Here is a 144179-nt window from a genome sequence, read left to right on the forward strand (position 1 = left end):
TTTAATATTTATGGAGTGTGGTTAAAGAGAATTCAATATACAACATTACATTTATAATTTAGTGGAACAGATGTATGTTTTTACTGAACGAAACAAGGATAAATTTCTTCTTTTTTTTTTTTAAGAACTGTAAAAGCCCAAAGGTAGAGTCGAGTTAGTTACGTACAAACCGATGACCGATGAACACCTGTTTCCAGTTGAATACCAGTATTCCAGAACATGATTAGACTTATTAAAGAAGAAAACAAGACTTGGATCTGGCGGTACTAAACTATATAATATGTTAAACTTAAATGGAACAAAACATTTAACAGACATACAATTCATCATCGTGTAAGTTATAGGCAATCGATTATTATGATTGATATGAAAATAATAATGAAGGTGAGTGAAAAGATAAAATAGAAGAAGAAGAAGAGGAAAAAGAATTAAGAGGCCGATATTAGAAATTCTCTTTCCACCTTAAACTGTATTATTGTAACTATTATTAAATATGGCGGTAGAAATGGAAAGATTAGAAAATTATTGGCTTATTATAGGAGTGTCGGTTGGCCTCACCTTACATAAGACATTATTTCGTATGGCTGGTTTCATTAAATGATGTTTAAACAGTACTTTATCGTGTTACATTATGCAGTCTATGAACGGCAGCTGACCTTTATGCTGTATTGACTACATATAATTAAATGACGTCATCGGTATGATGTCATCTCATTAAAGAAAAAAAGATGAATGTACATACACAGTAAAATATACGTATATATATATATATATATATATATATTATTTACGTCTTCATTTGGTAATGTTGGTTGAAATTTAATTAATACCGTCAGACGATGGTAAAAATGGGGTATAAACAATCACTTATTAATTTAAATGAAGAGTTTTCGTGAAATTACAACATCTTCAACAATCTTCTTTTCTATAGATTATTAAAATACTTGCAAATTGATTAAACTAAAAGTATCCGTTAAAAACTTAGTTATGATTTCTAATTTCTGGCCGTGACTAAAACGTTTTCATTCACTCGTCATTCTTGTGAAATTTATACAAAGATCTGTTTCAATTTCCCACCTAGATTTTAAGAGGAGTCACAAAAATCTGCCTATTCCATATGAAATTAAGTTTTTGTAACATTTAAAAAAAATAATAATTGGTACTGTCCCCCAATATTTTTCGGATTTAAGTTGAATCTTTTTCAACTTATACATAAAATTTTATTGCAGATTAACTATTTTTTGAAAATGAAGCTTTGGTAATATTTAGACGTAAATATTTGGTAATCATTTTAGTTTCAGGGAATGTGGAATATTTGTAAATAAAATTTTTAATTAAATTTATATAAAAAAATGAGAAAAATGGACTTTTGAAGAAAAAAATTGCATTACTATTTATTTTTAGATTATAGTTCGGTTTTATAATCGTTTTTATTTTTTATTTTTATAATTTATTTTTACAAAAATAAATGGATGGATTAAGTAAATAAGAAAGATTGTATTTTCCTGATTTAGCAATTTTTAAAACCGGCGTAGAAATTACTTACTTTGATAAAATATAAAATAAACATTTTAAAAAACATTCATTCTATAAAAAAATTTCAAATCCTTTTTTAAATTAGAAATTGGGACAAAATTAAAAAAATCTGTGAAAATACTATAATCTGTAATCTTCACTCGAAAAAAGTCGAAATGTAAAGAATTGATAAATTCTTGATCAAAGTAATAATTATTTAAAAAATCAATTTTATTATTACTTTCTACTTTCTGTTTTTTAATTATTTTACTTTGTTCGGTTTTTATTATTTAAAATTGGATAGGCCTACAAAAAATATTGTTCATATGAGGAAAAGTCTTACCACGTCGAATGATATGAGAATTCGCCACCTTGTTAAAAATGAAGATAAGAAAAGGGAAGTACATGTAAAGAAAGATTGCTACCGACCATGAGCTAACATTCTTTTTAATGGGGGAATACATATTTTTTTAATGAATATTAAAAAGAAAGAATAAAGGACTTGGGTATACTGCTTCCAACATACATTAGAATCACATTTGATTATATACAGAATGTCCCATGAAAAAATGGAGAAACTTTCAAGACATGTTCTACTGGTGAAAATAATGAAAAAGGTTCATATAAACGTAGCTATAGAAACGCTTTGTTTTCGAGTTTAGCTAGCGAAAAATTTCGTCTTGATTTCAGTTCTTCTAATAAAAAGAAGCTTCTTCTTATATAATTAACCTAGAAAAAAAAATTGTTTTTCGACAACGAATTTTGTGTCTTATGTCGGATATATTAAAAATTACTGAAATTACAATTTTGAGACCTTTTTCTTTTATTTTCCTATTCAAATTACATTAAAAACCATCAACCTTATTCTTTAATTTGGGTCCCAAAAATTACGGAAGAGATTCGTTTTATTAGAACTGAAATCCTGACAAAATCTTTCGTTAGTCATAACTCAAAAATAAAGCGTTTCTAGACTTATGTTTATATTAACTTTTTTCACTATATTCATCAGTAGGACATGTCTTGAAAGTTTCTCTATTTCTTCCTGGAACACTCTGTATATATAAAATTATGCTGTATTGTAAAAATTCAGTACTAAGTTATAAAAAAAAAATAAATAAATAATAATTTTCAAATGTTTTAATCCACAATATAATTATTTTGTTTAAAGAATTTTAAACGAAATTACTTACTAAAGGATCTCCTAAGGAACTGCTGTAGAAAACTATAAAAGAATCATGGAAATAGGGAATCTTTTGAAAAGTTCGGCTTGTGCATAATTAAAAAAGAAATAATAAAAATATATAAATGTTGAATTGAGAACATTTTTATTGTTACCAAAGTCTGTTAAATTTTTTTTTAATGGCAGCTGTGGTTTATAGATATGCATCCATTACAATAGAGTATATGATGTGATTTTTATATAAAAATTATAAACTGAAAAATATATATATTTTTTTAATTAAAATATTTTCACTTATTTAAAGAAAGTATATATATATTAAAATAAAGTTATATTAATTTAATATTCAAATAATTTTATGAAAAGTGTTATTATTATTAAATATTTATTGCTAGTTACATTATAAACAAGAGAATTATCGCCTTTATACTAAGTCACGCGAAATTAATATTACACAACTTCGAAACAATACTGACTTAATATTTTTATTTTTATTTGCTTCCTTTGTTTTTTTTTCATAGTTATGGCAGTATTAAGTTAAAACGAATGAAATGAATTTTTTTTATCCCATTTTATGTAAAAAGATACAATAAAATACACAAAACAGTGAAATTTTATGAGCCATTAAATAATGTTATTCGGCATTTGATTAATCCATCTAGAAGAATAATATTATTGAACTAAAAAGTCATAAATATTTATTATTTCTCACCCATGAAACGAAAGTTTTCTTATGTAAATTTTTACATTTCGATTGAGTTTTATTTTCCTGAACTTCTTTTTCAATTAATTTTATGTTATTCATTAAAAAGGCTTTTAAATAAACTATTATGAAATGGCTATTGGATCCATTAAAAAAATAATAAAATGAAAGAGTAGAGATTAAAATAGCAAAAATATGAAGTTTGCTGTAAAATTTAATTATAATTTTACTTCCTTGTACGAAGTAAAGGAAGTATTGTGATCGCAAAAAATTTAGGTTTTTAGATTTCAACGGAAATATCCATTTTGATCATCACTGAATCCATTTTGACTAGTTTCGGCATGACGTCTGTGCGTACGTATGTATGTGCGTGCGTGTATCTCGCAGAACTCAAACACGATTAGTCGTAGGATGTTGAAATTTTGAATGTAGGACTATTGTAACAACTAGTTGTGCACCTCCTATTTTGATTGCAATCGAGTGAATAAAAAGTGCCCAAAAAACTACAAAATCCAACAAAAAACTGGATTTTGGAGTTTTTCTTAACTGCAGTAATAAGCTCTCATTGAAAACTTTTCAACGATGTACCATAAGTGGTACTTATTTCATTGGTTCCAGAGTTATAGCCAAATAAAATTTTAATTAATGACATATTTGATTATTGGGGAAGGCACATCGGTTCGAATCAGACCTCATCTCCTTTTTTTAATTTAAATATACTGATCTATTAATAATTATTAAACTCTGTAAAAAAATAAAAAGATTACGATAAATAATAGTTCAATAATAAAAATAAAAAAAAATAAATGAAAACATATCAAAAGTTATTAAAGAATAAAATTTTACGTACTTTTCACTTTAAAAAAAATGTGTGTATGTAATTTAATAGGCATACAAGGAAGTCATGCTTGTATACATCAGATTTTTTAGGATATAATATAACGCGTCTTCCCAAATCAGCTGATTTGGAAAGTCGAGATTTACTGCGTTCAAGTCATTTAAAGTACATTTAAAAGTCTTGGATGTCTAAGGAAGTATCACGGAAAATAAAGTATTTTCAGGTATGAATAATCTTAAAAGCCCCATGAGTTAAATAGCATGGAATACAAATTAATATTTTCGTTGGTTAAATACAGGCTACTGATATTCCACCCACCGGGTTGGTCTAGTGGTGAAAGTGTCTTCCCAAATCAGCTGATTCGGAAGTCGAGTGTTCCTGCGTTCAAGTCCTGGTAAAGTCAGTTACTTTTATACGGATTTGAATACTAGATCGTGGATATCATTGTTCTTTGGTGGTTGGGTTTCAATTAACAACACATCTCAGGAATAGTCGAACTGAGACTGTACAAGATTACACTTCATTTACACTCATACATATCATCCTCATTCATCCTCTGAAGAATTATCTAAACGGTAGTTACCGGAGGCTAAACAGGAAAAAGAGAGGATAAAGATTTAAAAGAAGTTTTTAAAATCGATTATTTTGCTAATTTTCTGAAGTATTTCTTTGGTAAAAATGTATCAACCTTAGTCGAGAGTTCTATGGTTTAAATTCTATTAAAGACAGTTACTTTTATATGGGGTTTAAATACTAGATGGTGGATAACGGTGTTCTTTAGTGGTTGGGTTTCAATTAACCACAAGTTAAATGAAGACCACACTTCATTTACACTCATATATATCATTCACATTCATCTCTGAAGTAAACAGAAAAAAATAAAGAAAAATATGTATGTATCATATAAATGAATTTTACTAATTCATAATTATAACGTTAACGTATGTTATTTACAACGAACTATTTTCACAAAATATTTATTGCAGAATTTTTTGGCTTTCGAGAAAGAGGATCTAATCATGCTTCTTTGCCATTTTAAAATCAATTAAAAAAAAATCAATCTAATATTGAATTAAATAATTTATTGTATTTTTTTTTTTTTTTTAAGAAAATACAACAAATTTTATTTTTTTAAATTTAATAATCATAAGTTAAAGAAACACTGAATCTTTCACGTCTTCCATTTAACTTTTACAATAATTATTTACTTAATTTCACTTAATACCCCTTCCAAATTGTTATTGTTTTCTATTCACTTATAATTTATTTATAATTTCTTTTATTTACCATATTATTACCATTTTATATATTATAAAATTTAACTTGTACTCTGCTAATACAGCTTAATTTAGATGTTTTCATTTATTAAAAATTAACTTTATATACTGAAATCTATTTAAATTAATCTTGTACTTAATTAATTTTTATTTCCTTTTTTGGTTTTATTTGTTGACGCCACATTAATAAAATATCTGATAATATTTTAAATATTATCTAAGGATATAAGCATATATTTCATTGTATTTTTTTGGTGTTGTAATGTGTGAATAATTTATATTCAAATTATGTTAATACGGAAATCTTCTGATAAGACTTGTTTCTTAACGGGATCTAATATTGTTCAGTTTATGAAAACAAATAAATTAAACAAAATTATTATTTCTTCGTATTATTACTATGAATTTTATCAACTTATATTTTTTATATTATTATTAATTTTATATTTTGAGATGTGACTGTCAACAAGATTTTTATACGGTTTCCCGTAATCCTTCATGATAAATTATGAAGCAGTTCCTTCTTTTTCTCCAGTGAAATATTACACTTACCCCATTTTTAACTTAAATCATGTAATTTATAATTACCTACAGATCTGGATAAAATATTTATAATTATGTTTATTCGTACCTGATTGTGTATCTGAATACGGAGAATGTATGAGAATATCATTTTTTTCTAACACATTCTGTATTAAGGTTTAAAAATTTAAACCATATGAAACAAGAAGTATATTTTCGTAGTTAAATTACTGAAATAAAGAAAGTCTATAAGGCTATATCTGGCAAATTTTTTACTTTAAAAATTTTTGAAAAGTCTTTTGTCTTGGTATAGAAAATGAATATAACTGAATTTTATTTTACGATATAAAATTTTTTATGCTTTGTGTAAAATTTCTCCGAAATCTTTTCTTTACTGGAATCTTGTTTTATCAAATTGTAATTAAGTAAAAAAAAAAAAATAGCATCTATATAAGTTAATAATTATTTATGAAATATAATTTTGCTTAGTCCCCCAAAATTGTGCAATATACATTAAAAACTTTTTAAATTTTCTTTTTTCTTATCGTATAGGCTGAAACTGCTATCCCTAAAATATTTAGACGATAAAAAAGGCAAGATAATTTTATGTTTAGATATTTTAATCAGATGGAATAAATATTTACGGTTTTCTAAAGTTTTATTGTTACTTATATCCTTTTTCTAATATTATATTTATATTTTTTTTATAGATTTCTTTACTACTTTGTTTTATTACTAGAACGTTTATATACGTTTATGATATTTCTCACGTAAATCTTTATCTTTACGACTTAATAAAATTTGTATAAAACGAATAAATTGTATATTATTCTTTTAATAAAAAAAATATATAGAATATTAATTTTCATAAGAAAAATACGGATATAAAAAAATAATGCGATGCTAATAAAATTTTAAATAATAAAATACATATATTTTTGCTATTCTTTATTGATTATTATTATTATTTTTTTTTATCTAACGCTCATTATGTTCCTATTAACTTTTGTCATCTTTCTATATATTACCAACTAAGTAGATAGATATTTTAATCAACTGCCTGCCCAAAAACAAATAATAAACAACAAAATTTTTCAAGTGGTATCGACTGATAGGGTCATCAGCCCCAACTAAATACCAATAGCCTTTTCTTTTTCCTGTTTAGCCTCCGGGAATTACCGTACAGGTAATACTTCAGAAGATGGAATGAGGATGATATGTATGAGTGTAAATGAAGTGTAATCTTGTACAGTCTCAGTTCGACTATTCCTGAGATGTGTTGTTAATTGAAACCCAACCACCAAAGAACAATGATATCCACGATCTAGTATTCAAATCCGTATAAAAGTAACTGACTTTACCAGGACTTGAACGCAGGAACACTCGACTTCCGAATCAGCTGATTTGGGAAGACACTTTCACCACTAGACCAACCCGGTGGGTGGAATATCAGTAGCCTGTATTTAACCAACGAAAATATTAATTTGTATTCCATGCTATTTAACTCGTGGGGCTTTTGAGATTATTCATACCTGAAAATACTTTGTTTTCCGTGATACTTCCTTAGACATCCAAGACTTTTAAATATATCAGATTGTAAGAAATTTGGTGTGTAGATATTTAATGAAATATCTTATAAAATCTGCTACATAACCGAATTTAAAAAAAACTTTATTAAAATCTTTGTATTACTTTCTACAAAAAGAGTATACTACACTAAATTTTATACAAAATGTTGTATTTTTGTTATATCTAATTTCTATTTCTTAATTTTTTAATATTTTTTTCAAGATAACAAAAAAACTTGATTGTTTAAACCAAAAATGTAATTGAATAAACAATAAGTATAAATCCAATGTATATCAGTATATTTATTTTTTATATTTTTCAGAGATGTTTAATTTACCACTTGATTTCAAAGTATGTACCTGAGAATACGGTATGAAAATTCGGTGGTGAATGAAAAATAATAAGCATGACTCGATTTGAACTCGAGATCTTTCAGTTAAAAGACTGAAATAAATCCTTTTTACTACAAATTCGACATCTTTACATTTTTCATATTGTCAGATTATATGACGTTAATATCGATGTATTTGTAATAAATCAACTGCTTGATTTTAATTTTTTGCAGAAAATTATAATTTTCCTTTCCTGATGTTTCGTTCCTGAAATTTCGTCTCCATTTTTTTTTTATAGTAGATATTTTTTTTTAAGATGTGGCAAAAAAATATTTTTGTTTATATTGGAACTAAGGGTTGAGTTTTTTGATAATGATTAACAATTTCACCGTAATTGGATTAATTTAAATCATATTTCGTTAACTGATATGTTATTTTGTTCAGAATGAAATATTTCAAATTTTATGTAATTTTTTTTTTGATAAATTAATAATTAGTAAACAGAGATTAAGTAATAAACAGTTGAAGTGACCGACTTTTGTTATTGTCAAAACAAAAGATTTATTCATTTACTTTAAAAATGTCTTGTTTTAAATTCATCCTGAATTCTTTAATTGAATCTACTCTTGAAATATTGGTTTTTGTTTACAGACTATAAGACTGTACAAATGAAAAATTAAGCGTCTTTTTAATGTACATATAGTTTTTTTTTTTTACTTATTTTAATGCCAAGAATCACTTCTATTTCTTCATATTACTTTGATGTATTAAAAAATGAAATTATTATTGAATTTAAAATTTTATAATAACATTTATTATTAAGAATGTCTAAAACATTAAAAAACTCTTTTTTTCTAAATTTTCTATTAAATTTTACTTGTACAAAACACAAACATATGAGTTGATGTATTTTATTTGGCTTTAAATAATTTTCATTTTACGTTATTCAAATACGAAGTATGAGTTTTATATATATATTTAGTTGAAATATTATACACCCTTATAATCGGCTTTAATTCTACTTACAACACAGTTAGTCGTCTGCAGTTAGTCAAGTCTCAAACCGACCAGCTTTAATACTTGTGGAATCTTTATTATTAATCTTAATTTCTCTCTTGAATAATTTAAGCATAAATGAAATAAATTTCCTTTAAAATATTTAATATAAGAAAAATTATTCTTATTCAATTATTGTTAATTGATCTCTTTTATAAAGTTAAAATATGGTATTTGTTTATTGTTTACACTACATAATGAACACAAAAGGATGAGAATAATATTTACACACACTATATAGGTATTATAAATATTTACCTACCACGGATTATTGAGTTAAATCCAAATAATTCACATTTGTTATAAATATCGTGTGAAGCTCTCGGTTCAGTTTTTGGACAAGCACAACTAAATTTGATATGGGAAGACTGACTTGTATTTTCTCTCTTTTCTGTGTGTATGTGTGTGTGTTTGTGTAGGAGTACAAAAAGAAGGAGACGGTACGGATCCATTGTAAGGGAGTAGAAGTAAGACCACGTGGCCGGTTTGGCCCAGTTTTTGTGCGAGTGTCCCATTAGTGTGTCTGTGTGTGTCTTAACGTGCACGCGCGCACATGCAAGCAGATTATGTGTGTCCGCTCGATGATTATTTTTCTTTGTCCTTTCGTTCAGCGGTCTTGATCAGGAAATGTTCTTATGTTGTGCGGTGTGACGATAATGCGGGTGATGTGGTCTATGTAAACCAGTATCTGGACAAAAATACAACACAGACACGTAAATACGTACATACACACACACACATACAACATTATTTTATTCTCACACTCTAATATAAGATCACCCGCTGTGCTCTTCATTATGGTCTCAGATTTTTACCTGTTTATAAACGCTTAAGTGACGGTTTAATTATAATGCCTACCTAACCTTATGTTGTTTTAAAAACCTTTTTTTTGTTGGTATCCTTGTTTGTGTGTGTTATAATATTACATCACATATGCATATCAGTTCCGGTGTGTGTTGTAAGAAATATTATCCTGCGAAAGGCAATCCTTTAAATTTTATTCGAAGAATCAAATTATTTTTTATAAAAAAGCTACTATTTATTCCTGTACCCTATTTTATTAAATCCGATATCGTATTAAGTTTCTACTGCGGTAGTTAACTGTGTTTAATTATCCCAGACTATTCTATTTAATTATCTGTGAATCTGTGGTAGGCTTTATCTCTTTTACTTGTAAATCGTTTGCAGCTCACAATTATAATTTTATTAATAAAGATTGAAAAAAAAAACGTTTAAGAAAAATAAATTTGTTCGTATGATTTCTTTCTAAGTAAGATTTTAAATTGTATTTTCACGGGTTTAGATTTTGGCCAACCGGGCCTTGTTTCTCCCTGGCTGTCTTGCGATGGCGCAACTACTAAATAAATCGAACGTGATGGAAAAACATAACGGTTCTAGCCTGCTTGTGAAAAAATTGAGAATACAATAGAAATATTTTATAAGTAAAAAAAATATTACATGAAAATTTCAAACAGAATGCACTTTATAAAAATTATAAATTTATAACCAGATGTGAATTTTACTCGTATTATATGAAAATTTGTAATTTGTAGATGTAAAAGAATATCTTTGTTTTCGTAATTCATTATAAATCTACTAATTATAATTTTTTAATAATCTGGTTATAGAATTTCAGTCTGTTCGTAAGGGTTTTGTTTTTTTATTCGATAAGCATTCAGTGTTGCTTATTTTTTGAAAATATATTACTACATTTTTTCATTTTCATATTTTTCGTTTGATTTTCTTGTCATTTCAAAAAAAAATTCATTAATCTTTTGTTATAATCTTTCTTTCCTATTATTTTCTTAATATCAACATCCTTCCTAATTCTACATCTTCAGTTATTTATTAATTATGTTTTTATCGTTGTCTTCCTTTTTGTTGTTTTTGTCCACTACATTTTCCTGCTATAATCAAATTTACTGTTCCTGGATACCTTGAGATATGGGCCATCAACTTGTCCTTTTAATTCTCCAACAATCATATATATGAGCTATATTTCTGGGTAAAATAGCGAATATAATCTGTAACAGAAAGAGATTTGTTTGAACTAAAAAATCGATGAAAAACGGTTTTAGTTTTCAAAAATTTTCTTTTGGATATTACAACTGAAAGCAATTTAAAAATATTTTCTGGAGAAAATAAAATGCAGCATTATATTTTTGTCATTAAACATATATTTAAAAAAAAAATTATATAAACTTAATATTATAATAGCTACTTTATTTCATGAAAAGAGAAAACTTGTGGACAAAAATGATATTTCACAGATTGACGGAAGGAAATTTTGTAAGAAAGAAATATTATTAAGTTTAAAAAGCGATAAATAGTAAAACTTTAAAAAAAATAATTTTACAATAAAACTTTAATTTTTTTAATACTTTTTTTTACAGTCGTGTCAAAAATTAAAGTGATTAGCGACTTTGTGTAATGTTACTGTACCGGTAAATTTGTAGTCTTGAAGAAACTCAGGTCACCTACTCCTAAGACTTGTGGTTAATTGAACCCCAACCTCCAAAGAACACTGGTATCCATGATCAAGTATTCAAATCCGAATAAAAGTAACTAACTGCCTTTATTAGGATTTGAACCTGAGAACTTCGACTTCGAAATCAGATGATTTACGACGACGAATATGTCACTTGACCAACCCGGTGGATTATTTTATTTTTTGTAGTAAGTCTTTTGTAGGTAATCATTTATTGTTTTTTTTTCTAACATATCTTATTGTTTTTAATTTTAAACTTATTTTTACATGAAGATATTCAATATTACGCTTAGTGTAGCCTGAAATTATTTAAATCTCTCCTTCCTTAATATTTTTATCAACTTTATTACCTTCCTGTCCTACACTAATTCTAGATGTTTTTTATTTGAACTATTCTTCTTCTTGCTGTGAAATTCTACTATAAATCTGTTCCTTAATCAATCGATATTATAATCAATGCATTTCTAAATATCAGTTCATTTTTAATACCCGAGAGCTAAATTAATACAATATTTTTAACTGATTATTTTTCTATCGACTGTTGAATTCCTTGCCTCGTAAAACAAGGTTTGCTATATTAGATTACATCATACATATATAAAAGGTATATTTCCTGGCAAAAACATGCTAGCTATTTATATACTTAAGTTGTACATGTAGTATTATATGTCAGCTGTTGATTATTATTTTTTTTAATTTCCTGTGCTTCTTTGAAATTTCTAGAATTTTCCTTAAAAAAAAAATCAAGTTTTCTTATTTTAAAAATGTTTTTCTCTTTAGATTTCTCATTATCAATATTTGTTTCGTTGAAAGAAATATTTTAGTGTTTATCTGTGAGTTTTAAATTTACAACTTATGTACTTTTGATATTGCAAGATCTTTTTTTATTATTATGTTAATAGAAATGCGACAAAAGGAAAATTAATGATTGTAATGTGGAATACATAAAAAAAAAATAAGAACGGATACGATTTATTCCATTTAACAAAATATAAATATATGAAAGAAGTAGAAAACTGATTTGAAAAAAAATATATAGGATTATTAAAGAATGATAATAAAAACAATTTCCTCGAATCAAATTAATATATTTAAACAAAAAATGCACCCGTTTTTGTAATATTTTGTCTTTATTCATAATATAAAGACATAAAATCGAGTTGATTTAACTTTATTCGAAAAGAGTATTTTTCTTCAATTTTTTCTAAGAGAAATTTCAGGAATGAAAATAAAAAGGCCTCTTTTAACGGAAAATTGTTTTGAGAATGAAATATGTATTTTTCATAATCTTATATCATGAAATCTTAAAATCGTTATAAAAAATATAATGCGACTGCTGTGTTTTGAAAATTTGTTTAGTGGTTTGATACCACGCTTTATTTTACCTAACTCGTAAAATACTGTTTTGAATTTATCTGCCTTTAGGTATGTTAATTGTTTTAAGCTGTCTAGATCCTTCAGATAGAATATGTTGTATTGTATACCCATTAGATGATAAGATTTTAATTTTATGATACATTCATGAAGAATTTTTCAAAGTTTTTTACTTATAATTAGATTTCTTTGGACCCGTTGTAATATGTTTTTTCTTTTTCTTTTCGGAAGGTGGAAAACGGTTTTGTGTAAAAATCTATATTTACAGCTCTAAACATGACCTAACCTAGAAGTGAAATGAAAATGAAAAATAATTAAAAAATACGCATGAAAACTTTATATATTTCAGTTAAATTATAGCAAAAAATTGTTACAAAACTCTTACCGGCCCGATTTCATTTATTAAACAACGAATAATCGTAAGAATTGTATTATTTCTGTAAATGTGATATGTATTACATATAAATGAAATCGTACCGGTAAGAGTTTTGTAACAAAATTTTATTTTTTTCTTATTATGTGGAACTCTTTAACATTGTTTATTATCTATTATTGTATGTCTATTACATATACTTAACTTCTAAATTCTAAATTAATAACAAGTTTTGATAATAGAAAAGTTGTTTCTTACCTTTTTTTATATCAGTATCATTTATTAAAAACAGTTTTATCGATATTACAGAAATTTTTGTTTTTTTGTGAAGAGTAATAATAATGACATCTTTGTTTTAGTCTCCGTAACCACCATCAGGTATTACTTCTGAGGATGAACGAGGATGATATGTAAGAGTATAAATGATGTGTACAGTTTCAGGTCGACCATTTCTGAGACGTCTGGGTAACACCCATGAGACGGTCCGCTTCGCTTGGAGTTCTACAACTGGTGGAATACAAATCGACGACTCAAGTATGTTTTGTTTACCGACGAGGAAAATTTCACTCGAGATGGCATCAACGACATAAGCAATGAGCATACATTGGACAGAAGTAAATCCTCATAAAACGGCGAAACGTAATTTCCAACACCGATTTATTGACAATGTATTGTGCGGCCTTCTTCATAGTAACCTGTTTAGACCGTTCATATTGCCTGGCCGCTTAAATGCTGAGGTCTTTCTTTCTTTTTCCTGTTTAACCTCCGGGAATTACTGTTTAGGTATTATTTCAGAGGATGAATGAGGATGATATGTACGAATGTAAATGAAGTGTACAGTGTCTTGTACAGTTTCAGTTCGTCCATTCCTGAGATGTGGGGTTAATTGAAACCCTACCACCAAAGAACACCGGTATTCACGATCTAGTATTCAAATCCGTATAAAAGTAACTGCTTTTACTAGGATTTTAACCTTAGAATCCTCGACTTCAAAATCAGCTGATTTACGAAGACGCGTTCACCACTAGACTAACCCGGTGGATTGAAGAAATGATATCTTCTTTTTTTTTTCCTGGTTAGCCTCCGGTAACTACCGTTTAGATAATTCTTCAGAGGATGAATGAGATGATATGTATGAGTGTAGTCTTGTACATTCTCAGTTCGACCATTCCTGAGATGTGTGGTTAATTGAAACCCAACCACCAAAGAACACCGGTATGCACGATCTAGTATTCAAATCCGTGTAAAAATAACTGGCTTTACTAAGACTTGAACGCTGGAACTCTCGACTTCCAAATCAGCTGATTTGGGAAGACGCGTTCACCACTAGACCAACCCGGTGGGTTGAAGAAAATGATAAGGTTGAAGAAATGATATCTGCCAGACTCTTAACGTACGGTTTACAATTTCATTGTCATTTTTTTGGATACAATATTACAAAAACAAACATATTTCAATAATTATTAACTAGTCGAATACTAAGTCAAATACACTCTTTTTTTTTAGTAATATTCTGTGGTTAACCATTCTCCTAGCTTTGGAATCTCTGAATTAGGACGTTTTTGTAAAAACATTCAAATCACTGCTTACTGGATCCAATATCCATGTCATTCAGCAATTTATTATAAAAAAATACTTTATCTCAACAAATAAATTAAACAAAATGCACACCTCAAATCTTTTTCACGCAAATTTATAACCGGCTGACCATTGACGAGTACTCAGGGGTAATAACTTATAAATAAAATTACTGTAAAAATTATAGGAAGGAAATAAATAGAAGCGACTGGTTTTATCAAAGAATTCCTTGTAGTTTATAAACCAATATTACAATTAAACGTTTTTCATCTTCATTTCCGTAAATTTGAGTAAGTATTTTAATCACCAAGTTAGATGAGGGTGAAACATGCGGTATGTAAACGAGTTGTAATTATTTTTTACTTTTAAATCAAGTGTTTATTGAAAGAGTAGTGCATCCTACGAAGAGCTGATAATATGCTATCAGTACATTAATAATAAGTTAGCCTATTAACTAGTTATTAGTATTAACTATTTACTAGTCAGGGTGTAACGACATTATTATGTTAAATAATTAACTTTAATTATCATATTAAGTGGTTAGAATAGAAAATAAGCTATAAGTTGGTCTATTTATTTAAAAAGTAACACTTTTTTAAAATTAATAAAGAATGACGACTTCAGAAATGTAATAAAAAACTTAGTAACTATTTCTTTGTAAACTCTTCTTTTTTTAAATCGATGTCAAATTAATAATAAACAATTAATAATTTAAAACTTATTAATTTAACGTCGGTTTCAAAAAATCTAAATTAATTTTTTTTGTGCGTTTACTGAAAATATAGTTTTATGATTTAAACATACTTCATTAATTTGTTGTTTTATTTTTGTAAATAGGTCCAAAAAAGACATCTATATGAAAAAAAATCTGTTTTTACTAAATGTAAAAAGTTAACAAGCAATGAATTAATTAATAATGAGAAAAAAATAAATAAGTAGTAATTTTGAGTTTGAACTAAGGGGTATTTTCTGAAAACGGAAATTTGTTTTATTTTTTTTTTACCTAAAATTTTCTTGAAGTTTTTCATGAAATTTTTTTTCAAGTGTCTAAATTTTTTTTATTTACTTGACGATAATCTTTTTTAAACCTTCCAATGATATCTGAAATAAAATTATTAGCAAATGGAAAAATGTTGTTTAAAAAAATAAAAAAGAATCGTTAAAATTGAATTTAGTTGAATTTAAGGCTTTAACGTGCTTATATAAAAATGAATCCTATACAATTATAATATTTTATGTATCGATTATTTCACCATTATTAAAGATAATAATATGTTGCGAATGATGACGCAATTCTAGTAAAGTTCTCCGTTTTCTTTTTAACAATAAGAAAAATGTGGAAAACTTTTTAATCTAGAATAAAAATCCTTTTTTAAATTAACTTATAAACAATCATAATTTAAAACTATTAATTACAGTATTTGTTTCTTAATGATGCACATATGAACTTGGTAACACTAACAACGCTAACTAAATTTTTATCTTTTGTATAAAAAGAATTATAGTATCTAAAAAAAAAAAAAAATATAATCCAAATCAATATTGCGAATGAAGTTCTTAAGTTCTAAATTACTAAAAAAAAAAAATAGTTCAATAAATTTATCTTTTTATATAAAATTATCGATGTAAAAAACTGTTAAAAAAATAATTTGGAAATAAAAAATGGGAACACTGAAATCTAAGTTTTTTAGCACGATCATTTTCATATTTTAATTTTTTTTTTATTATAACGACACAGCAAATTTACAATCTGTTCAGCAAGATAATTAATCAATAAATAAGATGTATTTGAACTAACATTAAGTTGCCACAGATCCAGCGGCTTGTGACTTAATAATGAAATAGAAGAGCACTCCGTACGGCCAGACCATAAAGTCACCTAATTGAAATGATAAGGCAAACCAAGAATATTGTTCCTTAGCAATCTTGAAAAATCAGTGATAGTGTTATCTAATAAATTGACTGCCAAATAATTCGAGCGCTGATCCAAGCGATTTTGATACCGTAGGCTCACCAGAGAAATTTCCTGCCGAACGGTTTGCAACTTAAGATCATTATTTATAAAGCTATTACTTATATACCACGGTATGTTGAACATTTTTCGCAATGTTTTTGTTTGGTATCGATCAAGTATGTCAATACGGGAGTTGCACGATGTATCCCACAATTGAAGCCGGTAAGTCAAAACGGATTTATAAATCAATAATTTAATTTTTGATGAAAGCCGAGATTTATGTTCTATATTTTAAATGATTCTAATTTTTACAGATATATAAAATTTTATTTTATTATTCGAAGAAGGAACCACGCTTATATCATGAAATGCTGGAAATGTTATTTTAATAATAAAAGTAAGTTTTGGTTTGTTTTTTATTTGTGTAAAAGCTTTTAATTAATTTAATTTCGTTTTTACATGAGATGTCAAATATAACAAATATATTTTAAAAATATACCATAAAAATGTTTACAATCAATTATTTTTGCTTGAAGTGTGATAATTAAATTTCATTAATACTTATATTTTTTAAGCCTGCATTTTTTCATTATATTACACGGGTTTTTTAAATATTTCTTTTTTGTACGATGGATTTATTCGACTGTAATATTATCAAAAATATTTTACGTTACTTTATAATTTGATTTAAAATTGCTTTTAAACAAACTATTTGAAAGATTTTTATTTATCGCTTTCAATTTTCATACAGATGATAAAATACGTCAGGCATTGTAATTTTTCTATACCTTTGTTTATTTTTACCAAAATGTATTTTAAACGAAAAAAGTTGTAATTATAATGATGGAAGTTAAAAAATTAATTTTTAATATTTTAAAACAAAAAACAGTTTTTTTTTGTTGTTTGTTTATTTTTTGTTGACACAACTTTGAATTCTTTCCAGTTTTTACATCAGCGACGCAGTCTCATACAAAAAAATATTATAGCCATTGAGATAAAAATCATTCCCTCTTTCCACTTTTTCCACCTTTATAAAAAAAGAGCTCAGTCTAGAAATAGGCGGAGAGAGCGAGATTCTTTTCAAAAAGCATTTTGAATACGTTACCATGGTAACCATGTTGATGACGTCATCTGGAACAAAGGACTGATCCTTATAATTGTTGGTGGTGATGGTACTTAATGTTCAAATGTTTAAAGGGCTTGATGGAGAAACTACATTTTGTTCTACGTTTTAATTGTCCTCTACATTTCACGACACACAATACTTTACGGACTTATTTCAGTTTAGTACCGTAACGTATATTTCAATACTTCATAATAATTACTGCAATCATTACTAAAATTCTATTTCAAAAAAAGATATTGAAATATTTTAACTGCGTTGATATTGTCTAACGACGTGTTAGAATATTTATCTTAATGCTTTTTCCTGTCGACAAAAGAAATACTCGTAAATATGATACAAATGTAGCGTGAATTATAAACAAAAAAATATTGAATTTTTAATAACTTACTCTTTTATCGAATGAAATACAAATGATTACCACATCCTTAAACGATACAACGAAGTAATGCGTACCATACAGATTAAAATCCTTTGAATGAATTTATTTTACATTTAAATTATAGATTTAATTGTTATTCGTTATATACTGATAAATTATAAAATAATTTTTCATAACTGATATCATAATAACACGATTTAAATTCCTTATTAGTTTTTCTAAAATTTCTCTAATATTCATAAATAAATTTCTTTTATCTACCCGTTATCACAAACAATTTATTTTCAATTACATCTGTCGTTAATATAAAGCTGGTATAAATTAAATCAAATATAAACTCAAAATGAATAAAAAAGTAAACGTAATCTACGTTTTACGTTTAAATAAAATTTTTTTATAAACAATTTTTTATTTTCAAATTTATTATAACTTATATCTTATGTGCCCGTCGTTTCTTAGGTCATAATTTTTTCATTTGTTTATTTCATAGGTCCATCCATTTCTTTTTTTACAAAAAGTGACGCTAACTTTCTACAAAAAACATATCCTTTTTTTCTTGTTGAATTTAACCTTTCAAATCTAGTCTGTTTATTTTCCTAACGATAATATGGTTTGAATGAAAACGAGAGGAGTTTGAAGAAATAACATGTTTTTTAAACTTTTAAGCAATATACAATACAATAACAGAATTTAATCCAATAGTTGGGTTAGTTATTTAATTGTATTTTATACCAACTTTTATATATTCGTTATTTTAGTTGTACACAGATATATTTTATACAAATAAATAACTTATGCAACTATACAAATATATTAAAAATGTGCAGTACACATTCAAACTACAAAACAGAGTTAAAGGCTGCAAAAAAAACTAATTCAATGCTTGCCTGTAATGTTTTTTGTGTTTCCCTCTTGTTCTAAAATGCAATAATGTTCAAAAATATTTGAGGATGATCTCTAAAATGCTTCAAATTGTTTTAGAAACTTTTAGGAAATTCTACCAATTTCTAAAATGTATTAGTGTTTGAAAATATTCTACAATATTCCCAAATGTTTTAGTATTTCAACTGTTTATAATGTTTTAAGGTTCTCACCCCCTCTTCATCACGTAGCGATTGCGGTAGGAATGTCTAACACCCTTGGTATTTTTTCTCACTTGGTAAGTAATAATTGTACGAAGTTTGGTTGAAATCGATCCTGTCGTTTAGGAGTTATAGAACAAACATACACACATGTAATGTCTTCTATTTATATTAATATTTATCATAGGCCTATCTTTGTATAGATCAATCAAACATACTTTTTATTTAAATTGATGAGCTTTGTGATGGCGTGTTAGGGTCTGATTTTTTATCCAAAAAAGATCCCGGGTTTGAATACGATGAGCCATGGACTTTTTCATACACTGTTTTTGTTTGTTAATATTACACACATAAACTTCAAGCTTATGTGGTGAATTAATCTATACAACTAACCAACCGAAATTGATAACATAAACACCGCGCTTAAACCAGTTTTTATGATTATTTTTTAAATAATTAAATCATTTAAGATTTATTTGGTCAATAAAATTTTTTTTCAAATTTTAATATTTTATAACGAGTTAATTTTTCAGCATATAACATATCTAGTAATATTACTAGATATGTTATATGCTAATAAGCAAGATTTTTTTTCTACAGTCACATCAACAATTACAGTCATTAGCGCCTAAAGTAACACTATTATGCAGTGTTACATAAAACAACAAAAATAATAAACAATAAACAATAAACATAGACAAGTAACAACAACAAATACAAACTAAAATACATAAATCAGACAAAATCACTAAATTTTATTCTTCATTCCACTGTAAGAGAGGAACTTCATCATACGTTTTATACCTTCTTTCTGGTTTAATAGAAATTTCATATTTGAATCCAGGTCTAAGTTTTGTCGGACGGTTCCAAAGATTGGGTAATCAAAGAGCAGATTGGTGCACGGACCATTTGACCTTGCAAGCCTCACAGGTCTTCTGAGGAGAGCCAAGTAGATGAGTGTGGGTAAGCCTGGTGTATCCAGTTCTTAGCCTAGTTAAGATGTCTTGGTCTCTTCTGTTGCTCGGGGTAAGAGGTTTCTCGAGCACATTCTCCCGGATGTTATTTAATGCCGTGGGAGGACTCAGCAGCAAGATTTTAATTTTTACCAATGGATCTTAATTAGGTTTTTGACGTTCAATATTTGAAAAGTGATATTAATTAAATAACAACTTCCAAAGTTTTTAGTTATTATTAAAATCTATTTCTTACCTTTAATGGGATTTAAATCTAGGTTTCATGAAAAGTTGTCAAAGTAAGTAATTTAACATAAAAAAAATAATGATCTCTACTATTGGGCGTATGCCTGGTAGAATGATTTAATGAAAAATCGTAAAAAATTGACAAAAAATAGATTATAGAATAAAGTTTAAATGTAACATGAAAATTTTTCAAAATTTTGTTTTGTGATGTTAAACTCCTACGAAAAATTTAATTTTTAAATATAATGGTGGATAAAAAATAATAAAATACTATCCATTTCTTAATTCTGAATTGTACTTATTGAACAAAAACGTTTTTTGCAACAAAAAAAATACTATTTTTCGAATAAAAAAAAATAAAAATATTTTATCTTTATTTCTGGAGAGAAAAAAGAATAATTAAACTGTGGAAAAATTAAGAAATCTTTCCCTAAATTAACGATATCTTTTATATACAATTCTGAATACTGTTTGACATTACTGTACGTAAAAGGTTAACAATAACTATTAGAATGTTATTTTATTTTTTCGTGCTTCAGGGTGCTTCATGAGGTGTAAAGAATTCTTTGCTTAAATGCTAGAATCCCCTTTGTTCTTTGGAATTTTTATCTTTTTAAATTTTTATTAGTGCTGTTAAGTTTGTATTTAAGAAAAAAAATCGTGATTTTCATAATTTATAATTTTATCTTAAAAATCTAGATTTTTTTTTATTTTACTGTAGGAAGATTATTAGATCGGAGCAATCATTCTAATCTGTCTTGAAGTTTTTGGTGGTCCAAGTTACTGGTGATATCGACTTTTTTCTTTACTGTATATTTTCTGATGCTTTCCCCTCTGACCATTTGATAGCTCTTTTCCATCAGATAATCTTGATTCCTTTTCTATTTCCTTTCTTTTTAACTCATTCTACAGTACCTTCCATCGTATCCTTAATCAAACTCTTTTCTTTTTTTCTTAAGTCTTACACTATACATTCTTTTTTATTTGTTTTATTTCATCTGACAATGCTTTCTAGTGATCTATTATTTTTCTTTGCATACCTTCAATAATGATTATACGTTTACTTCTTTCCGTAACCATACATCAAAAGCTTTAAACTTATCTCAGTTTCTTAACAGTAGAACTCTTAAAATTATTACTGAACCATGCAATAGCGCGCGCGCGCACACACACACAAACACATATGCGTTTCCTATAGCCTCAAGTTCATCTTTCCAAGTTTATCCTGTTCTGAATGCTTCTTTTGCCTTTTTTTTAATTAATTTTTTATTACTTCTATACTCATCTACTGCCATTTTTAAAATACATTCTTTTACCTACTTATGAACATTTCTTTCCAAACTTTATAAACTTTCTTTTAATTATATTTATTGTCAGACCAAACACTTCCTCAAATCTTTCTTGGTTAAAAATTATTCCCTTTCGGTATAGTTTTTATTTATTATTTTTAAGGTAAAGTTTTTAAGGTCTCATACAACTAGTTTTTTTGTATAATATGCTTACGTCATCATTGTTTTTCTTTGCCAAGCGTAAACTGTTAAATTGTTGTTTAAAAATGACAATTTAGATGTTTTTTTCTTGAAATAGCACATATTGTCACGGAAATGGAAACAGGATTAATTTATAAGTAATATATTCATTTCTGTATCAGTATTGATGATGATTGATAAATGAGCTTCCTTCTTTCGCTATTAATTATAGAACCATTAATTTCGCTCCAATAGATACAAATCTGTTGCGAAAATAACATTACAAATAGGAAAATCGTAAGAAAAGTTGCCTTATTCTTTAAAGTGATTTGGAAATACATCCTAATTTATCAGTACTTTATTCCATAAATATTAAAGATAATCCATGTTAGTCAAGCAGTATTTTTCACGATTATGTAACTTATCTGGAGTAGTCAACATACACTCCCGATTTTACTTTTAGTTGTTTCCTTGCTTGAAGGGAACTTTGAAAACAAAAGGCGATATAGGCATACCAGTGACGTCAAAACTGATACGCTGAAGCAGCTGAATGAGTTTTCTAAGAACGGATTCTTGGAATGTTTCTAAAACTTTATGAACATTGGCAAAAAGTGATTAATGCTGTAGAAAATATGATGTAAAACCTTTTAATGAACAATATTTGTAAAAATAAACATATGCCAGGAACTTTACATATATATAATATTTTTCATTAGTAAACAGAATATAATTCTGTTATGATTGTATAATCCTTAACTAAATTTAGTAGTATTTGTATTTTGCATAAATTATGTGGCCTATACAAATGCAAGAAAATAAATATAAGTATTGCTTTTGACAGTGATGTATATAAGGTTAAATTTAAAGATGATGATGTATGTATGTCTTTATTATTATTTTTGTTTTTTAAAAGGTCACCTGGCCAACGATGGGGTTATTCAAAAAGATATTTCTCTTTTTCATCAGTAGGTATTACTTATAAATTAAGTTTATATCGTGTAGATGGTAGACAGACAGACAGTTACACAGACGGGTGACCTGATGGAATAGAACCGTAGCCTACATACATATATATATATATATATATATATAATAGCTTTAGTTAAAATTGACCTTCTTCAGCTGTCATGTAATCGCTTTCTTTTACTATTTATTCCACTTGCCTAGTGCCTAATATCTTCATTCCCTATTACAGTTTTTTTTATTATTATTTTTAACAAACTACTTAAGTTAAATAATCTATTTAATTATCTTTCCATTTCTTTCTGTTCCATTAAATTTATTTTAATTAGAATATATACTTTTTCTAAATAACTATTTCCGTTATTGTTTAAATGATAATAGTCAACTTAAAACATACATATCCTAAACGGTTTTCCCTTTTTTTACCGTATTTATCATTATCACTATTTTTTATTTCTTTTATTTTTATTAATATATATATTTAAGGCGCTCCCGAATTAATAAATTAGAAATAAAGCATCTATATTTTACTTTTTATGTTGCTATTAAATTTTATTGAAGGTTATTATTCTTTATATTTTAACATAGTTCTATGAATACAAAAACCTTTCCTATTTTTTATTTTTATTTTATTAATTTATAAGCTATATCTTTTTTTTTATCATTTAGTTTACCTTTAGTTTTTTTTTTATAGAAAAGTAAATTGATTAATGATATATGTCTGGTTTTTTGTAATAACTATTTTGTTGCTCTTAGATTATTAAGAATTTTTATAATTAGTTAAAATATGTTTTTAATTATTAAATAACTACAACTCTACCGTGTTTAAAATCAACGGGAAAATTTATTTAAAAAATGAACAAAACGAAAAATAAATTAAGAAAGAAAGCGTTGTGTTTATATGTAAAACTATTATTTAAATTTTTTAAAACTGAAATTTAAAATTAAAAAAATTAAATTTAAAATTGAAAAAATTTTATTATAAAAATTATTTTAATCAATTTCAGGTAATCATTTTTTTTTTAATAAACATAAAACTGATTTTAATAATAATGCACTAAAAACAATATCTACTATTTAATTTTTTAAATTTTAATCCTTTGAAATTGATGCCAATTTATAAAAAAATAATATCAATAACTAATTAACCGTAAGAATAGTACCAACATAAAAAAAAATAAAAAACAAACGATACTATTATCTATTTCTTTGTAACTCATTTATTGAAATCGATTTTATAATGTTAGTAAATTTAAACTTTTATTTTTTATTTTAAAAATAAATAAAGCTTAAAAAATAAGATCTAAGCTTGTTTAGATGAAATGCAAAAGACAAAAAATAAAAAAATATATATATGTTAAAAATAATAAAAGGATAAATAATCCTGTTAAAGGTAGCTGTTAAATAATTAACAGCTACCGAGCGTAAATTAATTATTTCTATTTGGGTAGAAATAGATTATTTTTTTATATAAATTTTTTCAACTAATTTTCTTTAAGTTTTCCGTTAAAATTGTGATAATTGTAATAATTTCAAGCTGTATTTCATTACGCTGTAACGATAATGATAATGATGATGATTTTGACAAACAAATAAAACACTTCATCAAATCGTTTATATGAACGTTTTTAACAAAAGAAAAGTCTTTTGTTAAAAATACCATCCAAGTTAATTTATATGTAAAGTTTAGAAAGAGACTATTAGAGTCATCTTCTGTAGAAAAATTAAACGAAAAAATTAATTCAAAATCGGTGCATCTGATGGTTTGAATATGTAAAAATGATAACTTATAGGTTGAATTGAGAACCTCATTCTTTTTATTAAATCTGTTAAATATGTGTAATCAATTTTAACCAAACAAAACTTTGAAAGAAATTCGATATGAATAATGAATTTAATTATTTTGGTTATAAAAATGAAGTAAATCTGAAACAATATTTAAAAAAATTATAAAAATGAATTTTTTCAGATGTTAAAAAGGCCTATGATTCAATTGACCCGAAAACATTATTTAAAGTTCTTAAATAATTTGGGACAGACCCAAAAATAATAAACCTCAGACTCTCATAGTCACAACTCCAAGAGGAAATATCTTATTAAAGGGGAAATATCTCATCCTTCTGGAATCAAAATAGGAAATCAGGCAGGGGGACGGACTGTCTCCTCTTATTTTTAGTGTAGTCTTGGAAAAGGTCATCAGAAATGAAAAAAAGCTTGCTAAGATAAATGCCTGAACTAAGTCAAACTGGAATATGCGAAGAAGAACCTGAACAGGGATTGTCTGGCCTTTGTAGACGATCTGACACTCTTGGCAGAAGATATAGAAACGGCAGAACAACACTAAATGTTCAACACGAAATGGCAGGCTTACAAATTTCCATAGAAAAAACAAAGTATATGATGATTATTAAGAAAGCAAAATTGTTAATGATAGAGGTGGAAAGAATTAAGAAGAAGAGCAAATTTAGGTACTTGGGTGAAGTTATCCAGCCAAATGGAATGGACAAACAAGTAAACATCGTCAGGATCAATGAACATTTAAAATGCTATTGCCTAACGAAAGATGTGTTCAATAAGAAACGGATCTCAAGGATGGGTAGAACAGGCTCTATACAACAGTAATCCGACCCGGAGTTTTATACGCGACAGAATGCTTAGCTCTGAAGCAAGGGGAAATACATAAAATGGATCTTGCTGAAAGACGGATACTAAGGAAAATCTAGGATCCAGAAATTTTAAATATGGTTTGAAATTAAGGAAGAATGAGGAACCTTACGGGGGCTTAGACAGAATCACGAAAGCAATTTGTAAGTAAAGACTGGCATTTTACGGACATTTGACAAGAATAGATTCAAACAGCTTACGAAGAGAATTTTCTGACAAATGTAATGGTGTCAAGACGAATGATTCAAGCAAGTTAAAGAGAATCTAAGAGTAGTAAGCATAAATGTAACGGATTTAAAAGATAGAAGGGTGTTACGGAAAAAATATTAGAATTCAAAGGGATCCAAAAGGAGAAGAAAGAAGATGCTAACATAAAGTAGTCGGAATAAAGAAGGAAGCGGCACAATGAAAGAATGCAGGATTACTGGAGAACTAAAAACTAACCAGAAATCAACTTTTCTGTATGGTTCTACCGTAACCGCTGTAAAACAATTAAATGCTTTAATATTTTGACATTTTTAATATATTTATTTTTGCTAAAGAATATCTTTTTCTTTTATTGAATGTTTTAATTTAATAATTTTATATATATAAAAAATAAGTAGGAACTTTTTTGACATTTTACGTAAATATTGTTTTCATGATAATAAATCTGTCATGTAGAACGTTTGCTATCAGCAATATTTTAAATCAATTATTTTTCCACGATTTTTTTTTTTAATAGTCTTAAGTAAAGATTTAAATTGGTAAACACGTCGTAAACCCGGAGGTCCCGGGTTCGAATCCCGGTCAGGCATGGTATTTTCACACGCTACAAATCATTCATCTCATCCTCTGAAGTAATACCTAACGATGGTCCCAGAGGTTAAAAAAAAAACATTCGTCGTAAATTAGCGATCTCAAAGTCGAGAGTTGTCAGGTTCAAATCCTAATAAAGGTAGTTGCTTTTATTCGGAATTTGAATACTAGATCGTGGATACCGTGTTATTTGATGGTTGGGTTTCAATTAACCACACTTTTCAGTAATGGTCAGCCTCAGTTTTTACAGGACTCTTTCTGTTTCCTGTTTAGCCTCCGGTAACTACCGTTTAGATAATTCTTCAGAGGATGAATGAGGATGTATGAGTGTAAATGAAGTGTAGTCTTGTACATTCTCAGTTCGAAGTTTTTACAGGACTACAAACATTCATCGGTACAATTACTTTACACTGAAAAGTCGCTAATGATTTTAATTATTAATGCGACTATAAATAAAAATATCATTAAAAAAATAAAAAAAATAAATTTACATATATATTTGAAGAAAATTAGTGAAAATAATACTTTTTAAGATTAATATACATATATATATATATTTTTATTTTCTATCTCTCTCTCTCTCTCTCTCTCTCTCATATATATATATTGATTTTCAGGCAATCCACCAAGTACAGAATTAAAGAAACATATTCTTACCTTTATTTTCTTTTCTTTTCATTATAGCGCTTTCGGGCATAAGCCCATCTTCAGTAATGTAGTAATGTTTCTAATTTATCTTTATATCGATTTACACATACAACTACCATTAAACATTTTTATACTTAATCACTTTTTATCACCTTAGTTATTGAGCAAAATATAAAAAACTTTAAACATTTACAGAAAATATTGATGTTCAGTCTGTAAATATTTAAAGTTTTTTATGCTTTGCCGGCGGAAAAATAAACTTATAAAATGTAATTAAGTATAAAAATGTTGAATGGTAGTTTTATGTGTAAATCGAGATAAAATCAGAAAACATTACTGAAGATGGGGTTATGCCCGAGATCGCTAAATTGAAAATAAAATAAGTAAGAATATTTCTTTAATTTTGTACTTGGCGGATCAGCTGAAATTCAATATACATAGGTAAAATTAATGTACATAGGAATTATGGGCTATAAAAAGATTAATTTTATTAAACTGATAAATTGATTGATATATGCTATTGATTTAAATAAGCTTTTGGCGGGAAAATATTAATTTATCAGATTTGTGCTATATTCCACGGAATAAAATAGGTTAAATTTATCAATTATGATAATATAATGTATAATATTTTAAAGTTTGTATTTATTTTTTTAATTAGGTAATAATAATCAACCATAAAAGGATCAACTAAATTAAAAAAAAAACCTATTATAGTTTGAACTTTTAGTTAATTTGAGAATAAAAAAAAATCAGAAATATTCAGTCTACTGAAATACCTTGTTTTATTTACTGTTTAATATTGTTTCACTTCTTTTGTCAGTCTTAAGTATATTAAGTTTGAAATATTTTTCATTCTCTGTTTGAAGTAAATCAATAATATAATTTAAATTACAGTAGAAAAATTGAGCTTACTCATCGTAAATATCTTGCGGATTTATTTTCCAAAGTTAATCTGAATTCTCCGTTGTGAAGCCATCCTTTAATATTATTAAGACTAATAGCTTAATAGCTTAATAGATTTCTAGCGCAGTTATTTGGTTTTTGGTAGAACCCAAACCTGAAATATAATTAGCTAACATAGATATCGGAATGTCTCTATATTACAATATATCTTATGAAAATAATATATGACCGGCATAAACCAGGCTTGAGGTTGAAGATTGAGAATTCAGTCTTGAATTGTTTTTATCTAATTTAATAGCGATAATAATATAAATACTTTTCTGCTGAGTTGAAGCTGAATATATATATCATAATTTTACAACAGATAAAGATACATTAATTTGTTGCTGTACAATAACTGTCCTAGTATTTTTTTTTAGTGATATGAGTTTAGCGTCTGTGGCACAGAGGAATTATTCATAACTATATTTTTTAAAGAATAATGATATTCATTATTTTGTGTAAGTAAAGACGTCATTAATGGTTGAATATTCCTAAATTTCGGTAGACATTGATGTTGATATACAATTATATGTTTGACTTAATGAAGATGACGACAAGAATCAGTTTCATTATTCAGGCTCCTCAGAAAGCTTGGCATTTAGTGCTTTCTGTTCTCAAATAAATGTTATTATTGCAAGAGTGGATTCATTTTATTCATGTCAGATAGTGCATAATCATTATAGCATTTACAAATAGTTTAAATATTTACTGATGTGTATGATGAAGGTGTTTGAGAAGGAATTTATTATTAAACACTTAGCCTGTTGTTATAGTATTTATAACTTTATGAATTAATTGTTTCAAAAATAGCAAAATTGAGGTTAGACTAATGAATTTTTAACGACTTAACGAATTTTTAGTTTCAAAATCAATTTAATATTTTAATTTCAACTTCAGTCCTTGTAAGAAGATAAAGCTGTAAAATATTACGTATGGTTTATTAATACGAGTAAATAGAGTGTAAATTATACTTTTTTACATTCACGGCCATAGTCATATACGCTGCTTTAGCAATATATATATCGGTAATTAAAAGTTTTTTTTTTTAAGTTTTGTACCTTAAATAGATTTTAAAAAAATTTTTACCCCCCCCCAAAAAAAAAAATATAGATTATAAATAATTTACAAAAAAATCTTATTATTTTTTATTGATTATTTTTATTATTTTATATATGTATATATATATATGTCGGAGAATAAAGTACAGTGGAGTATCTTTCGACAAAACGATGAGAATATTCTTTAGAATATCTGTATTTTTAGTAGTTTTAAGAAATGTACTATTACAAGTAATATTTTGTAAAATAAGGTTTAAATTATTTTATTGCGGTAGGCTTAGGCCTAGGTAGGCACATGGTTGTCAACGTAGTCGGGATCCCGGGACGATAGGGGTATCATAAAATTAATAAGGAAAAGGAAATATGCAGTAGGCATATTATTTGAGAATATCGAGAAAAGGCAGTCTTGCTTTGGAACCCAGATCGAACAGACGTCCTGGTGATCGCGAATTCGTTATTTCCCTGAGCCTCGGTCTATCGCAAGTTGTTTTAATATTATTTGAATTCTAAATTAAATTAATCTTATATTATAATTCGTGTACTACTGAGTTATTGATAAGTGATAATTATCATTTGTAATTATTTCATTGTACGAGTTATCTACTCATTTTTATTAATTGAACTTTATTATAATCTTATATATTCTCCACTTGTAATAATAAAAATGAGTGAGACACAAAACGTTGAATCCCTGACAAATCTCCTCGCCTCTCCGACATATATATATATATATATATATATATATATAGTGAGAGGGAGAGAGAAAGCCCGTCTAGATAGCGCTATAGCAGACCTATAATTCAAGAAGGAAAAGTATTATAATCGGTCCAATTTGGGCATATGCGGCTTTCACCGGATCTTGACATTTTCACATCTAAGAAACCCAAAAAACGGATGGAAATTTTCCGTATGTTAATGTTCGCATGTACGTGTGTACGGTGTTGGCCTCTAAATCACCTTATATTTCCAGAATTACTGGACCGATTTTGATAAAACTTGGTCAGATTACTTCTATATATGGGGCATTGATGCCGTAAAAGTTTCAACTTAAAAGGTCAAGGGGTGAGGCTGCAGAGCGATGTCACGCTCACCATCTCGAGATTTCACCTAATTAAGGTCATATTTTTTGTAGGCACATCTGTTAGCAATTAAAAAATATAATATTTACAAAAAAACTTTTGCAAAATCGCATCCGCACCCCAAAAATTTCTCTAAACTACTGCTTTGTTGTGATAGCGGTAGAATTAAATAAATAAATAATATGGAAAGTGTAAAAAAGTAACTCGGTTTGGCTGGCTTTCGATCTCGATCGTCCGGTTGACTTGGTATCTGGTACGTTAAGCCTCGCGGATACACCAGTCAGCCAACCGTACAAACGAAATTTGTTCTACGTAAGTTGTAAAATTACATTAGCTTACTTAGTACCGGCCGTTACCGCTAGTACCGCCACACTCGCTCGAATTAAATACTATATGCGCGCGCACTTTAGTTAGACTCATTGAATTAAATAAAGGAAAAAGTAATAAATCAGTCTGGAAATCCTACAACTGTGTTGTCAGCTTTTATATATATATGTTTGGTCTTATAACTGTAGACTATATATTATTTCGATTTAAATCAAAAATATTTTTTTTTAAAATGAAAATTTTTTTTTGTTACCACAAACCATTGGAGTGGGATGAGCTAAAAAATTTTATAACGGTTTAAAGGCCTACGAGTATTAAGTAGAAAAATTTAGATGCAAAAACTCAATTTTATATATATATATATATATATGTTTGGTCTTATAACTGTAGACTCCGTTGACTGATTTTCTTCAAATTTGTTATATAAGTACTATCTTTGGGGGAAAGAATATATAACATTTTTGCAAAAATTGGGAAAAGGGGGTTGGGATATTTTGGCTGAAATAAAATTCTGATTTTTACAGGGGCATATTAGCAAAAAATATTTTTTACAAAAGTTTAAATTGTTTTTATTATGACAATAAACTACCACAAATTTTATTTAATATTCACCCCGTCCCCAGAAAATTACCATATATTTTTCTTTTTTTAGCTAAATCTTGCTTTAGAAAAAGAACTAATTGAGTTTTTTGCATCTAAATTTTTCTACTTAATACTCGTAGGCCTTAAAACCGTTATAAATTTTTTTAGCTCATCCCACTCCAATGGTTTGTGGTAACAAAAAAAAAAAATTTAATTTAAAAAAAAATATTTTTAATTTAAATCAAAATAATTAATTTAATTAAAAAATTAAATTAAATTATAAAAATCTTAATTTTTTGATAGCCCTTGCTCTTTAGAATTTTTTGAAAAAAAACTTGCCAAAAATCTTCACCTCTTTCCTAAAAAATTACAACTTTATTTGTTTAGAATTATGATTCTTTATATTTTTTAAAACAATTTTAAACAGTTATTTTTTTTTAATTTTCTTATTTTGAATTAATGTTAGAAATTTGTTGGAACTTTAATTTTCAAATATTGTTTAAGATTATGTTAAAAGATTAAACAATATTATGTTAAAAGATTATGTTTAATATATCTATTAATATTTTTTTAATCCTTGCATTAAAATTTGAACTACGGAATAATTTTTCTGGTGGATATCAAAGACTTAAATATATTATAAAAATAATTTAGGTTGGTCAGTGGATAAAATGCAAACAAGAAAATAAAGCTCGGTAATTTCGAATGATTTCTACTTTGAGACGAGGTGTACATTTCATATTGAAAATATTTCGCTAAAGTATATAAAAAAAATCATTATATATGATATTATCATTCATTTCACTTTGTCTAGTGTTTTACATTCTTTTTTACATGTTGCGGCGGAAGTTTGTCGGCAGTTTTAATGGTCGCCGTCGGCTATATATTATCAGAAATACATAAAACGTCGGAACAGAGAATTTTTTGGTGTTTTACTTATAATTAATAAATGTGAATTCTGTAATAATTCAGCTGAAGTAAATAACTCTTTAGTAAATAACTCCTACGAAGTTTTGTATCAAAAAATTTATCTTAATAATGCAAATATAACTTTTTAGAAATATTATTTTAACATTACTGTAGCACTTATTTAACAATAATGTCTTCATAATTCATAATTATAAATCTTCCCAGTCAGAGGCTGTTATCTATGAAAAATTCCTGTTTTTATATTTTCTTTTTAAATTTTATTTTAAAAATATTTCAATTTCTATCACCTTCTTGTAAAATTATCAGTTTTGATGGATCACGGTAAAATACAACTTTCTTTCCTCATTTGATTCATTTTATAAATGTTGACTTTTTAGTTCTTGTGTTATTTTCTTAGTAAAAAGTTTTTAAATTATTTATTCGCTTTCTTAACATAAAAATAAATTTAAAGATTATTTTCCAACATAATTTACATTTCTTCTTTCAATTTGTAGCGACTTTGAAAACAACTTGACTATAATAGAATGGTATAAAAATCATATAGAAATAAAATTAGCCTTTTATTTTGCACGTTATAACTGATTTTCAAGCAATATTAATAATTTTTCTACTTTCTTTTCAGATTTCAAACGAAACATTTTACTATGCTTTTCTGCAACATTGGTCTTCTCGTCTATCCAATTGTCTTCAATTAGGTAAGTATGATTATGTACATTATACATCCTCAATCTTGTATTTTATAAATTTATTTCTTTTATTCATTCTCTAGATTAAAAAATCTACCTATATTTCTACATCTAAAAACAGCAATATATTTTGTTTTGTAAGTGCCGATTAGTTAAATGGAAGTGTTAATTTCTGTGTTTACAGACTTTTGATATAACCATGTAATTGTAGAATTTTTAAATGTTAAATTTTAGGCTAATATCAAATTTTTATTTCAGCATAATAGAATTTCAAAGGAAAATTATAAAGTAAATGATGTATGTGTGATAAATATTTTTGATAAATCTTCCATATTTATTCTTCTATGAAAAAATAACGAGCCAATTCTCATCGTGAAAATTTTTAAACTAAAGATGTGCTAAGATCTTGTGCTAACAAGGTCAGTTTATGAAATTGATTATGCATATAACCTGAATTTAACCTAAACTGGAGAATATCGGTTAAAATAATTGGCTGATAAAGTAGATTAGAAAGTAATACCTCTATATTACTTTTTATATTACTTTTTGTCCAATAAAGAAGTTAATAAAATTTGAAAAGTAGTAAAAATGAGTTTATCACTAACGTTATAATGCGTTTTCATAGTTTTAACCAAAATTTAAATGAAAATTATCACACTATGTACGGTATAACATTTAAATTTTTTTTTTATAACATGGAGAAACATTATAAAAACTGATCTTTCCAATTTTTTTTAAGGCAAGTCATTTATTTTCCAGTAGATTTTATATAATTCAATAAAATTTCATTAGAATCTATCCTAAATACATGGTCTATCTCCAAAATTCTTTAGAATTTTGTTTTGTTCAAATAAACATTTATTCCAGATGTTTTTTTATGTCATCCTTGTAGGATTTCTTTCAATGAAAATTCTCCATTTTTATGCATAAAATTTCATTTCCATTAATCTCATTCGTGGAAATTATCATGAAGTTTCCGATTAAAAGGAAACTTGAAAAATGTAAAAAATAGAAAAAAAATGGAAATTTTTAATTTCTTAAATATTAATAACATTTGATTGGGTATCATTCCGTAATTAAACATCTTTATTTTTATATAATTCATATCGGTAAAATTATAAAATTTAATTTAAATACTTATGGTATTTTAAATAATTAAAATCATGTATTTGTTGATAAAATACAAAGAAAAAGACTTTTCATTTAAAAGTCTATTTAATTCTCTTAAAAAAAATTAATTATGGTAAGTAATAATATTTCGTAATGATGGTTATGTTTATTAAAAGAAAAAAAAAATAGTAATATTATAATCTATTAAATAAATTAAGGTAAATATAATACTTTAAATGTAAATTAAATGATAACTGCATGAATATAATTTAAAAGAATTAAAAATTTAAAAAAGTAGCATTTTTTAATACTTTGCTACAATTTACAAAAAGAAAAAAATTAGGATTTAGAAAACATCATTATATCTGCTACGTATTATTTTCATCTAAAACAAATATTTTAACTCATTAATTTTTATATTATAAATTTTTATTTAAGCTGTATTTATAAAAGAAAACAAAATTCGTTATTATATTAATGAACTCTGTTCAAAGTTTTTTCATATGTAAAATAAATTTTAATTAATTTTTTTTTTAAAACTACTTTAAACAATTTCTTAAATACAAATTATTTTTATATATTTAATAATATAAAACGGTATAGACTTTATATATATATATATATATATATACCGAATATATTTTAATGCAATGTATATAAATTACGTAAGAGGCTTTAGAAAAGTTACGTCAACGGAAATGACGGGACAGTTATGGCTAAGATGGAAACTGGGAACGCACTTATGCATGAAACGCACCTGTTTAAAACGCAGCGATATATATGTAATGAAAGAGAGAGAGAGAGAGTGAGTGAGTGAGAGAGAAAGATTGAGAAAGCATGTGGAGGGAAATGGTAGGAGCGTGCGACTGAGGTAGACTGCAAATTGGGAAGAGGGAATGAAAGCGTTGTTCAGAGTGTGGGAGAGAGAGTTTTGGAACCACCCTCGCTTACCACAGAGGCGGAGCTTAAAATCTGCCATCTTGGATTTGCCACCCTGTATTGATTATTATACATATATATATATGTAAGTATGTATATATATGTGTATGTGTATATAGACATTACAATTTACCCTGTCTCTACCATTACCACTTTTAAAACCGTCCTTACACTTCACAACGCCTACTGTTAAAAAAAGGGTGGAAAAAGTCAGAGGGATTAATTTTTCATACAGTTTGCTCAGATTTGCATACATCGCAAAACATGATATTTTCACTGCAATTCAAAGAGTTTTGACAAGTAGCTTTACTTACCATTATTTATACCGTAAATAATACACTGCATTCAATTAATAGAGAAAAAATATACGTAGACTATTTATTTTTTCCTTTTTTTTAAATAACAAAAGTTATGGAATAGGATATATTATTAATTTTTTCTTGATTAATTTAACTACTTAATTCTCATTAAAATAGTTGGCAGAAAGTTAATTGTCATATTTTATAAATGAGTATTTCTTTTTTTGTTTATAGTGATAAGCAAGCTACTATTATTGTATGCAAAAACAAATTTTAATAGGTTGTTTTATTGAATGTAATGGAAAGGATAAATGGGAAATAATGGCAATGAAAAAATCAGTAATATATTTTGATAACAGAAATAATTAATAATTGAAATAAATAGTGTAATAGATTTCGAATGAAACACAATCTGTTTTATTTTTAATCTTACTACTTTAATATTTTAAAAAGCTCTCAATCTGCCATCAATCTTTTTTAATTTAAGACAAAGATGAATAGTAATCAAGGAAGGATTTCAGGTTGACAGAGTACGATCTGGTAAGGAAATAACAAGCTACTTTGGAATAAATACTTTTAGTAGATAAGATATAACATTATTTATGCGTTAATAAGGCGGAATCCGCCTTTTTTGTTATTCAATAATCTCTATATAGCTACACATCTACTTAAAAAGCTAAAAAATTCGAATGTGTAGTATGTAATATTCTGTGAAAGCTTGGAATTTCATTTAAACAAATATTAGCAAACTAGAAACCTTTTAAGTGTTGTTAACTTAGAAGCCTTTTTAGTAAAAATATCTGAAATGTTTATTTGGTACGTATAATTTAAATTCATTTAAGAATCCTTTTATCTAACATATTTCAGCTTCAGTTACTGTTTGAGCAGTGATGACTTTAATCAGCCTAATACGTGTGGAGGCGTATCTATTAATTCTAATGCAACTGAGAAAGAATTAAGAAACTATTGATTCAATAAAAAATTAAAAAATTTATATCTTTTTTAGAACAAACTGGCGATTTGTATAGCCGAGGCGGTAGGGTGGTTTGCTAAAAACGAGTGAAACAGCACATATTTCGATCTACGGTACGTCAAGTAAGAAATACAACGTTTTAGTTTGAAATATGGACTACGGATAAATGATCATGTTAATTACTTCGCCGTAAACCTCCTAGACAACGGTGAGAATATAAGCGGCTACACATTCTGTACCTGTGTAACTATGTAGTGTAATTACACCCGTTGAGTGTTGTGTATTAATCGATCCTTGATTCTATTCCTCTCTGTTTCTGTTTTCACTTTCATTTTTATTTTTTGTTTAATTTTTTATTTTCTAAAAATTTATTATTTTCTAAAACACCAGATTCATTAATCTCGTGTTTTTAATGATTCTTGTTATTGTTTTTGTTTCTACTTTGTACTGACAATACAGTTCTTCAAAACTGCCGCATGTTCGTTTACGTTCTACCCTCAGAAGTTCTATGTAGTACTAGTAATTTTTTGAGGAATTTGAAAGGGGGATTTCTTTATAAATAAAATTAGGATTGTAAATAAAAATTTGAAACAAATAGATTAATTACTTCCTTGTACGAAGTAAAGGAAGTATTGTGATCGCGAAAAATTTTAGTTTTCAGATTTCAACGGAAATATCAATTTTGATCATCCATGAATCCATTTTGACTATTTTCGGCGTGACGTCTGTACGTATCTCGCATAACTCAAAAAACGATTAGTCGTAGAATGTTGAAATTTTGGATTTAGGATTGCTGTAACATCTAGTTGTGCACCTCCCCTTTTAATTGCAATCGACTGAACCAAAAGTGTCCAAAATAGCCCAAAATGCAAAACAAATCTTGAATGTTGGACTTTTTGTTAACTACAGTAATAAACCCTCACTGAGAGCTTTTCAACGATATATCATAAGTGGTACTTACTTTCATTGGTTCCAGAGTTATATCCAAATAAAAATTTAATTTAGAAATATTTGTTCTTACAAGGGGAAGACACATCGGTTCGAATCAATCTTCAACCCCTTTTTTCTTTTAACTTTTTTTAAAAATTTAAATATATTGATTTATTAAGAATTATTAACCAGTGATTGTAAATTTTTTTTACGATAAATAATATACAACAATAACAATAAAAAAAAAGAAAAAATATCAGAAGTTATTAATGAAATAAAATTTTGTGTACTTTTCATTAAAAAAAGTGTATATGTATTTTAATAGGCGATGCAGTATGGTGCAGTATGTAGTTAATACTGATGCAGTGTGGTGTCCACATCAGATTTTTTTTTTTAATTTATCTTGAACTACATATAGGAAGAAATAGTTTACATTTATACAATCCTCTCTGTTATAATAGAAGAAAATACTTTTGAAAAACAAAGCGTAGATTATTTTGAATTTGTTAACCAACAAATATATTATTTTATGTTAAAACCCTAAATTTAAAATAGTTTTAATTAAAATCTTGTATAATACTTATTTTTTCATCATTGGAATTGTTGGTGCTGAGTACCCAATTAGAGTGAAGTGGTTATCTCCTAAAATAGTGTTTCAAGTTACGGTCTGCAATGATGGGTCAGATGATTCATAGACTTACTAAATTAAAAATGATTCAAACAAAATAAATAAGTAAAAATTGAAATAAATAAAATGGATACTGAAAAATAAGTACGCTTCTTAAAATTAATTTCTTCTAATTTTCTCAAAACTGTGAAACAAAAATTTGATATGTATTTTTCCCGAATAATTTTTATGATAAATTTCTGTGGGGTGGCAATCCATTTCACGTTTGTGATTATAAGAACGAACCTTCGTTAACGTAAATATTACAGTAAAATAAACTTTCAAGTGACAATAAACTTAAAATTAAATTCCTTAATTTTACTTTGGTTCGATCTCAACATTAGTGTGAATTGAATTATCTAAGGAAGCATTGAAAATTGTCATGCTGTTTTCAACAACGTCTCTTTATGAAAATAGATTTTCAAAGCCCCTTCAAATAAAAACAAAATACAGAGATGTAAGTGTTGATTTTCAACTGAAATTGATCAATATTTAGAAACTAGACATCCAAGAATTCTATAAGGGTCGACAGCTTAACAATATAATTAAAATTAAGTAAAATAGTTATAGGATTATAATTATTTGTTTAATAAAGGTAATACCTTTGCTCAATGATGCTTCACTTTTATTTCGCATTTAATTAATTATTTGTAATAGCATTCAAAACATGCTTTTAGATTTATTACGTTATAAATGACACAGTATGTCCCAATTATTAGTATTACTTACACAGGTAAAAAATAAGGCCTAGTGGTCCATAAAATTTTTGACACAAAGGTTGAGTAACGTTTGTTTCTGAAACATCTGAATCGTCATGACACTAATACTGTGTAATGCGCCAGTAATCCCTAAGGTTGCCTGATGCAGTACTCATTAGATTAAACCTTTAGATTATGTGGTAAAACCTTTACTACTCTACACTGATCAATTTGTTTAAGATCAGCTACCCAATCTTGGTCTTTTTATCTACCTAGAATAATAGAATGAGAGAATTCTCAATCAGAAATAAAAATTATTATATATCTCATATTGTTCATACCTCATATTTTCACTTGATGAGAATCGAAGCTCATGCCCTCTATTTCTATCATTAAACTGGTCTTATTTGTATATAACTTTGATATTTCGCTGAAAATTTTACTGTATCGTAGTCTTATTTTTAATTTCTAGTTAGTTGACTGATTTCATGCTACTCTTAATTCCTTTCTATTCTTTGCTAATCTACAATTATATCTATTTTATGTATTCCAGTTTTTGACTTCCTTTAAAGTTTTTACCTTCTGCACATTCCTCCATCATCATATTAACTAAACCTGAAGGTATTAATTCATGAGTAACCAATTTAATTTTTTTCTTAATAAGATTCTGCCACAAATTTCTCCCGTCTAATATTTATTTTAAGACGCTTTGATATTTATTTTATCACGCTAATTTTTAAAATCCTTCTGTAAAAATACATTTTAAAAGCCTCTATTCTTTTAATTTTTATTTTTCTTATTGTCTGTATTTGACTGATACAAACCACTTAAATATTTTCAATAATTTCTGTCTAATTCTTAAATTTATTTTTTGAATTAGTAGTTTTATTTTTTATAAAATCTTTCCCTGCTTAGGCCAGTCTGGATTTGCTATCTATATTAGCTATTCCATCCTTGGTAAATTTACTGCCTAAATATCAAATGTCTTTCTTACTTAGCAAATTTTTTCTTAGTAGAAAATCCTTTCTTAGTATTTCTTTTCCCGTGGCTTTTGCTGGAACAGCTATCGGATGCCGCACCTGGCCATGGGTTACGCTCGTCAACTAAGGTTGGAAAGCACTGGGGAAATAAAATACCTAGGGTGGACAAAAACCAGTGAAGATGAACAGCGGCCCTGAATGCGGATGAGGAAGACATTCCGAATGGTGGGGGGGGGGGGGACGAGGCTAGGGAAATAACCCGAATAAAATTCAGGGTAGATAGAATTTTGGAAGCTGAAAAGAAAGCGATCTATCTAGTAGAAGTGAATTCTTTTAAGAAAATCCCATGGTTCTCCAGGTTGGGGGTTAGGCGTAGGGTTAACAACCCTTCCCCATAAAAAGAAACTTGTTACGAAACCAAAAAAAGCCTCGGATTGAAATGATTGTTGGAATAAGTAAAAGACAAAAATGTTTGACGACGTATCGTACGGAAGGCGAAGGTTTATATTGGACTGTAGCGTCGGTGAAAGAAAGAACTACTATTTCTTCTATTTGATCTTTGGTTTTTGCGTAGGAATGTGGTGACCACATCGTCCAGTGTTTAGAAACTGAAGATAGCCTGGGTGAGTAAATCCCGGGATAAGAAGTCCCTCAGCACCAAGTGCCAGCCAATGACCACGTCGGAGGACAATTGATTAGGTAGAAGTCAGGACAATCTTGGAATGAGAAATTGCTCCAAAAGGCGGAGGAACCCAAATAAGATGGTCAACGGCATTGGGACGAAAAATATCACGGAAAACCACTACATTAAAGATCCGTTCCTAGGACAATAATGGCGGCGATGTTCTATAAAGTTATGATGGCCAACGTTCACTGAGCGGATAAGGTATAAGAGGAGGAATATATTTGGTTTCTTCCAAAAGAATACCATCGTCAGGAAATTTTACCATCTTTATTTTTCCGCACAGATTCTTACGTCACTCTCAAATTTTTTCTTCAATTTTTGTATTAGTTCTTATATGTATAGATTGCAAAGCTCCAGAATCATCTTAATCCTTTAATCTTATCTTAATCTCTTATGGTAAATCGTAACCGGTTAGTTTTCCTCTTTTAAATCTTTCCGATTAAACTTTTATTCGCGTTCGCACTCTTCATTATTTATTTATCACTCTCATTTTCAATTTAATCTTCTCCAGTTTCCTCACGTCTTAAATCTGTTCTTTATTTTTAATCTTTTTCATAGTTTACATGTTTTTACATCTATACAGAAGTACACTCCAAATGTAACACTTCACAAGACGCTTCTTCAACTCTTAACTCTATCTTACTACACAATAATTGTTTCTTTTTGGTTTTATTTGTTTTCTTGGTTTTTGCTATTTAAGTTTTATTTTCGAACCCTTTTAAAAACGAAATTAAAAATTTGTAGTAATACTATTTATTCCGTGTTTATTTGTTTTGATATGTTGCGATTAAAGATTAAGACATAAGTTTCCGATCCGTTAATTATGCTGGTTAGTCTTTTTCTTTTTCCGGCTCAGTTTTTATTTTGATATTTTTTATAAAACTTCACATTTTCGCCGAATTATATTTCACGTCATTGAATATAAATGGGTTTTTGCTTTACTTATTTATATTTCTTTCGCATATAAAAAATAATGAAAATTTTTTATCTCTCTTTTCCACTGTTTGTACAAATACACACACACATATATATATATAAAAAAACACACACACATACACACACATGCGCGTATATATGTATATGTAATGTATTATATGCATGGTTAACATGAGGTTACCGAAGTGCAAAATACGAATGAATTTAAATTTTATGATTATATTTATTTCACCGTTATCACTAATTTCTTCTTATTACTTTTTTCTTTTACTTTATTAATTTCAATTATATTAGAAATGAAATATAAGCATATAATGAGTCGGGTAAGGTTATAATAGAATACAAAACATGAATAAGGTATTCCTACTGAACCGCTACGACTGACTGAGTATTTTGAATAATGTTATTTGACGTGACGTCCTGAGTAAAAACGAAAAAAATCTCAAGAGCAAACATTTCCAGATAAGTATTTTTTCATCGTTAATTTTATTCCTAATTAAAATGAATGTAATGACGTCGTCAAATTAATGAAAAAATTATATATATATCGTACCGTAGCTAAGTAGAGAAATACTTGATTAAAAATAAAAATAAAATAAAATTAAAGTAGATGATTTTTACTCATTTATTAATGTAGAATAATTTATTCATTTTTTTATGTTTGGTTGGTTAAAATTAGCTTATTCTACTCGTAATTAACATTGATAACTCTTTGCTATATTATTAAATTTGTGATTTACAATTTATATACTTTATATAAACAAAATGTAAATATATAGCTTAACTGTTGTCTTTTATAATAAGATTTACTCGAATACAATTGAGTGGCATGATTCAGGTAAGGAAAAAATTATTTTTTTGACTCGTATCTATTTTTTTTCTTCATATCTAGTCATGTTTTAATTTTTTATCAAACAGGATGAATAATATGTTTTATTTTGTTGGCGAAGTTTTTCTGGTCACAACGTTTTAAACTTTTTCTAGATAACTTCAAAGGAAAAATTTTTAAACAAAAAAGTATCTTGTTTATAAAGACAGTTTGAAGATATCGTTCAAATTTTAATCATCATTATCAGTTGCTTTGTATCTTTATATATAAATTTAAGAAATCCTTAAATCTACCATTAAATTAGTGGTCTTCTTTAGGTTAGGTTAAGATGACAATTACATTGAATTGAAAAGAATTTTACATTGAATTTTTAGTGTATTTTTACTTTCTTGGCAACTTAACTCTAGTGTTATGCTACAAGAAAGAAAGGTAATCAGTCAAAAAATGGGGTCTTGGTTTTTGAATATTTCTTGACATTTCAAGACCCAGGAACGTCAAAATAACGTAAATATAAGTTTTGGGTGGGGGGGGGGGGTAATGTTCGTACGTGCGTTGGCGTGTTAGAAGCTTAATTACTGTGACTATAAAATTTGATTTTGATAAAAATTTTTTATAGAAATTCGTGTGTATGAGGCAAATTGGAAACATTCGAGGTTAATATCTCCAGAGAGTGAAGGAAGGTTTTTTTGGGAGTTCTTAAACATTAACCCAATTTATATTAAGCTCAATACGTGCGTGTACGCTTACCTTAGCTTTTTACAAAAATAATTTGCCTCAAAATTCCTCCTTCCTCAAAAAATCGATATCACTATTATTTTGTTTATTGTATATTTTTAACCAAATATTTTTTAATGTCTTACTAGACATAATAGTAGTGGAAGTAATTCCAAAAACATATTTTGGAGACAATATTGGGAATCCGATCAAAGCTTAAAAATATAGATTTTTGAATTTTCCAAAACTTTTTTTTGGGTTTATTTAAATTTTTAATAGTATTAGTTACTAAATTACTAAATAATGTTAGATACATTTAAATAACTTTAAACATGTTAAATTACTTTTTTTAAATTTAAAATTAAACTTTTAGTAATAATATTAGAATAAAATTTCATCATAATTCACCTCACCCCAAAAAAAAAATCTTAGGTAACTTTTCTCGGTTGTTTTTTTTTTTGTGAAGTTTTTTTAGTTTCTTTCATTTGACATAGTAAACATAGATAAATCAAACAAAATTCTTGGAAGACATTTTTTGTGGTGAGGGGGCAAAAAAAAAATACCGATTTTTTAATTTTTACAAACCTTTTTGGTGTATTTAAACATATAATGATAATTTTACAATAATACTTCATTCAAATTACCCACACCAAAAAATAAAGATTAGGTAACTGTTTTCATATAACACGTTTATTTTTTCACTAGTACGAATAAATAACAATAACTTTATTGTTCGATTTTTGTAAGTCTGTTTTTTCTTTTTGAAAAGGTTGTTTTAGTCAATTTATAAACATAAAAAATTATATGTATATATAAATATGTTTTATTAATATTTAATTAAGAAATTGGATCATCTGAATAATCAATTTTCAAGAAAGATTTGGTATATATATTTAAATATACATATAAAAGACCATAAATTACTGTTAAATCACCTTCCGTTAGATATTATCTAAATTTTAATATGATTTTTTATTTATTTTGAATACTACATTTTTGTAAATATTTTGGTAGTTTAGACAATTTCATTATGTTATTGAAAAAAAAAAACACACTTTTATTGTTTTTACAGTATCATTTATTATTTTATAAATTTCTTTATTTTATTTTGTTTGATAAATTAATATACGAGATCTATAAATAAAATAATAAGACTAATTTTTTTGGCAATCAAAGTGGCAACACTGTAAAGTTACTAGTAAACACATGTTTATATAAAGAGCTGATTTATATTAGGTATTAATATTTCTAGTCTATTGTCGTTACGTGAGACGTAAACAAACATATCGTGAAAAGAGTTTTTGTTGTGCGTTACAAAAATGAGGGACACTAATTATGAGCAACGTTGTGCTACCAAGTTTTGTGTTAAACTCGGTGAGAATACTACTGAAACTTTTTAAAAATTGAAAAGGTCATATGGATATGACGCTCTGTTACGAGCCGAAGTTTTTAGGTGTTTTAAAGTATTTTTTGACGACCGGGAATCAATTGCGGACGATTCACATTCTGGAAAACCGTTAACGTTAAAAAGTAACGAAAATGTTGAGCGAATCAGAGAATTTTGGAGGTTTTGCCTGCAGGACAGACTGTAAATCAATATATTTACCGAAAAATTCCTGAAAGACTGCGGAAAAGAGTTGTTCGCGTGAGACCAGTCATCAAGGAAACCTGAATTCTGCGTCATAATAATGCACCTTGTCACCTGCATTCTCAATTAATGAGTTTTTGGTAAAGAAACACTCCTGTAGTTCCTCAATCACCTTATTCACCTGACTTGAGTCCCTACAATTTTTCCTTTTCCCAACTTTGAAAAAAAACCTCAAAGAAAACCATTTTGGAACAGTACAAAACATAAAAAAATGTAACCGACCATCTGAAGGATATTCCGATTTCTGAGTTCCAACACTGCTATGAAGAGTGGGAAACCCGTTTGAAGCGTTGCATGGCTTCCCAAGGGAACTATTTCGAAGATGATACATGAGTCCATGTATACATGAGTCCAATTATACATGAGTCCATGTATAATTGGATTGTAAATAAAAGGTTTTTCTGAACCAGTCTCATTACTATATTTACAAACCTCGTAAAATAATAAATAAATTTATTATTTTATAAATAATATTTAAATTGTCGTGATATTGATGAAATTTCCACTTGTCATTTACATTTATTAGGAAAAGACGATGTAAAAATTGGTACAAAATTAAATACATACATTCCTAAAAATTAATTACGGTCAAAACAGAATATTTTCGCGATTCTATTATTCCTTTTAAAGTTAAAAGTAAATAAATAATGTTAAGGCGATTTTTTTAAAAATATTTATGTGGATAATTTTTTTATTTAAAAAATAGGGTAATGGGAAATAAATTCGATAACGAATAGAGGATTTAAAACTATATTGAAAATTATATTGTCGTATTATAAATACAAAATGAAGACTAGGGATAAAGAATTAAATTGTAAGATGAACTGTAAAAAAATAGACTGAAAAATTCTCAATAGAAGAAGAAGCACCAGATCGTTTATGATAGTGTATGTAGATTTAGTTATTTTTATAACTGAATGGTGATCTGAGAGTAAAAATTGAGGGGAAAGACACAGATTTGAAAATGATTAAAATCTTGATTTTAGCAAACTAGTCAAAATTAAAAGATTAGAATTGAAAAATAAACATTTGGGAAGTGTATTAAATCAGTCAAATTACTAATAAGAATAAAATATATAAAAAGCTTTTGTTATTAATTTCCATGAAATGAATATTTATTAGTATATTCAAAAAGAAACTACATTTTTTATATTTGTTTAAGAACCGGCTTCTGATATTGTCTTAGAACTTCCTTTGCGTGTCGAATATAATGCTTTTGTAAGTTTGGAATTGTAAATTTTCTATTTTAAAATTTTATTCAATTACTTTAAAAAAACATCAAAATTAGTATGACAAAATTGAAACAGATGTATAACAACACATTTTCTGGAAATTAAAAAAAATTAAATACTCGTAATTATCGCTGGTATATTTGAAGTAGTTACAGTAACTACAATTTAAATATTTTTTTATAAGTTTTACCCTGGGATTAATCCTAGTGTTTTAAAAATAATTCATTACATATATAAAAATTATTATCCTTAATAAAATACATTATTTAATTTAATTTACTAATTATAAAATTATTTAAATTTATACTTACAAAAGAAACATGGTTTTAATATTAAAAGTTAATTTCTTTTTTTTTCCAAAATAATATATATATTTTTTACATCTTGATTCAACGTCAGGTTCGTTTTTAAAGTAACAAACGCAACCGGGCTGCAACTCTTTTGACTAACAACATAGGCTCCGGTGAGTTCGCTCCGTTGGATTATATTAACGTAAGCATTTATAACCCGCATGACTGGTCGTAGAAGTTTTTATGATTTATTTATATTGCCCTAAGGTACATACTACCCGATACAAAATATAATTCATTTCATAATGCAATTATGAAACATTACCTAAGACTGCTTAATGTGTGTGGCACGGAATGGTGTGGTGTGTGGTGCGTTTCATGGTGTGGTGTTATGTTTTATTATTGCAATAAGATATAATATTTAATTTACTATAACCACCACTGGTTTTACTTTGTAAATTATTATTAGAATAATAGGTTAATAAAAAAAAAATAAGATAACCGTGACCTGCCACAATGATGTAATTTACCTATATAAAATAATTAAATTACCTTTTAATGTAATTGATTCGTAATTTAGATTACTATAGACAACTATACTGTTTAAAGTTAACCTTCATTCATAAGTTATATTTTATTGTTCTATTATGGAATAATTATTATGAGGTAGGCTATTATTATGTAATTTTATTGAAATTGTGTGGAGGTAACTCTGAGAATCAAATTTAAATGAATACCTTAATTATTCTGTATTCCTCTGTATACTGATTTTTATGTAATAATCGAAGGATAAATGTAGGTCAAATTTTGGAAAAATTTTTTGGAGTTTAATTTTTATGGAATAAAAGTCATCTGGAACAAGAAAATTTGAAAAAAATAAACTTTTTTCGTCTAAAAGAGTAGAGTTTTCAAGGTTTATCTCACTTAGGATTAAAATATACCTGTAACAAATTTGGGAATGATTTTTTTCGTACTCGGATAAAGAAAAAAATACAACTAGATCGATCGGATAATTTTTCTTAGTATATTATGGACGCAGATATATTGAATAAAATTTTTACTCTGCGCAATATACCGATAAAATATTCAATTTTATATTATTTAAGTAAATAATTCAAGGAAGAGATTTTTAAGATATCAATAGCATTTTTATCTACTAAGCAAAGATAACTTAATGGAAAATCTAATACAAAGATAATCAAGTTACATATATAGTAAAAAGTATGCGGAAATCAGTATCTACATTATAAACAAATAAAAAATATGTATATAAAATAACATTTTGATTAACGATTTTATTCAGGAATAATGAATTTTAATCAGCGGAAGAAAAGGAATAGGTAAATAAAATATTAAAACTTTAAAAAGAAAAATATGAGCGATTAAGAAAACTGAAAAATTGAACGTTTATCGCGAAATAATCAGATTTAATATTACATTTTATAATTCTGCTTGTGTAGATATTTATGTGTCATGTTTGCAGAAAATTTTCAAAAGTGAAACGAAATAACAGCAATAACAATGAGAAGGAAGCATTAAACATTAACAAACAATTATTATAAATGTAATAGAAGATTAGAATTGAAGAAGTGTCTTGTGAATTGTTTGGAATGCCGTTCTGTAAGAATGTGAAACATGAAACTGAGAATAAGATAAACTAATAAAGGATAAAGGCATTTTAAATATAAATTGACAAAGAAAAAGGTAAAAAATTCGTATCTCAGAAAATACTGGAGGTAATCAAACGAGTATTTTAAAATAATTCTCCAACTCAAAAGGTTTTTTACGTACCTTAGAATGTTTCAATATGAGCTCCGTTGATCGCTGTGCGGAAAGCACAGTACGTTTTGTGGTTATGCGGAGTATATAACAGTTATAACTGTTCAACGGACTTTCCAACTTATTTATGACAATGATCCCCCGCATGCAAAGAGCAATAGACGTTGGTACGAGTAGTTTAAAGCATCTGGCAACGTGAAACTGAAAATATTCTCCGGACAGCCAAAACGAGTGACGAAGCAGTGAGCGTATACACCAAAGTTGATTAAGAAGCTCTAAAAAATCAATTTCTAGGCAAAGTTTACGGTTAGGAATTCCAAAGACAACTATTGCAAAGACAAATGTGTTGTACAAGAGTTTACGTCTTCACCCTTACAAAATTCAGCTTAAACATCGAACTCAATCTACGGATCGTCCTAAACGTGTTGAATTCGAAAGTAAAATGCTTAATAACATTGACGATGACGAACCATTTTTAAAACGTGTTATGTTTATGGATGAAGAGACTTTCCATAATCAATGGTTGCCTTTCAACCGGCATAATTATAGGGTGTGTTGATCTCAGCAACTCAATAAAATTTTTGAGCATGTCAGATTCCCCAAAAATAAACGTGTGGTGTAATTTGATATCCGATCGTGTGATTGGCTCATTCTTTTTTCATTAGCTATCACAGGGAATGTTTATTTAGATATGCTACAACTGTACGTTTTCTGGCAATTTGACTAAATTGAACAAGAAAGGAACGTTACTCTAATGTTTCAACAAGATGGTGGGTTCTCACACTTTAGCCAACGAGTTCGACGCGCTCTCAGTGAAAGATTCCCTAATCGTTGATTCAGTAGGGCCGGTTCTGTGCTTTGGTCTCCGAGAAGTCCAGATTTGGTATCTCTTGACTTTTTTCTATAGGGGTACGTTAAAAACATCATCTACAGTGAAAAAATCAGGGATGTACAACGTTAAAAACAACGGTAATCGCTGTTATTGCCACAGTTACGCCTACGATGATCCAGCCGACCTCGACAGAAGTCGATTATCGGCTGGATGTTTGCAGAGCGATCAATGGAGTTCATTTTGAAACATTTTAAGATATGTAAAAAAAACCTTTTGAGTTGGTGAATTTAAAAAAAAAAATACTCGTTTAATTATCTCTAGTAGTTTTTTAGATACGATTTTTTTAAATTGATGCAACCTTTTTTGATGACCCTTTATATTAAGAATAGGAAAGTGAACTGGCTGGGACATATCATGAGAAGAGGATCGATTAAAATAATGCTAGAACGACCAGGAGAAGATTCGAAAAAGAAAGAAAGGATTAAATATTGTAGACAATTAGAAGAATATGAGAACAAGTTTAATTGGGAATAGAAAGTTTATTATTTATTTATTATAACAACAAGCTTAGCCCTCTTACAGTTACTAGATAAATGATGTGCGTGTGAAAAAATCCTGACCGGGATTCAAACCCGAGCCCTTCGGATGAAAAGCTAGACGCTACTACTCGGCCACGGAAATCGGCCGATAATAATATTAAACGATTATTAATCAAAACTTGGTAAACTTTTATAGAATTATTCTTTTATCATTCCTAAAAAGAAGTTAGAAAAAGTGATTGTAATGATATTAAGATTTTGACGGTAAAAAAAAATTAAAAGTTACGCTAAATATTAAAGAAATATTGAGAATAGTTTAAATAAATAAAAGAAGATTGAAAGGAAGAACGAATAATGAAAAAAGCAGAAGAAAAAAACAAGGTTATCATAGTGATTTATACTACATGACGTTTCCAGTGGGTCTTATTATACGAGTATATATTTCTTTTTTTAAGAATCAAGGACTCATTAAATTATGAGGCAGCTGTTATATATCAGTTTGTATTAAGTAACAAATATGAAAAATTCTAAATTTTTTTAATAATAGCTTATAATGATTATTTTAGTCGTTATACGCTATTAGAATAACAGATGCCATGATATATCGCTTAGAAATAAACTCATGGAATAGGAAGCTCATGGTTGTTTTTCCTTATAAAATATTTGTATAATTAAACGTTTTAACAGTACATGGAACTTTTTACATCCTATTACTTACAAACAGCTCTTGTGGACGTCATATTATATAAAAGTTACGAAGTTGGTATAATATAGGTACTTTTGCTTATTGTACAACTCTCTGATTAAGCCGGTTCCAACCACCAGTGGATGCAGATTTGAGGCTTGCTCAGTAAAGCAACAAAATTGTGCTTCACAAACTGAAAAAGGTTAAAGAGGGTTCTCCAATAATTCATTTCAGGTTATATTTATTCTTTCTAATTGTGTGTGATTGAATAGGAAATACAAATAGACACAAATTGAACTTGAAATTTGTAAAACTAAGTCTGGAGAGTTATTTCCCTTACAAGTAGAGTAAGATACCTATCTAAATATAAAGGCTATACATGCCTTTTTTTTTAAACAAAAGTTGTATACGAGTACATTTGAAAATAAAAAAAAAATTGTTTGGCTATTGTGGTAAATTTAGCGTTTTTTTTTTAGAAAATTATATAATACAATTTTTTATGTTGGCATTTCTCCAGGATATCATTCTTTTATTTATTCATTTTAATAAACCTTTGGTCAAAGTAAAAAAAAAAAAAATTCAAAGTTTCTTTAACATTTGTTCCTTGAAATTAATCCCTGAAATGTATTCTTTGAACAGTCAACAATAAACTGTTTTCATTAAAGTAAATAAAAATTTTATTAAAAACATTTCCTTAGTAATTATAGATATCGTATTTCCTTAGCGAGTAAATATCCTAAAAATAAATGACGTAATGAAAGATTTGCCGAGGTATTAAGTTTTTCTTACGATAAAATTTTTAATTTACAATTTTAATTATTTTATTCAATTTTTTTTATTCCTTTAAATATTTTTCATAAAATTAAATTTAAGCTTAATAATCATCAATTTTAGAATTTCATTGACTTTTGGTTTATCATTTGCGTCTTAAATTTTTAGTCCAATCTCTTCTAGGTCTTCCTTTATTTCTGTTATTTATTTCCAACCGTTTTTCAAGCTCAGAGTTTCTGATTACCAGTAGTTTTAGTAATAATTTTATGGCATTCATATGATGTGGAAAAAACTTTTTCCACATCATATGAATGAAAATGAATCATTTTTTCATCGTTTTTTCATTAGACCAGTAATTGGTTCTGTAATATTTTTGTAACCGGTTTCATTGGTCGCAATTCGCTACACTCCATTATTTTTATAATTTTTATTTCTGTATGTTCTGATTATTCTTCGTTCTGTTTTGATCGTTTGATCACTTTTATTTTCATTTTTAATTTGGAATAATGTTTTGCAAACGTAAAGTGCTTGTGGTAAAATTACTGTTCTTTAGTATCGCATTTTTGCGTTTGTTGACAAAGATTTTTTATTGTGTGTTGATTTTGTTTAACATTTGAGCGTTTCTAATTTTTGTCGCTTTGTTGTTCCAGGTTGAATTTTCTTTTAATCTGTTATCTATAATTTTGTTCAAATATTTAAATATCTGTTATAACTTAATTTCTTTGTTATTCATTTTTATCTTATTTATTAACAACGTTACCATGGTCATAATCTCGGTCTTTTCATATGAAATATTTTGCCCAATTTTCCCAGCAATTTTTTCCAAGCTGATTATTTGCTTTTTAACTTCTTCCATATTTTTTTCTAGTAATTAGGAAAGGTCATTAGCAAATCCCAAACAGTTTTTCTTTATTGTGTTGATCCCAGTTTCGATTTTTATATTTTGTTGATTTTCTTGGGACCATAATTTCATGATAAAACCCAGTGCAATGTTGCAAAGAAGTGTCCAAAAGAAAATCAATCGCTTTGTTTTAATGCCGTTTTTATGGTTAAAGGTTCAAAGATTTCTCCTCTGAATTTATTTTTGATTTTCTGTTTATTAAAGTCAAACCAGTTATATTTACTAATTTGGGGTGTAATCCATGATTTCTTAGGATTGATGTAGAAATTTTCATTTAAAATTAAAAAAAAATGATTCCTACACAAATTTCGCTCTCATTTTAATCCTAGATGTATTAAGGTTTTTTTTTTGGTCGTAAGAAGAGGAAAGGAGTTGAAAGTACTCGTATTTTTATTAAAACAGAATATAAGTTTAATATATTTGTTCATCTTCCAAATCGTTAAAATCGGCGTTACCTTTCTTGTGTGATAAAAAAACAGAAAAAAATTTCATAAATGAACAAATTTATTTCAGTCGTTTATGAAATCCAAAATTTTTCATTTATTCTACAAAAACCGTTTTCTAACTATTATATAGAATAAAATTCAATATTATTAATAGAGTATAGTTTACGTTTCATTGAAAGTTCAATGAAAGGGAGAAATGAGACAAAAAGGTTTCAATTCATTTTTGTTTATTTCAAAAAATGACTTAAAACCGTTTTAGGAGTATGCGTTTTAGGTTTTTATTGCAATTTTTTGTTTAAATTAGGTCAAATAAAAGGTTTTTTAAAAATTTTATCAACCTTTTTTTTAAAAAAAATGAATTCTTAGTTTCGCTCGGATATTATCGTTCGGAGATAAGTAACCCGTATTTTTAGTTTTTATGTTAAGAATTACCTTCAACGAAAGTTGAATTTTAAAATTCTCTTTTTATATTGTAGAAAAAATTCTTCTAATAGTTTCATAGTAAATATTCAGATAAAAAATGAAAAATATTTAAACGAAAATTGCTCGGCCTACATAATCAATCAGAATATATTTTTTGTGTCATTATCATCGTAATTGCTAAATATTGAACGATTATAGGTTAATGATTTACGTCTGACGTTAATCTGTTATTTAGAAAATTTGCACAAAAAAGTTTTTTTTTCTTATCAACATAGTGGGTTTTTCCTTAACGGCAGCTTTTTTTAAAACCTACTCATATTTTAAATAAAGATAAATTATGAAATAAATCATTTTGAAAAAACCACTTACTTAAAAGAAAGTTAGTAAAAAAAAATAAAAATAAACAAATAAATAAAATGAATTAGTAATTTCATTTTTCACCCATTTAATTTTTACAAAAAAGTAAAAATTAAAAAAGAGTCGGAAAAAGGTTTACTCTTCAGGGCGATTAAAAAAAAAATTGGTTTTAATATTAATTTTATTTTGTTTTCTTATTTATTCGTTACATTTCTTCTTGAACAGTTACGCATTTCGTTAATATTTTGTTCATCATACTTACGGTGTTATTATAATATTTGTTTCTTTTATTTGTTTTTCAAGAAAAGTATAATTTAAATACAAAATTCTGGTATTAATTTTTAAAAAAAATTTCCTTATTCTGTTTTTTAATAGGTAATAAAATTTTAAATATTATTTGATGATTAAAATTATAAATTATTTAAAAATTATAAAAAAAATGTTCTTAATAATTAAGAATGTCGTTTAGAAGTTTTTTACACATTTGTTGATTCTCAACAAATTATGTAATTTGGCCAATCCCTTATTGTATTATGTATGAAAATATGTACTGGGTACTATACCTAACTGTTGTAGGCAACTTGATATAAGATACTATTCACTTGCAAAAATATCATTACTATAATCTAAATTAATAAGTATTCAATGCCTGGCTTATTACAGAGATTAGGTAAAATGGCTTATCGTTGTCTTCTTCAGTAAGTCAAATATAAGGTTGCATATCAGGATGTCAAACATTCCAAGCGAAACCTTTATTCATCGAAGAATCTGGCTATATAGTAGTTATCCTTACATTCAGAGAAAGCTAATCTGACTCATGTCATTTATATTTTAGATTTTTACATGTGTTAGAGGGGATAGTGCTCATGTAAAATTGACTTATCCCTTTTTATGACTGCAGTGCAGTATGTTTCTAATTTGGAGGAGCAATTAGTTACATTGTAATAAGTAAACGGCATTAAAAGAATTTCTGTTTTAAAAAAAATATTTTTTACTTAGTAAAAAAATTATTTATTTTTTACTTAGTAACAACAGGCTTACCCTCTTAATGTTGTTAGATGAATGATATATGATTTTTGTAGCATGTGAAAAATGCCATGCCTTACCGTGATTCGATACCGTGATCTCTCCGGATGAAAGGCCAAGATGCTACCACTCCGCCACGGAGGTCGGAGGAGTGATGATGAATAAAATATACATATATATATTTTTTTAATTAAAATGATGGATTCATTACATTTATAGTTTTATTTTGTTTCATGAAAGTATTTACGTAAATTTTGATGTGAACTAAATTTCTTGGGACTACAGCTATATACTCGTATATTTTTTCCATATTTGGAGATCGATGGATCTAGACAACTAACCTTTTTTTTTTTTTTTTTTTTATTATAAATCATTAATTATTTTTAATATATTTTATAAATAATAATAAATGTATTAGTCGTAAATGTCAATTTTGGCAGTGAGAAATTAATGTGAAGAATATTATTTAGCGATAAATTTTGGCCTGATTATATTTTTACAAGCGAGACGTTGTTATTCAAAACTGTAACGAATGCTTTAAAATCTTGTATCATTCAAAAGATGAAAATATCTTGAAAATTTACAACTAAAAAATAAAATTACACGTGATTAGGAATTATCCTTGGGTAATATCTATGAATGGATTCTTTATTAGCTGGATGCAGATTAATTGGATAACAATTTGAATAAGGTATTTTAGATAGATTTCTGTTATACAGAGTGTATCACAAAGTTCTCTCAGGACTTTCATAACCTATTCTATTTGTGAAAATAATGGAAAAGTCCTAAAATACTAATATGTCCTAAAATGCTTCGTTTGCGAGTTACGGCTAGTGAAAGATTTTGCTCGGTTTTCAACTACCCTGGTGAAATGAGGTCGTATTGAAATTTTTAGAACGTCAATTAAAAAGGAGAATTAGTGATTCCTTATGGTTTTTGACCTGGAAAATCGAATAAAATAGGTCTCAAAAACCGTACCTGCAGCAGATTTTGAGAAAACTTGGGTTAAACAATAATTGGGGTAAAAAACATAGACATTTTGAAACAAATTGTAGAGAATTTTGTCCTGAACAAAATGGTGAGAGATAAGTTGAATAAAACAAGGGAAAGTTAGAAAAAATAGAATTTTATGTATAAAAACAGGTAGAATTGAAAAGATCCTCCGTTTAAGTATGTCTTTAGGACTATTAGTATTTTATTAAAAATATTTGTTGTAGTAATAATAAAAACATAATGCTAATGAATGTTCAACATAATTTCAAAAAAGTTAAAAACATATAACTTTTAAACAAAGCTTGTAGAGAATTTAATTCTGAAGAAAATGGTGCAAGATATCTTGAATAAAGCAAAGAAAAGTTAAAAAAATTCGAATTTTATTTAGAAACAGCATTACTACATTTGTAAGGAATGTATTTTTTTAATGTAAACATAAACCAAATTCTTTTTCGGTGATGTGAAAAATTTGTAAAAACAAAAATTTACTATTAAAAAATTAAAAAAATCTGAAAATTATTCATTATTGTAAAACAAAAATAAATTAAAAAAAGTTACTTGTTTAATATTTTTTATTTTATATTAAACTGTAAGAAGTCACTAATTCTGCCACTTAATTAACGTCCTAACAAGTTCAGTAACATCTCATTTCACCGCGTAGCTAAAAATTTTAGCGAAGTCTTTCACTAACCGTAACCCGCAAACGGAGCATTTTAGAACAAATGTTTGTATTATGAACATTTCCATTATTTTCACAAGTAGAATAGGTTATGAAAGTCCTGGAAAAACTTCATGACACCCTTCGTAAGTACTCGACAGACATCTGTATAAAGCCTCTTCTAAAAGGTAGCTCTTAATGAGATTTGTTTAAATTTGTGAAAGTAGCCGCGAGTTTTCCTATTTGAAAGAACAATTAATCTATTAAAAAATTTATCTAAATCATACGTACCATTTATAAGAAATTTAAATAAAAATTTAAAGAAAATTAGACATTTTAAAGAATAATTTTTGCTTTAACCTACAACGGTTACTTATGAGGATTATTAATATTTTTTATCGTTATATTTTCTTACTGTATCTCTATTCCATTGTCGAATTATTGGCATATTGTAATTAAAATATTTACGGAAAATTATAAACTGACATTAAAGAATAAATGTTGCATCAAAATTAATGGATTTAAATCCTATTAAAAAAACAATAAAAATTATTTTCCTAACAGACAAACCTGTTTAGTTTAATATACACTAAATAAATTAGCAAATATTATGGCCAGCGAAGTACAAAAAAATTCATGCTAAATTTATTTCTAAAATATTATAACGAGATATTTAAAAAATGTATTACATAGAAAGAGAGTAGCCTGAAAGGGAGGGGTATAGATAGAGTGAGAGAGAGAAAGAAAGAATTAAATGAGGTTTTTTCCTTCTTAAATCGAGTAAATATGATAAGATCACACAATGGTTCGTGGTTTGCTGATATAATCAGCTACTGCCGATGCTGCTGTTGCTATTCAAGGAGGAAGGAAGGAAGAAGGAGGGATGTGGTATTTTTGTGGAGGTGTATAGTTGTAGTGAAGGTCCTTTTTTTATCATACAATCTTAGGTCATGGATGGCGGGAAGAGCTCACTCATAGTAATATGTTTTTCTTTTAAATTTAGAATACCAAAAAATATAAGAATACATGTTAAAAAATTAAGAAAAAAAATTTAAATTTTTATTACACGACAATCAATTAAATTTAATTAAAAAAAAAAACTTTATTATCTAATTATTAACTATATATATCCATATAATCATTATTTATATTAAAAAAAAGTTTTAGTAACACAGGATAGTATTTTTTTTTTACAACCATTTTTCCAAAACTTGCTTTTATATCAGTCTTCATCTCGTAAAGTTTGTTAGGTTTATTAAATTTAAATTTTTACTGCTTGTAAACATTATTTTAAGCAATTATAGTTAATTTTTTTCAAAACACGGTTATAGATTATACCAATTATTTTTTTATTACATTTAAGGTAATTAATTTCGAAAGGATTTTTTTTTTTCTAACATTTTTTATATACGAGTACAATATATATATATATATTTTTTTATATACTTTAAAAATTTAGAGCAGATTAATACTGTTATTACTGAAATAGTTTATTTCTTTCATTCTTTCTTTCCAAAATTCCATTTCTGTTTTATCAATCGAGATTAATTTTTTTTGTTATTAGCATTCAATGTGACAAACATCAATTTTCTTGGACTTCCTAATTTTCTAACAACTATCTGGAGTGGTATTCACAAAGCTGTTTTTGCCTCATGTGACCTGACTTATGTTATGTAACACAATCAAATGATTATATACATCCTGCTCGAAAAAAGACGCACTTAAATTTGATATAGCCATTTTTAAGAATAAAAATACAGGCTTATTAGAAGAACGTAAGGAGTAAAGTGATTTTGAAGAGTTGTTTCCGGCACTGAGCTGAATAAACTGTTTTATATCAAAATGCCGAACACACCGAAATTCATGCGACCTAATTCATATCTATACAAGATCTACACAATTTGTATCTTTTTTATCCTTAGAGAATGACTGGGAAATAAACATCAGTTCTTGAAAAAATAAAACCAGTTCTAAATGGTGAACTTATAAATCAGATTTTTTACTTGAATCTTTGGTATCAGATAAACTAGGAACTATAGTGTAAACTAACAGATTTATTCTTTTTTTGTTGAGTACAATACAATATAGTATCTCAGTTCAGTAGGAAAACTTTCTTTGATTTTGTATACTAACGATTTAAATCGTTCGATTGTATATATATTATTAACAATTAATTCCATGCAGTTCACACATGTTCAATTAGTTCCCATTTTACACAATTAGTTTACATTTCACACTATTGGTTCACATGCAGTTCTCTCACATCGGACCCGATGTGTCAATTTCAATTTAATATGACCGTCTTAAAAATCTACCTTCATTGAGATAATTTTGTGTAAGAATTTTACTGTCAAAATTTAATCTTTTGAGCCGCATGTCTATATGATTTCGTTATACTAAAAATATAGAACAGTCTTTTTTTTTTTAATTTCAGGATATTTTTGTAAAAAAACAGAAGAATGTTATGGCGCATTCTCTTCTGGAAATTTTTTTTATTCGTTCGGGATTATCCTATTCATTCGAGATTTTAGCGTTGAGTCATACCATATTATTATTTTAGTATAAACATATTTATCGGTCTTTTATTTTTAGAAATGTCAATTAACAATATTTATCGACACTAATATCTAATTCTCAGTCAGAATTCCTTATAAATGTAATTTACATAACTTTTAAATCTTTTTGATCTATAGAGTTATAAGCTGCGAAATATAGAATGATAATAGGTAATAAATTATCATTTTTTATTATTTGTTCACATAAAAGACTGGAATAATAAAAATATGGAAACAACTTAAATGAATTAATTTTTTTTCAACAGTACTGTATTATCCAAACATCGTGAGGGCAACTCTATTCCTTAAACTAGGTGAAATGAAGTGTGAATATAAAAGCAGTGTTGCTATTTTGTTTTTCATTTATCTCACGTATTGGTAATAGGATTCCAGAACTTTTTTCGTACGTAAAATTTAGAATAAAATTTTTATACCGTTAAATTACGATTTATATTTATTTTAAGATATTATAAGAAATTGATATTTACTGGAAAAATTTACCTATTTATAGTACAATGACAACACAATGCAAGATTTAATATCATGCTTGACCGGGATTCGAACCCGGAACCCTCAGATGAAAGGCCGAGACTTAGATATAGTATCGAAACGAGTAGGTTTTTTTAATAAAACCATCTTGAAAGAATTACAAAAAATAAAAAATTTTTTGTAATTTTTTGTTTGTATTATCAAACAGGAGGATTAGTTTATAATATTTTCATATGCAGTACATTAGTTTACTATCTCAAATTTAGACGGATTATCTTTATTATTACTATCAATAAATATTATTATTGTTTTGTTATGAATTGAAGGTTTTCGTTGGCATCGGTAGGTTTTTGTAAAATGAAATCGTTCTTTTTTAGGGGTTGTAAAGGAGTCTTCGCCTTACAGATACCGTTTATGTTAATGCTTTGATTGAGGAATATTCTCTTTAGATAACTTATGCGATCTATTTTGTTAAATATTTTCATCTCGTTGCGTCAGATGGTTATGGTTATCATCGATATTTGAATGATCTAGTTTACTCTTAGAATATTTTGAATATTGTTTTTTATTATTGTAAAATTATTTGATCGATACGTTACGTTACGATTTCTCAGTGATAAAATATCTTTCGATGTTCGACCCTTGTTGTCTCATCTGGATTTTTTAATGCCCAGAATAGCATGAATCATGTTCTTTTAACTTTCTTTCGATTATTTTTTCCTTCATTACATTGCCAATACATGATATATATGATTGAACTCTATCAATCTCTCTCTGTGACTGATTCTTAGATAAACAATAAGTATTAATTTTAGAGTTATGAATTTCTAATTTAGAATCATTAAATTTATCAATATGAATTAGTGTATTGTGTTTCTTAGCACAAATCTTACATCGATTTTTTGAATAACATTGATTAGTAGAACCTTTACGCAGACAATTAGAATTATTATTATTTTCCAAAACGGCTTTACGATCATCAATGGACAAATTTAGAAAATTCCTTACGTTGACATAAGTAATGATTTGAATTACAGAGTGAACATTAGTTAAAATTACATTTTGTATAAAAACCGACATTTTTTCTTTTTTATTGTTTGTTATGATTTAAAGTATAGCATTTGGTAAAATTTTTAGTTATATTATTGTAGCGATTTACTTTGACAGTATTTCCTGTATTCAGTTGCGTATTTGAAATGACTATGTTAACATGAGAAGCAAACATGAGAAATTCTATGATGGATTGATGCTAGACTGAGATTTGGTAGGTATGCTCTTGAAGCCTCTGAAAAGGCGGAGAGAGAATATAAGAGGCCCAGGGCAACAGAGAAGGAGGCTACTCACCGGAGTGGCATACGCCACCTTATTGTATGGTGCTGAAATTTGGCTGGATGTTATTAAGTATAGGAAATACAAGGGCATATTGGAGGCTCTCTATAGGAAGTGTTGTCTCAGGATTGTGACAGCCTACAGGACTGTCTCCTTGGAGGCCGTGGAGGTCATTTTCGAGTTGCTTTCGATTGACTTCGTGATTATGCATAGGAAGAGGATGCGCAAATACGGGGCTATGACCTCAGTTGAAAAGAAAGAATTGAGTGCGACAATTACTGAGGAAATATTAAGGAATTGGCAGGAGAGATAGGACTGCTGTACGAAGGATCGATAGACCTACAGGCTGATGTTGGGAGATGATCGGGCAGAATCCTTGGTTGGTTAGATTTTAATCTTACTCAGCTGCTGGCGGGCCTTGGGGGATTTAGGGCGTATCTCTACTCTATAGGTTGGGTTGGACCACTCATATAGCTGCCCTGCTTGTGGGGTTGAAGAGACGCCTTTTCATGTATTTTTTCGCTGTTCCAGATTTGTGGTAGAGCGTGAGGAGATCGTGGATGGTATTGGCAGAGAGGAATTGTTTGAACCTGAGGATCTCCAGGAAATTATGTTAACCAGTGAGAATTACTGGGCAGCTATTGCCCGATATGCTAAAGCAGTTATGGAGAAATTACGTTCTGCCGAAGAAAGCCGCAGGTTAAATAGCAGCCCTGGGGTTCCGGGGAGTGTCTAGAGGGCCCCCGATCTTGTGGGGGTCGGCTGGGTGCAATCAAGCCGCGGTCACTCCACCGGCTGGGGTCCCGGGGACTTCCCCAACTTCTGAGCTAAAGGTGATGGCATGTAAGTATGCGTATGGTAAGTATGAATGTTGCGAGAGTTGGTGTGCGTGTGTCTGTGCGCGGTTGGTGTATACGTGTTTGTTTGGTTCAATTGTGTTTGTTGTTGTTTTGTACTGGTTTTTTACTTGTGTGTGGATTGTTTTTGTGTGGGTATGTGCCTTACTATTTGCTTTGTTGTCTGAATTTACGTGTACGCTTATCCACCCTTCTGAATTAATATTCCCAGGAGGGGTGGGTTGCCGGGGGTGGAGGTTTAGTCGGTAGTGCGCAGAAATACATACGCCCTTTTTACTATCTTGCGGAACCTATTAGCGAGTCCGACACTGCTTCAGCGCCCGTAAATGGGGTTCCTCCACCACATGAACAAGATGGTTGTCCATAAATCTAATACAGTGCGATTTTTGAATCAGTATAGAGATGTATTTCGTAACCTTTAATGCATTGGTTGTTTTTAGTAAAAAAACGGGTGAGTGATAAATAGCCACAGAACTCAAACCTGGGTAGTGTGTTATTTGTTCGAAAAGGGCAAGCTTCGATTTAGAACACAATAAATTAGATGTGTTTATATGATTGGCGAATGTGGTTTATATGTAACTGCAGCAACCATAACCCTTTATGGAAGTATCAGAAAATCCATGAATCTGAATTGACTTGATTTCAGTATTAATATTAGATTTTATAGATCGATTTATCGTGATTACTCAATAAGGTGTACCTGATCGTATAACTTGAGCCATTGTGTTAGTATCGTATTGGGTAGTGTGTCGTCCCAACATATTTGAAGTTGCAATAGTACTTGTATAAAATATTTATAAGGAAATAGAATAGGACCAATAAGACTTAAAGAATCGAATTTCCTTGCTATAATAACTAGCATGCTTCTCTTATGGCAATAATTAGAACTATTAGAATGAATGGTTTGAAAATGTAATGTATCTGTGGAATTATTCCATTGAATTCCTAAAGTACGCGAACTCTTGTTAATTTGTAGGAATGGAAGAATCATGATGAAGGGAGGAGATAAAATGATTATTTGAAAACCATTTATGTAATGGAAAACAATAACGTTTTAGTAAAGTGGAAATATCAATTTTTAATCGAATAGCTTCGTTTAGATTGTCTGAACCTGTAATAAGGTCATCGACGTAAAAATAATATCAAATAGCATTACATACTAATGGTAAATCACGTTCATTTTCATTAAATATTTGAATTAAGTATTTAGTGGTTAAATATGATAGGGAAGCGGTTCCGTATGTAACTGTTTGTAATGCGTAATGTTTTATTTCCTGATCTGTTGACTCGCGCCTTAATATGCGTTGTAAGTTCGAATAGCTAGGATTGATTAAAACCTGACGATTCGTATTTGGGGTCTTTTATTTTATTCCCTCCCCCACTTTTTTTTATACAATTCACTCATATTTGCATGAAATTGAATTATCAATGTCAATTTCGTTGGAGAAACGCGTTTTTAAGTAGACATCAACTTTCGATCAGAAAAACTGGTACTTTTCTGTTTCTCCCCCCCAAAAGTTTTGTAAGTTTTTCACCTGGAAATAACTCAAAGTAGCAGTAAATATTGATAATAATAATAATAATAATAATAAAAATAACAATAATACTAATAATAACCAGGTTGGAGAAATAACCCAATAATCCGATATAAACATTTATAGTACCATTTTTATAAGAATTTATTCGTTTTATAAATATAATCTTACCAAATTACCTATGCTTGCTTCGCTCGCTAACCTTGATTAATTAATAGTAATGTTTTGATTATTTAAATAATTAATTGCAATAGTTACTGAAAGACCCAACACAAAATATAAACATTCTTTCGAAGTGGTGGTGGGAGGGAGAATAACAGAAAATACCCATATTTGTTATATCTGAAATGATGACATAATTATGGATTCTAAATCTAAGTAATCTAGAAAATAGATCTTGCTGAATCACAAATCCAACTAACAAAGTACCATTAAGGGATAAACCGTTGGTGGTTTTTGCTGATTCATCGAAGACAACTCGTAATTTAATCGTCAGACTTGACGGTTAAAATACTGAATGGATCAAATTTATCAATGAATGTGCTAATCCTTGCTATGGAGGCCTTTATCGACTCTTTTTGCTTATTCGTAATATTAATAATGTAAATTATTGATCGTAAAATTAAATACAAAATAAAGTGAAATGATATTACTTAGGAATTTTCATTCATTATTTTTCTGTACGTATGTTCGTAGATCCTCTATCATAATAATAGTTTAAATATTAAATCCAGTAGCAAATTGAATATCGACTACCGGAGGACCAAAAATGTTGAAATGTTTTGAATGAGATTCTTGTACTGACAGCCAATACAACTCGGTATCTATTACAAGGATCTCATTCAAATATTTCAACATTGTTGATCCTCCGGCCGTGGATATTCAATTTTCTACTCTTCATATTTAAAAGGATTTATATTTACTATTATTATGATAGGGTATACATGGACATTTAGATATCAGAAAACGGATAAGAATTCGCAACAATGGATATCTTCACATCACTAAATAATATCGTTTCAGCATATTTTATAGACTCTGGTGTCACTGATTCATTTTCACTACTTAAATGAAAACTCATGAATATTATGTTTGATGCATAATATATTTCATATCACATTGTTCCGCGTAAAGGGAATATGAAAAATACATGTGTACTTTACATGTTATTAAAATGTAATGAACAATAGAAAGTAATGAACGTAATTTAAAACTATCAGTTGGTGATGGGCCAACTGAATTACATCCTTTATTTAGTTCACATAAAAAATTAAAAAATAAGAAAAAGAAAGAGAAACGAGATGACATGCTTAATTACAAAGATGAAAGAGACATGAAATTGCACACTGCTAAAAACTTGAATTTACAACCTTCCACACTTAAAGGTATTCATTTTATTTCTGCCCCCGTAGATTATTTACTTGTTTGTAATTCTTTGTGTTACAAAAAAATGTGGTAACGAATTAAAATATATACAAATTGAAGTTTTATTATACATTACTTTTTTTGTTAGAATTTCGCCTGAGTTTCCATTCCAGATTATAAATAAGAACTGATATCGAAAAAAATACTGGATGATTCAGCACTATATAATTCATTATTGTCATTTTTTAGTCGTATTTTTATTGGATACATTTAATATGATTCCATAATTAATCATCAAAGTATATCGCTTCCTTTGGTGAACATGTTTTCCCTTCCCTCAAAATAATAAGAAAATATTTATAACTATCATTATATTTTCTAATAACTAATTAAATTTATGTTATACTGATAATTAAAAATGAATTTAACACATTTTATTGTCAATTCATTTCACGTAACAAAATATTTGTAATTCGTTTGCACTGAAAGTAATAATCCATCTTATAAACACATAATATTATGACGTTATTTATTAAGAAATATTTTGCCTATCTATTAATATATTTGTTAAGTATTTAAGTTACTGATGAACTATAACAATATTGATTTAATATTTAATGAATTTTATTATTAAAAACGATTACAGTCGTCACGTTTTCACGTTGTAATGAGAAATTTAAACAAGAACGAAAGTATTACGTAGCGTGACATTAAAAATATTTCACCTCCCACGAATATCAAGATACTAGAACCTATTTTATTGCAAGTAATGGATTGTTTTTATGTACTATCACTAAAATAGTTATTATTATTATTAGTATTTAATTAAATTTTTACTTCTTTATTAGAAGGTTTTTAATGGTTATTACAAAATCTATATTTTGTTGTGCGTTGTTTAGTAAAAAAAAATAAATAATTTTAGTTTTGTCGGATATTTTATAAACCGTAAAATAGAGCACTCTGTACGTTCGTAACTGATTAATTATATATTTATTTATATACTTACTAAAGCCTAACTTTATTCATTTATTTTTAATTTAATGATAACTTTTCATTAAATTTTATTCTATAATAATTAATATAGAATTAAAGTAATAGTAATATAATAACTAAGGCCTCTTTTATAAATAAATAAGCTAAACTATCCTGCGCTCTTCCTAGTTCCAGATTTTGTTTTAATTATATGAAAAATTAGGCTCAACCGAAATTATTTTGTACGAAAACTATTTCAAATGCATTTCTTGCCCCCACTTAGATCTTCTACTCGTCCACAAAGTAAATAACAAAAAATATCTTCATAAAAGTAGCTTCACATAAGTGGGAAAAGAACTTAAAAAATAAAAATTTCCGTGAAGAATATCTAGTACTATTGTCTTATTTATTTTAATTATATGGGATTTATTACTAAAATAAATCCACAGCTAGCAAATCACGAAAATTAAATTTTTATCAATTTAGGGTTATGACTATACGAAAGTGGAATCTTCATTTCCTGAGACAAATAAAAATAAAATTTCGCGGAAAAATTGTTTCAAATTCTATTTTTCCGTTGAAATGACTTGTTAAAATGTAACCTCCTGAATATTTAAATTTAAAAAAAATTACTTGAAAGGAATTTTCATCTAATTTTAACTTTCTATAAATTTAATGTAAATAAATTCCTACTAGTAAATATTTTAGCTGATGATAAAGTACGAATTGATAATTGAGTCGTGTAAATGTCAATCCGTTAAAAATACTCGTTGCTTTTCTGCTAGTTTTATTAAAACAATTTCGTGGGTAAAGGGGAAATAAATTCAAAAAGATCAGCAAAAATTAAAATAAGGTCATTATGATGAAAATCTTTTTTCTGATTTATATAAAAAGAAAACATAAAAATAAAGTGGATTTTTAACAAGGTACTGGTTAAATTTATTAATATTCGTTACGAAAAAATACGATACACCTGGATTAAACTACAAAATTTTCTTTTAAATCATTAGTACATCAAGAAAAATTTTCTCAATATTTATAAATGAAACGCTAAGATAAAATCAAATTTATTTTCAAGATTAGTAAATCATTCTTTTTTTTTACAAAAAAGATATTTAGGAGCAAGTATGTATGACTTTATCTGAATGAAAATCTATGGACAATTCCAACTTCAATGCAAAAAATTAAAACAAAACTCATTCTATCAAACTTAAAACTTTCATTTTCCTACTACATGAGGTTTCTTTTATATTTCATTATAAGAAATTTTTTTCTCATACAATTCTATGTCTAAACATATGTATGTTGAGCTAATGTTTTTTGTAAACAATTTATATACTAGATTTCAACGAAAGAGATGTGATAAACAAAATGTGTTGCAACTTATTTTTAAATAGTATTCCTAATAGTGTTTCGTGTCGTACTGAATTCACCCTGTACAATTCGTTAAAGGATAAAAAAACATGTATTAAAATGGGATCCCGATATAGGTAAAATCGAATCGACCAACTAACCCAAATCGTTGCTTGATTTATTTTCAACCGAAAACACGCGAGACTTTGACCGTACTTGATCGATCCGCCAAAATAGATTTCAGAGTAAGTTACATTCTGATTTGGAAATAATTGAGCTGCTTGAACATGTAAAGTTTTATATTATTTTATGACTTTAGAATTCTTGTACATATTTCATATTTTCATTTAGTAATGTAATTTATAAATGGGTGAAAAGATGAGATTCAAATCATTCTAACATATGGCATCTGCTCTGAGCTGACACCGGTTTTGTCACCTTTGCTAATTTCAGATTGCATCAAAGTTCGTGAATACTTCTTTGTAAAAAAATAACATAAACTTATTTTGAAAATAAATTCGTAGACAAATTTCTGTTTTTATAAAGTGTGGTTGTATGCGTGAACAGTGTTCACTATAAATATAAAATAATTCATGAAAAATACTTGGACGGGATGTGTTATATATATATATATATACGTGTGTGTGTGTGTGTGTGTGTGTGTGTGAGGCTCAAAAATCTCCAAACTGCTATTGCATCAGTTTCATTGAAATTTAGATATACAAATTAAAATTTGATGAAAATTTGTTGAGTCGTTCGTGGTCAATTAGAATCAGCTAATCTCGGTCAACTATTTTTAGAGTAATTACTGTGGGACATCTTTATTAAGGATTCTTAAACACAATTAATATATCCAAAATCATTCTTATTTATTTAACAATATTTAAATTATTCTTATTTCTACTTTTATTCTAATTTTGCTACGTTGGCAAATAACTTTGCCAAAGTAGCACAGGTAGTTGTTCAAGAGTCTGTGATAATATTTGAATAAACGCAAAACACGCGATCTTAACTACTAACCCACACCTGCAGCCATCATATTCAAATGCTCGTGTCAGTACACACATAAAATGGTTAAGGAGTTATTGTCAGTAAAGCTTGCTAAATTCTAAATGTCTACTATAAATATAAATGAATTTGAAGGTACGGAAGGTGTCGAAAAACCTTATTTTAAAGATTATAGAGGTAGCGTCGCCGCCACTCTGTCAAGTTGTTATACTTGCCAGATGGGGTACTAGCGACACCCCTCGATTTAATTTTTTACTTCGTTGTACAAAGTAAGGGAAGTATTGTGATCGCAGAAAATTTCGGTTTTCAGATTTCAACGGAAATATCAATTTTACCACCCCTGAATCCATTTTGACTAGTTTCAGCATGACGTTTGTTCATACGTACGTATTAACGTACAATTTTGATTTTTTACGGTTTAACGTAAATTCTTGATTTAGGACTGTTGTAAAAACTAGTTTCGCACCTCCCATTTTGATTGCAATGGACTGAACCAAACGATTCCAATTAGAATTGATTGGTTTGAACCAAACGTGTCCAAAAAGCCCAAAATTAAAAGAAATTGGATTTTGGACTTTTTCTTAACTGCAGTAATAAGCCGTCATTGAGAGATTTTCAACGATATATCACAGGTGGTACTTATTTTCATTGGTTCCAGAATTATACCCAAATAAAATTTTAATTAATGAAATATTTGGATCTTTGAAGGGGAAGACACATCAGTTCGAATCAGACTTCATCTCCTTTTTTCAATTTTTTTAAAAATTTACATGTATTTATTTATTAATAATTATTAACCTCTGATTGTCCCTAAAGTCCTTTCCGAGGTAAAAGAAAAAAAAAATACGCATCTTACATTGTATAAAATTTAAAGTACGACTTATACTATTCTTAATTCAGAAAAACGTTGTTTTAAATAAACATTATTGATTCATAATCCAGTTAATAAAATAACTCTTAAATTTTTAAGATGAAGATAAATTAAGTTATTGTGAGGAAAATGGTTAAAGACTATTATTCTACATAAGTATTTATTTTTAGTTGTGGATATTCAATAAAATTTCATTGCTGTATGCAGTGAAGCATCTCTGTAATCCTGATTATTTTCTTGCTTATAAGTGAAAAATTGTTAAACGATTATACATCTTAACCAAAAATAAATAATAAAAAATATTTATATTTTACCAGCTTAGCACAAATAACGGAGTAAGTTTAATTTGTTGCAAAATGTTTTTCTCTAAGTCAGCCAGGTTTTCTGACCTTTCTTTCTTTTTTTCTGTTTAGCCTCCGTAACCACCGTAAGGTATTACTTCAGAGGATGAGGATGATGTGTATGAATGTAAATGAAGTGTAATCTTGAACAGTGTCAGGTCGACAGTTGGGGAGATGCGTGGTTAATTGAAACCCAACCATCAAAGAATATCGATATCCACGATCTAGTATTCAAATACTAGATCTCAGGTATTCTGACCAGAGATGTTTTTTACAAACTCTTAATTAACAATTTCAATATTTTACGGGAGTATATGTTAATCAAGTTAGTTGATAAAATACAAAATTTAATGGAAAAAAATTAAAACCAATAGAGAAGATATAGATTATAGTTTTACAAAACTTTTCAAGTTTTATGAACCGAAACTCTTGTTTTTAAGGAGAATTAATCTGGTTATAGAAAGAAGATTAGAAGTAAAAAATTATAAAGATTCAAAGATCTCCAGTCAGATGATTTATGATAAATAAAAACAACTTTAAATTATTTGTTAATCATCACGAACTGAGACATCAATCAAGTTCTGAAAACTACCTCCTTTTTAAAAATTGTGTAACCAAATTTCCTAATAATCATGAAGTAACTGTATCAAAATAATGTGGAATAATTTTAAGAGAACTAAAAAAACAACAAAAAAGTACCCTAAAGATTGAAAAAATTATTTCAAAATCTTTTTTTAAATTTTCGATTTTTTGAAGCTGGTAAAACAAACTAAAAACAACATATTAAACTTTTATTTGGCACAAATTCAAAAAAATCTAAATTATTATTTTTAAAGTATTTTTTTGTTATTTATAATTTATATTTTATAAATTTTATTTTTTTCTGAATTTTTAAAATTTGAATTGCTCTAAAAACGTTGTCTATAAAAATAAGCCGTTTACGAGAAAAACTAAGTATAAAAACCTGTGATTTATTATTAATAAGAAAAAGAATACAGAATAACGAAATTAAAAGACTACTCCTGAGCATTTGCTAAAAGCTTGTTCTTTTAACTTTAAGTTTTTAAAAGTAATTTTCTTAGGATTTCATCTGAAATTACTTGAAACATCACAATCATAATCCGGTGTATACCACTATGTTTTCAGTAATTCAAACGTAATGACAACTTTAAAAAAGTAATGAAAAAAAAAATAATAATTCGTTAGTGTAAAAATGGTGTAATTTTTCGTTTTAAAAATCATTCATGAAGATATCTGGAAAACTTACACCACAGTAACTTTCTCTAATAAATTTAAAAAAAAGGTTCATTTTGATGAATAAGGGTTATAAATACATAAAAAATATATACGAAACGAAATGATAGCACTCTGTAAAATTTGTTAATAATAGGTGTTAGTTGTTAAAGATCGTAAAATTAAAGTATTATGTGACTTGTAATTTTGAAAATTTATTGCTAAAGAAAAGTTGAAAATGTTTGGTTAAAAATTATTTATTTGGCAGTTTATGTTAAAGTACAAGTAAAAGTAGAATCTTGTTTAGTTACAAAAAAAAAATATATATATATATAATGTGGGCGCCACATGACTTCCGAGTACGCCTATTAAATATACACATATATACACATAATAAATATACATATAATATATATATACACATAATATAATATATATATATAAATTAAATATACACATATACACAATTTAAAAAAATGAAAAGTACATAAAATTTTATTTCATTAATAACTTCTGATATTTTTTCGTATTTTTTTTTATTGTTATTATTGAATATTATTTATTGTAATTTTTGTTTTACAATCAGAAGTTAATAATTATTAATAAATCAATAATTTAAATGAAAAAAAAAGCAAAAGAAGTCGGATTCGAACCAATGTGTCTTCCCTTTGTAAGATCCAAATACTTCATTAATTAAAACTTTATTTGGGTATAACTCTGGAACCAATGAAAATAAGTATCACTTATGATATATCGCTGAAAAGCTCTCAATGAGGGTTTTATTACTTCTGTTAAGAAAATGTCCAAAATCCAATTTTGCTTAATTTTTGGACACTTTTTGTCCAGTCGATTGTTATCAATAGGGGAGGGGTGCACAGCTAGATTTTACAACAGTCCGAAATCCAAAATTTCAACATCCTACAGCTAATCGTTTTTGAGTTATGCGAGATACATACGCAGGTACGTACAGACGTCACGCCGAAACTTGTCAAAATGGATCAGGGATGGTCTAATGGACATTTCCGTTGAAATTTGAAAACCGAATTTTTTCGCGATCACATTACTTCCTTTACTTTGTATAAAAAAGTAAAAAAAAAAATTACTTATCAAAAGATGTATCTTTTGATTAATTAACTATTTAAAAAGTTATTAATAAGATGTGAAAATAAAAAACATAGAATTTATCTAATATATATTGGTAAAGATATTCTACTTTACAAAAAGTAAAACATAAATTAGAAACACCTTAAATTAAATATTTTAATTTGTAAATGCAAATAAAATTAAAATTAGAAACTTTCTAATTAAAAATTAGGTTTTAATTTTTTTTTTAAATATTGTAGTTTTAAAAATGTTATTTTAGCGTCTATTTGTGATTAAATTCTTTTTCATATGTTTTGAATGTGATTATAATTTTTTAAATATGATTTATTTAAAAATATTAACCTAATATGTCAGGAAAAGATTTCTTGATAAAGAGGTCATCGCCTCGTTCAGTATGTTCTTAAATAGAATTACTTCCTTATTTAATTCCTGCTATCTGATGAAAATAAAACCTATGGAAAAAATTCATGCACTATTAAAAAAAAAAAAAAAAAGATTCAAACAATTTTGTCGTGAAAATATCCCTTAAATTTTATTATGATAAATTTTAGTTACGTTATAGAGAAAACAACATGTAACTTGTTAATAACCAGGTGTTTATCGAATTTTACCTATTATTAATCGAAAAAATCCGTTTACGCTAATGAATAAGTTTGTTTATTTGTGTTTGTGAAATAAATTACCTTTCGTTACATATATGATTTTAATTAGGTTATTAGGAAAAAATAAATCAATATGTTATATAGCGCACCTTCCGTGCTATTTACTTTATATAAATTATTACTTTTTTCTTTTTTTTTAACGCATAAGAGATCAAGTTTGATAAAAATGGGTGGTTTGTATGATGGAATGAAAAATGTTGTATCGATAAATAACTCACGAGTTGAACCTAACCGAACTGAACCGACTCCGTTCAACTGCCTTCCAAATATATTATTACATTAGCTCGTTTCTACTTACTTACTATACAACTCTAGCTGGCACTGGTACAGTGTGCTGTCTAGCAAGCTAATAAATCCTGGTCTCACAACAAAACGTCATCTTACTACTCTCTCAACGCACACCTTAAAAAAATGTATAAGCGCAGTAGATACGCGCATACACACGCACTTTATACTTATACTCGCGTTAGTATAAATAAGTAGGTGCACGCAAACATATATACCGAGCTTGTTTTTTTTTTTGTTATTGTACAGTACAAACCTATGTAAGAATGAAGTATGTAAGCTCAGATGTTTTGATTTACATTAGAATTTTGTAGAAAAAACACACGCAACAAATTTTGTGAAAGTTAATTTTTATTATCATAAAAAGGAAGAAATATGTACTTTATTCTATTTCTGAAGGTGCATTAGTTTTCATAAAATATTATTTAATTCAATGAAATAAATGCAAGTACAGTACGTGCAGTACAAGTTTTTTTTAATATTATTCATACAAGTTTACAACAATGATTAAGTATTATTATTTTATTACAATTAGTGACTGAGAAGTTTTTGTACAAAATTCAAGACTTCGTCTATCAATAAATTAACCGTTTTCAAATGGTGAATACATAATTTACATAATTGTAATATGTATTGTGTTCGTGGGAAATTCTTTTACAAAAATCTGATGTGGACACCACATTACTTCCTTGTATGCCTATTACATATACGCATTTTTTTTTAAAATGAAAAGTACATAAAATTTTAATTCATTAACTTCTGATTTTTTTATTTATTCTTATTATTGAATTATTATCTATTGGAAAACGTTTGTACAATCAGTTTTTAAAATTTCATTTGACTATAACTCTGGTACCAATGAAAATAAGTACCACTTATGATATATCGTTGAAAAGTTAAAAATCCAAATTTTTGGGGATTTTGAGCTTTTTGAACACTTTTGGTTCAGTCGATTGCAATCAAAAGGGGACTGAAACCCCCTTTTGATTACAAAAATTTTAGAACTGAAAGGGGACTGTAAACAGTCCTCTTCAGGACTGATTAACAGTCCTAAATCCAAAGCTTCAACATCCTACGGCTAATCGTTTTTGAGTTACGCGAGATCCATACGTTCGTATAGACGTCACGCCGAAGCTAATCAAAATGGATTCAGAGATGTTCAAAATGGACATTTCCATTGAAATTTGAAAACCGACATTTTTTTATGATCACAATAGTTCCTTTACTTCGTACAAGAAAGTAAAAAATAAAAAAAATAACAAATAATAAATATAAATAGATTAATTTAGAGAACATAAACTGCGACTTTGTGCATAAAAGTCCCAACCCATGCGAAGGTGAAAAAGGAATAAATTGATCAGTATGACGGAGATAATAATGTATTCCTTTTCAATTTGTAATTATACTTTCTTTCTTAACTTCTCTTTATTTGTAGATATCAGCAACCATCTTCTGATTATTTGATAATTTTTTTTTTAATTTTTATTTACAGTCGGTTACGTTTTTTTAGGAACCTTAAGTAATTACAGTATCGTTTATAATGTCAGAATGACATATCGAATATAGTGACCAGAAACATTAGTTTTGTATGTATTAATGCATAAATACTGTATGTACATTGTTTATAATGACATCGGTTGAAGTGACATATCGGTTTATGGCTTATTTTTCCTACTGCAATGTAACATTTTATCGTTTATATTGACAGACAGAAGTGACTCATCAGTAACGTAGTATATTTAAATTGCAGCTACAGAAATATTTTTACGATTCCTTTTTTCTTACATGTGTACTGTCGTTCTTTTTTTAACTAATTCGTGTACCAGATTATTGTAAACTGAAGCAATCACATTCAGTTGTTTTTAGTCTTTTATTGTGAGCGTATCATATCGTGCGGGTACAGTATTTTATTTTGCGTATCCCGTGTAATCTATTCAATAATGATTTAATTATGACTTCGCAAAAAACATTAACGATAGAGGAATTTGTATATATTATTGCGTAGTTTTATTTTTCTTTATAATATTTTTGCGGAAATAAATTATTATTATTATTATTATTACAGAATTATAATACCCGTGTAGATAGCATATTAAAGTAGTACCAATAAGCTACCTAAACATCGGTTATAGTGACTATCAATTATAATGACCTAAAATTGTCCGTCCCTTGGAGGTCACTATAAACGATATTTGCTGAATATCATACATATTCGCAATAAAAAGAGATCACCATTGAAATTCCTCAAAAATTACATACTAGTGTTATACAGAATACACTGGGGGGTAGAACGTAGAACGTACACGAGACAGTTTTGAAGAACTGTATTATCGGTAGTAAAGTAGAAAATAAAAACAATAACAAGAATCATAAAAGTAGCAGATTGATAAAACACTTAGAAAAGAAAAAGTAAATCAAAAAGAAAAAAAAAGAGAAATGAAAGTGTAACAGAAACAGAGGGAAAGGAAATGAAGGATCGATTAATAAACAACACTCAACGGGTGTAACTACGCTATAAATAAGGTAGAACGTGTACGCTTAAGTCTTCTTCTAACATTTTGCCATTGTCTAGGAGGTTTACGACCAAGTGGTTAACGTGGTCATTTAGCCTAAGTTTTTATTTCAAACTGAAACATCATATTTCTTTCTTGACGTACACAAACCAAATTATTCGTGGATTTTACTGTTTTTTGTAAACCACGGCGCCTCAGCTATACACCTCACTAGTTTGTTCTGAAACCATTGAATGATTTCAACATTCTGCCGTGCTGCACAGTTGGACGCCATATGTCCACACTGGTTTTTAAATTGCTGAGTATAAAAGTAGCTTATTAGACAAAGATAACTCAGACCTCCTACCCAGCAACCAGTACGATCCATGTTAATTTACTATCTCTACTTCCTCATATGAACCTTCCATGTCAAACGAAGATCCAGGTAGTACCTTATATTTTCAGTATGCGGTATTAAAATGCCATCAAGCTGAACCCGTTGGCAGTCACCTCTTCTCATTGTAATGTCATGTAGCTTGATTGGCTTGATTAATTCTCTTATCTTCCATGTACCCAGCTACCAACTTGTTACATTTTCAAACTGATGCCAATTTAGGTAAATTTATAACAAAGAAAATAAGTTAAAATGCTGTACGAGTTAAATCTTTTATTCTTTTAAAATTTTAAATCTCTTTTACAGAGTTTTTAATTAAAAATTTAAGAGCAACATAGTTTTTGAAGATGTAATTAAATTTTTTATCGTTCTTATCCTCTTTAAATTCTAATTTTTTCCGTTTAAGAGTATTTAAATTACGCATTCTTAGATGCGTAATTAAATATTATATTTATTATACGATATTGTCAAATTATTTATTACACATTGTTTTTATCGATAGTATTTTGATACCTGAGCTTAGATATCATCTAATTAGTTTCCTGTAATGCATAGTTCTAAAAAAATAACTTTAAGGCATAAGAGTAAACTGAAATAGCATTTTCGAACTATCGGATTTATTAAACATAACTTTTCCTTACTATTTGTTTGTAATTTAATCAGCTATTTTCTTTATATAATATTTAGAAAAAAAATCTCTTCATTACAAATTCTTTGTGTAGGGAACATATGATGTTTAAGATTTGTAGATAACAATAAAGTGCACACTGTAAATCAAATGAATAGTACTATTATTAGAGAACTAGATCACTATTTATTTTATATAACATTATCTATAACGTTAATGTTTATGTTTTTCTCTAAATAAAAATATCTATGTGGACACTACATGACTTCCTTGGATGCCTGTCAAATTACATACAAACATTTTTTTTTTACAATCAGAGGTTAAGAATTATTAATAAATCAGTATATTGAAATTAAAAAAAAAAGTTAACAAAAATAAGGAAATGAAGTCTCTATACGATCCAAATATTTCATTAATTAAAATTTTATTTGGCTATAACTCTGGAACCAGTGAAAATAAATACCACTTATGAGATATCGTTGAAAAGCTTTCACTGAGGGCTGATTACTGCAGTTAAGAAAAAGTCAAAAATCCAAATTTTGTGGATTTAGGGATTTTTTGGACACTTTGGTCCAGTTGATTGCAATTAATCAAAAGGGGAGGTGCACAACAAGATGTTACAACAGTCATAAATCCAAAATTTCAACATTCTACGGCTAATCGTTTTTGAATCATGCGAGTTACATACGTACGAACAGACGTCACGCCGAAACTAGTCAAAATGGATTCAGGGATGGTCAAAATGGATATTTCCGTTGAAATCTGAAAACCGTAATTTTTCGTGATCATAATAATACTTCCTTTACTTCGTACAAAGAAGTAAAAAGGTTAGACCTATTCCGGTTCAAATTGTACAAAACTTTAAATGTTTTTCATGATTTAGGTTTTAGGTTACAAACTATTTTTTATTAGATTGTTTTAGTTTCGAAGTAAAACAAGAAAAATCAAAAACTCTTTACTAAAAAAAAAACCCTTAATAATTTTGATTGTTAAAAATCATAATCGCTTGGTCTAAAATTATTATATTCATAGATAAGAAATAAATTAAAAAAAGAAGACAAATATCCATCACTTAAGAAACATTAAAATAATTATTTCTAACGTTGTTTTTGATATAAAAGGAAAAATTGTAAACAGCTGCTGTCGTTTGATAAAATCTCAATCAAATGCCTAAATTTAGCTTAAAAAACTTAATTTGTGAAACCTTCATTTTAAATTGTCCATTAAGACAGTATGCACCCCTCTTAAGTAATTGGGATAAGATAAAATTTATCTCAAAAACCTTTAGATACTATGTACCGTAAATAAACATTCACTATCTTCAAAATTTAAGGGAATGGATAACAGTTTAATGTTCTTATCATAGCAAACTTCCAAAAACGCTTTTTAATTTTAAAACTGAAAAGGTTGATAAATATAAAGTTTTAGCATCATTGTTGATAAAGTAATTTCAAACTATCTAATCCTTATTCATGATGTAGATTTATTTAAATTTTTTTTTTTAATAAACTAACTAGTTTCCAGACATTTTCAACTAGTTTATCTAGACTTTAACTAGTTCCAGATATTTTTACCTATTACTTTTTCCAAGGACGGATAAAATTTCCAAGTCGGTGACGTTAGAGTCTTGACTAAAATTTTTTTGTCTTCCCGCTATACGGAAAATGACCAACAATTTTTGTTTGTTTTATAAACTATCATTAAAAGCTGCTATCACGTTATGTAGAATATTTTGTTTTGTGTTTCAAATCACATGAGTATTTACAATCAGTTTCTTAGGTAGAAACCATAAGAACATTTCATTATAAGAAGCACGTGTAAACGAATTTCCTTGAAACACCTTATTTAAATAATTCTAAAAACATCAATAAATAAATCAAAGAGTACTATTTCGGAATTCCCTCCCTCCCAAAATCTTTCTAGTTTCTTTGAACAATATATGATAAATCGTACGTATATAAACATAACGTAACCAAACATATCCTATGCTCGCTTCATAAGCTAACCGCGTCTAATTAACGTTAAATTTACTAATTATATACAATAATGATGCAATCTTTAAAGATGGCTAGTAGAGTTTGTTGGATTCTTATTTATGTGAATTTCTATGGCGTCACCGACATACTTCAACATATTAGTGAGTTTCATCGTGTAATATAAATAATTATTGCTCTGGTAAAATATGTATTGTATTGTTTTTATAGAAGTAATTGTAATTGTGATTTATTGTAAATGTTATATATAAAAATATATGATAAGAATGTTTAATTACACTCTCGTTTCGACAAAATGATTTTATCTAATCATTAAAATACATGCATTTTTAATGAATTATGATATTGCACACTATTACAAGTATATATTGTTAAAAAAATAGAAAAATGTTGGGATGGAAATTCCGAATTAATGCCAATCAAAGTTAGCGAATGCAATGATAAAGTAACTAGAGCTAGGTATCCATAAAATGTCCAATAATTCGAATAACACCATAAGGTAAAAAGTTAACATGAGAACAAATGACACCAGAAAAATAAAAATTCACATAAAAAGTCAGATAATGCACAACTCAAAAATAGAAGCCTCTTCCTGATTATCATTAGGCTTCTAGATCTTGTATATATATATATATAGCTTTATTTTATATTTGGTTGCCAATCGATTGACTTCTTCCCGAACATACGGTAACCCTAAGTACTCGTGGATTTCAGAAATCACCAGCGAATAAATTCTTCGAGATGCTGGTATTTGCCATATCCCAAAGTTGAATTCATTATGTCCAAATTGGTTTTATGATCATTTTGTAAAATAGTAGCGTGTTAGATACGAACAATTCCTATTTTCTGCCTAATTATCAGTACAGATCCTTCAATTTGACATCTACCAGCTTCCTTTTTTCCTTAATATGGATCTTCCATGTTATACGACGATTTATGTGAACACTTAAATACTGTACACTCTCAGCTCGCGGGATGTAACCTCCATTTAATGGATTCCTGGGCAGTCATCCTTTTTCATCGAGAAAGTCATGAGTAAGAATCGAATTCATTTGACTCACCTGTATTTTCCACTTCCTCAACTACCGCTGTGGTTTTTAAACGGTTGAAAGTCCAACTGCATGTGCCTAGAAAACATATTGGCCTTCTCACTGTCACTTCTAGCTCTTGATCCGTCTGATTTCTTAAGTAGAGATAATTGAGGCAATGGTCGTTAAAATTTTCTCGCAGTCTTCCACAAAGATAGTCGCTCCTGTTTGAGGGTGAAAAATCACTGAGCTGATTTTTAAATGTCTCTTCTTGAAAGATTTTAGCAACCGTTTTAACCTCCAAGCAGCCCTGTTTAAAGTCGTTCTATCCTCTGGTTTTCTGCAATCTATTCCTGAGATATCTTGAAATTAGATCCATTACCTCCCGTGGGTAGTCCGCTACCTTGCCTCTCATGCTTGTTTCCAGGCGTTGAACGACAGGCTACCTCTTGCAATACCGAGATCAGGTGGTCGGTCACATAGACTATATCAGCCAAACATTTCAAATCAATGGCTATGACCTGTTCATCCTTGATCCAGCTCCTATAACACTCTTAATTTATCCTGTTATTATGTGGAATCGGTGGTTTCTTATACCTACCACCGTGATTCTGGTGAGTAGGATCGGCGAATCAGACTTTGAATCGTTGTTAACCCCTACAGAAATGTATAAAGACGGCATACCGAAAGTCACATAAAAGTCTAACAGGCCCGGTAACTTTTTCAGATACGATATGTCGATTGTAATCGGAAATCTTATACTGCTACATGTCCATAATGCAACCCTTAACCTACCTCGGGTTGTTTAAGTCGGGATCCCCAATGAACATGTTTAGCATTCTAGTCCTCACCCGCAATGAAACGCAGACTCAGCGTTTCAAAAAACTGAGAATAATTCACATGAGATCGAATGCCTAAGAGGATAGTAGTAGTTTGAGAAACCCGAGCCGGTCTAAAATTTCAATCGGTCGCTTGGATATGATTACTGATGAAAGTCTGTAACTGATGATGTCTTATCGTACTCCTTATAAGCAGCGCAGTGCTTCTACTGCACTACACTCTGGACCAAAGGGTCCAGAAGGTAGTCTCAAAAGGTGAAATGAGTTTTGCAGAGTAGAACAATATCTAACAATTCTGTGAAGATGAACGTCTCTAATTCTTGTTCGGTGGCAGCAAGACCATTAATGTTTCAGTTAATTATTCTAAGAAATCTAGCCATTAATAAATTTTGACTATCATCTTGCTGAGTAAGTCTATCAGGCTTCCAATTTGTTGTACTAAAAACCCTATTTTTGAGGTCAATTCTGAATTCAGTCATCGGGATAATCACAGCCATTCCGTCCCACAACTGCGGTATAAGATCCAAGATTATTATCTAATTAGGTGCTTACATCCGGAGATTTTCTCGGCCTAAAGAAGAGAAATTGGCGTTGCTCACATTAAATGAAGTCGAATGTTTTTCCGTAGAATCGTACGGACTAGTATTTCCCTTAGAGCCTAGCACTTTCGGTATTTGTTTTCTGTCCAGAGTTTCTTATCGTAAGTAAGGGTTACCCGTTGTTGTTTGATCAGTTCCTTTAATAATTGTTATTAAATTGAAAAAAAGTTTTTTTTCATATATAAACTTATAGTCTTTTACAAGAATCAACAGACTGAGTGATCTTAATCAATTGTTAAAGGTTTGTGCTTTTTTCTAATTTGTTTCAATAATCATTTAGCATAACTCTTATTATATGTTTTAATATCTTTAAATTTATAAAATGAACATGAATCAAACACAAAGTAAAACTTTCCATTAAAAATTTATCGATTAATTTGTCTCTAATTTATTTTTTTTCAGTGGCCCTTTAAAAATAATTTAAAATTCTCATCGGCCAAAGATTTACTTCTTTATTATTTAAAAAAAAAAAAATGGATTAAAAATCCTGCACCTAATTTATTTATCATAATTCTAACATATATAATATTATAAAGTAACGAACTCTATTTAAATTTATATCAGGTTATGAAAAATATACATTATATTTTTAACTGAAAGAGCTACTAAGCAATTTTTTTTATATTAATGTTTTATTATGTATAGATTTCATGTTTTTTTTTATTTTAATATAAAATTTGTACTTTATCTATCTGTTTCTTTTTACAAAATTAAAAAAAATACAGTTTGTTAAATAAAGATAAAATATTCAAGTCAAATTTAAAACGTTTAAAAAACACAAAAAACAGTAGCTTAAATACTACTCATAAAAAGGAATGTTAATAAAACACAAGTGACGTGCTGAAAACATTAATTTTATGAAAGAGGTTGTTTAAAAAAAAATATATATATTCTGCACCTGTTTTTTTTACATATAAAGAAACAAAAACAGAATGTACTTAATAGATAAATTTTAAAAGGATCGTGACAAAAGTTATGTATTAGAAAAAAAACTGGTTTTTTGTATAAGTAACAAGAACTGTTCCTGGTATAAGCTCTTTTGTATTATCCATTACTGTCTTTCTTTTAATTCAAAACGAGCCTCTAATTTTCATCCTGTCTGTAGGTTGATGAAGATTCGAAAATAAATTTAGTCGCTTCTGTTTTAGGGGCTTCTATATGTTAAAATATCAGATATATTTATGTATGTAATTATGACATATTAAGTATAAATTTTTGAAAAAAATGATGCTAAAAATCATTTACTTTTTAATTTATTGTGCTTAATTTGGCTGAAAACTGAAATTACATTATATAGAAAAAAGGTTCTTGTTCATTATGATCTTAATGACTGGATCTTCAGCAATTTTCATAACTCTAAGATCGAATTAATTCTTCTGCGGTTCTATAACCCATGATCAAAACAGGTTTCCCTTTAACTAAATGTTTTCCTGATTTATTGGGTTTTTTTTTAATTATATTTTCTACGATTAAATGGCAAACTATATTAATATTTTATCAATTTTTGTATTCTTAAAATTAATGAGAAAAAAATTACGTGATTAAAAATTGCTTCCATGTTTCAACATATAATCAAAAGTTCAGCTACATTCTTAAAAGCTGTTTACAAATAATTAATTATTCATCCATTTTCTTTCATAAGTTGTTGATTATTTCTCAACCGATTTTCAAAACTGAGGTGTCGTTTTATTCACAATAAAATGCTAACATTTAAAATCTTATATGGTAAAACTAAGGATTACCTAGATATAAAGGATTGAATTATTGACATGACCGCCATTACCTTTATATTGTAAAGTTTTCCTCTGATGTAGATCACAATTTTTTTCTTTGTTCTAATTAAAATGCTATTCACTGCATTTGTTTCTCAGAATCAGCACTTTCAAATCCTTCTTTTCACCTCATAATAGTAGAAAAAAATAATTAACGTATACATTTAGTAGAACTACTGAAAGTAGAAGTAAAGTCTGAACGGAAGTAATTAGAAATTAAATTTAAATTCTTCTAATAAATAAAAAAAAATGTAAACAAGTTGTGGTTAAAATATTACTGGGATTCCTCAATCCGAATTTCAGAAATAAATTTTCCTTCATAAATATAAAATGGCGAACTGAAGGAAAAGGAAAGGTAAATTAACGTTTTTATTCATTTTGACACATAAAATCAGAAAATGTATAGCCAGTCCATCATTTTAAATACACTCTGTATCTTTTATGAGTTTATTTTTATAGTTTTGTTTATATTCGTAGTTTTTTATGTTGAATAAATTTTAATACAACACAAATTATTATTATTAATTTTTAAATTAATTATTTTATATTTTTCTTTCTTGGAATACATTTACTAATTGGGGGCTAATATCTTGAGAATACTAGGATTTACAGTCCTCAGTCTTGAGATATATACAAACGTTGCTTATCCTACTAATACTTAAACATTTATCAATATGTTTCAGAAAGAAGAAAGTGTTTCATTAATAATTTTATACTCTAATTGGGATGTAAAATATCAATAATAACTGAATTTATTATCAATATAATTGCAATGCAATGTACGTAAATTATCTGAGATATAATGCATTTTCTTAGAGTAGTACTACAGTAATAATCAAAGTAGTATCCATCCATATATTGAATTGTACTTTACAGTACAGTTAGATGAAAACAAACAAAATAATTTTTGCCGGCCTCCGTGGCGCGAATGGTAGCGTTTCGGCCTTTCATCCGGAGGTCCCGGGTTTGAATCCCGGTCAGGCATGGTATTTTCATTCCCTATTTGTCATTCATCTCATCCTCTGAAGTAATACCTAACGGTGGTCCCGGAGGTTAAAAAATAAATAAATAATTTAACCTTATAATGATAGCAACTTATTATAAACCATAATAACAATTATTGTCTTACAGCAAGTAGCTCACTTTTAAACAGCAAGTAGCTCACTTTTATGCCTAATGTACTGCTTCAGGGTCGAATTTCAGTACGATTGGTTCACTAAAATAGAAAAATATATTCGGTCCAATGAAATGGCTGACGGACTCTTCACCTTTATTTTCCGTAATAAGCCTGGTAATCCTTAGAATAGTTATGGAACTTTCGTAAACAACTTGTTTCGCGTGATGACCTTATCTACGACAATAATCTACAAGAGTACCGATTGCTTCTCGGAACTACAAGCCACTTTTCCCGGACTTCCCACGAGATGGCGTTTATACCCCTTCTTCCATTACAAGATCCACGCAAAAAATACGCTTTGGAAAGCTTGTTCTCTGTCATTCTTATTAACTGACCAAACCACATTAACTGATTCTTTCCCACCGAATCCCTAATATTACCTGTGCTTTGTTTTATCTATGTGACTATACAACAACGTAGACATTAACTCATTTCCAGTGATCTCAGTAAATTTTTCCATTTTCTCTCTTTCACAGTTCATATTTTACACATCATAGCCTAATATAATATGTGCGTCTCTAACAATAAGCCTGGCCAAACGTTTTTTTCAACCACTGATGAGATTATTCATCAAAAAAGGCTTTCATATAAGTATACGAGTATGACCTATCAAAATGATTTCTAAATGATTCTAAATAATTTGTTATTATAAATATTTGCTTATATATATATATATTTTTTTTTTGTCTTCAGTCATTTGACTGGTTTGATGCAGCTCTCCAAGATTGCCTATCTAGTGCTAGTGTGTGTATATATATATATATATACACACTGAAGGTTCTAATTTCGGGAAGAATATTAGATAAAGTTATCATCCGACTTCAATCCTCTTTGTCCAGTTCTTCAAAAGCTAAATTTTAAAATAAAAAAAAGTAAAAAGAATAGTGGAAGTACAACAAATTTGGTATAATCCCTTAAGACTAAACACTCCAAAAAAACATTCCACCCACTTGGAGTTACCATATTAGTTCTTCACCAATTCTATAAATATTTAATTAAAATGGAATTCATTTCCATTCTAAGAAACATAAACAGAAACACTTTGAAAAAATTAACTGATTTATATGTATATTATATATAAGGTTTCTATTAAACTGGTTAACAATTATATTAGTAACAACCTTCGATGTCGATAATGAAGTAGATTTAATATAATTCTCGAGGTTCAAAAAGATATTGACGTCGTAATGGGGAGAGAAACAGGAAGACGACTTTAGGCATATAAATAGGCTAATAATAATTTATAATATCTGTTTAATTTCATGGCTTCGTATATATTTTCTTTAATTGCACATCATTAATTATCGTTTATTTAGTTACAAATTAGATTCTTTTGTTTAATTTTTCAGATAAAACTAGGTGAAAATTTTAATCGCGGATTGTTTTACATAAATATTAACATTTTTTTTTCATTATTTTTGTCGGGTGGACTGTAGCTTGATATCTACTGTTTGTTTCGTAGTTTTGAATAGTAAATTTAGGTGATATTTACAAAAAATTACTCGTATAAGATAGATTACATAAAAAACATTCATTATTTTATCAGTTATAAAAAATCAGATGTGGACACCACATGACTTCGTTGTACGCCTATTAAATTACATATACACATTATTTTTTTTAATGAAAAGTAGTTAAAATTTTATTTCACTAATAACTTCTGATATTTTTTTTATTATTATTGTTGAATAATTTTTTATTGTAACTTTTTTTTACAATCTGAGGTCAATAATTATTAATAAATCAATACATTTAAATTAACAGTTAAAAAAAAGGAGATGAAGTCGGATTTGAACCGATGTGTCTTCTTCCCCTTGTAAGATCTAAATATTCCATTAATTAAAATTTTATTTGCCTATAACTCTGGAACCAATGAAAGTAAATACCACTGATTATAAATCGTTGAAAAGCTCTTAATGAGGGCTTATTACTGCAGTTAAGAAAAAGTCCAAAATCCAATTTTTTTTTGGATTTTGTGCTTTTTTGGACACTTTTGATCAAATCGATTGCAATCGAAACGGGAGATGCACAACAAGATGTTACTACAGTCCTAAATCCAAAATTTCATCATCCTACGCCTAATCGTTTTTGAGTTATGGGAGTTACATACGCACTACATACGTACGTACAGATGTCACGCCGAAACTAATCAAAATAGATTCAGAGATGGTCAAAATGGATATTTCCGTTGAAATCTGAAAACTAAAAAATACTAAAAATAGTAATAAAAAATAAATTTAAAGTGTTTTCATTGGAGAAAGCATTGTTTAGATGAATACTGTACTAGAGACACCTAATTACCAGCTCTCAGATGACTTAAAGCTAAGTAGTCAACAATACTTCAAATCATATTGATGATCCTTAGCAGATTTAAAATGTTAATTAATTGGGAATAAATTTTTATTTAATGCCTTCTTTTGATATTCAAAGTTGGACGAATAATGATTATTATTTTTGTTGTATTACACTTTATTTATTACACTTTATTATACTTTATTTTTTTTCTGTTAATTCTGCAGCTTTATCTGTGTAATTTATGTTAAAAAGTGAACATGTATTACGAATCAGTATTTTTTAAACTAATTTTTAACCTAACGCTGCTTTACATATGTATAAAGCGCATAAAAAATCTAGAAATATTTCCTGATAATTACCAAATAATTTAGATACTTTTAGTCTCCTCGTCCAGTTTGAAAATTTCCAGTTAAAGAGTTTTTCAATATTGTTTTAATAAAGTTAATGAAAAGATTCATATAGTAATGAAAAATAATCATTATTCAGTGATAGCTGAAATAATATCTGTAAACAAAAAAAAGATTAAAATAATATTTAATAACATTTTCTTTATAAGAAAAATTTGTTGAGATCAATGAAAATGAGTTAATGACGACGTTGTTACAAGGTCACACAGATAAAGCAAAGAACAGATAGTATTAGAAATTTGGTGGGAAAGAGTCAGTTACTGTGGTTTGGTCAGTTATCAAGAATGACAGAGGACAGCTTCTCAAAGCGTATTTTTTTCCGTAGATCTTGCAATGGAAGAAGAGGTATAAAACGCCATCTCGTGAGAAGTCCGGGAAATGTGGCATGTAGCTACGAGAAGTAATTTCTTGTAGATTATAGCCGTAGATATAGTCATCACGGGAAAAAGTTGTTTTAAGAAAGTCATAACCATTCTAAAGATTAGCAAGATCTTCATATCTGGCTTCTTATGGAAAATAAAGCTGAAGAGTCCTTCAGTCATTTCATTGAACCGAATATATTTTTCTATTTTGGTAACCAATCGTACGGAAATTCAGCCAACATTCGACCCTAGATGGAAAATACATGGTACTTTCCATGTAGCAATTAATTTAAAAAAAATATATAATTTTTTTTATTTCAAATATCACTTCATATTTTATATTGTCTACTTTATTATTAATTTTAACTACTTTATACATTTTCCGATTTAGCTTATCGAAATGAGGAAACTTTACTTTGTTTCTAAAACATCATTCATAACAGAATTTGAAAAATAGCCGATAACCGAAAAATTATTGGTCAAAAAAGCTAAAAATAAAAGATAATAAGATGATACTTATTATTAAGCAGAACAGGATTATATTACACAACTTTTTGTGTATTTTACACTGCGTTTAGGATTTAAGTAATAAAATGAGACCGTCATTGTTTATCCTTCATGATTTTCCTTTTTCTTCAGAATTTTTTAACACAGATATGTTAAAAAAAGTTTAGTTGAAAAAATAAGTTTAAAAAAAGTCAGTTAAAAAAATAAATTGACGAATGAAACAGAAGTCACTCATTTTTTTATGAAGAAATTTCCTTTGCTAAGTAGAGGTAATACAATGGATTGATTCCACCAGAAAAGAGTCCATTAATTTATGGCTGTATACTGCCTGTTGTAATATTTTGTTATTATTATCGCACATGCAACGCTCAGAGGTACAAGTGACACTAATCAAAGTTTCTTTCTCTAAAAGTAGTAATGTTCATGCTTTTCAAAAAAGGAGAGAAATCTTTAATAGACCATATGGTCTCGAATCTTACGATAGTGGGGGAATCTCCCATGTGGTTCTACCCATTAAAACTCCTCTCCATCCATAACATGGGATGCCGAACCAACCTTACGGTATTCTCACAGGAACCCATATGTCTTGTCTCCATCCGAGTCCCTATTGATGGCTCACGCCTCAAATCCATCGGAGTCCTGAGGTTTTGTAAGCTGGACCTAACCCAAAGGAGATTCAAAGGGAATTATTCATTACTGGACTTCGGCAAACTTTGTTCGGATGATCTTAACCAACATCGTGGACACGATCACTCAGTTTACAGCATGGTCCCAGTGATCTTCTCTAGAGTAAGCAACGAATTCTAGGGTGGACGAATTCTCTCCTGCATGCTTCCCTGTGTTGCAGAACCGATCGTACACGAACTCCTTATGTTCTACGGTATCCTCCTTTCCACAGTAATTGGTTTGCTTGGAATTTCTCCCGCCACCACCCCATTCGGTCACCCTAAAGCATAAGACCGAGTGTCTGTGCCACAAACGGATACTGAGCCTCGAAACAGTTTAGCGACCAGTGTCCTAAATTGCTCCTAGAGCTCACCTAACACAGTGAGCGACGCGCGGTGCCATATACCACCGGCTTACTTGTCCCAACCGCTCACTTGTCATATATTTCCTAAAATTGGTAGGCGCACCCCCTCAACTACTAAAAATATATATGACATCCATAAATTAAAATTTACTTTATCAAGACAGCAATTCGCTGCCTTTCCACAGTAATCAAATTCCGCGGAGAGTCTCAGCGACAACTTGCACAAATACGCCTTAAAACACCCGTGACCGATAAGGAACTGGGTCAACTCGCACCGCAGTTCCCCATGTTTTCGGCACAGCCATCGCAGAATGTCCGGATTTCGTCCGCTGATCCCATCTCTCCTACCATCTGCAGACAAACGATGTCTCCGCATCCGCCATACCCGCTTCGTTCTACCTCTCCTCCCTCTTCCGAACTAGGAGATTCAGAGGCGATAGTTATGTCCATTTTACAGCCATTTCAGTGGTTAATAGAATAATTTCTATTAACCACTACTTACTCGTAGGGATTAATATTACCTACATTTTCAATACGTGGAACCACTTTTCAGGTTAGTGTAACAACAAAAAAGTCACTTCATTTCTCACAGTCTTAGTAATCCTAGATTGGCATGCTTGTCATATTTAGAAATGCCATTATTGTTAGTGATTTTTTTTCTCTTTGTTTTATTTATAGTAATCTATTATTATAAATTTTGTTTGAAAATATTCGTACACGGTTTTACTGTTCAATTTATTTATTTATTTTTTGTTTATAGAGAATGGAAATTTTGAATCCAGCAGACTCGAGAAGGAGATTCTTACAAAAATTAATTATTTAAAAGTTATAATTAATGTACTGTAAAAATAATAATCTACTAATTATAATACGTATATTTCTTTACATTTTTCTTCCATTGTAAGCTAAATAAATTGTTTTAAAATTAACTGTTGAAAACAAACCGTATGTGTTTAAAAATAATACAATTACAATTATATTTTATAAATCATAAATCTGTCAATTATTTAATTAATTTGATCGTTTGATTATATCTTTACTAGTCTATTGTAAAAGTTTTAAATATTACAAGATTATTTTATATATATATATATATATATATATATATATATATATATATATTGTTTTTTGTTAAGGATTATGCACACACATAAAAATGGGTGCGCGCCAACAGGCATATACATTTACCTTCACATACAATATGACCCATTATATTACTTATCTAAAGTTACTTTTGTATTTAATTATATCACGTACATTTATTATGCCCTTGGTATGTATTTGCATACAATGCATATATTTACGTTTACCGACAGCTAAAAAACCCATCAAAGTGAAATAATTTCATTGTTTATTCATAATATAATTATTTTAATTACTTTAAAATAAATAAAATACTTTTTTATTACTAAGTTGTTATTATTATTGTTTATAAATGAATAAATGTTTTATATTTAAATTTATTCAAATTGTATACATACATTTATTTTATAAATATATTTATGTAAAAATAATTTAGTATAATTATTGTGTGAGTGTATTTGTTAAAAAATTATTGACATTATTTACGTGTCAAAGAACTATAATTTTCTTTCGTACACAATACTGATGTTGTACTGATGTTATTGTCGATTTTTCATTACTTTTTTCTGTATTGTATAAGAACATGACACGAAAGTCTTTTTTTTACTTTCGAGTTTTCTCTTAAGGAAATTGTTTTATTTATGTTCATTTCTTTAATTATAGAGCTGTTTTAGATTAAAATATCATTTAGAGATAATATTCTTCTTCATGCTGAGTCGAGTGAAATAGTATATATAAGTATAATGCTTTGTTTTAATATTAGTAGATAGAATGGAGTACATTAAGTTGTTACTTTATCCCAATCCCACCCACAGTTCTCCCAATTTTCATTATGGGCGTAATCATGTGATGTATCTGAGGTACAAGAAGCATCAGTCAGAATTGCTTTCTCTCAAGTAAAGATGTTCATTAGACGGTCAATCTATTTTATTAACAGATAGAAGGTTTCACTTATAACCTGAATATCGCTGCATTTCACACGCTGATATAGAACCGTATATTCAGTTTGGTAGAGAAAGCAACAGAGGAATATCATTTTACTATTCATTTTTATTAAAAGCCTGGCATCAGATTCTTGTTACTTTTTAAATTGAAAAGTTATTTTCAGGAGTGATTTGTGATTCATATTACCTACAACCATTAGGTTATAGAAATTAACGTATAAGAATGCTCTTAAATAAAAGTTTTCACAAGTTATTTTATATGTCTATTTTAAATAATAAATTCATAACTGCATTTTACTAAGTTTTGAACGCTCAGTTTTCCCAAAATATTTATAAAATTCTCAAATGTGTTTTAGTAGGGAGTATGTGTCTCGATCTATGTGATTCCTGGACTCTGGACCCATCCGCTTTTACCTGTGATATGATGCATCTAATTTAATTATATAAAATACAATTGACACTTTTGACAATTTAGTATAATGGTGTGTGCCTCTAAATTTATGTGTTGTCGAACAAATTTATTAAACTTGCTGCTCATCAACGATTGGTACTCCATATTCTCGATTATCTATGTGAAATTATATCTACCCTTTACAAGGAATACTTTCGTTAGAAATTACAGTTTTTAAAAAAGAAAACTAAAAAAAAATAAATCATCAAATTAGTCATCATCAACATCAATTCCTCTCCGGTTTGACCTACCGGGTAAGTCTAGTGGTGAACTCGTCATCGCAAATCAGCTGATTTCGAAGTCAAGGGTTCTAAGGTTCAAATCCTAGTAAAGGCAGTTTTAAACAGATTTGAATACTAGATCGTGGATATCGGTATTCTTTGGTGGTTGGGTTTCAATTAACCACACAACTCAGGAACCTGAGACTGCACTAGAGTACACTTCATTTACATTCATACATATCATCCTCTGAAGTAATACCTTACGGTAGTTCCGAAGGCTAAATAGAAAAAAGAAAGGAGTTCCTCTCCTGTATAGGTCGTTGACCTGTTCCGATCCTACAGCATTTCCTATGAAATCCTCTTGATCCTCTTCCAACCGGTTTAAGGCTTATTTGAATATTCTCTTTTTTGCAATTTTAACATATGTTATACCCATTTCTTTCATTAAGCAAAATTATTGTCACGGATAGAATCTATGTTTAAATCTTTTCGAACATATTCGTTTTTAATTCTATCAGACGGGACACGCTCTTGTCATGCCACAGAAAAGACAACTCGGCAGCCTATATAAAACTCAGATACTTAACTTTTAACACCCATATTTCACATCTAAATAAAAATATTCTCATAGCCGTTCTCATATACAGTTTTTTAGCTGGCAATAAATTATTGACTTATTCTTTAGGTTTCACCTTATATTTCCACTCACCGATTTTAAAAGATTAGTTTTAATTTTAATACTACTATTTTCATCAACAACCTAGGTATTTAAAACAGCCGACTTGTTGAAGAACTTTGCAACTAAAATCTTTAGCAGCTTGCTGAATTTCAATGTACTAAACTGCAGGCCATTTTTATTTTCTCTTAAAACAATCAAATCATAAAAAAATAGTAATGCAATAATATAAATATCCTCAAGCAGAATGCCCAGAGACACCTGGTGTTTCCATCGGTAGATCAATTTGTTAAAATATAAATTAAATAAGTGACAAAGGACGTCCTTGTCGAACTCCTAAATTAGTATTAACAAACTTTTCTGTAGCGACCATCTTTGCACCAGTACCAGTGTGCAAATTCTTTATAACTTTAAATAAATTAAATGCAAATCTTTATTTATAAATTTTTTTAAAATTAATTGTATTTTAATCTTGTTATACAATTTTTTTAAGTCAAAAAGAGTTCAAATTCTCTTCTTTTTCAAAAATTTCTCGCAAATCTTTATCAATGGATGAACGATCTCTCCAAAAAAACTCATTTTTCTTCTATTACTATAACTTCAGATACAGCCTGGACATTCTAAAAGCTTTGAGAAGCTTACAAAGATATTTAACGATAGTTGTAGAATTTACTTCTATCTTTTTTATTAAATATAGGCTGAACCAATGATAGTATTCATTTCTGAGTTATGTTAGAATTTTGCCAACAAGTATTTTCAAAGTTCAGAAATCGAAGTTTTAACAAAAGACCATCGTGTCCAAATAACACCCTCATTCAAACCGTCAATCCTACACGCCTTTATATTTTTGACAGTTTTCAGTACATCATTCAAATCTTCTAATAGGAAATTATCTACTCCAAGGGGAAGACTAACATTTTCACTTACCTGTTTTCTTCACTGCCTTTCTTCCTTCAAATCCTGGAGAATTTCAACCGATCTGCCTCGATAATATTTAACTTGGCACCATTCTTCTTTTCCTTATTCAAATACTTTATGATCTTATATACATATGACTGTTCTATTTAATTCATTAACAGAAGAAGTAATAAAACTGTCCCAAATCTATTTCTTCGAATTTTGAACACAGATTTTTGTAAATTCTTTTTTGCTTATAGATACTATATTTCTCTTCCTCAAGACCTAAATATTTCTTATAGTCTTTCTTCTGTAATACAACCTCTTTCAGCTGATGGTTCCATATCCCTAATTCCTTCTTTCTTGATCCCTTAGATCGCACACCCAATGAACTTCCAGCTGCACTGGGCATATATGTTTTGATATTATTCCATTCTTATTCAATGAAGTCACTGGTAACAATATCTTGGAGGTATTCATTTAGTCGTATTCGGTAAGGACTTCTCACAATGTCATCCTGTTTAACTTTATAGACAAAGTCCTCATAAAAATAAAGTAAATTTTGTAACCCGACTCTTGTTTCAATTGCAGTGTGATAGCGCCATTTGGCTGAAATTTATTTTCTTTTATTTCCTCTTCTAATCTTATGAGAATTATATAAGCAGATAAGCAAAATTTTACTTAGGAACCTATTACTGAAAGTGTCAATTTATTATAACCATTTGATTGGATCTGCCATAAAAGTAGAGGTCTGTTTCAAAGGCTCGTCTCCATTCTTATCTATTCCAAGCTAAGCTTTTAGGTTTTAGTTCAGTTTAAATCATCTATAATTTTTACCCTTTAACGGCCTTTACTTTTTAAAACTTTTTTTAATCTTTCTAGCTCTATTTTATTAAATGCTTATTCTTTCATGTTAAATTCTAATCGGTTAACTTTGTTTTATTCTGAATCGTTCTGATAAAGTTTCTATTCTCGTTAACATTCCTGATTACTGTTTCACTTTTCACATTGTCTGTCATCTCCAACATACTACTTAATTCTATTACATGATATATTTCTATCTATTGGTTCCTTACCCATTTCTATTTTATTTTTATTTTGTTTCCATTTTTTCAATCTCTTTTAACGTGTATTTGTGTTGTTTTAATTGTCTAGTTCTTTTTTTTTTGTACAGACATTCATTGACTTATCATGAATTCCTTATCCTATCCTTTAATGTTCTATTCTCTTTACTTTAATTTCGTAACATTCATTTCATTCCATTTTTTGTCATAATGTCTTCAAATTTTGAATTATTTTTTGAATAGCTTCCAATTGCTAAATATCGCACGGTGAGTTTCTTTTAAATAATTATTGACTAATAATTAGTATTTTTGAAAAGATCTTTCTTTTAGTTTTTTAGGCAAAAGCAATTCTCCTTATATTTAATGGGTTCATTGTCCCTGATTTAATAATTAAATAAGTGTTACAACTCTTTATTTCAAGCTTTTTTAATAATCTTATATTTGAACACTTCCTTTCAAATTTCATTGTTTCAACTATACTTTTTCTTTTTTTTATATTATTAAATAAAATTATGAGTCCTACAATTATGAATAACTTATTCCTTCCCGGTGCAGTCACAAACAACATCCTCGATTAATCCAAAATGATGACGAACTACGTTTTGGGTTATTCTGAAAACGACTAGTGCGATGTGAACTGAATGATCACACTGCTTGTCTGCATGTGTGTGTATGTGCGCGCGCGCGTGGTCAGTGACGAAGAGTTTCGTTGGTTTATATGTCCATTACTCTCTTAGCAAATAGTAGTTAATATTTTTATAAAATGTTTTACAAAATATATCCAACAATAACACTTTTTTCCTTTTTAAAAATTTTGAGAAACAATTTATTATTATCTAGAAGATATTTACTGACATAATTAAAGACTTATATTATGAAACCGATGTTATTAATTTTCCTCATATATTTTCGATAATTACAGATAAAAGTGACAACTTAATTAATTTTTTTTTTACTGTCAACTTGTTTAATACGTTTACAGATTGAATAAGGAACTTTATAATCGCTTTAATTAAAATAATAATAATAAATTTAAAAAAACACAAAATGTTCAAACAATTATTTTCTTGAAACCTGCATATATATATATATATATATATATATATATACATATAAAAGACATGATATATTTCTAAATTATTTAAAAATTATTATTATGCGCGTAACATAGAATCACATTTGTCTACATTACCTATTTGATCTACCGACATGATAATAAAACTTGCTACTGTCTTTTAATGATTATTTTTTATACATTCCATCGTGTATTATAAATTCTATGTTCTATGTATCTAAGTTAAGTAACAAGTACTTCCATTATATGATAAGGTATTTTGCTGTAGTAATTATAATTATTATTATTATAAATATAATTGTTGTATTTACTTTTATATCAACCTTGTAGTTTTATGTCACGCTTACATTAAATTGTATTAATACCTTCTCAACGACCCTTCTGAACTATTTCATAATAAACTGAAATTTAACTCTGTTACTTTGAAGTTGATTATAAACAGACATATCTTTCAGAACAATGGATTATTTGCATCGAATTTAATTTCTATCGGGTTACACGTATAAATAAATAAATAAATGTTTTGTGTTATTTAATAATTATTCTGTATTTTATAAAAGTAATATTTTTCTTTACATTAAATCTTCACGTAGCGCGCGCGCGCCCGCACACACACACATTATATATATATATATATATACACACACACATATATACTAAGGGGAGAGAGAGAATTAAAAATATACAGGCAAAACTCTTTATGAGAGGAACTCAGCCTTGGATGAGGGGGAAAGAGCTCCCTGCCACTAACAATTACCACGTACAAAATTTTCTGATCTTCAACAAAAATTATAGAGCCAGTTTTCAGAAATTTTTAATTTTTATTTTATCTTGTTTAAATAATTTCATACAAAATATCAAACATTTTGATCTAAGATTTTAAAATCGTTATAATTTTGGTTAGGTTAATTTTAATAGAATGTATCTTTAATATTTGAATAAAATCGCTTTTGATCTTTAAGCAAACATATTTTTTAAAATTATTTAACGGTGTTTTTAAAATTATACGAAACTGTACCCAAAAATTAGGATGATGATAATTTAATCCAGTATGATAATTCGTAATTCAAAATAAATGGTTAGAACTAACCTTACTCTGTATTAAACTGGATTTTAATTAATATATTTATTTAGCTGTTATATATTGTTATTATAAAAAGCTACAAAAAATTTTATTATGCGATAATAAGCAAAACAAATTAATAATATAAATAATTAACACGACGTCATAAAATAGTGATTAATTACAATAATAACAGGTATCATATGTTAACCTATAATTACGTTTATTATTATTATTTTTTTTTTACCATAAAGCAATTAAAAATATATTATAATGCTTACGGTACAGTAATTAAAATTCTTAAAAACATATATTTAATTTTAACAAGGTAAATTTTTTTAACCATTAAACGGCTTTCAAATAAATATACGACAGTAATAAATTTTTGTAAAATAATAGGATGGTTTTCTATTGAGAAAGGGTTGTAAATTATTCATTACTCATAACTTAACGACTCTCTTCCTATATTATTTGATATTTATACGTAGTTAAGCTCTCTACATCTTTAAGCGTTTTACTCATAACCATTCAGATATATAAATTTTTTTTTTTAAATGCTTTAGTAGCAAAGTATATTTAAATTTTTTATTATAAGTTTATGAATTATTTATGTATTTGTCTTCTTTTCTATTGTTACAAAAAAAATTACACCATCTCATGTAAAAGATAATTATTTAATTATTGATAAAATTTGGCACGATAATTTTTTAATAAATTTTCAGTTACAAAATATTACTGAACGTTTTAATGAGATGATGCAAAATTTTAATATATTCTATACAAGAAATTATTAAAATTATGGTATAAATACCTGCAGCTCATAAATTGCAAATTAATCGTGATTTTAATAATCTTCCCACATTTTTAAAAGAGAATTTTAAATATTCTCTTATATATGTAAAATATCATAACTGGAAAGTTGAAAACTATCTGACGTAGTCTGATATAAGTCTTAAAAATGGGGTTCAACTTTGGAAAGTATCCCATAAATGATTAACTAGAGAAAATGAAAAATTTGGATTAAGCTGATAAACATTTGTACACCGCCTTAATTCGATGAATGTAGAAAGTAACCCCATAAATAACATTTGACATCTTCACTCGGTTCATCTCGGTCTGGTTGAATGAATAATATCATTTCTCTCATAATAAGTAACCTTTTCTCTTACCACTTGTACCTTAGAAGCTTTATTTCGTTCATGGCAGTAAAGGTCACTGGAAAATATTTTGTAAATCAACAATTTTAGGTTTCTTCTTTCTATTGATAAACATGGGAGAAATACAACATTATTACTCATTGGGGAGATTAATTCATCGATACCACTGGCGTAACTAGGGAGTTGCGATGATGCGATCCGCAGTGGATGTCATCAACAGAGAGAGATGTGATTCTGATGAAAATCAAAATCTTAATCCAAACGATCGATTAATCCTCCACAGGAGATATTATCATTCAAATCGATTGACTAAAGACATATGCAAGCGGCTGAAATCGACCAAATCAGCGTTGAAGTTTTTGGAATTCATAATTGAAATGTAATTTTCTGATTATATTCCACAATAGGCTTATCACAAAGACTCGAAAGACATATGCAAGCGGCTGAAATCGACCAAATCAACGTTGAAGTTTTTGGAATTCATAATTGAAATGTAATTTTCTGATTATATTCCACAGTAGGCTTATCACAAAGACTCGAAAGACATATGCAAGCGGCTGAAATCGACCAAATCAACGTTGAAGTTTTTGGAATTCATAATTGCAATGTAATTTTCTGATTATATTCCACAGTAGGCTTATCACAAAGACTCGATTTGACAATTTGCATATCGACTGCTTCATATGAACAAACATTTTTCTGAACATAAGTCGATTAAAAGTTATCTTCGGTCCACCATGATCCAGTTGAGGGTTTCGGGTTTGGGTATTATCACAATTGAGAACAAAAAAGCTAATCAAACTAATTTTTATGATGTTATCAGTATATTTGCTGAAATAAAAATATGAAGATAAAAATCGAAATGTTTTTAAAATCAACGTTAAAATAGTATTAAAATGATAGTATAAGAATTATATATTTAATAAATCCCAAATTACTTCAGAGGTTAAAAATGATGTTAAAGTATTTTTAAATCGAAATGTGTATTTTGATTAAAAAATTCAGTATTTGTTGATGTAATTTAACTATCTTTGTTATAATACTAATCCCGATAACATAATAACATTGTATATACTGCAGTTCCACAATGTAATGTATACTAATAAATTTTAATTCGTAATAAAATACGCATTCTTCGACTACTTTTAACATTATTTTGATGTTGTTACTATGTTATATTGCCTTTGCGTTGTTGAAAAAAACTAAAATTTAAGTTTGAAATAGTAAAGACTGAGTCATTAGATGTTATTATTAGGACATTATATACGAACATTACTCAAATCTGAGTACGGATTCCAAATTGTCTAACTACTGCCAATACCCATTCACTCAACAGTATAAACAGGTGATTTACGTAGTGTTACCGATACTCTTTCTAAGCTATGAAAAAAGTTAATTATAAACAAGGGTCCGGAAACGCTCCGTTAGAGAGTTACGGGGAGCGAAACATTTTGCCCTGATTCCTGACCAAAAAGTGAAATAAAACCATACTGGAATTCTAAAAATTCAAATTAAGCTATAAATTTGCTAGTTTTTATTGTTTTTTGATCTGAAAAATTGAATGAAACAGGTTCCAGAACCTATATCCAGTAGTTGTTTTCATAATGTCGGACGTAAAATAAAAAAAATTGTATAAAATCCTTTTTTTACGTTTGTAATACAAAAACTTTGTTAAATGACTAATAAAAGCGTAAAATTTATTGTCAAAACTTATAAAAAATTTAATTTTGAGAAAATTGATATAAAATAGCTCAATAAAAATCAAATACAAGTTCAAGAAATGTGATATTTTTACTAACACTTACCGAATGAAAAATTTAAATATAAACTGCGGAAAATGAAGTTAACACGATATTAACTTGATGCAATGTTAAAAAAATAAATAAAAAGGTAATTAGTAAATTTGATAAAGTTTACAGTAAATTTTCAAAAATCTGTCCTACTTCAATACATTTGGCTAGCGCTGCTCTTTGTAATTCTGCACGACTTTCCTCAATTCGTGCGGCGGCATCTGTAATACGAGAAACGAATTCTTCAAACGTAAGAAGTTTTTTCTTGTACGTAAAAGTTTCATCCAACCTCACACGCAAAAATCTAAAGATATTAGATCAGGTAATCTTGGTGGCCAGGTGTGTGGCCCGCCGCGGCCAATCCATCGGTCTGGAAATTGTTCGTTTAAGTATGCCGGAAAAGCACGTGAGAGATGGGGAGGCGCACCTTCGTGTTGAACGTATATGCTGGATCTTGATGCTAGTGGAAAATCCTCTAATAGCAGCGGCAATTGTTCCTTAAGGAATTCCGAGTAAGTGTCCTGGGAGAACGATTGTCTAGTTAGCTGATCATAAACTAGACCACACAAAACATTGATGCTAAATCGGTGCTGGAAATTACGTTCTACTGTCGTGTGTGAATTGATTTCTGTTCAAGTGTATTCGTTGCGAAGGTTATAGACGCCGTCCTGACTGAAAGTGAGCCTAGTCAGTAAATAAAATGAACCTGTGCAATCGGCAGTTCACATTCAACCATCTGCATTATTGCAAATGAAGAGGAAAACATCTAGGTTAAAGATTTTGTACTTGTTGATTATGTTAAGGATACAGCTTGTTGTTACTAAGCGTCCTCCATACCATAGACTGAGAAATTCCGAATTGCCGGGAATGGCGTAGAGTCCTAACTCGCAAATTGGGTTGAGTAGTTCGATAATGGTTTTAATGGCAATGAGTAGTACTAATGCTGGGAAGTGTACTCTTTTCTCATAGCGTATGAAATGTTCCACTAATTGTTTCAGGATTTGGAACTCTGCGGTTAGAATAACGTATTTAATATTCTGTAGTAGCAGCAGCAGTTGCATTTCCATCAAACTCCCAAGATAAATACCATATCGGCGTATTCCTCAGTCGTAAATAACAAAGTGCAGTATGAACTAATTAAAACACACACACACACTTAATTAAACTACAGCGAACTGGCAGCAATTCACAGCAGTACGCAGAATATGCAATGCGCTGACGACACGACATAAAATGCATTGTTGGCCAGCTGTTTCTGTTTCCAACTTACAAAATCATAATTTCTCAAATTTTCGATTTGAAACTTAATTCGAGAAAGATATATAAATTTTATTGTCTGAATAATACTAGTTTTTTTAAAATTTATTTATTTTATTAATTTTTTTAGTTTTATTTCTATTTTTAATACAACACTATTTTTTGTATCATTGCACTATGCAGGAAAGCAAACAAGCTTTGTTTTTATACCGTAAGTGTCAGTAATAAAATCAAGTTTCTTCAACTAGTGTTTGTTTTTTATGCGCTAATTTAAAACAATTTTCTAGGAATTAAATTTTCTACAAGTTTTGATAATAAATTTTATACATTTATTAGCCATTTAAAAATGTTTTTTTTTTGTATTACAAACGTAAAAAAGCGTGTTTTTATAAGACACATTTTTTTATATTACTTCAGATTTTATGAAAACTACTGGGTATAGGTTCTGGAACCTGTTTTATTCAATTTATCAATTTTTCCCTCTTCTCCACTGAGCTGGATCCTGCAGTTAAGTATAACACAGCCCAGAGTAATGTCTTGTACTCTAACGGGCCTTCCCGTCTCGGCTCGCCGGTCAGATCTTACTTTGCTCCGCCTCAAACCCGCAGAGTAGGATCCACAGGCCCGGCTATGCCGTCCCTGGGTCCCCAATCCGGAAGCCGGGACTCGGTCTTTATGCCCGATTTATCAAGTTACAAACCATATAGTTTACCCCTTAATTTGGGTGCCTAGAATTTCAGTATCGTTTTATTTTTCTCTTTACCCAGAAATTAGGGCGAAATATTTCGCTAGCTGTAACCCCTAACGGAGCGTTTTCGAATTCAGGTTTATATAAACCTTTTCATTAATTTTGCTAGTAGAATAATTTCAGAAAGTCCCGGTAACACTACGTGAATGATTGTGTAATATTAAAACATATCTTAAATATGAATTGTTTTATACAAGGTCAACATCCAATTTTAATTCACCATTTTATCTTGTTTTAACAACTAAGATTGGCTGATTCAGAATGTCTACATTTTTCTTTATTATTTTTTTAAATTTTTTTTTCATTTTAATGACATCAATTGCTACGGTCATTATCCACTAAAAAATGCTTACAGCCTGCAGTTAACATCTTCCATTGTTTTCTTAATATCAGTGATCTACGAGAAACGGTTCACTGAATATGGTTTTGGTCGTTGATATAACGAATACAATTTAATGTTTACCCGCAGGATTTAAATAATGCTGTTAATTAAAACTCAGAGGTCAAAATAAAACGTGACTCATGAATTAATATTCAAATTAAAAAGATTATATATTTACTATAATTTTAATTGGAATTCCACAGCAAACAAACAGATTATGAGTATTAAACATAACTTTCTTTTTTTTAAATTTAGTAATTTTTGATCCATCTATTAATGTATTTTTATTTTATACTTTCACATCCGAAGTTGTAAATATGTAAATCAACTATAATTCTTCTTTGTCATTTATGTAATTGTGATAAAATGAAATTAAAATTGTAAAAATATTTTAGATGTTTTTTGGATCCTTACTCCAAAGCAGCGACCTAATTACTAAGAACCTTCATCCCAGTTGTAAATCCAGATATAAATCTGTAACGGTCTTACCTGTCACGGTCTTTCTTATTACTGTAAAACATCTCTAGTATAAGAGGAACCAATCAGAACTGCTTTCTCTGAAAGTAACAATGTTCACCATACAGTCTGTCCTTGTGGTGGTCAGAGTGAAGATTTCACTTGTAGGGGCTGTATATCACATTTTTGTGAGCATGACATTTTGATACGCTAAGCGTGTTCAGCGAAATAAAGAAGACTACCTCGTCAGTTCTCATTTATCTTAGTAATATTTCTTTTTCCTATTTAGCCTCCGGTAATTGCCGTTCAGATAATACTTCAGAGGATGAATGAGAATGACATGTATGAGTGTAAATGAAGTGTATTCTTGTACAGTCTTACTACGACCATTCCTGAGATGTGTGGTTAATTGAAACTCAGCCACCAAAGAAAACCGGTATTCACAATCTAGTATTCAAATCCGTGTAAAAATAACTGATTTTACTAGGACTTGAACGCTGGAACTTTCGACTTCCAAATCAGCTGATTTGGGAAGACGCGTTCACCTGTAGACCAACCCGGTGGGTTTTTCCTTAGTAATCTTGACTTTAACATACTTTTTATTCTTGGAAGTGAATAAGCTCTTTCCAGTATTGACAAGTATTTCATGTCAGGTCATCAATAACTGTTTGGGTATGGTATCTAATATACTAACTTCGTATCGCGTCATATAAAAAAAATATATATGTTGCATTATTTATTTTTAACTACAGTAGAATCGATTTATGAACATATATTAAAAAAAAAAAAACAAAAAACAAAAAAAAAACGAAGTCGCTTATTCTTTTAAAGAAGATAATAATAATAATAATAATAATAATAATAATAATAAAAAAATTCAACAGATGATAGTTTGAGTGAACGGTGAACGGTAGCGATCAACCAATCCGACAATCGAGTTTTAGCATCCATTCTCTATGGTTAATTTTAAACCTTGTGATGAGTTTGTAATTCTGGAGTCAAATTGGATCCGTTTAACTAAAATGAATATGAATACTTTTTAAAAAATTTTAAATTATTTCATTATAATTAATTAAAATTAGTTCAACTAAATAATTATACGTTTTAAAAAATTTTGAAACATCCTTCTATTATAGAATTCTGCCAGCTTATGCAGGTAAAACACATTTGTATTTCCAGAAAGAATAGGTCAATTCTAACAGGTTTAAGTGACGTAATACGTAACAATATTATTAAAAAAAAGAAGAAAATGTAGAAGAAATAAAGAGATGAATTAAAATGTTTTTTATGACTATAAAACAGAAAACAAAACAGAAAACATAAAAAGTTACTTTTATAAATATACAAAACAAAATCGTTTTCAGTAGAATTAATTCTTATTTATTAAAATTGATTTTAAAAAAACCGGGGTTAGCAAATATATAAATGAAGATTAGTAATTTACTGTTATACCTTATAACTTTAAAATTAGTGGAACCTTACAAAAATATTACTAATAAAAAAAAGTTTTAATTATTTTCATATTTAATTAAAATTTGGTAGGAGTAATTCCATTTTTAAAATAATCCAAGTTCAGCTTCATAGCACTTATCGTTATATTTCAATTCTCTCATAAAATATTTTGAATTAATTTTAATTTTTAAATCCGTTTATTAATAATAATATATTTCTTGGTTTCTTTTAAGTAAGTTTCTAATACTGCCAATACAACTGATGTCCTTACATTTCTAAATTAAAACATGAGTGATTCAGATTAGTTAGATTTAATTGACAGATGTTATCAGGTAAAAGAGATGTAAAAATAAGAGGGAGAAATAAAATCAGAGGGAGAGCAAAAGAGCTATTTAACCTTCAACGGTCTCGCCAAGTAATAGATTATTACTTTATAAAAAAAAGATAATCTTCTTTCGAAGAAGAACGTTATGGGGTGTTACTTAAAATCATTATTCTTAATCATATTATTTTAAAGAAAACTACGTTTTGTTAATATTCATTTTATTACAGTCTAAAGATACAAACGATACTACTTTTCTATGACAAAAAAAAGTTTGTTAATTCTTTAAATACTGTTATAATAATTCGTTTTCGTCAAATTTCTCCTACATGAGAGCAAATGAGAGTAAAAATTATTGATTTTCCCCGTAAAAATATACACAAATTTATGAACATATTCGTTGGTTGTTGAGGTAAATTTTTAATAATTATAGAAAAATTAAAAACAAGTGTAAAGTAATTATCATTTATTTATTAATAATTTAAAAGAGTCCAATGCTAATTTATTTTGCAACTAATAGTAATCAACATATTACGCTGCGGACATATTGGTAAGCGGAGAGAGAGATGCGGCGGTTAATCCGTATCGGTAAGCGACTAAGCGACAAAAATAGTTGGAAATTTTTGCTTCAGTTGTCGTTATGCCATTACCGAGGTGGGTTCGATGAGAATTCTTCTGAGGAATTTCTTTTATTTAATGATTCGATTATAATTATTGACTTAATTTTTTTAATTTTTGCTCCTTGAAAGTCGGATAAAAGCTTTTTGTGAAATGAAAGTACGAAGTAAATTTGGTTAGTAGATATTACACTTGATAATATGATAATATTATCAATATTATCCTGACAGGTTTTTCTAACATTTTTTTAAGTCAATTTTACTTAATTTCATAAAAAGTCCCAGGTAAATCACAAAATAAAGTATAAATTGGAGGAGACCCCAGCTCAGATGAACAATTAGTTACAACATTAAGGCGCACATAAATTTTAATTAAATTTACTCTTGTTCACCTTTTAGCCGCTAACTATGAGCTGAAATATCAATCAGAACGTGTATCAGAGCAACGGCGCTCTGTCAGTCAACGTTCCCGTTTGCCTCTTACATCCTTTATATCCAACGCCGGAAGCACGCACCAGTTTAAAATATCTCTTAACCCTTACCCGCTTACCGCGTAGAGCTCTACCGCTTCCCCGCTAGTCTATATGGGTTTATCCTTGTATGTAGGTCGACTGGACGGTGAAGAGTTACGTGATGTGCATGTATATTGACAACTTTGTAAGCGCGCGTTCATTCCGTATTGGTCTAAGAGTAGACGCCTTTAGATTTGTTTTTAAATGGAATTAAGGTTTAGAGCGTACAAGGTTGTCTGTACTGTTTATAGCACTTTTTTTCAAGTTCTCATCATTTCAATGACATCACAGAGTGACTTACAAATCTACAACATGAACTTATTAAAATTATCAGTAGCGTTGTGCTACCAGTGTTCGTATAAAGCTTGTATAAATAAAATGTATTTGTATTTACTAACGTTTAAATGTGGCTTTCTATTTTAGATCAATATAGATTATTATTAATTTTAAAAGAAAAGAAAGATCATCTATGTTCCTGAAATATTGCTAATGTCAACTTCTGAATATTGAAAATTCATTCGATTTAAACATCCAATTATACGTGATTGAGTATTTGTTAAAGAATTATACTCGATTTAAAAAGCAGTTTTGGAAAGAGGCGATGCATAAAAGAATAGTTTGTCCTAAGAATTGGAGCACGATAATAGTACTGCTTATCCTCCAATCTTCTTTAATATGTATTTTGAAAATCCGATAAAGAATGATACGGAAAAAGGTAGAAGGAATGGCTTAAAAAAATAAAAATACATTATTTAAGTCTGTAAATGACATAGTGTTTTAAAAGACTATATTTTTCGTTTATTTCGAAATAAATAGCATAAAAATATAGCAGATGCTCAAAATTATTTTTTTAAGGTTTTTAACGGATTGAATTGGTCGTTGAATACCCGGTTTTTATTGGTGGCAGCTATAAAATCCTAAATTCTCTTTTTATCTAAAAAAAAACTACATATTAAAAAAATAGTTTTAAAGAAATTTGTCCAAGAAAAACACAGAAGAAGAATATTATGGAAACAATCGCAAGTCGTTTTTCTCTGATTTCCAGAATAAGTTGAAAAAAAAAATTTGTAAAAAGTGATGAAAAAATTTTTTCTAACAGAAATATTAGTTTGTTTAAATGGAAAAAAAATCACTTGAACATAATTATTGAAGTCAGTTAAAGTGGTACCAATTACTACCGATGCTGCAGAATTTTTTAAATTCCACGCGTTACAGATCGTTTCATATATGGTTGAGCAATTAAATGCAATTATGTATGACATATTTTAATGCAATTTTAAACGTACGTATATGGTTTGTTATGTTACTACCGTAATATAAGAGAGGTTATCTCTAAAGTAAAGACCGTTTAATTGTAAAAAAAAATTATTCTGAAAACTTTATAAATATTTTTTGTTTTTCTTAAACTACATAGCTTATATTACTTCTCTATATAATCGCCACAGGAATTAAGACATTTATCGTAGCGATACACCAGCTTCAATATAACCTCGTTGTACTCTTCTGCCGCCAGTCCCTGTAACCAATAATTAACAGCATTTTCAAGTTTATCGTCACCCGCGAATTGCTTACCGCTCAAAAATTCTTTCAGTTTCCCAAACAAATGGTAATCAGATGGAGCTAAGTCCGAACTATATGGTGGGTGATCGTAAATATCTGATCCAAATGTTCTCAGTAAATCATTGTCGGACCTGCAACATGCGGACGTGCGTTATCGTGCAGCAGGACGACGCCGTCGGTCAGCCGCCCACGTCGCAGATTTTGAATGGCGCGCCGTAACGTAGAATTTTGCACTTATAGTCGTTCCACGTGGCATGTAATCAATCCCGGTTCGGCTTGACTTTCGTTGGTCTGGTTGGTGATTGAGGATGACGCCATTCACTTGACTGCCGTTTTCTTTCTGGCGTGTAATAAGAAATCCATGTTTCATCGCCGGTAACAATTGAATTCAGGAACTCATTAGCTTTTTCTATGTAGCGCATCAAACATTCCAAAGCAGATACTGTTCGGATTTTTTGTGACGTTCCGTTAAGACGTGCGCAAACCTTTCTGAAGCCTAAATGGTCATGAAAAATGCGACCAGTAACAGCTCTTGAAACATCAGTAAAAAGAAGGGCCAGGTCGGAAATCGTTGAGCAACGATTTTTTCTGATTTCATCATCGACGCATTTCAACAAATGCTCGGTGTTTATCGAGGGCCTCTCCGAACGATCTTCGTCATGCATTTGTCTGTTATTTCTAAACCCTTCACACCGTTTTCGGACATTTCTTTCATTCATCACATTATCACCGTGCACAGCAACCAACTGCCTATGAATTTCAGCCGGCTTAACGTTTTGAAGGTTTAGAATAGTACGACTCCACGTATTTTACAGTCGGCGGGAACATCAAATTTCCTATTCATTTTATAACGTAATAATCTCGCACATAATGAAAGATACTATAACGCGACAACTTACAGACAAAAATGCAGTCTGTTCATTACTAGCCTGGCCATGAATGACACAGGTTCGCCAACCTTAACGAGAGAAATTTCGCAGCGTTCTTTACTTTAGAGATAGATATCTTGGTATATTTTTGTGATTGGGCGGAGCCTGTTGTAATGACACGTAGCTGGCCAATTTTTTGCAAAACTTTGTTCACAAACTCTTCTGAAATTATTTCATCAAATGTTTTGAAATTTTGTTTGCATGCTTTATACTATTCATAGGGTACACACTTCAATTCTGGTATTTGTAGGTATTATAGTTACAGAATGCAACTTATGCAAATTGATTCAAAAATCAATTTGGAATTTTTAAGTCGTTATTACTAGTTATTTTATTAAACGTCAAATATATATATATATATATATATATATATATATATATATTCATCATTTCAACCCTTATCGACCTACTTCAGGATATACGGTCTTGTGCACTCTTCTGCAATTCGGTCCAATATACTTTATAATATCATCCCACCAACGGTCCTTTGTTTTTCCGTAGGGGTTTAACATATAGTGGTATTCATTTAAGTGCTAATTTAGTTTATCTTCCACCAATTTTTGCTACATAGCCTACCCACCGTCATTTTAATTCTTTAACTTTCATGATGATATCGTGTACTTTCATCTGTTCTCTGATCCCATTTACAAGTCTTCCTATCCCATCTGGTAACTCCAAACTTACATCGTTCCATATTTCTTTGTGCTACCCGCAGCTTCTGTAATGATTGAATGGTTAATGTCCAATTTTCGCTTCCATAGATAAGGACTGACAGGATGCACTGATAAGGTAAAAGGGAATTTTGTTCTTGAAAACGATGTTAAGTCTCCCGAATGCCTGCCATCCAAGCTTAACTCGTCGTTCAACTTCTTTGATTGTATTACCCCTCATTTGACATTCGTTTGTCAAGTGAGGGGTAATACGAATGGACAAACGAACCATGTAATAATCTATATGTAATAATAATCCATATGTAATAATCTACCGGTTCGAGTTTTTCTCCAGAGGAAAAAGTCTTTCTTTCCTCGAAAAACTCGTTGAAAATGACCTGGATCTATATATACCTATATAATATATATATGTAAAATATACAGATTGATTCAAGAACAACGCAACAAAATGTCAGGAATTTTCTATTGCTGAAAATTAAGAAAAAGGTTCATATAAAAATAGGTTTGGAAACTCTTCTTTAGCGAGTGTCTGGGAGCGAAAAATTAAGCTAAAATTAAGCCAGATTGAAATTCTTGGAACCCAAGTTAAGGAGTAAATTTAATAGTTTTATATAAAATCTGACCTGAAAAATTGAAAAAAATTAGGTCTCATACCTATAATTTAAGTAGTTTTTGAGAAATCTGGTGTAAAAATCTAAATATCGCGGTTGAAAAGCACACTATTTTATGTTTCGCATAAAATAACAAAATGAATAATAAACACATAAAAGTTTTAACCAAAATTTTTAGAGAACTTTATTACGGAAAATGATATGAATATAGTCCACAGAAACTAAACACAGTTGTAAAAATTTTGAAGTTTATTAAAAATAAAACATCAAACTGTGGCAAATTTTAACTAAACATTAAACGAAACAAATTTTCAACATTAAAAAAGAAAAGTATTAAATATTTCATTAAAAACAATAAAATTTAAAAGAAAGTTCAAATTCAAATAAAAAAACAAAACAATTTGTTAGTCATCTTCAGAGCTAATTAGAAATTAATTTTTTGTAAATTTGGGTGTTTGATAGTTGTTTTGTGTAAGTTGTACCGCAATGAGAATTCCAGTAACTAACACTTCTCTATTCCCTTTTGTTCGTACTCTAATGATTTCATTAAGACTAAACTTATTCTTCAAATTAGATATGCGACTCAAAGAAATCAAATATCATTTTTCCAAATTCCTTTTGATTGTCTATGGATTTATTTATGTAGAAATTGATCTCAACTCCTTCCAGTTGTGGTTAAAATCTATATAACGTTTGTAGAAATGTTAATACCATTAAATCGAATTTAATGGTATTCACAATTCAATTTTTTTTTTTTTTTGACAAAAATAGTTAGACGATAAGAACAAATAATAAGAACATGAGGAGAGATCTTTTTTGAGAGACTTATAATAGAACTGAAAATGTAACAATCACTAAAGAAGATTATCTACAAGATTTTATATAAACAACGTTGGGAATGATTTTAAAAATTCTGTCTGTTTGATGTTTGAAAAAGCAAATATAGAAGAAAAATTTAATTATGCAAAATTAAAAAGCAATAAACAGCCAGTAGCTCTGATGAATCACATTCATAACTGACCAGAAGCTGCACTTGTATCTTCTGAAGATGAGAGAAAAATCTTTTAAAAATCATTACATATTAGTTATACAAGTAAATATATGTATATTTTCCAAAGGTTTATTAAGCTGATCACAATAAATTATATTTATATTGAAATTTAAAATTTGATGATCATTTCAATACAAATAGAATACATAAATTTAAGATTCTAGCCTTAGAATTTCTGTTTCCGTCAGTCTGTGTCATTTGATATACCTAGTATATAAATATAAGATATTAATTTATTTACATTTTGTATGTATTATATATTTACATGTAATATATTAATACGTAGTTTATTTGGTAAAGTCGTATCGATTATGTTTATAAACGTAAATGTGAACTACGAAAGGATTTTCGTTTTTATCTTTCAAAATATAAATTTATAACGTGTTTTTTTTTTTTTGGAAAGCATAAATACGTATAAAAATAATACAGGTTTTATTAATAAAATCGGAATTTTTTGGTTTAACCTTTTTTTTTCATAGTAGTAGGTTTTTATAAGAAAACATAACAAATAACTGCAATAATAAGCCAAAAATCGATGGTTTCATATTGTTTTTACACTTAGAACAACCTAATGTTTAAAAAACGTTTTTAATTTATTACTAAATTCCAGCATATGAGCACTGAGTGCTTATACTACGAGGTGGAGAGCGGATTATGCGGTACTCAGTATGGTTGTAATTATTGACTTTTATATTTTCATTTAGTAAAATTCATTTTAAAATAAATAAATTGAACTTAATATTGTAAATCGTTTGTATGTAATTACGACAGCATTCCGATTTACATTGCATATATTTGAATCGATAAATAATTACGATTACAATAAAATTGTAAAAATAACTGTGAAATAATGAAATTGCAATATTGAATATTTTTATCTTCAACCATTTTTATTTAGAAGACAGATAAAAACACTGACATTTTCAAAATACTGCCAAAAAGCGATGACTTTTCTCTTTCCACATTATTATTAATTAAATTAGAGATGATACGTAAAAGTACGAGTAATTTAAAAAGTTTTTCACAGAAATAATAACAGATTCCACGTCATCTATCACTGAGCACAGTAAAATAACCGGTATAGTAGAATGTGCGGTCACTGCATGACGTCATCTGACTCTGTGTCCAGAAATATATTTCATCAAAACAACATTCTACTGCAAAAAAAATAAATAAATAAAAAGATACATAACCTTGGTTCCATTAAGTATATAATTTGCTAAGTTTACTTTTTTTGGAGTCAAGAAATTTCTGTTATTTTTAAAAATTAAAAAAAAAGAAGATATTGGGGTGAAGTAACTGTTTTAAAATTTATTTAAATTTTATGCATTCATTCATATAGTGAAAATTTATTATTATTATTAAAAAAAACTTCGGATAATATTTAAAAAATATTTCTAAAGTATTAATTTGTTTTTATTTTTTATACATTATATTTTAATTAATAAGGTTAATGTTGATACAGAAGCATGTGTTTTGCCTTTCTATACATCGTAAAAAAAATATTTCGATTGGAACCCGACAACGTATATTGTTTTGTCTCGGGAAAGTTTTTTCTATTATTACCATACCATAAATCTAAGATTTAGTATTAATGAAAATTATTGTGTAACGAACGTGCTCGCAGATATACACACACGCCTATTTCCAGTTTAATTAATAATCCGATTTATTTTTAATAACAGTATTTTATTCCTATTTCATACTGTGAAATCGGCTTGTATTGAACTCAGCTATGCATTTTTTAAAAAAAACCTTTACTACCTGTTAATAGCTGCCGAGCAAAATAACCTGCATTTGTGTGTATGAGTGTGTTTGTACACGCGAGCGCATTGTTATGGTATTTCTAATTAACGTCTTCTGTAGTATTGGCGACCTGACAGCGGCTAAGGCTGCGGGATGGCGGTATAAGTTCATTGACCTCTAGTTGACCCCTATCCTGAAGCCAACACCTTCTTGAATCTTCAGTTTCATTTGACATAAGGACAAGTATACGTACTTTCCGTTACATGTAAGATAAAAAGAAATGTTTGTACTACAAACTCTGTAATGAAATAACCAAATAAGATATCGGTGTCCTATTTTGGTGGTGTTTTTTGGTTATTTTTTATTTTATTTTTTTGTTTAATCTATTACGAATTTAAATTAAAAAAAGTTTTATTTGTTTAAAATATATCGTTTCAATAATTATTATACTTTTGATGGAGCAGTAATAATAATTCAGTTTTAATGTATGTGTTTAAAAAAAAGAAGAAATATACATAAAATCCTATTTATATAAATAGGAACCATTCAGCTTCTATATTTCGTAAGAACAACTTGCTGTATACTAAAGTAAATTAAAATATAAAAAATTAATTATTTAATTTTAATTTAGTTTGAGTAGCGAAAAAGTTATTTCATTAAACCAGGTTGTATTACTGTATTAAGTCTAATTAAAGTGTATACTAAATTACATGAAAATAGACTAGTAGTAAATAAATATGCACAACACGATTATGTAATATTGATCGAAAGGATTAATTTTTAAAAATATAATATCGTACTTTGATATAAGATTCATACAAACAAATGTAGTTCTCCAAATAGTCGATTTAGTACTTCAAAGGTATGTACGATCCGAAAAGGGATCTAGCAGCCTGTTTTACAAGCATCAAAAGTTGCTTAAATAGTTATTAGAATGTCAAAATCAAATCAGATATAATGCTGTACTAATTATTATCAGGAGAACCTTTTCTCGTTCTTGTGTTATCCTGGATTGCGTAGTGAATCATAGACCATCTATGCAGTTTGTCTTCACTACTTTTTATTATTACTTCTCATTCTTTACCACTAGGTACGATGTCTTCTTAACTTTATTCAGCTATCTTTTCTTCGGTCTTCCTCTTGGTCTCTTCCTAATTGTTTTCCGAATTCAGATTTTTCAGTTTTGATTTTTCTTTCGTCATTGTATTAGTATGTACAAACCATCTTAATTTTGCTCTCTCAATCACTTCCAACGTTATCTGTATTGGTAATACCTCTTAACATTTCTTATATTCCTTCTTTGTCTTGAATTACATTTTTATAAGAAATTCCATTCATTGTTCGCTGTTTGATTTAATTATGTTTTTTTTTTTTACCGAAATCATTAACCAAGTAAATTATTTAACTTATTCCCATGATTATTTTGGCCTACGTAGCAATTTCTCTTAGTAATTCTTTTGCAAGCTTATTTTTATATTATGTTTAAAATCTGATATACACTGATTTTGCCTTTTTTATTTATTTATTTTATATAAATACAAAATATATCTTAATCAGTAATAATAATATTTTCCTAATCTCTAATTCTAGGAAATAAAAATTTTGTAGAGGAATTTTGTAGGTAAACCCTATCACAAACTAAGAATTTTTTTGAAAATGAAAACTATAGATTACAAATTAGAAATCTAGATGACTTATGATGGATTTTTTACTTTTTGAACAATCATAAAATAAATATTTAGGATTTTGATTTATTTCTTTTTCAATTATACTGATAGACTAACGATCAAATTCAACCTGTTTCCATAAAAACCTTTTTAAGTTTTTAAGCTGCTGGAATGCTAAATTTCTAAATTTTGGAATGACCCCAAAGAGTTTATAATTGTTAAATACGAAATTTCTTAAAGGTCTAGTGGTATGAAACACATAATTTTCAGAGAGGGGAGGTTAAGTTTAGAAATTTAGATAAAAACACCGATACAAAATATTTTAAAAAAATCAACCTCTAAAGACGAGCTCTCTCGATAATTTGATCATACTGCACCCAGAAAGACGTACAGTAAATTCATTTCAAGCCGGTTTTAAGATCTTAAAAATTAAATCTCTCCTAAACTATCATTTTTATAAAAAAAACATGCACACTCGTAGCAAAGCATAGATATTTTTATATTATGTACATTTTAAAATAATAAGTATGTTTTATTTGTAAAACTTTCAAAACATTTCAAATGTTTTGTTGATTAAATGTATGATGTCTTAAATGGTCCTTAAGAGAGAGAAAAGAAAAAAGTGGTTAGGAATTAGTGCATTAAGTATAATAAAAATCTGATGCATTATGAAATTCATTAAAATTAACATGAATTATTTTCTATATAAATTAAGTAATTTTATTAAAAACAAAACAAAAAATATTTAAAAAAATTAATAGACTGCATTAAATTATAGAAAAAATGAGATATAATTATTATAAAAACTAAGAAAGTAATAATTATTTATTTTAAAATTATTTTTTGATCTAGAGGATAAATAATCCGTCGGTAGTTTTCTTATTTATGTGTCTTATTTAACTTTTATTAATAAAGTGCAATTCGCTTCAGGGATTTTGAAAATGCAATGCAATATTATAATACAAATGGTAGTAATTTCATTAATTGAAAAACGTATTTTATAATTAAAGAAGTAGCGATATCATGTGATAAACGCTAAACGACACGACCGATTCAGTTTGAGAAAGGTCGTGACCTGTCTTAAGTAAGGTGTGTCTGTTGTCCTCTTCACCTGCCAGATTTACTACGAGGTGTGGCCGCCGGGGCAGTCAGGGCAGTGGCAAAGGACTGTGCCCGAGGTATAAAAGGTGTCTGAGAGAGGTCAACCGTCAGCGAGATCTGGTGGTGTACACAATACAACATCTTACGTTAACAAACTTACATCATGACCGGTTATGCTGTCTTTTATCTATAGATAAATCAAATTATTGCATTCTTCTTTTTAACAACGTTTAGTTGTTTTGTATTTTTAACGTAAACGGTTTTATGTTTATTTCCTCATTTACAAAATACAAAAAGGTATTATGCAGTTATTATATTCTGCTTATTTGATGTCACGCCTCGAGTATACTTATTCATTAATTATTTACTTGTATAAATGCAACATAAATAAAATTGAAAATCTAACTATTTATATTTTTATATTGTTTTCAATCGGTTTGCTTAGTTAGTTCCTACTATAAATACGGTGTGTTTCCATCGTATATTCTATGTTGAATTGATTTATATAGCTAATAATACATTAATAATTTAATAACAATTAATAATAATTGATTATTGGTTTATGTATTTCGTAAATTCAAAATTCACTATGATTTCGTAAACAAACGCTGTAATAAGTAAACACTTCTCTCTTGACCGAATTGTATAGTGTGTCAGTAGTTAGTATTGGTATTTTTCTATGTACCTTTTGTCAATAATTCTGTGATACTTCATAAAGGTGCTGTTACCACATTATTTCCAAAACAATTTTCTTTTTGTTTATGTGAATTTTTTAAAATGTTCTATACTGAACGGGATATCAGAAGCAAATATTTAATATTGGAAAATATCTAATCTCTATTATTAGTAATATATTAATATTAAGAATCGAACTGTATTTGAAAAATGAATTTTTATAAATTACACAATTAATATAAAATATAGTTAGTTATGCCTTCAAAAAACAGTTCTAAGTTTTAACTTTTTAAATAGATTTTTAATGGTAAAATATAACAAAAAGTTTTTTTTAACATTTTTTTTAATTAGTCAAAGGTTTAATAATCAGTAAAATTTTAACATTTATTATTTTTCAATTAGAATTAGTCATCCAAATATACTGGTTTCGTCCATATATTGGTTTCTACGAAACCTTTAGCAGGGATTGTTGAACACGCGAAAGATGTAAATTTTTTAATAGAAAAAAAATTTTTTTTTTTTGAGATGTCGATATCTTATTGAAAATTTTCATTCTAACAAAAAAAACGAAACGATAGCATCATAATTAGTTTCTTTTCGTTTGTATTCTTATTCTTGTTAAAAGTTACGAATTTAGAGAAAATGTTTGTTATCAAATATGTAATTCTGTGTGAAATTTTATAAACAATAATTTTTTTATACAGCCTTGAAATTTGTAAACTATTGATTAAAAATATGTGTGTGTGTGTGTGTGTGTGTGTGTGTGTGTGTGTGTGTGTGTGTGTGTGTGTGCGCGTGTGCGCGCGCGTGTGCGTGTGTGTATACGAATATTAACTTAAATGTGATTTATTTTCCTCTTGATTGGATAGAATTGAATATAATAAAAATACATATTTTACTTAAAAATATTACCTTTATTAATCTCTTGAGTTAATCAATACTATAGAAAGTTATAAATTAAATACACTACGTTTCTCTTAGAATTCTTAAGCTTCCTCAATACACATTCATACACAAATCATACAAAATTCTCTTCTGTGAGAATTACCTGAGGAAGCTTGGAGAATTCTAAGCGAAACGTAGTGTATTTAATTTATAAGTTTGTATAGTTGATTGGTTAACCGAAGAGATTAATAAAGGTAATATTTTTAAGTAAAATATGTCTTTTTATTATATATTTATATATATAAATATATAAATATATAAAGCCGAAAGTTTGTCTGTTTATTTGTTCTGGCATCATGCGAGAACCAACCGATCGATTACTTTCAAATTTGCAGGATTCTTGTTATCCCAGAGAAGATTTTAGGCTCCTTAGTCCAAGGCCCAAGCCCCCTTGGGGGTGAAGCTGTGAATTAAAAATATTCATTAAAGAAATAAAAGATTAATCCTTTTACTTCATTATTTTATTTCTGTCATCGTGGAAACTGAAATAATTAAGAATTTTTCGTCCTCAAAGGTATATAGCAGTAATTATTACTGTTATTTTTTTTGCCATTTGGTTTCTTTTTCAGGTTTCTATAATTCCTGAATACTTTGTTATTTATCAGTATTATTCTCACAGCAATGAGGGTAACATACACTGCGGGGATCCAGTGGGTGGAACCCTCTGACTAAATGGGAATGGCGACCGAAGCGAGCTGTGCCGCCCTGGAGTAGGCCTCGGGGAGCCCCTAGATCGGTTACGGGTTCGCCTGGGCTGATCTGGGTTCCGAGTTCCAGTTCTTAGACAATCGGGCGAGTGAAGTGAGCACCGATCTGCTAATATATATACAACCACAAAAAATTAACATTTTTTTCTTTAAACTTTTAATTAAAAACACAATTAAAACTTGATAAATTAATTCATAAACAAAAATAGATCGAAAAGAAAAAATAAAATTAGTTAAGTTATTACCACAATTAAGATAAGGATTTTAAAATCCATGGATGAAATGATGAAAACAATTTTTAAAACAATTTCCATTCCAGAAAAAACCATCAGGGAGAATTATGGACATTTTTTCTCATTGTTTGAGGATCCACGGTATGAGTATTATCAAATAGTATTTTCCTACCCTCTCTTATATAAAAAAAGTAAACTGATCCCATAGCGATATCTGAATATTTCTCGTCAGGCTAGCCTCTTTTGCTGAGGAAGCCGATGATTTCTAGTTAATAATTTTCTTACGCATCTCAAAAATATTTATTGTAAAGCCAAATTATTAAGGGCTAATTATCATAACGGATTTAAATTGGTATAGATTAAGTCATCGCTGTTCTTTCTTTTTCGGTAGCCGAGCAGTGTTTATATTTTGGATTTATTATAACGAAAAGTAGTCAAGGACCATCATCATTACTAAACAACCATAATAAGACATTATTATTTCATTAGCTTTTTTTTTTATTATGATGATAAATATTTAGCACAAAATAACAGAGATACAATTAAAAATACAATAATGTTATTTCACAAGCCAAATAATAATTCCTTTTTGTATTGAACTGATTTTAATATTTTAAATCTATTTTGAAAACTGTAAATTATTTACTTATTGTTCTATTTTCTCTTGTTTTATTGTTACGAAAAATGTTATATGATATGTTCATTCCTTTTTTTTCTTTTTCCTGTTTAGCCTCCGGTAACTACCGTTTAGATAATACTTCAGAGGATGAATGAGGATGATATGTATGAGTGTAAATGAAGTGTAGTAGTAGTCTTGTACATTCTCAGTTCGACCAATCCTGAGATGTGTGGTTAATTGAAACCCAACCACCAAAGAACACCGGTATCCACGATCTAGCATTCAAATCCATGTAAAAATAACTGGCTTTACTAGGACTTGAACGCTGGAACTCTCGGCTTCCAAATCAGCTGATTTGGGAAAACGCGTTCACCACTAGACCAACCCGGTGGGTTGATATGTTCATTCCTACTTAATTATTTCCTCACTTAAAAAAATTACATAACTGGATAATTATTGATAAAAAACGGTGAATCATGGAAGGAATATGATAAAAGTATTAGACTGTTAATATTTTTATTTATTTGACCGTTTCATACAGACATAAATTCTCATGTTAGGTTAAAAAGTTATCAAAGGGATCATATGCTTTTCTTTAGCTATTCTTCAGGTTTTTAAAGATTCATTTATATAATGAAATGAAATTACAAAGATTAATAGTTATGAGGTGGTTGGGGGATATAAAATAAGATCCATACAGATTTTTTACTGTTATTATAAAGCGAGTTACTTTGCTTTAAACTCAACGGAAAATAAACAAGTTATTTGTTTATAACGTCATCTTCTTCCCAAATTATATATGCTATGATAAACTGGAGATTTGTTGTTTTATGTATTGGAAAATTTTTATCAAGATAATGTTGATAAAGAGGTTTTAATTATATACGTATTAATTAATTTATAACACTCCGTAACGTTAATAAAATAATAAAAATATATTGTTTAATAATTCCTTTATTTTCAAAATTCTTTATTCATAGTTCTATTTTATAGTTCTTTATTTTCATACGTTGTGATATACTGTGAATAGATATGCGAGAAATAAAGTTTTGGTTTCTAATAAGACAGTCTTATTCCTTGAAGAAAAATATTATTAAAAGGTAACTAGTGTGCTATCATAAAAAAAATGTAATTACTACTTCAGATAAAACTTCTACTAAAACTAGATTAGATAAAACTAAATTAGACTAGATTAGATAAAAATTCTACTAAACAAAACGTTTTTCCAAACCAAAACCATCTATATAAAAAAGAATAGTTTTAAGTAAATATCTATCCGTAGGGGTTGTTCACAAAAAAAGTATCACATTTGGGGAGGAAGTCATTCGATTTTTTGTTACAAAATGTGATACAGAGGGATGAGGGTTCCATAGGGGTGTTACCTAACACTTTTTCCATTTTCATTAGAAGCCCTATGAAACTGATCTGAAAGTATTAGTGGAAACACATGTGACATTGACATGTGAACATGTGGATGACTAATTCAGGAAAATAAACAAATTAGGTATAGGTATGGTACTAAATATCGTTTCTGTTCGGTTATGGTAATTTTTAGAATGTTGAAAGAAGAAATTTATTAGATTGTTACATCGATCATCAAAAACTTGTCGATATTGCTTATTTTTGCTTAGAGTTTAAAACTTCCCCACTGCAAGTTTCAAAATTATCATTAATCTTTGGACCTTACTTATTTATTTCCTAATTTTCTTCAATCAAAAATAATTTTTAAAAGATCTAGAATGATTTTTAAAAAAAATAAATTAGTAACAAATTTTAAAAATTTCTTCCATACATGTTGCCCTCAAAAAATTTCGGTCAAATTTTTATTAAATTACATCTATCTCAACGCAGTAGACTTGGGTTGAACAGGAATACTCAACCTTATCTGATTTTATAAAAATTTAATAGCATCACTTTATACGCAGTGATGATGAGTTACCACCACAGGTTTTATGAAAATATGTTTACTTATTCCAGAACATAGATAGATATAAATAATTGCGCTCTAGTTTCTTTTAAAGCATTTTTGTGCTCAAAAGATATCAAAACGTCAATAAATGAAAAAAAAACGGGTACCAACAGTTTTTATCAGTTAGAATACTTTCCCTTATTATGTTATACCGGGAATATTCAATAATTAAAGAAACAAATTAATGTAGAAATGAAACAGTTTATAGGAGGAGTTTTGCACCTTCATAATTTTAGGTTGAAATCACTGAGATGAAAACAGCTGATGGACAACGTTCAGTGATCCGTTTTTTGTTTTCTGAAGGTGAAAAACCGGCTAAAATCTTTTATCGAATGATTTTACAGTACCGAGAAAGTTTTATGAACCGCGGAAATTTTTATAAGTGTGTAGAACAGTTCAAAAATGGTCGAACCTCAGTAACTGACGGGCAACTTCCTGGCCGGCCATTTGAAGTTTCAACTCCTTCGCTTGAAACCCGCATTGACGACATTATTCGTGAAAACCGACGTATTACAGTTGAACATATAGCAAAAAAAATTGCAGTAAATGTTGGTACAATTCATAACGTTATCAGTAATAAGCTCTAGTACAGAAAAACGAATGCAAGGTGGGTCCTGAAAAAGTTAATGCAACAACACAAGGAAACAAGACTCAAAGTGTGTGCAGACTTGAAAGAACGCTATGAAAGGGAAGGTGACACTTTTCTAAACAAGATTTTAACATGTGATGAAACTTGGGTTCACCATTCTGAACCTGAGTCCAAAAGACAAAGCATGAAATGAAAGCACACCAGCTCATCTGTCCGAAAGCAATTCAGAACGCAAGCATTAGCGGGAAAAGTCATAAAGTCATATTGACCGTTTTTGGGATACCCAACGTGTTGTCTTTTGTAATTATTTGGAAAATCAGTGTACAATAACTACTGTCTATTGCTCAGACATGCTGATGAAAAAAGTAAAGCCAGAAACGAGATGAAAAACGTCACGGATCTCAAAGAAAAGACGTGATATTACTACACGACAATGCTCGCCCTCTCACCGCCTAGCTGACACAAGAATTCATTGGTAAATAGGTTGGGAATACTACCACATCCTCCCTACGTCCAGATTTGGCTGCCTCGGATTTTCATTTTTTTGGTCTACTCAAGGAGGCAATACGTGGAAAAACGTTCAGCAACAACGAAGAGGTCAAAGAATTTGTGGAAAGGTGGCTCAAACAAGACAATGAGTTCTTTGCATCAGGTGTAAAAAAAATAGTCCGTCGTTGGAACAAGTGTATTAATATTGTTGGAGATTATGTTGAGAAGTAGTAAAAGTCTCATTTTATAAAAATACAGCTTTTTTTCTACATCAATTTTTCTCTTTAATTACTGAATGTCCCTCGTAAAACTATAGTGTATTGGAAGAGCGGAGATGGTTTAGCCTCTCTTGGGTGAGGTTGATAGTTGAAGGCTTGTCTGAACTCGTTATATGCGGTGGGCTAAAAGTCAGTTTCCCTTACATATAAATGCAAATTCTGTAACAGGTGGAACATTTTGAAAATTCTGTTGTGGAAAGCTCATGAAAAATTCCATGCTAGGCGTTTTTATTCTCTACTACCGATCCGTCAATATTTAAGTAAGTTGAAAGTAAAATTTATAACTAAAGAAAGATTTGAAGTACTCCATGATCAAATGGATCAAGAACTAATTAATCCATCTCATCATGGAGAATTCCTAAATAATACTTTACAAAATAAATCATTTTTTGCGGAAAACCAATGGTAAAAAGCGCTCAAACGTCAACCTTAATGTTTGCCGACTCTTTGCTTAGGCTTTAAGGCCTGAGTCATCCAGAAGTCTTTTGGAAAGCTCTAAGGCTACCGTTAGATAATAAACGGAAAAAACTATTTTGTTTCAGATTGAATTTCGTAGTAACTATCAAAATGATGTTTTGAACTAATGAAAATCCTCGTGAACATTTATGACTGTGATGCATTCTCATTTCTCTAATATATTTCATAATGAATCATAAATTTCTTTTTTTTTGCATCAGATGATCAGATATCCTAGTAAACCCTCGTAATTTAACTTTTTTGGTTTCTTGAAAATCGTCATGTAATTATGAAGAAAGAACATAATATACTTGCTAGTTGATGTTTGGTGCGGAGTAGTAAAAAATGAAATATTGGAACTTTATCTCTTCGACGGAAGTTAAGACAATTCAGATCTTGAGTAGTTACGAGATGTTGGTATTCTCAAACTATTAAATAATCCTGTATTTGAAATTAGCCATCTCTATTTTTGGAACAAGATTGGACACCTTTTCATTATGCTCTTCAAATTAGATACGCCCTCTGTCAAAAGTTTCCTAAGTGGGTAGGATATCGAGGAATAATTAAATGGTCATATATTGATGGCCCTGAAAATTTTCGTTCTGGGGATCGTCAGTGATATGATTTTTTCAACAAATCTAAATAATCTGAATCAATGCCTCCAACTTTCGATTGAAAACGTATTTGATTTTATAAATCAAAACAAAACTTTCTTAGAAAAATTTGTAATAAGTGATTCAACGATACCAAGATTAGAGTCAGTGCTACCTGGATTAGAGTCAATGCGTCCAGGATAGGAGGGAGGAAGACAATTAAACTCTTCCTAAAAATTAATAAGCATGTAATAATAAACATTTTTTTAAACTCATTTTGTGGACTGGTTTTTTTGGGAAAACTGACATTTTTTACCAAATTTTTAATGATCACTGAAAATTCTTCAGTTAAACGAATCGAAATGGGTAAATAAGTAAAATAAATTACTCATTTATAACAATACGGCATAAATAAAAAATAATATCATGGATACTTATTACAATTGGAACATATATAAAAAATTCCGAATTTCCGCGAACTTATTTAAATATCTCTCTGTTAATACGGATTAAACTGGGTACAAACAAATATGAAAAACAATTTTTGTATTAAAAAAATGAAATAGAAAAAAAATAGTATTTGTGAAACCCATACAAAAACCTTCCTTTTTGTATTTAAAGAAGTTTCCCAGTCTCATGTGTGAATTTGTGTGTGTGTGTGTGTGTGTGTGTGTGTGTGTGTGTGTGTGTGTGTGCGCGCGCAGTATATGTTAGATGATTAAAACATTTTTTATAATTACAATCAAAACTTGACATTGTATTAATTTGAAGTTCAATTATTTTGTATTAATACTTTTCAATCTTTGTTGCAGGTTGTAAAAAGTACGTGCAAAAATTTTGTTTAAAACCTTTAAAATGTTATTAGAATAAATACAACCTTTTTTCTTTATGTTTGAGAAACAATTTCAAAATTTAGTTTTTTAAAAATAATTTTACTTTTTAGTATTTTTTAAAATATAATTAATCTTTTTTTTTTTTTATTAATTGCAAATATTAAATGTAAGAAAAATATATTCGTGTAACAATAAGCATTTATTAAAATTACAGGAACGTTTTTGTGGAATTTATGATAGATAAAATCTTATCTAATCTAACAACATCTCAAATAATTTCTGAGAAATAAGAATATGGAATTCGGCGTTCCATAAACTACTAACGAGGTAGTTTTCCGTTTTTTCCATGATCCCATCAGTCATAGTACAATCCAAACAAATGTTGAATCATAAGTATCTGATAAGTTTTGTTCATAAATAAGCTAATGTGAGACCTTTCAGATTATTGGGGCACATACTGATAATAAAATGCTTACCACTTTGCCATACGCTGCACGATAAAGTTTCAAGCGATATTTGTTTTTCCATAAAACATTTCTATTACAAGTTGTAAAAATTTAGCCTACCCAAAACTGATAAAATACACAACAGTGCCGATCCTAAAAACTCATACAATACAGTATCGTAGTGTAAAAATATCTATCTTCATTAATTACAATCCTAATAACATACCTAAATTACCCAGGACCTCTTTGTCAATAACCTAAAAATGAAATTTAATGTTAATTTTCATGCAAACGTTTACCCAAATACCGTTGTTAATAAACATATATCATCTGTTGATGTATACATCATATCCAGTGTTCTGGTTGTAAAATTTAATTAATACTGGTAGACTGGGTTAAATCACCAGAAGTTGTACTTTTAGTTCTATTAGACCTTTGTTTTAATAAAAAGCTTCATTCTTTTATAAGCTCAGCAAAATAATGACGTGTAGAGAGGGGTTTTCATTGAAATCCCTTAAAGAACTGTATATGTGTGCGATGTATGCATATCTTATGGAGTATACATAAATGTATAATAAAATTACATAAGTACGTACAAACATGAGTCCAAGGAACATTGATAAAGTTCAGAACATAAAAAGGCAAGAGAAAAGATCTAAAAATAGTCTTATCAATCATACTTACTTAATCAATCAATACTTATCAATCATACAAAGAAACAGTGAAACAAAACAAAGAACTAACAAAAGTAAGTGGCGAAACGAAATGAAGAATTCTGACGACGCATAACATCCGTGCAGCATAAAATCTCGGAGAACGTACAGATCTAATATTTGCAGTCATTTGTGGCATATCCTCGCTGTTATCCACGAGGCTAACCGCGAGCTATTTTACATATTTGTTCAGTCTCATTTTGTATTTTGTACCGAATCGCCGTATCTACATACGAACGGTTAGCAATGTCAGATAATTGTGTATTTCAGTGTTTTTCGCTAACGTTACTGTTATATTTCTGGAATGCGCTGTACGACTTCGGTGTTACCCTCGCTTGTCAAATCCCACAGTTGGATTCTGTAGGTCCAAATCGGTTGAGGACCGCTACGTACAACAGTTGCTTGAAGATAATGATAGTTGTGACCACCTGCCTAGTAATCAGTACATCTCCCTGAACTTAATGTTAAACTGTGTTGTTTTCTTCCTGATATGACTACTCCTCGTCAGACGACGATCCAGATGCAGTCCTAGATATCGCATGCTGTTACCATGCCAGATGAAAACCCCATTAAGTTGAACTCGCTGGCAGTTATTCCCCTCCTCCTTATCGTAGACATAACAAGCGTTTAGAGCTGAATTAGTCTTCATCTCCCCCCTGGCTAGCCACTCGTTAATTGGATCCAATACAGTTTGTAGTTTAGCAGAAGCTACAATAGGGTCAGCATTCACAGCCAGGATTTCCGTCTCATCCGCAAACCATGCAATTGTGATGTCCTCAAAGTTGGGAAGTCGTAGTAAAGGCTGAGTATAGAACCGGCCCCAAAGCTGAGCCTGAGGAACACCGACCCAGTATCAAAGAATACAGACAAGTCTTGGTTGTATTACATCTGGAAAAATCATCCGTCCAGGTAGCTGTGTAGGATAAAGTAATATGGTTGAGGATGGCTCTTTTTCAATTTATAGAGTAGGCCAGGAAGTCAGACCTAGGTCTTCTGGACATCCAAAAAACAGTCGAGCAATACATCTCTTCTAGGTAGTTGCTGATAACGTTAGCAACCGTGTATATTTGTTCAATTGTTGAACGTCTGAAGTCGAACTGATGGTCAGGAAATAACATCCCCTTCCACCAAAATCGGCTGTATTCCATAATAAAGAATTTTTTTACCATTAAGCGAAAGTTTTCTAGGAATATTTCTTTATTTTTGAAATAACTTTTTGTTAATCTGATCTACATATTACCATGTGCAGTATTTAACTCTGGTGGTTTGTCCTAATCTCTGTGATTACATTAGTAATATCTCTTTCTATCCCTTTGAAAGGAAAATTTTCCTGCAACATGAAGCCGAAAACATAATTCCAAGTTACGCATATCAAATTTCATGATTTTAGGTAAAACCGTTTCTTAAAGAGAACAAAGTAGACGTCAACACATTTGAATATAATTTCATATATATATGTACATATATATGGATGTATATACATCCATAAATTAGGAAATTTGTAATAAAGTTTTTTTTTTTGTAGTTTTAGACTTAATGGAAATCAAAACTTTTTGAAGTAAGGATAAAGGGAGTTTACAGTTTTTACTTCCTTGTACGAAGTAAAGGAAGTATTGTGATCGCGAAAAGTTTCGGTTTCAGATTTCAACGCAAATTTTCAATTTGACCATCCTTGAATCCATTTTGACTAGTTTCGACGGACGTCTGTACGTATGTAAGTATCTCGCATAACTCAAAAACGATTAGCCGTAGGATGTTGAAATTTGAATTTAGGACTGTTGTAACGTCTAGTTGTGCACCTTCCCTTTTGAATACAATCGACTGAATCAAAAGTGTCCAAAAAGGTCCAAAATAAAAAAAAAAATTGATATTAGACTTTTTCTTAACTGCAGTTATAAACCCTCATTGAGAGCTTTTAACGATAAATCATAAGTGATACCAATTTTAATTAATGAAATATTTGGATATTACAAGGAGAAGGCCCATCGGTTTGAATCAAAACTTCACATTTTTTTTAACTTTCTTTTTTTAAAATATATTGATTTAGTAATAATTATTAATCTTTGATTGCAAAATAAACGTTTTACAATAAATAATAATTCAGTAATAACAATAAAAAATATTTTAAAAATGAAAAATTATCGGAAGTTATTAATGAAATAAAATTTTACGTACTTTTCATTGAAAAAAAAAAATGTTTGTACTTTAACAGGGGTACAAGGAAGTCATGTGGTGTCCGCATCAGATTTTTTACTGATATTAAATATTTAAACATCCCATCAGTTCCCATCAATTATCAATATTTCCCATCAGTTAAATAATAATGGGAAAATATTATTATATTAAATTATTTGTCATCAATGCCTATATTTCGTAAAACCAATGAATATTATTCAATTAATATCGTACCTAATTAATAAATTAAAAATTCTATTAAACTTTGATTTATGTAAATTAACAATTGGAAATAAGTTATGTGCTATTATTTATATAGACGTTTGGCTATTACAGGAGATACTTTAAACAAAACTACTACATAAATTAGCATACAAAGTGACTGGAACTTGGACAGTCATTAGCCAATGGTCATAACCAAGCCATATGTAGAATATGCGGCTGTTATGTAGGTTTACGTTCATAATATAATACAATACTTTTATTATCTTCTCATTCTGTATAAGTTACTTGTTCCACATCTTCCCCCTGTTGTAGGTAAAACGCGGTTTCTTTGTGTTTAATTCGCTTAGCTTATTAACTAAAGAGTTTATTATAGCTATTCAAAATATCTCTTGTGGCTGTCTACTAATCTTGGTATTATAATTATACAAACAGCTTATCAATCTCTTCTTATCGTTTAGAAAAATAAAGTAAAAAAAAGACCCTAATATGATATTATCCTGATAGAGAAATATTTTCATTATAAAACAACAATCTTCTAAAGTGATATCAGTATACTTAAATATCTTAAAAGATATTAAAACAAGATTTATATGACAATTAAAAAATAATAATAGTAATCATTTTAAAAAACTGACTAATGAAATGTAATGTATAAAATTAAAAAAAAAACTGAAAAAAATGTGAAGTAGGCGAATAACATAACTGGATTTGAATTTAATGGATGAAATTTTTCTCACCTCTTCATTTCGCCGAGTAATTCCAATTCCATTGTATTTAATTAGTTAGGTGAGCGTATAATATTGAACGTAGATTAACATTTTTTTTTTAATATATAATACATTAACTGAAAAAAAATTTATTGATTAAAATATAAGATAAAAACGATATCAGTTAATGTAAAGAAAGATTAATTCAGTTGTAAGTAATTAGGACATGTTGGTTTATATTAATTTAGGATAAAAATTATAATGGATGGAACTTTTTTTAAAAGTATTTTTTTTAAAAATCAAACTACAATAAAATTTTTTATTTGAGGTAGTTAACTTTTATATTAGTTTAAAAATTATAAATTTTACTGATATAAAATGATATTAAAATATAATATTAATGTAAATAACACATTAACCGATTAATAATTATATATGCATCCAGTTTTTACTTCCTTGTACAAAGTAAACGAAATAAAATGATAGCGAAAAACTTCGATTTTCAGATTACAACGAAAATATCCATTTTGACCATCCCTGAATCCATTTTGACTAATTTCGGCGTGACGTATGAATCTCGCATTAACTCAAAACGATTAGACGTAGGATTTTGAAATTTTGGATTTAGTGCTATTGTAACATTTAGTTGTGCACCTCCCCTTTTGATTGCAATCGACTGGACCAAAAATCTCCAAAAAATTCCAATTCAAAAAAATTGGATTTTGACTTTTTCTTAACTGCAGTAATAAGCCTTCATTGAAAGATTTTCAACGAAATATCAAAAGTGGTACTTATTTTCATTGGTTCCAGAGTAATAGCCAAATAAAATTTTAATTAATGAAATATCTTAGGGGAAGGCACATCGGTTCGAATCAGACTTCATCTCATTTTTTCTTTTTATTTATTTATTTTTTTTTAATTTAAATGTATTGATTTATTAATAATTATTAACCCCTCGTTGCAAAAAAAGATCTTACGATGAATAATAATTCAATAACAAAAAAAAAAAAAGGATTAAAACATATCAGAAATTTTTAATGACATAAAATTTTATATACTTTTCGTTTTAAAAAATGTGTAAATGCAATTTAATAGGCGTACAAGGAAGTCATGTGTTGTCCACATCAGATTTTAAAAAATTTGTAAGTCATTACGAATAATGTTTGATTTTTAGTTTTTCTATCCAATTGTTAGTAATGATTATGCGTAATACCATAATTCGATTAAAAGTATGAGATTTTTATATGTTTAATGGAACCTTATTTATTTGACTTTTTGTGCAGTTCATCATACAAAAATCTTCCAAATGAAAAAAAACTGAATCTAATGAAAACTCTCATAAAAAAAAAACTAACAGAATTTTTAAGTCAGTTTAAACTCTAATTTCATCTTTGGGGTTTTAATTAGTTAAAAAGATTACCAAGTTATGCTTAGTTATAGAACTTAAACCCCTTTAAGAACTGGACTTCAAATTATTGTAATAAATGGAATAAGTAATATTTAACGTATACAGATGGATTGATCTAATCAGTGGCGGCTATGTAAACGACACAACCGCTTCAGTTGTTTCACAACAGAAAAAAGTACATTATTTTGTTTCTTTATGCTATCTATCCCAATCTTTCTGTGACATGCAATATATCTAAGTCTAAAGTAGAACTAGTCAACATTGCCTTATCTGAAATTAATGTTGTTCATTATATAGTTTATACGGTGAACAAAGGTTGACACTAGTAGGGCAACTGAATATCAATTACATTTCTATAGGCTTGGTGTTATAGTTTATTTAGATGAGTAAAAAAGACAACGGGAAATCATTTCACGGCAAACTTTTCTTAAAAGCCTGATATAGGATTATTTTTTTAGAATATTTATTCTATTATTCGGGACTTATTTGTGTCTCATGCCAAGTCAGTTAGAACCGTTACGTTACTAATCGCATATATTTTTGAAATATAAATAAAATTTAATAATGTTTTTTGAGAAAAGGTATTAGACTGTTATTTATTTTTTTAATATGTGGGCTGCTCGTTAAAGAAAAAAGTGTTCCCTAAAAGAAAATATTAAGCAAACCGGACACTATTTTTTATAAACAAAACGTCACCGTTTATTGCTAAATCCAGTATCCATTTATATAAGATATCTATAAAATATTATTCAACATACCGAATATAGTTTCTAAAAAAACAATAATATAATTAGTTAACTAACTTTACCCGTGTCGGTGGCAGGTGGAAAAATTTAACATCAATCGGGCGTTATTTCCTGTTCTATTCCTGACCACTTCCGGTCTTTTTAATTGGTTTAAGAGTTGACTCAACTCCCCTGTCATCTCTGCTATTATTTCTTATAAATATATTATATATTTTTATCTGATTACAACATTAATTAAGTTACGTTAAAGGGCGGAAACTGTGTCAGATGACATACAGGAGATCATTTCTATCAGTTTTTGATATTATTTTAAAAAACTATGTGTGTGTGTGTGTGTGTGTGTGTGTGTGTGTGTGTGTGTATATATATATATATATATATATATATATATATATATAGTGCAAGTCTGTATTCATACGCACCCTTATATCTTAACTGATAAATAATTTATTTTGTATAATTATATATCTACCTATCTGCCGCCTTTATAATTTTTATGTGCAATTAACTAACATGGATATTACGTTAAAATGCTTTTAGTTAGTGAGGTTGGCTCGACAAAATGGTGCTAAAATAAAATAATAGTGTAGATAAAAACTATTATTAAATAAAAGGAAAACAAAAACGAAAAATATAGTCAACTTAAAAAATAAACTGATAACTTTTTTTAAAATGTATTATTTATGATTAATGGAAAGATATTAAACATATTAGTTATTTATTTACTTATGTCTTTATTTTTATTTTCATTTTATCATTTTTTTAAATTAACTGATAATAAAAAAATTTTTCTTTCGCAAACCAAACCAATTTTCATCAAATTTTCACATCCACAACTTCAAATACACTACTATGGCATATCTAAATTTTAATGAAATTGATGTAGTAGTTTTGGAAATCTTCGAGCCACAAAATTTTCAAATTTTTTGGAACAGTTGAGCGTAACTCAAGAAAGACTCGACCGATCTTCATCAAATTCTGACATGCATAACTTCAGATACACTACTGCAGCATACAAAAATTTCAATGATATTTTGATCGAGTAGTTTTGAAAATTTTCGGGCCACAAATTTTATAAATAAAATGTAAACTATTCTAGCTGTTAACCTCTTAAACAATTGGAAAGATGTAAGGCAATTAAAGCGGGTACATATATTGGATCTTTCTTTCTTTTTCTGTTTAGCCTCCGGAACCATCGTAGGTATTATTTCAGAGGATGAATGAGGATGATATATATGAATGTATATGAAGTGTAGTCTTGTACATTCTCAGGTCAACCATTGCTGAAATGTACGGTTACGACCCAACCATCAAAGACACCGGTATTTACGATCTAGGATTTAAATCCATATAAAAGTAACTGCCTTTTCCTAGGATTTGAACCTTAGAACTATCGACTTCAAAATCAGCTGATTTGCGATGACGAGTTAACCACTAGACCAGCCGGTGGGCTACATATATTGGACCTAGTGATATTTACACGAGGTCCCCCTCGCATTTCTTCTTATATGGTTATTTATTTCTTTTTACATTGTGGTTTTATTTGTAGTACGGGGCATTAATATGATTTCTAGCTCTGGCTGGACTTTATCAGTGCTTATGCTACCTCTGAATTACTATTGATGTTTCGTCTAGAATGTACTTAATAAAACTGTTTCAAGGGAAATTCCTTTATAACTTGATTATTATCATGAAATTTATGGCTTCTCATCAACGAAACTGATTGTAAATATAATTTGAGATGCAAAAATACATAGGCCTTCACATACACACACACACACACACACGAACACACACACACCCACACACATACTTTTATATGTATATAAAAGGAAATTACATGTTAAGTGAATATTTCCGCGCGCCTCGTACTCAAAACGTAAAAAAAATCAATTTCACCTCCTCCTCCCTCCGTGCAACCGAAAGTAATATCGTACTTTTCTTCGAAATGTCGGTAAATGTTTTTACTTTAAATATTAGATTTCTTAATCTATATAAATAAAAATGTAAATGTTCGTTTGTTTAAAATCTTAAATCTCTGAAAGTTCTTCAACGATTGCTTTGAAATTTTAACATAACGTTGCATTCAAATACGCGCGTGTTTTTGTATACCTACTATTTATATACCTAAGATGTCACACCTGTGACAGGTAATAGCATGCTTTTTTTGAAAAACTGCGCTATCTGTTGGACGTAAAAGCAACACACACTATACTGAATATTTTACGATTCCATTTCAGTGTTTCCGAAATGTGTGTCCGCTATAAACTAAAAAACTGCTGGGCCGATTTACGCGCGTGGAAAAAGGGAGAAAGGGGAAAATCGGAAAAAATAAAGGTAGAAGGGAAGGAGGTAAAAAGAGAAGAAGAAAATGGAAAAAAGGGGAAAACGGGGAAATGGAATGGAAAGGGGAAAGGAGGAACATAAAAGGTAAAGGGGAGGAATTTTCGGGTCTGCTAGTAGACCCGAAAATGAACCCGTTCATTACAACCCGGTTATAATGTACCCACCGGGTTGGTCTAGTGGTGAACGCGTCTTCCCAAATCAGCTGATTTGAAAGACGAGAGTTCTAGCGTTCAAGTCCTAGTAAAGTCAGTTATTTTTACACGGATTTGAATACTAGATCATGGATACCGATGTTCTTTGGTGGTTGGGTTTCAATTAACCACACATCTTAGCAATGGTCGAACTGAGACTGTACAAGACTACACTTCATTTACACTCATACATATCATCCTCATTCATTCTCTGAAATATTATCTGAACGATAATTACCGGAGGCTAAACAGGAAAAAGAAAAAGGATTATGAACACCTAATTATTTTTTTTTACACTTGCATGTGTATTCTCAAACAATTTTTAGCGCTAACACGAGTTGTGAATTTATTAAAAACTTATTGGTAAAAAAATTAAACGATGTTTTTTTTCTGGTACTATTTCTTGTTACTGTTTTTTTGATTACTATGGCTTTAACGTTTTTTTTTTGTTAATTTAACTATATTACTGTTTAAAGTTGTTTTCATTCATTTGTTTATCTACCTGCGTTTATCTTCTGTTTGATAAAAGACATCGCGTGTGAACTGAATGTGTTGGATACATGTGGGCCATAGACTGGACAAGTTATAGAACCCAGTGATGACAGTGCTTTTGACATAATGAGTGTTTATTGGATCTTTGTTGTTATTATACGAATGTTTTATTAACATGGACGTTTCTGTTATTATAATCTTTTACTGTTTGTTTTCGTGGGGGGAGGGTCATCATTGTACGGCCCTCTCTCGCGTAATATTTTAACATATTATTTGGATATGGTTTCCTTAAGAGTAACAGATTGTAAAATTTAGTACAGAAAAAAAACCTTTTTATACATTTGTTTTTCAGTATCTTCTGATGATTGTTTAGTAATCGTAATGCCCGACTAGTTTTAGATTTTAAGTACTTTTTTCTAAGTGGTTTTTGGTTGTTTTATTTTTTTCTTATTAATTAAAAGATTAGAAAAAATATCAATATAAATATAAAAAATATCAATATCAATACAAACTATAATGATTTAGTTATAATAATTATAATTTTGAAGAAGAAATTTTACGATATTAATGAATTATAATTAGAACGAAATAGGTTATCATTTAATGTAAAAGTCGAGTGATATCAGGCATTACTATTAAATGAGTTGGCTTCCATGTATGTTAAATATTAATTGCACCGGTATCCTTTACCAGGTTGATATTATAATGGGTATACGGACTTAAACCCAAAAATTCTCTTCTGTCTAAACTAAGAATAGTTAAAAACAACTTTCACGGTGTGAAAGTAAAAAGGAGAATTTTAATCTGAATAGACCGTACTCAAAGTATATTTAGGTGCAAGGGCTATGCTATTGACTATTAATATGACAACAGGAAATTAATAAATGGTGCATACATATATATATATATATATATATAATATATATATATATTTATATATAATGTTTTGTGTGTCTGTCTTTTAATCACAGAGGGCAGGTGTCGTATTTTAGGCCCTTTGGCCCTTCCTTTATATACTTCAGTAATTAGAAACTTTATTTACGATGAGAATTCATAACACTGTTCTCTGAACCGGGTTCTAACTAGTTTTAGTAACTGACACACACATGCATAAATATGAAAACAAAATTATTTGTTCATAAATCATTTACAAGTTTTTACTTAGTTATCTTTTAACATCCCCTTGTTTTGTTTTCACATATTTCAATTTAATGTTTTGTAGACTAATATTTAAACGTATTTCTTTTCTTGGCTGTTAAAAGTTATTAATTATCTTGCTTGTTGTTTTAAATAAAACAAAAAAAAAATAATAACGCTTTAACGTTTGTAAACTGCAGTCTATTAATTAAATTTTAGTCCGAATATAAGTTATCTTATAGACGAAAGACCTACCTCTTACCTTAAGAAGAGACGTTGGGGCGGGTCAGGAAGATATACGTTCATTTTCGCTTATGCTATAAATAATAGTTGTAAATAACATAAAGCCTGATTACCTTTAACTTATATATCGCTGAAAAAAAAATTAGTCTTTGAAAATCGCTTCAGTATTTATATCGTGACGCTTTCAATATTTACAACGATTACGCTGTTAGTGTTGAGTGACATATGAGCAAATCTTAAATGTACGAGAATACTCTTTTTAATCAAGCTATAGAGGTTTGTATATCAAGATTTTTTTAAAAATTATTTTATTATATATATATTTTTATATGTAAGATTTTTGATTTCATACTTATCTTTGAAACAGTATTTAAAATATCCATTTCTAATTAAAATATAAATGATACATGAACTTATTAGATATTTAAGCTTATATATTTTAATATTTTAATTTTAATTTTATGAATACCTTACCTCAGATGCAAATTTGAAAATCCTAATGGGATGCGAGTTTGAATCGATTCAAACTCGCATTCCATTTTCTGTTTTGGAGAAGACCTGGGTTGGGACAGCCCCGTCCAGGAGGGGTGGGCCGCTTAGGTGTACCGCTGCCGGTGATTGAACAGGGACTTCCTTAGTATTCCGATCGGACTTCGATGAGGGGGGCAAAGTAAGACCGTTGTCCCGGTAGGGGATTCCTTTGGGGTTCTTAATTTTAGGCGCGGCGTCAAGACCGGAGACTCGGTGGGGGATCTCTAGGAGGTTCCCTCATAGAGGTATGGCAACTAATTAAAGACGACTCCCGGCTACATGGGGAAACGTCAGTTCTCGAGTAGGCAGTTTGAGGCGATAGCACTCCCTAGAGCTATGTTTATACTTGGTTATGGGTCCGGTTCCATGGGGGGAGGGGAAACACTAATGAACTTCAAAAAAAAAAAACACCAAAGAACACCGGCATCCTCGATCTGGTGTTCAAATCCGTATAAAAGTAACTGCCTTTACTAGAATTTATATCTTAGAAAATTTTTGACTTCGAAATCAGTTTACCTGAAAATATATTCCGCTACAAAAAGTTATAATCTGGTATTTTAATTTCTGGTATGTAAAAGTTAAGTTACGGTATATTTTTCACTTTTTATTTTTTAAATAAAGGAAGCTAAAAAAATTAAAAATTTCATCAAAGTTTCAAATTTTATCAAAACAATCTTCCTATTTATTTTATTATCTACAATTATTTTATTTTTTAACGGGTAGAAAGTAATTTTCTAAGTTTGAGTTAATAATATTTTTATTATATTCCTACAAAAAAAAAACCAAAAATATTTTATCAAATGAAAATTATTTTCTCTCAAGTTTGAATATTAAAAATTTTAATCTTGTAAATGGAAAAAAAAAAGTTATTTAATCTTTTAAATAAAGAAGTAAATGTAGCATTTAATATAAGTACAAAACCACACACTGCTGTAAAATAAAATTTCTCCTTTTAGAAATTATGTAAAAAAAGACTATAACAATTTGAAAAAACAAAAACCGTCAATGGCTATAAATCTATTATAAATTACGGAATAAATTTTATCTGTTAAAGAAATTTTTACTGCATTTCCCTTGTTATTTATGCAATGAATGATATATAGTCTATGAACATAATAAGGAAATTATCTAGCCAATTAAATACTGTAGAATGATCATTGGCTGGCTTTATTTATCCATTTTACTGTTGTTAGCTTGCAGTTTATTATACCTACATCTTATAGAATCTATAACCTACCTTCTGTCTACGGTTATACCTTTTAATAAATTATTTAATTATTATTTTTTTCAATAAATACATTCAATTTGAATTAATATCAACCGCTGTAATCTTATAAACTTCGTTAAAGTAAAAAAAAAATCTAAAACATTTCCTGTTTAATACAACTTTCTGGTTTAAACTTAATTTAAACATTAAATGTACACTATTAATTTACTTATTTATGTTACGTATTTTAATTAAATGTAATTTATCTTACTTTGTACACTTCTTGTTAATTGCAATATTTAAATAAAAACTATTTAAAATTGATTTAATTTATATAATTTTATTTTCTTATCTATGTTGCCATAATCATTTTTATTATTGATATAATAATATTAATTACAAAAATTATTTTAAAAATCATCCTGTTATCAATAAAGTATAAATAGAAAATAAAAATAAAAAACAATTCTCTAGCATTTTCGATTATTCACATCTTCAGTAATATTCTGACCAAAATAGATAGAAATGTTTTATATATATCTACTTATTTTAAATATCTTATGGTTTTTTAATGATGATATGAATAACCGAATGCTTTCGAAATGTTTATTACACTTCGTTATTAAAGATGGTTTTTAATTATTATTGCTATAACGGACGTTTGCCTGGAAAAATTTAGACCCTAAGATCCACAATTCCACTTAACCAGGCTAATTTTTAAAGTATGCGTATATGCATCAGTACTAAGAAACATAATAAAACAGATATAAAACAAAATAAAATATATATTAATTTAATATAAAATAAAATAATTTAAAGATTAAATTTCAAATAAAATATATATATATATATATAAACATTATTTATATAAGTAAATAATTAAAATAAGCCTTTCGTAAAATAAACAATAAAAAAATTAATTACAAAACATTTTTTAAATAACAATGTTACCAAACATTATGCAAAAGAAACATATATAATAAAAACTTCGTAGTGTATAAATTAAAGAGAAAAATTATCAGAATTTTATTATTATTTGATTTTTATTTATTTTATTATTAGATTTTGAAAAAAAAATTCGCGAATTTTATTACGTCTTACTAAAAATATTTGCTTACATTTAAATCCCTAAAAATGTGATATTTTAAGAATAAAATGAAAACTTTTAATCCTCACCCTGACATTCTTGGGAGATTGGCCTTTTATATGTAATATTCCGTTAAGCATGTCATTTTTTATAAATAAAAAAATTTTACATTGCATTTTTACATACAAGCTTCGAGGTTATATGATGAATTAATCATTTAATACTATATTTGCTTTCATTGCTTTAAAATTACATTCGATATATGTAAAATTATAGACTGAATAAAAAAAAGTTTTAATATTTATTAAAAAATATAAATCCGTAAACAATAAATACCTAGTTTTTTTTAATCTATTTATTATACAGCGATGTATTTATAAAATAAATACATTAAAAAAACCATTAACGCACCAACCCAAACAATAAATATATATTCTTTTGTATATAAAAAAAGATAAATAAGGAAAAAAACATTATTTATTGACAATTGTTACATTCCAGTGGCTAAGAAATCGTCTAATATAATTAGCAACCAAGTAAATATCATTATCGAGGATTTACTAAAGTAAATGATATTTTCAGAAGAGTAAATCAATCAAAGATTTATTTCTATGTTATTATTATTCTCTTTTATTTTATTAGAATAACATTAAAATAAAGCTTTTAATAGGAATATATCAGCATTCATTGATTTACAAATATTTAGCATGTACTGTTTTAACAAATAGCATTTTATTTAGATACTCTCACCATTTAATTTTTCTTTGTTTTAAAAAGAATGAGAGTTAGAAATAAATTTATATATAGCACATTAATTTATTTTCAAGTATCGTAGCTCCACTCATTAATTTTTTAGATGTAAGTACATTAAAGAGGAAAATATTCTCTTAAATTTAACAGAAAATTCTGCGATTTCATAAAAGATAGCATATTCCTACGAACAAATTTCGAGTTTCTGTAGTGAATTTCATCAAGCAAAAAAAAAAAAAATTATATTTATACAATATATATATATATATATGTATAAACATATACACAAGTATTTAATTTTAATATCCTGTGTATATAATAAATTTCTGTTCTATACAATGTTTTTAGAAATCAGTTTTTATAGCGTGGTATGACTTTTCGTTGAGATTAGTGTTTCAGCTCTTCACTAGATTTGTTCGATATATTTTCCTATGTACATACCAAATGTGTATGATCAAATGTCATCCATAAGGATTTTTACCACGATTATCCCTTATTACTTTGATACTTTTTTTGCTACGACATGGCTAAGAACGCATAATTTGTTTCTTTTTATTCTATGAACGAAATTATCCCGACCTATTCTTTCACTCAAATAAATTTTGGTTATTTACAAACTAATTCGACGAAATAATGATGATTAATATTATAATTTTTGAGTAATCAACAGAATAAAATTTACTAACGCAGAAATTATTTTTTTATTCAAAATACTTAGAATTTTATTACAAAATATTCGTTATGAGCGCACAAAACCATTAGAAGGTAAAATTAAATTTTAAATATTTGTAAGTACATGTAGTTTGTTTTTATTGATTTTATTTCTTCCGTAATTCATATGTACTTCTAAATTATGTATATGGGTGCATACATATATAATTGTATGACCGTGTGTACTTGAGTATTTGTCTACAAAGCCGACAGCTGCCTAGAAGTACAAAAAAAAATAAAAAATAAAAACTTCCCTACCACAAAGCGGGAGATGAGTGAGATTTTGAAGACAAGAACAAACACAAAAGCAACTAGGAAGGTACTTTTCATTAAGAAAAACAATAGCGAAGCCTACACGAATCGTGTAGGGGGTTCCTCATTTGCATATCACAGTACCAACAGTCACACACAGCACGTGCTCTTTCTGATTTCAATAACGGATTTTTTCTTTTTTGTAAAAAAAAAAAATGTATATTCAATGGTGTTTTGAATATAAAAATAAATCATGACATGAATGTCGGTATTTATGCATGAAATTCTTTCTTTTTTTTTCTTTATAAGAACTCAATATGGTGTCTGATAGAAATCAAGCTGATGAAATAATGTCAAACTGATTTTTATTAACAAAAATATTAAGTATTTTGAATAATATGAAAATTGAATCGGATAAAAAGAAAAATATTTAAAAAAATCAACAGTTCTTTGTATTAAATGAAGGGCTAGGTCAGGGGTAATTTATTATTGTTGATTAAATAAAATACGTTTCATCTGGAATAAAAAAAAGATCAATAGCGAATTTTATGAAGAAATCTTTCTTCAAAATACCTTAAATAAGTACTGGACACAAAAAATTATTTAAGAACTAAATCTAAAAAAAAATCGATTAGCATTATTTATTTTTATGAATAGTTTCCTTCTTTTTTTTTAAACATTCAATTAAAACAAAATATATGTATGTTTTTGTTTAAATATAGTTATCCCTGCAATTATTACAGGTGAGATGAATACAAGTAGCATTTTCTGGTAAATTTATTACGCTATTTACTAGTGTATATCATTTTCATACTTTATATGTGCTGCTTTTCCTATATTAAAACAAATCTCATTAATTCCTAAAAAAAATAGTAGATATTATCTTCCTGTATCAAACCAAACAACACAACTATTTTCGCGTAACACAATATAATATTTTGGCCTTCATGAAAAGTCCCTAATACGCTTCAGTTCCCTGTTTTAATAAATTAACTATGTTTAAGTTTCACCAAATGAATTTTTTTAAATTTATTTATTTTTGTATAAATTTATTTTCTTCCGTTGAGTTATTTCGTTGTTGTTGGTTTAATAAAGGCCATCCTAGATTAATTTTAGAGAAAAGGTTTAAAAAGAATATAAATCTTCCAAACTTTGCATTTTTAGACTTGGAGAAGGTATTTTTTAATGTAGAGTGGAGTAAATTTGAGATTTTTTAAACAAAATTGGAATGAAATGTAAATAAACAAGAAGCATACACTACTACGGTAAATAAGAGTTACTCGGTATCAGGTGGCATTGATAAGAATAGATAAAGAAATATATACTTGGATTCAGAAAGGAATGAGTCTGTTCCCGTTTGTTTTTAACCTGTATGTAGAAGAAGAATGTAGACATTGAAAAAAAATCGATTGGAATAACTATTAAAGGAGAAAAAATAAAAATCCACCATTGAAAATCTTTCTTTAGGCAGAAACAAAAGATAAGGTAGAAGCTGGAAGAGAAATTTAATCTAAAAGTAAAAAAGGTCGTAAAATGTGATAAAAAAAGGATAAAGAGAAGTCAAGTATTAAGAAACAATGCCGAAATTAGGGAAATTTTATTATTTAGGCAATAAAATTACAAAGGATAGTCGAAATAATGGAGATATAATCAAATTGGTACAAGCAAGGAGTGTTTTTGGACAAAAAACATATTATTATTCAATCTAGATCTAATCATTAGAAAGAAAGTTTTGAAAATATTTGCGTAGATTGCAGCGCTTAATGGTTGTTAAACACGGAAAAAAAACAGAAAAGAAATAATAAACGGATTTTGTAATATAATCTTATGGAAGGATGTAGAAATTATGTAGATCGATAAAATTCAAAATTAAGAGATTTTTAAAAAACTAGAAAATGAGAGAAATTCGGGGTAGAATCTTATAGATAAAATATATGGACTATGTTTAGTTAATTTTGTTACAGATGGATATGTAAAAGAAGGTAAAAACTAGAGAAAAAGAAAAAGATTGAACATACAATACAGATAATAAAGAATTTAGAAAAAAGTAAATATATTGTGGTTGGAAGGTTGGTGCAGAACAGAAAAGAAATGGAGAATTGCATCAAACCAGTCAACTAAAAAATACGAGGATCGGCTGATAAATTTTGCATACTAGCGTGCTACACGAAGACAAAAGATAATATCGAGTTGGGCGTGGCAGCACATGATAGCTAAAATCCCCCTATACAAACCTGCGATAATGCGTTGAAATCCGTTTACCGGTTTGTTTTCAGTAGCAGTTAAAATGGAGTCGAGACGGCTAATATATCATTAATTTATGTATTTTTTTATATTTTTCATTGATTACCACCATCTGTCTATAAAATAAAATAAATAATTTATTTTTGGAGCTATGAGGCTTTTCATTTAACACGGTTAAAACAGCGCGCAGTGATCGAATTTTTAACAGCAGAAAATGTGAATCCTACAAATATTTTTCATCGTTTAAAAGCGGTTTACGGTAATGAAACTGTTGACAGGAGTACTGTGAATATGTTAACGTTGAAAATTTCGCGAATGTGAAGTTGATAAAGCAACAATCGAGGACGCACCTCGCAGGGGACGACCAGTTTCTGTGACTGACGAGAAACATGGAAAGGAGGTGGACGATTTGCTTCAAAGTGACCGGCGAATCATCCAGCAACGCATCGCTATTAATATCTAAAGAACAAGTAGGCCATATTATCGAGTAACTGGGTTACCGTAAATCTGTGCACGATGATATCGCGGAAACTCTCTGCTGGCTATCCGCAAGCTGAAGTTTGAGCCTATTCCGCATCCGCCATAGTCGGACAGTTTGGCTCCGTGCAACTTCCACTTCTTCCTTCATCTCAAAGGTAATCATTACACCACCGACAATGAGTTAAAGGAAGCTGTGGCCACTTGGATCCGATAAAGACCATCAGAAATTTTCAATGACGGAATGCAAAAACTTGCCACACGGTGGGAAAGGTGTATATCAGTGTTAACGGGGATTATATTGAAAAGTAAATACTCCATTTTGTACCTAAATTATTGTACTTACCTTTTTACTTCATTCCAATATCTCTTTTCATTCACATGCTCCACATATATATGCAAAATTTATCAGCCGAGCCTCGTAGCTCCAAAAATAAATTTTTATTTTATTTTATAGACAGATGGTGGTAATAAATGAAAAATATAAAAAAATACATAAATTAATGATTCGAAACTGATCTATATTGCAAGTTCTTCTTAGTAGTCCTGAGGAATTAACATAAATGTAAAGACAATAGATCGGTGAACAAACTGGTTTTTATATTTATCTAATTTCCTGCTATGTAGTATTTTGCACAAAATATTATACTAGTTTTTTTTTTTAACAAGGGATTGTACAATCGTTGATAATACCACTGTAACCGACTCCTTTCCCTAAATATCTCTACGAAAATTTGTTACATTTATACAAATAAAATCATATATTTTCTCTTTTGATATATTCTGTTTCATTAAGTTCTTACATAGAATAATTAACAATTTATTTATTTATTTTTTAAGATTAGTTCCTTCTTTGCTTTTCGAATTAATTGAAGATTTATCATTAACTTCTCTTTACCTTATATAAGATATAATTTTTGTATTAATTGATTTAAAAATAAATATAAAGGTCAAACTAACAGATCTTCGTGGCGGAGTGGTAACGTCACGACCTATCATCCAGAGGTCACAGATTTTAATTCCTGTCAAGCATGGAATTTCTCAATGTCTCTTACGTTACAAATTCCCATTTTCACATTCCCACTTTTAGCTTTTTTTGTAAGCTTCTGCGGTGAATTAATTCATCAGTCAAAAAATAAAAATATTATGTTCATATCCTATGTTTCGATGACATAGAAATTTTTTTATCCTGAAAACTCGTGTCGACTTCTGGAAGAAGCCACAAAATACTTACATAGCGATTCATTAGTTCATCATTGAGTTTTCACTCGACTGCGAAATGAAAGTAACGTGTTGTAAAATCTTGTAAATTTTAAATTATTTTCATGTCATTGTAATTTCAATACAGTTCACTAATTTTCATTGAATTAAAATAAAGTATTAATTTCTTTGTTTCAATCCTTTGATTAATACTGGATTTGTGACAACTTGAAAAAAAGAGGGATTACTTCCTATTCGTGAAGCCCTGTGATCATTTCTGTTTTAAAGAATTCTTCCATCAGAAGTTATAGGGTTTCTTTCTGCCTTTTAGTTAATCATACATAATTTATCTACTTATTTACAGTTATTTTTACATTGTTTAATAAATTATTCTGTAGAGTTTTTCCGTAAAGTGATGTAAAAATTGTGCACATACGGGCTTATATTTTTTATGAAATAACATTTTACCATTTTTAATAACATATTTTGAGTTATATTATAGTCAGAAAATATTAATAAATCTTAAACTTGAACATAAATAATATAACTGAAAATTATATCTTTTTTTTTACAAAAAAGAGCGTTTTAAATGAATATGAGCAATAAAGAAGAAATAATTTAATTTTATGAATTTTAAATTATTTGTTAGCCGTTTTTAATTTACTAGTTTATCAAAATCAGAAGTGATTTATCTATTATGTTAAATTTTAATAGTTTGGTATATTTATAAAATAAGCTGTAATATACCTATATGTATTCAGATCACGATTTAAAATTATCATTTATATTCTGTTTTCATGGATATGTAATAGCATCGTCATTTATCAATCACTCTGTGTATAATTTATAATGTGAACCTTTTGCCTTTGATAATACCGTAAACAGTTTAGGCTTCTGTAAAGGTGTGAATTTTGAAATCATCATTTATTTAACATTAAGTTATAGAATATATATTCGTTGTCAGAATATTATTTCATTTTAATAGATGTTTATTTATGTTATTAACCAGTAAAAAAGTGTTTATAAAAAAATGAAAGAAAACTGTTAGTATTAGTATTAGTAGATTTATTGTTTTTATCAATTTAAAAAAAAATTAATTCTACTAGTTCTTTTCTTTTGAAAAATGTGATCTTAGAGAATTTTAAGTGCTATAGTTAAAAAAAGTAAGGGGAAAAATAATATTGAATCTTAGTTCCTACTAGAAAAAATCTACTTAAAAATAGTTTTCCTGAAATTAAAATACCAGTGATTCAAAAAGGACTTCACAACTTTAAAATCATATAAACATTTATTGAGATAACTTACAGATTCGGTTGAGGTCTCATTTCATAGCAAAACACATTAAGTTTTGACTTATGTAGTTAATTAGTACCGAATTCGTCAGTCAGCGCTGCCATCGATGCTGTTAAAAATGGATATATTTATGGTGTGGAATATGTTTGCTGTGTGTTTTTCTTTCACGATTTGCAGTCAGCAAATGCAGTTCAAAGTAATTTGGAAATGTAGAGAGTACGATAGGGAGCCTCCTGGTAGGCATAGTGTAGTCTTGGCACAAAACCTTCGTTGAGACAGGTTATTCTGTTAAACTTACGAAATCACCAAGACGTCCATGCTTCCCTGAAGCTGCTATAGAAAAACTCAGAGAAAGTTTTGCACATAGTCCGAAGAAATCAACTCGATTTACATTACGTGAGATTGGCATTCCACAAATTTCTGTTTGACGGGTATTACGTAAACATACGTAATATACGTAAACGGGTGTATTTGAAGCCATATAAGCTAACCAACTAACCATGGTTCAAGACATTAGAGATAATGACAAAGTTATTCGGCTGCAGTTTTGTGTGGAAATGATGAATAGAATTTCTGAAAACAATACATTTTTAGAAAATGTAATTCTTAGTGATGAGTCAACGTTTCACATCAGTGACAAGGTGAGCATCTATAACTTGCGGATGCAAAATCCCTTATGAAACTTTACAGCACATTCGAGATAGCCCTAAGCTCAATTAGTTTTGTGCCCTAAGCAAACAAAGGCTGTACGGCACGTTCTTCTTCCAACAGGCAACCGTATGGTATCTGGACATGCTTCAAAATGTTCTAATTCCTCAGTTAAACGATGATGACCACGATGGACGCTAATACTATCAGCTAGTCTTGTCAGCTGAATTGGGATGACGCGTTCACCAATAGACCAACCCGGTGGAATACTATCAGCTAGTCTGAGCACCACCTCGCTACCGCCTAGAAGTCCGAGATTTAATTAATAATCTATTCCCAGGTCGATAGATTGGTAGTAAAAGTCCAAGTACATGGCCACCTCGCTTCCCAGATTTGACCCCTAAATTTTTTCTTGTGGGGTTTCATTAAAGATCGGGTTTACGTACCGTCTTTGCCTGTTAATCTTGTTAAAGTAAGGCTTCAAATTATCGCTGCAGCTGTACAGGTAACGCCCGACTTGCTGGCTACAGTCTGGAGTGAAATCGACTTCAGGTGGAATGTATGTCGCATTGCAAATGGAAGACAAATCGAAACAAAGTGAATATTGGGTGACAAACTTGATGTGTTTTTCTGCAAAATAAAACCTTAACCGAATCTGTAAGTTATCTAAATAGATTTTTATGTGCATTTAAAATTTTGTAGTTTTTTGGAATCACCAGGTAGATTATTAAATATAAAAACAAATACGTTTTTTTTACTTTTCTCCTTATTTGTAGAAATTTTGCTAATTTTAATTTTGGTGGGTCGATCGATCTTCTCATACCTCGATTAACTAAAATGACTTCGATAAATGTTACTCTATTTCCTTACCTACGCTAAATAGGGCATAATATACTGATCAATAACAACGTTGCTTAAGATAACAATCATAAACAAAAACAAAAAGGAAGTTATTTTGCGGTTATAAAAACTATCCTTTTTAATCAATACGACTGGAAAAATTTAGGTTATAAAATCGTTATATATTTTTATACAAAAGAAATGAAGGAAATATTTCTCGTAAAAAAAAGAAACAAAAAGTTATTGCTAAAAATATAATTATATAAAAAAATGTATAATGGAAAACTTTTAGGCTCAAAGAAAGATTGGGTTGTAATGACAATTTTATATTATTTACATATTTTATAGAATTCTGTATATTTTCTTAATTTGAGACATGAAGGGAGTGTTGAATACAAAGGAAAATAAAACATGAGGAATTTTCGTAAGATAAACAAATATTTTTTGGTTGAACTTTAAGGCTAAATTTGTAAATTTATTATATTATAGAGCTCTGCTTAATCATATATATATATGTGTAGTGAAAAAAGCCGTTTACACGTTTTTATTAATGTATTTCCTTTGAATTCGTTTTCTTCAGAATGGTGTCTTAAAAATTAACATTTAAATGCCCCTTAAAAAACAGTAATACGGTACACCTTAACTCTGTTTTAAAATTATTTTTTATTTCGAAACTATGATGATAAAAAAATTATTTCATACCTTTTCTAATGGTACTATTATTTTTATTTCATTTTTTATAATATTTAGTTAACATAGCTAAAAAAGAAATTATGTGTACTGTTAGATGATACTCGTTTTAATTATCCTGTCTAAAAAAGTGATATAGTAATTTTTCTCATATGACGACAGTAAAACCTGAAGTTAAAATAATTAATTTAGTCTAGTATAAAATAAATGAGCGTGACCGCGGGATACAGTATGTGTGTGTGTTTTTTTTTGTCAACAGTCACTTAACTTATTTCATAAAACAGAATAACTACTTTATTTTCTATTGTTCCCTATTCTGAAATAATCTTTTAAAATCTCATAGTAATATATTAAATCATTACATACCTTAAAATATGTTTTATTATCTTTAACAATCTTTCCTTTCTTCTTAAGTTTTCTTCCCGTAACTAAATTTATGAGCTCAACTTGCGGATTTTTATGTCTGGTGGATAAAATCAAGCAATTTGTTTTATTTAAATGTTTTTAAATCTAAACAAGTCTCTTCTGATTAAATAAATCTCGAATAGATATCACTAAAAAAATCAAAATAACTGTAACGAATTAATACAGAAGTTAAATATTAAAGAAATATTTTAAAAAGAAATAGATAAATACTAACGATACAGCAGTCTATAGGAAAATAGTATGAAACTATGAATTTTATGATCACTAAAAAGTAGTGGCGTGTATGTAAGTCGTGATAAATGTGCTTATATCATGATTTAGGCTAGCAAAAGAAGACACCCATTTAAGCCAATGAAATAAATGTAAAATAAAGTTAATTAGCGTTTGTTTTATTTTATTAAGAACTCGTTTAAAGGGAACAAACACGAAGTTTTAATATTTTTTCGAAAAAAAGGCGGACAAATATAATTTAATGCTCTTATTTGGTACAACTTATGTAATTTCCGGCTTCTATAAGTTTAACAAAAAAATTCCACAAGGATTCTTATCTTTAGTATAATCAAATTGTTGGTCGTTTCGTTAATT

The 144179-nt window shown here is 28.4% G+C and overlaps 1 protein-coding gene across 2 annotated transcripts; it reads left to right on the top strand.

Moving 5' to 3' along the window:
- Positions 1–17101: 17101 nt before the first annotated feature.
- On the top strand, positions 17102–87515 carry LOC142326829 (uncharacterized). 2 transcript variants are annotated; one of them, XM_075369553.1, is made up of 4 exons: positions 17102–17156; positions 32634–32706; positions 59942–60253; positions 87281–87515. In XM_075369553.1, exons 1-3 carry the CDS (start codon positions 17123–17125, stop codon positions 60144–60146), a joined length of 312 nt encoding a protein of 103 aa, XP_075225668.1. In that variant the 5' UTR covers positions 17102–17122; the 3' UTR covers positions 60147–60253; positions 87281–87515. The 2 variants fall into 2 exon arrangements, with proteins under 2 accessions (XP_075225668.1, XP_075225669.1); XM_075369554.1 differs by having other exon boundaries at positions 59942–60243.
- Positions 87516–144179: the final 56664 nt, after the last annotated feature.

The sequence above is a fragment of the Lycorma delicatula genome, chromosome 6 (genome assembly GCF_047948215.1).
Source record: "Lycorma delicatula isolate Av1 chromosome 6, ASM4794821v1, whole genome shotgun sequence".
NCBI classification, from domain to species: Eukaryota; Metazoa; Arthropoda; class Insecta; order Hemiptera; family Fulgoridae; genus Lycorma; species Lycorma delicatula.

Excerpts from the sequence above, each read along its gene's own strand:
- LOC142326829 (XM_075369553.1), top strand. The coding sequence starts at position 17,123 with ATGAAATGCTGGAAATGTTATTTTAATAATAAAA. Across the intron at positions 17,157-32,633 it reads ATGTTATTTTAATAATAAAA|ATTTCAAACGAAACATTTTA; the intron begins GTAAGTTTTGGT and ends CTTTCTTTTCAG. Across the intron at positions 32,707-59,941 it reads ATCCAATTGTCTTCAATTAG|ATTTGTGGTAGAGCGTGAGG; the intron begins GTAAGTATGATT and ends TCGCTGTTCCAG.